The following is a 138051-nucleotide window of genomic DNA, read 5'->3' as shown; positions in this document are numbered from 1 at the left end:
GTAATGTCACATTTTTTATCGAATACCAAATAAGTTTTTAGGGATTAGATTAGGAAATTAGTCACTAGTATGGGATCTTAATTCTTAAGATTTAAAAAAAAAAAAGAAAAAAAAAAAAGAAAATATGATCCCAATAGGAGACTGAAAACTTCTAAAGTAACTAGAGGTGTAAATGGATAACCGAAATTCGCTTTCAAATTTGTATCTGCATCCGTTTAGGGTATCCGAATCCGTCCGATTATTAATAGGATGTCGATATGGTATACCATTTTCTTACCAATTATTATCCGTCCGACAAAATTATCCGATTAACTTACTTATTTAGATTTATTATTCTTATTTTTATAAATTTTACTTACGATATATGACTATTTTTTTAGATTTTCTATTAAAATAACTACCAAAGTTGCTAAATTCTTAAATTTCAAACCTACCCCTGACAAATAAAAAGGTAATGATGTAATCAGTCGAAAACTTGTATTAAATCTATATTCATGCCTATTTAGAAGAATCTACATAAGAAAATAATTATCCGATTATCATCATAATCCGTCTGAGAACCAATAGGATATTATCCGAATCCGTCCAAATATAATAGGATGCGGATATGGACATACCACTATCCGATCCGAATCCGGTCCGTTTACACCCCTAGAAGTAACTAATAAGAAACTGAAAATCGCTGAAATAAGAAATAATCTAAGGGCTGAGTGTAGAATGGATATTTGGTTCGGATCTGGTTGGATCTGTTGAACCTGTTGCTAGATCTAAATCGAAACAGCATTCGGTTCATAAAACTATTTCCAGCTTCAATACCTAACCATTTGAAATTCAGCTCGAAACGGTTCAATTTCTAGTTACTCATTGACATTCTTGTGTATAATCAACTAATCATACATATCCTGGTAGGACATTTGTGGGTGGTGTGATTAATAGAGATTCCAGTGCTAGGGTACTCTCTTCCTTTCGCTGGTTCTTGGAGTCAGAACAAATGTAAAAGCTGAGTTTATTGGCTTCATGAAAGGCCTAACAGCCCATAGTTTAATTGGGTGTGGAAAATTTGTGGATTGAGATGGATTCCATGGTGATGGTGGCATCCATGAAAACTTTTCACTTTCTGTGGTGTGTTTTACAGAAGCAGAAGCAGTATGGTAAGGAGTTTTATGAATACTATTGACTGGAGGGTTTAGATCAAACCTACAAGAAAGCACAACTTGCAAAAAAGTTATGAGACTAAACAAAACCCATAGAAATTATCTGAAATGAACCACCCAAAAAGAATCATAAATTCAACATAGCCGGGTTCAACCATGTCCTATGAACCCTGCATATATTAAAATAATAAAATTACAAGTTATTGGTTCTGATACGAAAAAAAAAAGATTTGAGTGTTCAATGGCATTAAAACAAGAACCATAGGTTTTAGGCTCCACAACGCCTGGAGGATGAACACATTGAACACTAATCCACTTAGCCACATAAGATAAGACAATCCTTGGATTGAGGTATTTATTATTGACAAGATTGCATTAACTGTGATCCTGCATGTAATACATGCAAAACAAAAATAATAATAATTAAAAAAATTCCCAACAACAGCTACATTATTTTGAATTGATCAGGACTGAGCTTAAATATATATTCTAGAAAAAAAAATCCAGCAATGCAAGCAGAACTCATAGTTAGGATTTGACAATTTCAATTTAAAAATAGCTTGACCAGCAACTTTGTGGTAAAGAAGTCTCTAGATTTGGACAACAGAGTTTTCAAGAATCAAGCCCAAAGTTTAGAGGCAGAGAACAAAACATATTAGCAACACTCGGGGTTAAAGAATTCTGAATTTTTTTGTTTGAAAGATCTTTTCTTTCTATCACATCTACAACACAAGCTCTTCATGGTTGAAAAATTATGAACAATCTCACCAATTTTATGATCCTAGATCTCCAGAACATAAGGATCAAACCAAAAGGGAGTTCTCCTTTCCATTTGCCGCTTTTTATAGATCATTCCTCTAAGGATAGGAAAAATAATATGTAAGTTATTCCAAACCCTAGGTCCGTTTCTATTCATTACTTTAGGATAACAAATAGAGGTATAGGAAAATATTTAGCCCAAAGACATTTATTTTCATTGTTCATTATCATTTTGAAAATACAAACATATTTTTTATATACCAAATCATTTTTTATTTTAGACCAAAAATGGATTATTACATTCATTTCTTTCAATAGGCGAAGTAGAGAATGAGAATTGATACAAAAAATGCCTTAAGAAATGAGCAAGAGAAGAAACTCTTTTGGAAACAGTATAGCGAATCCATTGTTTAACAATAATGTACTTGATACTCAAGGACTACTCGTAATATTTTGAATTATAATGGACATATATTTATTGGAACATTGGGATTAATTAAGTAAAGTATTTATTCTTTTTTTTTAAGGAAAGTTTAGTCCCACATCGAAAAGTGGAAATCGGGACCCAAGTTATTTAATAGGTTCTTCCCGATCACAAAATGGACTATTGACATTCACAAGAACTTTGTGTTCAGATTTGTTAATGCATAACAAAAATCTAAAGACAATTTTTGTGGGGGTGGGGGGTTTCTTGTATCCTAGGAGACCATTTGCTAAAACCTGCTTACATACAGTGGTGGGGGCAAATAAAGTCTTAAGGAAAGCGACTAAGTAATGCACGCGAAAGTGCCAACGTCTAATCTCCTCTTTGTGTTGGAATATTCTTCTCGACACTACTAAGGGTTAGAGTTCCCCCAGTCCATTGAGGGTTGATCAGGTTGAGGTTGTCGAAGTCAAATGACCTAATGGTTTGGGACTAAGTTAGGTCACTTGGTGAAAAGTGGTATTACAAGGTGAAATGGGGCAGTGGTGGGAGAAAATAAAGTCTTAAGGAAAGTGACTCAGTAATGCACGCAAAAATGCCAACATCGAATCTCCTCTTTGTGTTGGTCGAGCTCCCCCAGTCCATTGACGGTTGATCAGGTTGAGGTTGCCGAACTCAAATGACCCAATGGTTTGGGACTAAGTTAGGTCACTTGGTGGAAAGTGGCATTACAAGGTGAAATGGGGTTTTCTAATTCTTGTTGGGTTGAGCTGCACGGGCAGCCTTGAGTTGTGATTTTTGCAGTTCATGAAGCTTTTGTTTCGAGAGCTTCTAAAAGTTCAGGTGCTCATTTAATATCAAAATTAGTTACTTACCCTGAAAAAATATCAATACATACCACAAATCCGAAACAAAAAATGACCATATCTTCCTTGCCATGATTTGAGTGTTTTAGTGAAAGATTCTTGGGAACTACTGAATTTTTATGGTTTGAATGGACTAAGATCAACAAAGAAAATCTCAGCAAAACTCTTAATAAGTAGTTACAACTTACAACAAACCATTTTTTCTCCCCTACTTTGTTTCTCTAACTGACATGGTGTCAAATACTACAAAAAATATAAAAATAATTCAACTTCTCTTGAACAGATAATATTATTTAAGCAATTTTATTTACAAGGAAGATCACTAAAAGTTCAAACTAGGAAGTAACAGGAGGGAGAGAGATCCTAAACACTTTCTTTTACAACTTTAAATTTAGATCTAAACTTTCAGAGTGCTCTCCATTTGCATTTTCATTTTCTTCTTCATCCATCAACTTTTGCCCTACTTGTCCAAGAAGATTCAACTCACGAGGTTGTGAATTCCATGCAGCGCCCTCTACCGCTGGTGGATATGGGAAGTAATTTGGATTTCCAACAACTGGGACTCGCATCACAGGGATGAATCCGTAACTAGGTGCAGGATTCTGCAAATATTGGGGCCTAACTTGTGGTTCATATTGGATCACTGGATTGAACATGCTGGTTGTTGAATGCTCAGATCTCCCATCTCCACCATGATGGTTTCTTGCAGAAAGGTTGGCTCTTGAACGGGAAGCAGATCGATTGCTATTTGCCAATCGTCGACGTGCCCATTTTGCTTCATCTTTCTGTCTTCTATGAGCATTCTGATGACCACCTAGAGCTTGTGGGGTTGAGAAAGTCTTGAAGCAGTAGTTGCATCGATGAATCGAGTTCACTTCTTGCAGATTTTCTATCTCATTGTTTATACTTGATGGATTTTGGCTGTTGCTTGAGTCTGAAGTAGCCTGAGATTGGTTCTGCATCATGATAAGAAGAAGGAAAAAGGAAGAAGAAGAGAAATTGAATTGAGTGATTTAGATTGAAATCCCAAGTACGAAAATAGGAGAAAGAAGACTCTAAAAGCATTACATGGAGATGAAACCTCAGAAAGATGAAATTCAAGAACTCAGTAAAGGAAGGTTTAGGAAAATGCATATAAAAGCATGAAATAATGGAAAGGAAAGAGAACGCAAGAAGAGGAGGATAAAGGAGGCATCAGAGATCTGTAACAGGGAAATATAAGTGAGAAACATGTGTGTTATCACTGCTAAAACTAGACTATTTATAGAAATTCAAACAATTTATTAGATTTATTTATTAGGTGAAATCCAAGGGGATTCTTAAAAAGGCATATTCTAATTAATGCATGCATGAATCTCTTCCATGCACACAAGGATCTTCACATAGTAATCTTTTGATTCGAGGAGGAAAGAGATAGATATTCCATTATGTGTATAGGGCCCACTTATTTGGGAGTCTGGACCATCACCCTGTTTGTGCTCCTCAGACACCTCTCCGCTTGACACATGTCCCTGAGAAAAAGTAAGTTAACGTTTTCAATGTTAACGATGTTAATGTTAACGTTAACGTCGTTAACATTAACAACGTTACCGTTTTCTACACGATTTTAAATTTTCAAAATCTTTTTTCTTATTTTGAAACATTTTTTACCATTCTCTGATTTGGTTTCCCGCTAAAACTTGGATAGTTGTTTTCGTTTCAACTTCTTCTTCTCCATCTCATCTTCTCTCTTCATGGCTGAAAACCAAACCAAACAAGCAGTGAAAAACCCATCTCCTTCTCTCTTCATGGCTAAAAACCAAACTAGCAGGGACAGAGTCATATTTTCATCTTCATCTACTTCTTCTCTGTCTTCTCTTTTCATGGTTGAGAACCGAAGCAGGAGCAAAGAACTGACTAGGAAGGAAACAACCACTCACTCTTCTGTTGTGCCTTTTCCCTGGCCTGATGTTCAGCCGACCCTCTCTCCATTGGCTGAAAATAACCCTATTGCTCATTGGGAAGGTAAAGTCTCTATTTCAATACAATGAATGTCTTTGCTAAAATAAAAGCTCTGGTCTGACTAACGACAAATGAACGGCTCCATGGTCAAATATAATCTAATGGGAACCAAAATGGAGTTATATCTAATAAAGATTATAATCAGAGGTCTTTGGTCGTTAATTGTTTTGTGTTTTCCCCTTAGTTTTTTTAGTGGTGGTGTGGGGAGGGAGATGGTATGAGAAGGCAATTGAAAGGCAGCGTTTGGATGAACTAATAGAGGATTTTAACTCCAATCATACGATTCCTAAGTTATGGGCTGATGTGGCAATGTTAAAGGAAGCAGCCAAAGATTACACATTGAGCATCTATGGTATCTTTGAAGAAGAATACAAAAGATGGATTGCATGTCACTCTGAAATTGTTGGGGAGATGGGGTCAATTTGCACATATAAAGTTTCTAAGGAAAGGAGAAATTGTGAGAGAATGGTCAATTTGACTCTTCTAGTGTAAGATATATTAAAGAACTTGACTCAACTTGTCTATCGAAACTTTTAGCGCTAGAAGAGAAGATAATTGCAACTATTTAGGCAATCCCAAAGTATAGAATCCAATATGAAAATTTAATCATATAATAAAAATGTTCGAAGAAAAAATTATGATGATACATATTATAGTTTTTTACATGTGGGTCCTCTTGTGACCACAAAGTCATAAATTAATGTTGAGTCTTCTTAGTGCAATATATTATGTGTGGGTTCCAACCAGACTAACACCATTAGCCGTCGTTAAGTATATTCAAAATTTAGACATGCATGAAATGATCAAAATACCCTTCATATTATTTAATACATTGTGTTATTATATTTTTTTTCTTTATATGATCAAAATAATTTGAGGAGCACTTTGGTCCCTTCATGTTTGAAATTTGAATATACTTAACAGCGACTAAGGGTGTTAGTCTGATTGAGACCCATATGTAATATATTACACTAAAGAGACCCAACATTAGTTTATGGTCCACTAAAAAGACTCACACGTAAAAAAACTCTACATATTATATCAAACAAAGGAACACGCAAAATTCTGGCATATTGCATTTAAATTTATTCCATGCCACGAGCAATATAACACGCTTAGCATACTGCGTTATCCATTATTCGTAAAAATAATATTGAGAAAATGATAGTGTGTGCTAGGAGTTCTTCCCATAATTTCAATAGTTAGACATTTTATTTTTCTGAACATTTATCACTTCTATCGTATATACTTGTGTTCAAACTCAAGAAGTATACAAGTCTTATATTTCATAATCGTCCAGAGAATTGACCTCGAAAAGCATATACATTTGGAGATTACCATTTCAATGTTTGTCAAAAGGTATAATGTAAATGTAGACAAAACGTAGGTACTGAAGTTGGAAATATGGAAGAACTTAAGAACATGAAAATTTTAAAGCAAGGATTAACAATTCAGAAAAACACTGAGGGATTAACAAAATGCCTACATGCATGCATGCATATTTACGTACCTACGTACCACTTGTCTCATGCATTTAATACTATTTTCTGCCCATAGCAATGGATTTCAGTAACTTCCATTAATGCCTTGACATTTAAGTTTTCTAAGCCTTGATGATTTTATAATTTCGGAAAGGAGAAAACCGTGCAATGGAGATTGTTGCACGGTTCATATAAAAACGCACATACTTGGTTGTTAGGTGGTCACTGGTTTTACTCAATCTCTTTTTTGTTTTTCTCACCTTCAAATACATGTGTATTTATTTCTATTTTTCTACCAAAAAAGAATTTATTTCCTTTTTTTTTTTTTTTTCTTTCTCTATAAACACATGTTAGATCAAAGCCCAATATTACTTCAAAGCATTTGGTTTGGTTACATGAATATTCCAGGGATTTGAATCTCCGAATTTACAAATGGGAGATTTATACCCATTTGATTGTGTGAATGGATTCACCTTTTTAAACTAAAAATGTGAATCTATAGATTTATGGGTATGAGGTAAAATCTAGATTTCACCCTTGACTATAAAAGCATTAAACATTTGAATCATGACTCCATTCTCCATAGATGTTTTTTTAGGATGAATCTACAGATTTCAATATTCCAAAGATTCATGTTAACCAAACAATTAATTTTATGAATCAAAACTCCATAAATTTGAAATCTATAGATTTGAAATCCCCAAACTCAAGTAACCAAACAAGCTCTTTGGTGGTTTGTGGTTTTACTAAATAATGGGGCGAAATGACTAGTCCACCCGTAAAACTATTAAAAATCCTATTTACAAGGTTTTTCCATGCGTTAAAGAGAGTCCGGATCACTGACCCGTCAAGGGAGAACAATGTCATTTCATGACAATTTTCAACCACACAATAGAGAGTGGGCGCACATAAAATCCAGTGTATTCTTACTTTTTATTATTTTTTTAATATTCATAGGTGGAACCCATTTCGACTTTGTGGTTAAAAACCGTTAGGAAAATACATTGTTCTTCTCCGACAAGGGAGTGATTCAAACTCATTCACTGATAAGTAAGGATGACACTTATGCTCTCTTAGAAAGAATTCTCTTTTCAATAAATGAATTTCTATAGAGTTTAAACATTGTAAAAACATATGCTAGAACTATAAACGTAACATTCTGATCTCTATCTCCTTAATATGCATATGAATTTATCTTCGTCTCTTTTGTATGAACGTACGTTACGTAGAATCCGCTGGCTAAGAGCATTTTTAATGTCACACGTCCCTTATCATCATGGTTTTAGTGCATGATATCCAATCGTACATCAATTGTCTCCAAAATCAATAGATATTGAGACATTGAATGACAAAATAGATTAATACAATCTAAACCACACTAATCTACCAACTATTGCATTATCTAATCTCTAAGTTGGATACTAGACCAATTATCCACAATCTCAAGCTATGTTTTCTCTTGATCTTAAATTTCTCTACACTTTGGATTTGTTCTTCTGATTAACAGCAACCCTAAAATTTATTCGAGATGTTGTCGCTGGTAAGGTAATTGAAGGAGCTTGTAAGGTTGTTAATTAATGTGAAAGGTTTATCTGCAAGAACCCAATTTGCAGTATAAGAGAATTATAAGAAGATTCATCACTGGGCATGACCCAGTCTCACAAAATAACATTTACATCCTTCATTAAATTTGCTAAAATGCTTGAACTAATTAAGACCATATATATGTTGGCATCCGTTCTCAGTCATGTAGTCTAGTTGGTTTGAATGCTATTAATTCTGTTGTTATTTCATCTGAATGGAGCAAGCATTCAGTGCTGATTAGGTAGTTCAACTCCTTCAGCATAACAAATATGTTCTAGAGAGACCCTTTAAAGGTGAGATTGTTTCCCTTGAGCCCCTTCATTCGGAGATTCTCATTCCAATCCCATCTCTCTCTCTCTCTAGCAATTCGTAAGAATCTACTTCACATCTGATCAGAAAACAACTTTTTTTCGGTAATTAAGAATCAGAAAACAACTAACCATCCATAGATAGGATTCTCGGATTCCTGTGTATCAACAGGAAGTGGAAGCTGTAGCCGTAACAGATTGTATATAAATCTAAATTTTTGGATTTATTAATCTGATTCACAGAAATTCTAAATTGTCTTGAGATGATATCGCTTGTCAAGTAAATGCAACATTAATTAATTGAAGGAGCTTGCAATGCTGTTCATCTTAAAGGTTTATTTGCAAGAACCCAATTAGCACTATAAAAGGGGAATTATAAGGGGATTGATTACTAAGCATGACCCAATCCCACAAATTACATGTAATTTATTGTTAATTTCATCTGAATGGAGCAACCATCCAGTGCTGAATTTCTGATTTAGTAGTTCAACTTCAGCATTAAGGATAAGGAATTGAATGACAAGTAGATATCTTGAACAAATAAATTTATAGAAGACCATCTAATAACTTTGCGGGGATAGCTCAGTTGGGAGAGCGTCAGACTGAAGATCTGAAGGTCGCGTGTTCGATCCACGCTCACCGCATTTATTTGGGTTTTTTTTAAAATTTTAAACTTTTTTTATACAGAGTTCTAATTAACGATTTTTTTATATTTGTTGAAATTCTATTTATAAAAATAATGTTTCATAAGCTTTGCTCTATATTTAAGTGATTTTACATTATGTCCTAATGAAAACGGAAAAAGTTATCAATTTTGAGAGGAAATTATAGGATCACCCATCACATATGTGATGAAGATTTTCAAAAGTGATTCAAATAGTAAATGATATATGATGTTAGTAATTAAAATTATTAGATAAACTAATGTATGAACAACAACAAACCTTATCCCAACCATATGGGGTCGGGTCTAGTTGAAACGTTTATAATGAATAATGACATACGTTCAATATATGTCTATAGACCCCCACTTACCCTGTGCCAAGTTCTCCAATCCATACAAAATAGAAACCTAAGATTTAAATGGTAACTTATGGTGTGTGTTTTTTTTAATGGTAAGTAATGATGTTTTCTATAAATCACACTTTGCTTGGTTATTAAGGGGTATATCATGATTTTAATCTCTTTCACGGCATAAAGATAGTCCGAGAAGCATTATAATGTACTCACTTTTTCGCTAATGATATTCTTCTCTTTCATCAAATCACCATCAAAAACTGTCCACACCTTTCTGACCATTCATCATCTTTTCGAGGACATTTTAACGACATAATCATAGTTCAAATATTTCTCGATCTATTTCATATGTTTTGTGTTTCAACTACTCAAATTAATGTCCAACGAGGTAAAATCATTTCTCAAGATGAATGACCAATAATCTATGCTATCAAGAGGATCAATTATAACAAATCACTCACAATCCGAAAATACAAAAACAAGGCACAATCTAATAGCCTTAAATTCCGAACCCTTATGACTTGTCTCAAAAATGGATTCTACATCCAAATATTACCAAACTCCTTTGCTTCCACCACGATCTAAAACATGATCTAAAACATGATGTCTCAAATAAAGGTTCAACTTCAATGCTGCACATTTATTCAAATAGGCCTTCAATTCAGTCACTACTTATCTAATGTCTTATTTTCTCTTTCGAGAAAATTTTACGCGTTTGATTGGATTTCATTTATTCGCAATTTTGGAGAGGACAACAAACTTTCGATTCTACATCAGGAAACATATATAGCTCATTAACCCTGATCATCATTTAGTTTATAATGTTAACAGGTCATATTTCATTTGGTAAGGGCAATCTTGTATCATTAAATTTTTTTAATTTGTTTAATAATGGTTTAAATGGTCAAATCTGGAAGCAGGCATATTTTCCTGCTTGAAAAAAAAAAGACTGAAGGAAGTTCATTCTATTACCAGAACATCACTCCAAACAAAGACTACAAAACTCCCCTGTACAGACTACACATATCAGGCACCAGGAAGTTTATTAAGCAGAGGAGGGTTCCCTTTACCTTCTAAGAGGCTTATAGAGAACAACAGTGACATACTTGGACTGAAACCTATGGGTCAATCCAAGAGCAACAAGTGACTGAGAAGCCCATCCTTTCTCTATGAACAGGTGGTTGAGAACAACATGTTGTGGTTTTGTATTTGAAGGGGAAGAAGAAGATTCAGCAGAGTTTGGCATCCCCAATACTGTGAGATGCATCTGTGGAGGAACAGCAACCGGCTCCTTCGCAAAGTCTTCATCTCCTGGAAAAACTTGACTGTAGCTGGAGTCTGGTGATGGTGGAGGTTCAAACTCTGCCACACTTTCTGGGTTTTCAGGCACATACTCCTGCAATAAGAAGAGCCAAAATTTTAACAAACCAACCAAAATAACAGAAAAGAAAAGAAGAAGAAAGGTAATTTAAAGGAGATTACAACTTGCATTGTCTGACAAAATTCCTTTAACTACAAGGAAATTATGTTTAAGTATTGTCTAGTCCTAGAACTTCTCTTATTCTCATTGAGTTTAAGTTGGTTGAGAGAGACTAGATTGTCTACTGGTTTGTAAATGTATGTTGTGTTGTCCAAATCAAAGGGCCGGACATTCATTGTACCAACTAAAATATTTTTATGAAACATTATTTTGCAAATCCCACCCCCACCCCCCTCCCCAACAAAAAAAAAAGAGGAAGAAAAAGAAAACCCCAAAGAAAGAAGGTAAGAGCTGCCCTAGGATTTTTCTTACCTCACTGACCATCAAACAGGTAATAGACAAAACAACAACATTGTTAGGTATACATCTTTCTCTCTGAAATAATGAAAACGGTTGTAGACAAGAAACCTGCTCCCATCTGCACAAGATCAGTCACCTCCCCCCTTTTTCCCCAAATCCCCTTCATTTGAAACCCAAAAAACAGCATTAAGGGAGGAAGGGTAGCTGTAGCCTCATGCACCCAAAGAAATAATGCTCTAAAAGGATTTCATTTGACAGTATACCCCACTCTGATACTTGGGCTGGCCAATTAAAAGGTTTATAAACACCCATGGGCGCATAGGATTAGCATCCCTAAAAGTCAAAGAATAAAAAAGTTGCTTTAGAATCCACGTTGTCAGAAAATATAATAATCCAAGTTATTTTGTTATCACAAGATTTTATGGTGTGAAGACGTAAAATGGAAGTTCCAAAACTTTTAGAATTTAAATGATGAACATAGGAAAATTAAGTTTCGCGTCCTGAAAACATAAGTAATTGGTGAACTCTACAAGGGTCGACAACCTGAAGTAAATGATCCAAGGGCCCTAGACTGTCTATCAAATGGATTTTAATGCACGATCCTTTTGATTACCAATGTACAAATGCAACAACTACATGAAGCTGCAATAGGCCAGCAAAAAATACTTACATGCACGTCAAGAAGGTTACAAACATTGCCCGTCTCATCAGCAATACATGGAAGATCAGGAATATATCTCCACTCACCATCCACGATGAACTTGTATTGGAATATACCTGATGGCAGCACCAATAAAATAGAATGGTCTTTACCTGATTTTTGCAACATCTTCCTGCACAAGTTGTAAGGCATAATCAATGTTCCATGAAAGAAGTAATGCAGTTTTGGCATGTTCTCAGTTACCTAAGTCATCATAAGGATTTTTGTAGAATAAGACTATTTTCATGGTCAAAGAATTTACATGATACCTTACTGTCCAGTTGTCCCAAGAGCCCTCCACAGAAACATTGTTACCACCGTAGTTCCATGTGATCATGGTGGGGATACCTTTCTCAGGTGGTACATCAACATCTCCATGAGACTCATTCATCCAAAGTTGATTGAAAACTGGAGGAGCATCACCTCTTTGTAGGGGAGCCACAGGAGCCTATATGGGAAAACAAAAAAATGTGTTGGTATATTAGTCAGGAAGACTAACAATGAGGACAGGAGAATCACTCCTTTAGCTTTGAAGAGAGTATCCAATGTCCCTATACAATCTCCCTTCATCGTCGTCACTAATAGCATAGTTTACAATCCAGTTTCGACTTTTTTCCTTGGAAGGGTGAGGATTTTTTTTTCCCCCTTTTTTTTCTTTGGGGGGGGGGGGAGGTGGTTGGTTTTGTGCTGTGGTGCATCTAGCTTCAACCCAAACATGGTTGCCTCTAGCAGTCTAAATTAGGCATGTACCCAGGAGATGTCTCATCAAAAAGCCCAAGGGACTAGGATCCTGCTTTTGCAGGGTTCCAGAAGAAGTGCACTGGACACAGTCCAGAAGTTGGGATTTTCATATCCAGTGATCATTCTCAAGTTCATGTCTTCACACTGGTGGCCTGAGCTTTTACCATAACAAGAAGTGACAGCAAATGGAAACATATAAACTGCCTGATATTTCTTGATAATAATGAGCAAAATCGTACACATTCTTTTTTGTGATTGCTTTTCTGATTTAACAAGAGAAGCTATTAATAAACTGGAAGCTAAAATCAACTTTTAGCTACAAAAATTTAGCGCAGAAAATAGTTTTTTTTCCTTTTTTTTTTTTTTTTTTTTTTTTTTTTTTTGGGGGGGGGGGGGCAACCAGGCCTATAGAGAAGAAGCCAAGATTGGGTAACACGAAACAAGGGCACCATTGGTCTAGCTAGTAAGTTAATTAAATGAGATTCCTTAGATCTTTTTAAAAGAGTATTCTAATATACAATGACATAAAATGCAATCAAATCAAGTGATCACGAACCATTCAGACAAGAAACACATTCTTGCGAATAAACACAAAGCATGTCTCATCAGACACATTTCTACAAAGAGATTGTATGCATTTGTTTACACAGAACATTTGAACATAAGAGATACGAAGCATCTTAGGGCTCATTTACACTCAACTTTCACACTCAACTCAACTTGCTCCACTTAACCAATGAACCTAGAAACATTCTTGTGATGCCTCCCCAGGAAGCTCAGATCTGTCCAGAACACCCCTGCTCACCTCAGTGCGTGGATTAATTGCTCACAGGAAGGGTACAAAAGAGTAAGACAGAGGAAGAAAGTTTCAAAAGTGTTCATAAATTTAGACATGGTACCCTCATTTTGAATTAATACATACAAATTATCATTTTCCATGCTCTTGTTCCCACCTTTAGAATTTTTCCCCTTCAGTAGTATTACGTTGGCATGTTGCCTCTATATAGTTAACAAGTAGCTTGTAAGAAGATAGAAAAGAGAATGACCGTTTGACATTGAACTGAATTCAACCTAAGTCTGACAAGCAACTTATCAGTCATGTCCTAAGATCACTTTATGACAGTTATCAAAAAGTATTTGAGATGATTAACTCTTAAACATTATAATGTAACTAAGACATCAGGCGAACAATCACCCAGTGGGAAGCATCAGAAGCATCTATAATCACCTAGTGGTTAAGGTACTTCCTAGAATTAATTCTCCAGCCACATGAACTCCTCACACTTCTAATATCCCTTTAATAATTATTTCTTCAAGATATATCTTTGTGCACTGCCAAACCTTATCAACTTAAAAGTTTTCTATTCCATGCACCATGAAAGATGGATTGCACACCCATGTGGTATCTCTTGCTTAGCAGATAGAAGCAGTCATGATTGCTATATTCACTTTGAAAGGTAATTGAGATAAAGCAAAATGTTCAAATCTCATGTGCTCTTTTTACTTGTAGAATAGTGAATTATTGTTAATGATTTGGAGGCACATGAAGAATTAGAATACTTTACCCCTGCTTCCAACCTCACATAGATTAGCGTTGTTTCTGTATAAAATTGCTCGACTTGTAACCAAATTTAGGGTTTAAGATTTTGAACCAATTATGAGTTTGGCAAAACTCAAAACTTGTTTAAGATAAATGTTAATTACAAGCTTTACTTAATGTAGTCCTAGATTGCTAGATGATCAACTACAAGGCATTTCTTCCCACTAATGGGACAAATTAGTAAAGGTCTAGTTAGGTATAGTTATGGTGTATGAGGTGATTTTTCTTTGTGTAATCCAAATATCGTGGCTAGTGGTGGAGATGCTACCTAGATGGTTTCAAAGGGTTCCAAATGGGTTCGGTTAATGGGATGCATTGGGTTTTCAAGTTTGGTATAATACAATATTAGAACAGTAGGGTTCACAACTAAAGATTTGAAACCTTATTGTAAGTGACCTAGGGTCCATGGGCCAGAATGGGCTACAACTTGGGAGGAATGTAGTTAGTGATATAGGAATATGCCCTTCCAAGTTTGGGTGCACATGGATGGCTAAATTGAAAGATATGGGATTTCTTGCCTTTTAAGGTTTTAGATAGCATGAATATTCAAGAAACGGCTGGTTTTTAAGGGTCAGGATGATGGGAATAAGCTGCAACTTGGGTTGAAGGTAGGGGATGGAATATAGAAATGATGTTAGAGTTTGAGACCTTGAATTTTGGGTTTCTTGGGTAGCAAAATTCTAGGTTTTTTCTTTTCTTTTTTTTTTTTTTTTTTTTTTTTTTTTTTTTTTTTTTGGGGGGGGGGGGGGGCGGGAGCGGAGAGGAAATGGAAATGGAGTGTGGGCTGCAAGCTTACCTTGATAAGGGGGTGCATTGCAGGTGCCACAGAGGAGATGGAATGACTCCTAAAAGGCTGCCTGTGCAGCCACAGAAAGATCTGGCTTTATTTCACCAAGAACCCTAGGTAAACTCAATTCTAGGAAGTACCTTAACCAAGATTCACATAACCAGCAATGCAGCAGCAAATACACACAAAAAAATAAAAGAGAGCTTGAAGCAAATAATCAGTTTGCATCTATTTTTTCCTCAATCGGGTATAAATAGGCTTCTAATCAGCCTTATGACTTATAATAGGAGGAGGATTAAACCCCTAAAAGAAGTAAAATTTAAAAACTTATTTGACCTAGGACTCCTATGAGACTGATGACTTGGACACTTAAAACTAAAATAAAACATAAGAAAAATATTACAATAGGGCAAACCCGGTGAGGCTTCTGCATAAGCAGAGTTCGCCCCCCGAGGGGGGGATTTCCTATGCAGTTGTTATCCCAACAGCGTATGCTAGGAGGCTGTTTTGACCTTAGGACTATAATCGTGGTCCACCAACCGCATTGCCCTGTCCTGCCCGTACAACATGAGAAAAATATATTCTGCCTTAATAACTTAAAGTGCAGCAAATTTTACATAATTAGACTAATTAATCCAATTAATAAATCATTTTCGTACTTAGCCTAGACACTCAACTTTCAGGCCCACGATCACAAAAAACTATGAACAAAGGACCAATACCCATATCCAGCAGGCTGTTTTCAACGGAAAAAGGTCAAAAATTTGCTGCTAAATCTGCATCACTGCTTCAATGCATTCAGTGTTAGTTCAAGACTACTAGAGAACTATGATCGATAAATATGATTTTATCTACAATCAAGAAGCAAATGGTCCAGGCAAAAGAATTTTTCCTCATTACAAGTACAAAATATAAACCAAAGCAAAAAAAGTCTCCACTGTGCAGCTTCTGTGGGTCCTCTTCCTGCACCTTTTATTCAGGCCACTGTAACTAATAATTTAGCAATCTGGCCATAGTAAGTTCATACAGAAACAATATGCAGTTATATAGATAAATAGAAAACAGGATTCTGTCCATCTAATTTTTCAAATATATGGTCAAATATGTATACATATTTTTTAGAAATTTATTATATCCATCTTTTGTAAGCTAATCAAAACGGGGTATCAAAAATGGTGTTCGTGAAACACTTAAGAAAAATGAGGATAAAAGATAATTGGCTGGTTGCATGACTTAGTAATTAGAATATAGTTGGAACCCCAAACCCCTATGCATTAGGCTGCAAGTAGTATTTTGTATTACTGCAATTTACATTCCTTTAGTGATTAGGACATTATTTAAAGTCTGACTAAAGCCCTGTTAATACTGGCCCATCTTAGAAGAATAGAACAGACTAGTTTATTCGAGTCTTGATCAAGCAAACTATCTGTTGCTGCCTTAATCTTAGCTTTTCAAGTCATATGCTATTGGGATTAGTTAGACCAACCGACTCCTTGTTTGAGAAAAGACTGGGTGGCTCTACTCAATCTCCCCTTCAACTAGGTTGAAGATCTATGGATCTATTCAAGTCCTGCCTGTACAAGCGTCTACCATTTAAGACTGCATCAATAGTGAGCATATTTGAAGCCCAATCCTAACCTTTGTTTTCTGGTTTTCCTTTTATGCCCTAATCAATTCCCAACCACCCCAGCATTATCTCTCCATCATAACAGCCCCAAACCTCCGTCGAGTGAACCTCTCAACCTGCTGCCTCTTCCCTTTCACCCCCAAAATTCAAATACCTCAGGTTCCTGAATTTGAATTACCCCAAACCAGAAACTTCAAACTGAAGTCCTAGACCATCTAACCATCAGCAATTCAAACTAACATCCCCCTCCCCCAACACACACCACCCCCCCCCCCCCCCAAAAAAAAAACACTTGATCCTCATCAGAGCCCCAATTTCCCCTTGAAGCCCTAAATTCCAGCAAGCCCTAAGTTTACCCCAAACCCATAGTTTTGAGAACTTCAATTTCAGCCATCATCAGTTTCTGTCCAAACTTAGATCAAACCTTGGCCAGAGCCCCTTAACAATTGATCCAAATATCCAACCTAATTCCTATTGTAAACCCTAAGTCCTGAAATTTCACCAAATCTAAAACCATAACCCAAATTCTATCCAATTCAGTTGGTTCTATTGAAATCCTGCTAGCAAGCCCCAGTCCAATATAAGGCTACATCAAAGTACATTATGTGTATACTGTATAGAAGTCCCAAGGTTACACAAACACAATGATTACCTTATTTCCTCTTCCTTTTCTCTTCTCTTCATTATTACTTTCACATTCAAACAACAAAAACTAGGTCTTCCATTGAGAAAAGTATTGACCAATCTCCCACCCAAAAAGAGGAAGAAAATGGAGTGTCAATCCTGGAGTAATTTTAACAAAAGCTAGTATCTAATACCTTCAAAACAGAGAAGCAATAGATCAATGTCACATTTCTTTCAATCAATTGTCCAAAAAATTGATTGATCATCAATTTTAGTTTATCAACCAAATCCCTGTTTCAGTGGAACCAAACAACTAGCAAAAGAGGAGATGAGCTCACCCCCTTGATTAGTGCTCAGGGATTCAGCTCTGATACCATTTAAATTAATAACACACAGGAAAAGGAAAATGAAGAAGAAAGAAAGGAAGACAGAGATGTGTGATGTAACCAGAAGAACCCCGCCCCCCAAGAGAAGCCCCGACAGCCAAAAGGAGGAGAGAATTGCAGTCTTAAGCCATGTGGCCCTACAGGAAGGCAGAACCATATGGGGGGCAATTTGGTCAATCTGCCACCCCCTTTTGAGTCCCAATTGGTCTGGTTAGATGCAGATAATTTTAGGAGTCCAAATCTACTTTTACTTTGTCATTTGAGTCCTCAGTTGTTCAGTCCACAGTCAAGTTGTAATCCAATTTCAATCAGATTCCTTCTTGAGTTAGGTATTTCTTCTAAATTTGCAATTCTTATCTTTTAGGAGTCTTTGCAACAGAATTCCTTTTTTGATTTATTCCTAGTTGAGTCTTAGAGTGAGTGTGAGTTCTATTCCAATTAGAATTCCTTGTCTAGTTGAGTCCAAGCCTGCTAGTAGGAAATTCTTCATTATAGAGGCTATAAATAGAGCCACTCACTTGTAAGCAAATCAGTGGACGATTAATAACATTTGCGATTGAAGGATATTGACGAGTGGAGTCGTGGGTTTTCCCTAGGAGGGAAGACCTGGGCTGTGTGTATGCTTATCAATTTCTGCAGATTTCAAGTTCTTCCAAGTTCAAACCCCATCTTTTCCTACAGCAAGTGAGTTTAATCCCTACCCCTCCCCCTACCCTCCTTCCCATCACAGCCCCCTATTCCCCATCTCCTAGCCCTACATTCTGCAACTCTAGCCACCCTTCCCCATTGCAATTCATTTTCCTCCCCCCCCCCCCCCCCCCGCCAAAAAAAAATCCCTTGTGGCAACCCTTTCCTTTAAATCCCTCCCTTACCCAGTCCCTTCCCTTGTCTATTTCTTCGTTTTCTGCTTTTCTCCTTGCAGCAGAATACGAAACCCAGAATTTTTCCAACCCTCCCAAAACCCTAATTCTCCTACATTTTCTAACTCCCACTCCCAATTCCCTTTCCCTCTTAGGATAACCTTCCCCTTCCCCTCACTCGCACTCGATCTCCATTCCTCACCCCTTTCCTCTTCCAAAATCCTAAATGGCATACTCCATCTTCTCCACAAGAACCTAAACCCTAAAAACTTCAAATACCTATTTCTCCTCAACCTCTCATCCAGCCCTCTAGGATATCCCTCCCTCTCACCTATCTTGACACTCGATCCTAACCCTAACCCTAGGCCAACCCCTAGAACCCTAAATTTGAGAACGCCCTAATTGCTTAAACTAGAAACTTCTGGAATTAAATCTGAACATTAAAATAACAGAATTCAGACTTAGTTTTATCAAAACCCCAACCTTGGAACCTACTGGCTGAACCCTAGTATTCTTCCCCATCAAACCTAAGTCCTCCTAGACCTCCTAGCCACAGGGTTTAGAAGCCCAAATCCCTGAACCGTGGGGTGTAATTAGCCCTAGTCAGCTGCTGTCTGCCTCCGAATTGCCCTAGAAAACCTGATTGCGGGGTGTTTAAGAACCCTAATTTACTGCTGAATTTGACTTAATTGATCCTGAAAGCTGGCCCTCAAATTGAGGTAACATCAATACAGCTGTGTATCAATTAGAGTTACAGCTCTTATGTATAGACTTTCTCTATCTCTATGCAATATAAAGGGAGAATACAATATGGGACGACTCAAATGATAAAACAAGAGGGACAAAATTGCTCCTAGGGAATTGTACTTGCGCAGCTGCACCTAGCACCAGCCACAATTCCCTCCTCCTGCTGCAATAACTCTAACATATACCAACAGTAGCTGGGATTTTCTTGCCTTGGCCTCCTATAAATCTCACACTAGTCACCAAACACTTATACATATCTTTAACTACCATTAGAATCTATCCAATGCCCCACTCTTTGTAAGAACATGCTGGAATAAACCTCTAGAGACTCCGTCATAGGTTTCTTCAGGTCAGTAAAGATCACGAGGAAATATTTCTTGATAGGTCTGCATCTCTCCGTGAGCATCCTCAGCATGTAGATAGCTTTTTCCGTGAATCTACCTAGCATACAACCAAATTGATTCTTTATGATGAGTATCTATTCTTAGCTGGTTTTCTAAACCTTCTCCTGTAGTTTCATAGAATGACTTATCAGTGTATCCTTTATAGTTATTACACAGACAAACAATCTGCACAATGAATTGTGGGCACCACCGGAGTTTGATTTTATCTGGGAGGCAGAGATCTGTGAGATAACCGTGTTGGAAACTGGTGTTGGAAACTGGTGCTGTGAAAATGACAACTCCTCCAGAACTGAGATGCTCCCCTGGAAGGATGGGTTGCAGAGGGCAGAGGGAGGTGAGACCAACAGCAGGGGTGGGGGGCAGAGTTGCAGGATAGGGAAAGGAGAATGAAGAGAAGGAAGAAGAAGAAGAAGAAAGACTTGGGGGGCAGAAAGGTAACATTCACACTATCAAGTGTAATATGGTCAAGACAAAACAAAACTTCATAAGTTGTAGCTAACTTTAAAACATCAACATACAAGAGCTGAGTGTCATGAAGATTGTAAAGCAGGGGAGCTCAAGCATAATTTACTAAAAGATCTATGATCACCAAATACGTCCTATTTCCTTGGTTTGTTGAATATGACAATACAAGATATACCGCTCAGATTCTACATCTTGCTCTCATATAAAGCATCCTAAACAGGGGGGAAATGATAAATCAACAATGCCAACAGCAGAACCAAATCTGAACCCAATCTTTCCAAGCCCACTCAGTATGGCATCAAACAACATTCACATATTGGATTCTGGCATTTCTCCTCAACATATTCAAGCAACAATTCACGGTCTTAATAATCGCACCATCCGTCATTCTAAGAATGCAACTAACCTGAAATTACACGAAAATGCACAAAGTCTAATTAACAAAATAAATATTATATCTGCTGGAAAGCCACATTTTTTTAAGCCATTCGAGTTCTCTTTCCAAAAAAAAAAAATGGACTAAATTCTTAAGAAATAATTTGATTCATTCTAAGAATCAATGAACAGTACAGGGGCAAAAACAGCACACAATCAATCCACTGCATTAATGAATCAGATATTTCGCAACCAGAATCAAATACAGCCATCAACGGAAAGAGAAAACTATAACGATGGCCAAAAATAAGAATCAAATTAAATGAAAAGAAATCAAATCTACAACATGGGGGGGGGGGAGAATAAACAGATTACCTGAGGAGCAAACATAAGTGGAGAGCGAAAACGACCCGGGCTTGGTGGTGGTGAGTTCCCCATTGAATCTACTGAATTAGCTCTTGCTGGACGGTAGGCATTCACCGAAAAATCATCATGGTAACCTGCTTTTCCATCAGCTCGCCCTAAAAGATCCTCACTTCCATTCTCACCCTCTTCTTTTCCACTTGCGTTTCCCATCTTCAAAAAGTCTTTCACAGATCCGCAGATCTCTGGTACAGAAGGGAAAGCATAAGAGGTTTTGGAGATACGGGCACCCATGAATGTTTTTCACTTATGGGGGTCAACACTTCGAATCGAGAAATGGTTTAAAAGGATTATATAAAAAACTAAAACCGAAAAATGAAACAGATGGACTGGGTATAGGTGAGTTAGCTGAGAAGTGGAAGTTGGAGTTTGCAACAAGTGGAGGTAGTTACATCATACAGCGGTTACATGCAAATTCTTGTATTCCCTTAGTTTACATAGATTGAATTAGAAACACATTTAGAATTTAAAACCTCAAGAGATCAAAAAAAAAAATTGTAGACCAGAAACCAATAGGGCTAAAGAATAATATAGGTAGGTCTAAGGCCCATCGTTCATCTTGTTTCCTAGGTTGAGGGAAGGAAGAAAAAAACCACTGTCTTGAAATCCAGACTAACTCAGATGCTTGGACTGGTTGACATGATAAAAAGGGCAACTTATCTATTTGGGTCCTTTCAGGCCAAGAGACCAATATAGTGTCAAACCAGTACATTCTAGCAGTTACAAAATCTACTCAACATAGGGATCCACAACACATCTCAGTACTGTGACTATTAATTTTTCTTCCTTGATTATTTATTCTACATAAGGGGTGAAAATTTTTAAACAATGATTTTAATATAAGATATTTAATTTCATTAATGTTACTACTTCCCATATTTATCAAAATTGAAAACTTCATGGCATATTACTTACATTCAAGGCAGAGCATTCAAAGTTAATTATCTCATTATGTTTATAGGAAGCTAAATTTTATTGTTAATGCATAAAGAATTTAAATTTAGGTTTTAAGACTAGATGTAAACTTCATCTCGGTTGCCATTTCAGTCTGGTGCACATAAGGAAGTTGGACAAAAAGCTCTGTTCTAACTTCTCAGTGAAATACAAATCAATATAACCAAAATCCAAATTCTGGAACATAAATTCATAAACTAAGGCCTAAGATATGCTGCAGATCCAAACTAACGTACAACATCGAAATGCCCAATTGAAACTAAGAGAAACATTCAAAAGGGAAAAAGTATTCCTGCTAATTCCGACTCTTCCTCTTAGCATCTATGTTCATTCTTTCTGGGTCTAAATCAATTTTTTGCAAATAATAAATATGCCAAAGGATAAAACGTCGTAAGTTTAGCTCAATTAATCCTTTTGGGTTCTTTGAAATTTTGAATTTGGTGACAAATCCTGTTTCAGGCAAATACCCAATTGGGCAGTCAAGACGATCCAAGGAGATAAAAGAGTGAATGAAGAACACACATCTTTCAACTCATCTTTCTTCCTCCACTTTTCTGATCTGAATAATTTCCATAAATAGATAAACTTGCTATCTCTCTCTGTTTCTCTCTCAAATCCATTTCAATCCCATATAGGTAATTTCTCTATGAACACCCCCCAAAAAAAAACCCCAAAAGCAAGAGGAAAAAAAAAAAAGATTGATTGCAGAACATGAGAAGCAAATAAAAGAGTGAAAAATAAGAGAATGCAGCAAATACCTGATTGCAGAACAGGATAAGCAAGTTGGGTTCGGTTAGTTTTGATTTGCAGGGCTGCCCAGCAACAAAGGGTTTGTCGTAGAAGCTTCGGAAGCCTGAAGCAGCCAATGTAAAAAAGTCAAAATGGGTGTTTGCAGTTGCAGAACATGAGAAGAAAGCCTGACCTGGGTTTGTCTTAAAATTTTTGGTAGATCGGAGAAAACGATCTCTGACGCTCTATGGATCGTGATAACGACTAACGAGGGAATAATACGAAAAATTAAATAAATTGAAAATTTTTGCGCAAAATATTCTTCTTTTGGTTAAATGGATTTTTTTTTTTTTTTTCAAAGGTAAGATAATGGCTGGACAGTACGTCCTTATCAATTTTCTTTTCCAGATAAACACAACAGCCTTATCAATTACTTCCATCATTTTTAGCATCAAAAATTAACTTTTCATCTTTTTTTTTACAAAGATGATACGACTCATCATGATTGGGTCACAGGGGAAGATCGAACCACAGACCTCTTAGGATTTTAGGCCTCTAAAACTGTCTTCCAATGTGCTGGAAACACATTTACAACTCTTCATCTTTAATCTTTGCAAGATAATGTTTAAAATTTCATTTAGCTTAATTAAAAGGATTAGCTTGGAATTTTTTTTTCTTTTTCTGTTTTTTTAATTCATAGTTTCAAAAAAGTGGAATTCCTTTGTTTATCTTATATTATTTATTATATTTATTTTTTGTGGGTAAAGCTAGAGAAAATGGTCAGCATCAGTGTTCTCCCGAGACATGTTTGAACCACATAATAGATGGCAAGCCCCACAAAGAACCTATTGAGATTACTTCTTATTTTCTAATATTTACGAGTGAGTCTCATTAGGCTATGTGGTTCAAACCCATTAACACATAAAAGCATCAAGGGCAACGAAATTTTCACCTTTCATGTGGCATGGTAGTCATTTATATGTGAGAATTTTCTACAAAAAAATATTATATTTGAGAATTGGGTTCACCTACTTTTTAGGCTTTGTGTTCCATTTATGTACAAAATGGGCAAATTTGCATGAAAACAAAAAAAAATCAAATACTTGACTAGCCTTCTACTACAAAAACTAATAAACCCTGTAACAAATAATTAAGCATCTTGAACTTATACTGAATGCAATTAATATAAATTTCGTGACATTCTCTGATTTTTTTGATAGTCGCCAATTAAAAGGCGACATTTTCGCGATTTTTGTTATAGCCATTGCAGCCGCAACCTTGAGCTCAAGGAATTGATTCAATTGGTTAAAGATTAATGTCTCATAATATAAAGTCAAGAGTTTGAATTTTCTTAGGATTCAGGCTGAAGTCCACCATATATTTAAATTATATATAAAAATTTTCCTGAAAATATAGTCGAAATGTACGTCTAGCGCAGTTGAACCTCAAATCCAAAAAACTTAAAACTAAAAAAAATTAGATGTTATCACTAGTGCCCTAATAAGTTGTAATCTTGATTAGCTGCACTTAGTTGACTTAGTTGAAAAGAGTGTTTTCTTTTAGATACTTTTACCATATTTTTGTAACTTTAATTAAAATAATGAAGTAACAATTCACAATTGTATTTTATTACTTCATTTGGTACATTTAAATATTAACGTCTAATTAATAGGACATGAACAACATTTCAATCAGTACCACGAGTATATTTATCATGTTGCTTTTGAAGTATTTTTCAAATTTAGGTACATTTACAACCCCATCTACCCTCTTTCGTTCTTTTGACTGCCATTCTTGAAATTTTTGGGTATTTTAAGCATCAATTTTTTTTCATTTCCCAATTCAAATTTTAGTGTATTTTAAGTGTTCGAGCATTAAATTTTGCAAAATTTTCAACATGGTCCCCTGAGTTAACACTCAATATCATTAACACTCATGTCATGGTATTTTTTTTCTTTCTTTAATTAATTTAATCATCATCTCTTTTATATTTACACACATATTTTGAGGGCCTAATAAGTTATAGTATTCAACCACATGGAATATTTTAATCTAAGGGCTAAGGTAAATCCAATGCACTGAGTGCCCTTCAATTAGAATTTTACACGTGGTCAAAATATTATAACGTATTGGATACTTTGTAAGACATTTCTTTCAAGAAAATGAGCCAAATAATAAGATCTCTAATACTTGAGACCCTACACTTGCTAAGAACTTCTACATAAAATTTATCATATTTTATCTCTATTTCGCAATTTATGATCTAATCATGCTATTCATTAAAGAAGAAATATGGAATCTTCCTTCCATTATTTGTATGGCAATATGCTCATTTTTATTATCCTTTTGAGACAAATTTGTGAAAGAGTCCTCATAGTATAGCTCAAGAATCCAAAACTGGTTAGGACTAGAGGTGATAATCCGCTATATATTTAAATAGTTATAAAATTTATTCCTTGAGAATGTAGTCAACATGTGTCTAAGCTGACTGGACACACAGTCAGAAGATCATTCAATTGACATTGTTCTGTACAACTTGGAAAAACACCTCAGGAAGATTATCGTCAGGAAATTGAACTTCATGATCAAAAGTAACTAATCCAGTAAAAAAATATGGCATAGCATTCAATTCTCTCACGTTGTGGTGAAAAGCACTACTATCAAATCAACGAGCAAGCTCTCTAACTTATCGCAAACCATGGATCCATATCTAAACAGGCCAAATCAATGGGTCAAGGCATAATACAATCCCTTTCAAGTCACTCAAAATTCCATTATGGAAATATTTGAATCCATGGCAATTGATAGAAGCATTTTGGATGTTACTCTATCAAATTTTGACTTTTTTATATTGGATTGCACTATTTTCTTATTGATAAGGGTCAGTTACGTATAGTCCCGTAGATTTACAATGAATTACATCTACCATACTTAAAAAAAAATCAATTACAAATATATCTTTACTTTTAATATCATCATTTAGTTTTACTATTTAATAGTAAAAAGCTATTTGTAAAAAAATTTTTCCAGAGAAATTGACTGTAGATTTAGGGATCTATATATAATTTATCCCATCGATAAATATTTTTAACATAAGCATTTAAAAAAAAAAAAAAAAAAGAAATTTGAAATCGATTACATAGCGTGTGGATGAGAAAAAACAAGCATGAAACGTGTAAATCTCATCAATTTTACTATTTTCAGGTCTACCTTATCATCTATCCTACGTTGCGCTGACTCAGAGAATCTTTGTTGGCGCATCAATAAGAATTCTCTGTGTGTACGGATGGCGACATGGCATCTAATCAAGGAACGGAGTGTTTTCGGGTTGATTGATCGCTACAATTTCGCCGATATTTACCTGAATTATATAATAATATATTATAAAATAACATGATGATATGATTGATGGTGATGGTCGCATGCGTTAAAGTTTTGAAATTCAAAAAATTAATAAACTAATAAATATCCCGTTATTCGAAAGCGCGTAGTTACAATCTATCCAGGCGTTATTCACCTCATGTTTATCTTTAATATTTTTATTTCATTTTTTAATAACTCCATTATTCTCCATCAACCACGTGTGCGTGCGGATCAAATTCACAACTTATAATCTCAAAAAATCGAACTCAATCTTCATCACTTCGTCTTCCTCAATCTTCGTATTCTCCGTCCGGCGACTCACTTCATCTTCCTCGGTCCTCCTCGCTTCCTCCTTCTCCGTCTTCTCCGTCCGGCGACTCACTTCGTCTTCCTCCGTCTCCGTCCGCGACTCGAATCCTTCGTCTTCCTCACTTCTCCGTCCGGCAACTCTGCAGTTACAATTAGGGTGCAGCAGACTCTTTCTAACGGCTGGCTTTGCTGAAATCTTTTTTTTTTTTTAACCAAAATCACATAGCAATACCGGAAGACGAGGCAATACCGGAAGCGGAGCGATGCTTCAATTGATCGAGGAAGCGCGGACTCCTTTGCACCGGCGAGTGACCGGAGTTGATATCCATGGTTCGCCGACATTCGGCGAGATATCGCCAGTTCGGCAAGAAAAGGCGAGATATCGCCGAGATATCGCCGAGAAATCGGCGATATCCCGCAAATCTCGATTCGCTACCTTGTTTCGTTTCGCCCCTTGGCGAAACTGGCGAATTTCGCCGATATTTCGGCGAAATTCGCCGAAATTTCTTTCCATGCATCTAATCAATTTTCATTTTTTTGTTTGATTGATAATCATGACACTTTTCTACTTTTAGGTATTTATTATCAGGCCCTCATCGTGATTTGTGGTGTTTTAGAAATCTAACGGTTATCATGACGAAAGGATGGAGATCGCCGTTGGATTACCTGCAAATTCAAGATTCAGATTCAACGACCGTTATCATCCATACATAATTTTTTTTTTTTTTTGGGTAAAAGGTCATTTTATTAAATTAATAAAAAAAAATTACATTTACAAACACTGAAAGAATGATCACTGTGTTCTACCTCACACCCCTATAAAAGAATATCAGCTTAAGAAAACTTAAAAGATAGGAAAACTCTTTACCAGTAGACCGAGGGTGGCATGGCCTCTGGATTTTTCAAAATTTATTTGAATTTCTTTAATATTATTATTTTTATGTTAATTTCTTTTATTTTTTTTTATTTTTTTTCTTCTCACATGTGAAATATCACTATTTGGCCCCCCTCAATATTTAAAACAAATTTTAAAGGTAAAACAATAGGTATAAATATCATCCCTAGTGAAAAACTAACTCATCAATCCCTATTTATTCTCCCTCTCTTTTCTCTCACATATTTTCTTCTTATTTATTCTCTTCTTTTTTTATAAATGTGGGTTAAAGGAAATTTTTGAAAAAAAAAACCTATTAGATATTCAAAATGTAATTCTAATTAGAAACCAACTCTTCAATCCCTATTTATTCTCTCATCTCTCATCTTTTCTTCCTATTTATTTTCTTCTATTTATTTCTTTCTATTTTTTTGGGTAGAATTATTTCTTCCTATTTATTATTCCCTTTCTATAAATGTGGATTAAAGGAAAATTTGAAAAAAAATCTTTTCTACAATTAGGTACTCTTTTTGTTTCTCAATTTATTTATTATTTCTTTTTTTCTCATTTGTTTGTTATTCTTTATTTGATTTTATATTTTATATTTTTTTATTTCTTCTGCAATTTTTTGTTATTGATTTTATATTGTGAATAAAATGGCAATAGTTAGTAAAGTATAATTAACTACAATTGGTTTGCATCTCTTATTTAAAAAAAAAAACTTTGGTTTGCATCTAACTTTTTAGTTTTTAAGTCATGTATATTTATTTTTGTACTGATGCTTTAATTTACCTAATCTTGTTGAAAAAATGTACTATTATCAATAATTTACCTATTTTTGTCAAATATGTGTGGGGCCTACAAAATATATGTGGGTTTAATCCTTAATATAATAAAATAATTCATAGGTGGAACCTCCGATGGGTCTTATAAGGGCCCACACAATATGTGTGACTAAAAAGCATTAGTGCTTCCCCAATTTGGACTTACATTTCGGGCCCCCCAATATTGAATCATGGCTTCGCCCCTGCTCTTTACCTATTAGTTGAGCAAATAATCTAAAATTAATTGTTCTTTCCATTGTTTTCTCTCTCCAACTAGAGTCAATCAACTTTTATCATTGTTTCAAATGTTAGCTCACTTCACGAACTTTTTGAAATTTTCCTTTCTTCTTCTAGAGTGACATACACTAAACGAAGTTGCTTCTTTCTTTATCACCCACCAAGTTGCACTTTTTTTTCTTCTTCTTACCGGTTAATCTCATAATTTGTACTAGTACGTCTTGGCCTCCCCATGACACCTGACTACACAATTGGATATACCCTTGTTGAATGATACATCCGTTATATTAAATGATAGATTGTTATTGTCTTTCAGGTTCGTAGTGTTAGTAGTTGTTGCTCTAAAATATTGTTCGGCAATAGCGAACTAACCTGCAAAAACGTGATCCACCAAGTTAGTTGAGTAACACTTTCAACAATCAAGTTAGTGAAGCACACAAATTTGGATGAAGAAAGCAAGTGTAGTTCTAGTGGGGATAACTCAAGAATGTGTACCTAATAATGATGAAGGTGCTCATCCATTTCACTGTTTTGCTGCTCACCTTGTACTCCATCCAGATTTATAGGGTTAGCCTATTGGCTAGTTCCTGGCGGAAATTATTTGCTGATGGATGCTTGCTTTAATTAATTCCTTCATCTCCAGCAATTGTTTATGTAATTTGTTTAACTAACCAACAGTCGTGAATTGATTGGATGAGCTTGCTAGGACGTCATTATGAGGAGTTTTACCCTCTTCCTTGAGGTGCATCCTCTTTATTGATCTCTTGTCCGTCCATGTTCAAGTCATCCCCAACTAGAAATCTTGATTTAGTGCGCATGCTGACTTTTTATCAAATTCCCATAGATGACGCCAATTTGTTGCTCCAAAATCCTGCTCAGCAGTGCAAGCGAATTAACCTGCAAAAACGTGCTTGACCAAATTAGTTGAGTGGCGCCTCCGAAAATCAAATTAGTGTAGCACACAACTTTAGATGAAGAAAACAAGTTACAGTTCTATTTAATGATGATTCATCTTGTAAGTATTCAAAGGTAAGGCCGTCTTCTTAATGTAAAATCTCAATTTATAAATTCAAAGCTCATCAAGTAGACTTGATCGACTTTGTTTGGTTAAAATTCAAGTTATTCTAGTTCAATTATTAAATGTGTCAAGCTTCAGAGCAATATGTTTATAATCAATTATTCTCGTTGTGGGTTCTTAATATAAAAGCACCCTATTAGCAAAAAATTAAAATCTAACCATTCAACATTGCACGAAATTGTTTCCTCTCCAACGCGCATAAAATAAATTGTCATACATTAGAAAGTATAGTACTACTGAGTGACAATAATGAACCAAAGTACGTTTTCACAATTTGAATTCACGTGATCCTCTCCTAAGTTACTTTACAGTGACACATTATTATCCAAGAATTAAAAACAATAGTGACACATGAGAGAATCAATACAAATAAATTCTTTGTCAACATCCATATTTATGTTGCATTCATGATTCATACCCTGACATGGACATGTGTAGATATACCTGATATGGACGAACCGGATAATTCGTTGAACCGGACAAGTGATCGGTTTGACTGAGTCAACTGTGGTCGGACCAAACGATGTTCCGTACATAACAAGTAACATATAAGGGTAGAACTATAACTAATCTTCCCTCACATTCCAGATAAAGTTCATGGTCGAACTAGGAGTTGTAACCGGTTATAGAGTTCAGGTAAAACTCGACCATTGCTTGTCCTAGGAATGCCCTAAATATAACAATCAGCAAGTGTTCAAGGAAATCAATCATACGGTCAAGGTACTAATCTGAAATCTATATAAGCCCAATAGTTTGTCATAATCAGGTACACACACTTCTAGTGTTCGACTTAGTATTGAGGGCTTTGCAACTTGTTTTCTATTTCTTAAGTTGTGAGCATTCACTGACTTGGTCGTCGGAGATGCTTCTTGACCAACCTGATCGAGCATATTTTTTGCAAGTAGATCGCTCGCACTGACAAACAGGCTTTTAGAGCAACAATACCCAACGTGTTAACAATATGATGGAAGTGTAAATACACTTAATTTTAAAGTATTTTCAATGAAGAAGGGAAGAAAAAGAAAGAAAGAGGGAAGGGTGAACTCACCTATTAAAAGAAAAAGGGAATGCCGGTAAAAGGAATATGCCATCAACTGATACAAAGGAATGTGCTATCTCAGACTAATATTTCATCTTTTAAGTAGTCCGGGACTTGTTTGAAATTGGTATCCTTCAATGTTTGAAGATCAACCGGCATCACAACAAGTTGGTGGAGAAGTAGTCCTAATGGGGAGGGTGGGAATTCAGAAAATCCGAAAACGGAAATAGAGTGCATAGTATAGCGGCTTCAAATATATCATACCAAAGTGGTATCCTCCGCCGAAGAGCTTAGAGCTTTTAAAACTAGTGCCATCACCTATCTTGGTTTCAAAGAGCAAATAGTAGAACAAAAATGAAAAAAATATCATTTCAATTCGACAAAAATGATTAACTGCTTTTAATTATATTTTCAGTTATATATATATATATTTTTTAAAGAAAATTCAGCAAAATCTATATTTTTTTTATTTTGAAATTAATGATTTTGAGCATAGGAAAAATTTGTAAAATAATAAATTTCAGTAAACATAATAATTTGCATACTCACATGAATATATAATTTTCTCTACTTCCCTTAGAATTTGTGCATTTAATGTTGAAGTGGAGCCCAGCCCACCTTAAGCACGGGCTGGGATGGGCTGGGCTTCATGCTGAGGCCTTAAACCTTGGCATTAGAAGCAAGATTATTTCACTTTCTTCTCCTAATCTCCTCTATCAACACACCAAGGAAAGGGTGGGAACATCACATTATACCGTCTAAAATTTTTTTGGTTAACTAAATTAAATTGATTTAGATTAATTGTAAGAAATTCAATAGGATTGATAATATCAAATAGTAATTTTAACGAATAGTAAAACAAATATTACACATCTAACCTTAACAATTTCTTTTTCTTTTTTTGGTAATCAATATTTCATTAAGAAACAAGGATAGGATTGGAATCTGAACAGAGACTCATAATCCAATCAGAGGAACATGACCAATAACTTGGACCTTGAACCAAGAAGGCCTTCCTAGCTAGTTGACCCGCAACGCAGTAGGATCCCCTAAGAAACATAACTGGACCTAAAGCCCAAGAACTTACTACTGATGAATTTGATATCTTTTATCACAGATAAGATAAAAGTGGGAGGTAAGACAGACTCGGATAGATAACTTATAAGTAAATGAGAATATGTTTCTACCTTGACAACTCAAAGCCATTCGCAATAGCTTCTAACGATCCTACTCGCATGGCCTTGGCTTCTCCTTCAGAAGAGAAAGAGTTAGGAATGGAGGATGCCACTAGTGGTTTTCCTTCCCAATCTCTAATGATGATCCCTATACCACATTTTCTTGTTTTCTGTTGTCAAGATGCATTTGTATTCACCTTAATGAAAGGGTGATTTGGTTTCTTCCATTCCATCCTTATCACCCTCTCAGTATTAACTTCTCCCATTAAAATGATGAGGGTACCAGTAGTTTAGTAAAGAGTCGGGTTTTGTTGGTAATTAAGTAATAGTACAGGGGGCAGTTATAATTATCTATTTTTTAAAACAGAAAGTATTTCCGAGATGAATTATATCTAAAACCAAACTTATCTTTGTATATCATGTTCTTATTTTAAGAATTTAACACTTTTAACTTACCTATCAACAAAACTCTGAAACGTAAATGTTTGTTCAATTGGATACAACACCTCACAATAAGAGGTCAAGAGTCCTAATCTCCTTAGGGCTCAAACCATATATAAAGCTATCCCTTGAAAATTAGTTGAGGTTTGCTTGTTGGATGTTTTCAGATTATACATATGAAGAAAGCTGAGTTAGATGCTCCCCTTCCCCAAACAAAAAAGTATACAAAAAGAAGAAAAAAAATCCCTGTTATTAAATAGTTAGTAATGATTCCATATTTCCATGATCACAATTAGTTGTTTTGATAGATTCACGAGGCTAGATAATTGATATCAACAGTTGTAACTTAAATCAATGTTAATCTTTAAAGGGCCCGTTTGGTTACATGAATCCAGAGATTCAAAATCTATGGATTCATGAATCTGAGAATTATACCTGTTTGGTTGTAAAAATCTCTAGATTCGTGAAATCTAGAGATTCACCTTTTTACACTAAAAACCTAAATCTGTAGATTTATGGGTAAGGGGTGAAATCCAGAGATTTCAAAAAAGCTATACATTTGCACATTCACAAAAATTATGTTGATCAAATAGTTTTTTAGGATGAATCCACATATTTCATTCCACAACCAAACATCTAATTTTATAAATTATAACTCCATAGATTTGAAATCTATAAAGTTGAAAACTCTAGATATTTGAAATCTCCAGACTCATGTAACCAAACAGCCGTAAATTAGTGCTGTAATTTGACAAATAATTGGAGTAATGAAGAGGACATAGAACTTTAGAAGTTATTTAACTTTGATTTGCATATATTTGCAAATTAAGAGTCATTATGATCAATTATATGAGAAGAATGATTTTTAAAATATAAATCACCATATAGTATCCAAAACTAGCGATTATTTCGAATCCATTACATTTCATGAATTTTCCAATTACCTTAAAATGATTTTGTCATTGATGGAACAATTTAGCAATACCCTATATTTGTTTATAGCTCCTCTTTTGATTATAATCCAAATAATATAAATTAATGGCCATATGTTTAAGTTCTAGATTATTTAATTGTTCTCCATGTGAGTTTAATTTAATATGATCGAACAATGTAAGCATTGGTATTAGGGTATGGGCAACTTAAAATAATACACTATATTTTATTAAAAAATAAATGATTTTATTTACTTATTATTTTAGTTATCTAATGATAGGAAGCTGACATACAATAATCTCTCCACAAAGTAAGACTAAACTTGTGAACATTTTCCTCTCTATACACCTTATTCATGCATTTATATTTACTTCCGATGCAACCAAGTTAGCACTGAATACCATATATAGCAAGAGTAGTATTTTTTAGTTCTCATTCAAAAACAAACACTAAGTTTTAAGCTTGATTATTATACGTTAACTGAAGAGCAAGACCTTAGAGACAAGATATCTTATTGAAGCGTGCTTTTATTTACTCCACAAGGTTATATGGAACCAGTTACCAATACAACGACGACTGCATTTGAGAGGAACCCATGAGCACAGTACCATTTTCTTTATCAAATTGTGTATATCAAATTATAGTTATTAAATTCCATATGATATCAATATTATCTACATTTCAACTTTTTTTTCCTTTTCTTTTGGTGCCTGTACTTTAGCTACTTAGTTGCTGTTATGGTGAATATCATTTCCAACTTTCAATACTTTTGAGTAACTAGGAAGGTTAGCTTCCAGTTCCAACTATATAAAATGATAATTCCAACCTTATCAGCTGGCAAGAAGTGCGGCGGAATAAAAGTTGGCATCCATTATAACTCACTCTACCACTCTCTACATATAAACTACTGTTAGCATGCTCACATTAGATTATTTGAATATTTTTTTGTGACAATGATGCACTCATGCACCCATAAGATAAAAAGCAATCACTTTTCTCTATAAATGGATTTCTTTTTTTCATTGAAAAGTAGGTAAGAAAAGCTGTCTGTGCAGGAGCCAGGAGTCAAGCTAGCTATTTCTTCAATTCATAACTTTGGATTCCATATCCAATATAGATGGGAAGAGACATCTTTCTTTTGATGATGTATTAGTTTCATACTTGTAAGCAAGGGTTTTACATTTTTTTTATAACTCCTGTGCCCATGAGAGGTAGAGATATGAATGATGTATCCACCTAAAAGGTACATTATTTTTATGAAATAAGATTGTTTATTGTTGTATAATTCCTGAATCATGATATATGAAATTCTCAAAATTTGATAGTTGTGGTTACAAAGGTTGGGAGATGATGATATTGGGTTTTGATAATATTGCATTTTCATTATTTGGGAGCCTCATAAGAAATACTTAACGGTTACAAATAAAAATTCACCTCTCCTCAGGGCCAAGAATGAAGTCATGTCTTAATTTCAAATTATATCTAATAACTACTCTGAGAATGTAGTCAAGGTACGTGTAAACTGGCCTGAACAAACATCAACTGAAAAGAAATATTGTATAAAACTGAAGTTGTTATACAGAATCCAACCCCACACTCATTAAGTCAAGACCTTGACTTGTAAATAAAATAAAAATATTCTATAGTTCTCTCTAATCATGGATTTCTTCCTGATTTTAGGCTTTTAGACTACTTTCTAATCTTTGTCTTCTTTCTTATTCACTTTCGTGGGTTATGGTCACCCACCTTTACTGCCCTTAAAATAAGAAAAGAGAATAGTGATGGGAAACAAAAAAGTTCTTAGTTTTTCTTTCAAAGTGAGGTTCATTGTACAAGGGATGAGAAGGGGGAGTGTGAAGTGATTGAGATTCAAATCCAAGACTTAGTTAATCTTAGTTTTTTACAAATTCTTGGTCACTCCTCTTACACACATTCAAGTAAATTGTTTTTATGTTTGAAAAAGAATTCTTTTTCGTTTGAGAATGACAAAAAATACCACATTACATCAAAACCCCTAGGGGTGAGAATGTTATTTTGACCTTAATTGTCTGAAATCTAAACTCACTCTGGTCTGTTACAGCCTAAGTAAGATTTAGGTTAGGATTTTCATCCCAAAGGGTGGATTAGGGCAAGAAATTGCGGGCCTTGGATTAGGGTTATGTGAGGTTAGGGTTGAGACCTCGAGCCTATCCTAGCTTGACTTTATTTCTGTTGAGATTCTATTTATACTAATACATACGCTTGTTATGCTTTTTGTTCTCTCCTTCTTTAAGAAGAAGAAGAAGAGAGAGAGAGACTATATTTGGTTATCGGAATCAAACCCTTAGCTACCCAACCTGATCAAGGTCAATCAAGATAGCCTGAAAAACCACAATGTTAGTCCTAAATTGAGATTTTTCAACCTAGTATCGTAGTTGCATTGGGCCTAGACTAAGCTAAAGGGTGTGAGGTTGAGCCAGCCATATTTCACCTCTTCAGGAAAGAGTGTGGATCATCCTCTGACAGAAAGTACTTTGTGTTCCTCTGACAGTTTTACAACCATAAAACTATGTGGGGTTCACAAGTAAAAACATTTAAAAAAAATTAATTACCCTAATCCTATGGTCCCCTTGTAATTTGTGGTCAATAGCCACAAGAAAACACAGTACTCTCCATCAGAGTAGATGATCCAGACTCGAAATAAAAACTCTTATCTTATTCCTCTGTACTGTCAAGGTGACTTAGAACAACACCAATAATTTTGCACTTTCAAGTTGTATTAATTTATTACTAATAGACGTGACTTGCGACCATGGGATACTACAAAGAGGAGAAACACAAAAAAAGGCGCCATGGGATAGAAAAAGACATTTTAGACTTTTGAATGTTTGCTTTGGCTTGTAGACTTGGAGATCCTTCTCACTTAAACGTGCTATAGATGGAAATTATTTCCTTACAATTAATCAACATTTAATTATCCAAGAAACCTCAAATGACTCTGGTCACCTTGAATCCCATGTGACCTTCTGAAATTGTAATCCCTTAATTAATGGCTATTATCACTGAGCTTAGATTTTCTATTATATGGGTAGAGGTGGGATTTGATCTCAACCATTCTCTGTGAAACTTCAAAGGTTTAGATCTGTCCCCACTGTACCCATCTGGGTACATGATCATTATTGCCTTACTAAGTATGAACCCACATGGTATCCAAAGAAACCATCCTTTTTTTAAAAGAGAGAGAGAGAAGAGAGAGAGAGGTTTCTTTTGGTTTTTTTGGTAAGAGAGGAGAGAGAGGTTTCAGTGGCTCTGCAAAGGTTCAAGCTGGAACTCTTTATGTATTTTAGTAACAGAAGAGCACCAATGAAAACCCACAAAAAGCCAATGCCATCTCATACCCACTAGAACAAAATTAGCTTTATTCTTTCTCTCTCTCACATTCTGCTTCTGTCTTCTGTTTTCTGTTATCCTTTTCTTGCTTTCATATCTATCTCTTCTTCACATTCCAGACCAGACCCATGTCTTCTCTGTACTGCTGATGCTGTTCTGTAATTCTGAGGTCTAATGGCGTCTCTTCAGGATATTGGAGTTTCTGCATTCATTAACATACTTGGTGCCTTTGCTTTCTTACTTGCTTTTGCTCTTCTGAGGATTCAACCCATCAATGACAGAGTTTATTTTCCAAAATGGTACATCAAAGGTGCAAGGACTAGTCCAACAAATGGAGGAAAAGGTTTAGTTTCCAAGTTTGTGAACCTCAATTTCAAAACTTACCTTACGTTCCTGAGTTGGATGCCGGAAGCTCTGAGGATGAGTGAGACAGAGCTTATTGATCACGCTGGCCTGGATTCTGCTGTTTTTCTTCGGATTTATCTGCTTGGGTAATGTTTGAGTACTGGATTTCGACAATTTTGAGTAGGGTGAATTGTGAAAACGTGCTTGTACTCGAATCTTGAACTGGTTTTCAACTTTACTCGAGGAATGCACCCAGAATTTTCCAGAATTAGTAGTGAAGTTTTCTCCGTTTTCTCTCACATATACACTCATGGCTGTGGTTTGTTGGGTTCAATTTTGTGTTTCTTATGATGTAGTGTGGACAGATTTTAGTTGATTCTGAGTATCCACAACTGTGAATTGGTATTCAGCTTCAATTGGTAAATGGGAAGAGACATTTGTGACTGTTACACTTTTAAACCAGTCTCTCAACAGATATTGGAAATTGTAGTCGAATATATTGAACTGCATGTTTTTTTTTTTCTTTTTCTTTTTCCAATTTCAACTATGGTTCAAGGAATGTGCTGCGAATAACTGATGCCTGCTATGTTTCTGTTTGTGAATGTTTCACTTAAAAGCTTGAATTGCTAGGTAAGGTTAGCATCAATGTATACATCAATTCTCTCCTACCCACGCAGGCCAAGATCCTATGGTCCTTGCACGGGGAGGTTGCCCAGGATTTTCTTCATGGCGCCAAGGGAGACGAACTGTGGGGAAAACTCTTCCATTGCACTTCCTAGGAGGCTAATACTTGACCTCCCTACTTTGATAACCTTTTCCCTGTTGTTTCACCTAAAAGCCCAAACTATTAGGGAGGGGCATCATAAATGTATGTATGAACAGTTCTGATTTATAAACATATAACTGGGTTCACTTTTCAGGGAGCTATACAGATAGGTGTGTTCTGTAAAAATATGGTATTTAACATTTTAGGATATAAGGTGAGAAATACCTTAATGGAATGTGAAAAACTTGTTGCCGGTGTTGGCAACTCAATGCGCTGTAAGCTGCAATTTTCCTCATATGTCAAAAAATGCATAATTCTTATCTGCAGTACGTATCCTTTTGTAGGTTTATGCATACCAGATATAGAATCTTAGGTTTTAATTTTATTTTTGAGAAAACTCCATGTCTCATCTTTTTTCTTTACAATGAACTGCTTTTTAGATTCTGTTAGATGTTTTATTTTAAGTTCAGTAACCATGGTTTCCTAGAATCATGTTTTAAAACTTCTCCTTTTGTAATTCTATGACTGCTAGAGTTGATGTCTAACTAATTTTATTGGTATATAATTTATTGTCGAACAGTTTCATTTTGTTCTGTAAGTGCTGACGCTTTCATATCTTTGTCCTGCTATTTCATCTAGCGCTGAATCTTTTTCTTTTAACAGCTTGAAGATTTTTGTACCAATCACAATCCTGGCAATCTTAGTTCTTGTTCCAGTCAATGTATCAGGTGGAACACTATTTTTCCTAAGAAAAGAATTGGTAGTCAGCGACATTGATAAACTTTCAATATCAAATGTTCAACCCAAATCTGTAAAGTAAGTAATCTCTCTTCCCTGTCTAAGATGTATTTACATTATTGATGTTAGAAAATGTATGCATACTTTTGTCAATGTAAATACCTACACTTTCCTTTTAGGGAGTGTGGACAATGGAGCTTTTGATTTTATATTCCCTAGATGTATTTGCAAATTAGAATCTTTCGAAGTCAAATAGCCATACTTTGAAATGAAGTAAATATTTTATGATAATGGAGGTTGATTTAACATTTGTTATCCATATCTTCATTATCCTTTCTATCAATGACTACTGAATTAAATGCCAGCAGCTACTGCAAACCTGAGAACAATGTAAGCAAACAATAAAAAAGAAATTGAACAATGCTGTATCCAAACTAAATGGGGCCTACATGGGTCCTTGTGAGAACAAAATAGTAATAAAAAAAAAAAAGAAGAAAATAACAGAAGGCAACAGTAAGAAATTAGTCTTAGACAACCTAACTGGGGTCAACTATGGATCCTTGCCCAGAAATCAGTTCATTTTTATGTCATACTTCAAACCTACAAATATCTTTCTCTTCCAATTACCTTCATTCTGAATCAATTCAATCCTTTGAACTGGGACATTTGAAGGCCTCCATTGAACATGGCCATGCCACCTTGGACGACTTTCTTGTAGGTTATCTTGAATTGGGGCTACTCCCAAATCAGCTCTGATGTGTTTATTCCTTATATTATCCTTTTTATTTTTTATTTAGTACTCATCCATCTCAACATCCTCAGCCCTCAACACTTAGCTTATCTACATGATGCATCTTAGCTGCCCAACACTCTGCATTTTATGTCATAGCTGGTTTTGTAAATGTGCTGTAGATTTTTCATTCAACTTGGAAAATAATCTATCAATCACATAATGCTCTCGGTCCTGTTCAGTTGGTAAAATTGTACATATCATAAGCTCTGTCTTTGTTCTACTTAAAGCTTTTTGGTTTGAAAGTTCATCTTCAACTCTAGTTTGTAATTGGTTCTGTCTTTTGTCTCATCCACCAAAATGATCTAATTAGAAAAAAAGAAAAAAAAAAAAGAAAAAAAAAAAAAACTTGCATCTCTACTTGAATGTCTCTAGTAACTCATCCATGATTAACAGAAAAAGGTAAGGGGATTAAAGCTGATCCTTGATGTATCCGAACTGTTTCTCATAGTTCACCTCTTCATCTTATATTTCTTTATTTATGTCCCCATAGTTGCTTGAAACACTTCTAATTGTAGGGTATGGAAACTTAGATCTCTAGGCACTACGTTATAACCTTTCTCTAGGTCAATAATCACAATATCAAGATCCTTACTTGCTTTCTCTAGATGTTTCCATGATTCTTTCAGTTAGATAGGTAGCTTCTGTTGTAGATCTTCCTGGTAAAATAAAAAAAGGGAAAAAGAACATAGTGATGCTTTGTTCTGAGAACAATTTTGTTAGGCAAAGTCTTTTGGGCAAGTAGGACCTTACACATGATCCACTTGCTCCAATGTTCACCCTCTTACTAAACCTGAAATTATGGGCAAGTACGACCTTACACATGACCACTTGCTCCAATGTTCACCCTCTTACTAAACCTGAAATTATGGGCAAGTACGACCTTACACATGACCACTTGCTCCAATGTTCACCCTCTTACTAAACCTGAAATTGATCCTTATAAATTGCGTAATCTTCTGGATAAGACAAAGGAAACAGTGTTCTTTATCTGTTCAAATGGTAGCCTCCTATGTATGTTACTCCCGAGGCTTCAAGCTGCAGACAATTTCCCAGAGTGATGGTTTCTTCTAAATTGAAAAATGACCAATATGGTAAGTACCAGTCTTTTATAGTGCTTCGATAACTCCTACATGACATGAAAACTTTTGACCAGAAAGCGCCCCAGAACCCCCTCCCTTCTACAATCCCCTCCATCATCTGCTCCCTCCGGCAACTACTCTCCCTCTGCTCCTTCACTCCTCCCCTCCACTCTCTACTCCTTGCATAACCCTCCTCTCTGCACTTTATTTCTGTATGCAACATCGCACTCCTCCAACTCTCTTTCTCCCATGCTCTGTTCCATTCTTTGGGTCCATTTTACTTGACACATGCATGGAGGAGTCAGGCTGCCATTGTTGCTTTTTCTTTATCTCTTATTAACCAAGCCATCTCATTTTTCTTCCCTTTCGATGTTGAATTCAGTATAGAGTATATCCATCTAATTAATCTCCAATTCCTTTTCATTACTGAAACAATGCTGCAACTATTAAAATGGGAGGAGTTGCAGCTGATTCACTCTGATCAATGAATATTATGAGAGAAGTTATCTCCTCCTATTTGTTCTCATTGTCTTTGCTGGTCATTTGTTCCCTATTCTATTTTCTTCTGTACCTCACTTCCCCCAGTCAAACTAAGCCCCACGAGTGTAAATTGTATCTACTTCCGTCGGAAAAGTTGGAAATATAGAAAGGAAGGTTCCCCAAAATAACATTTATTTAACATGAGGTACACTGTACATGATATTTATGATTGAGGTATCCCAAATGTAATAAATCCAACATGAGGTACCTGAAATATAGTTTTCTAAACATTAGGTCCCTGAAGTATGTGTGCAAAAAATATTATTGTGAGCATGACCTTGTCCATGATGTAGAACTACTAAATCAACCTTTATGATTGAAATGAAGTCGGATTGCCTTAGTGTGGCGATTGGCTGGGGCAGTAGTAGTAGAGAAAATGCTTTTTGTTTAGGATTCTAAAAGGGTTAAAAGTGTCAATAACTTTTAGGTTTTAAAGTGGATAGAAGGGATGGTGGTGGGATATTGGAAGTCTAGGTGTAGCTGAGATTAAGGTTTTCTGAAGTTGTTTGTGAGTTTTAGCTGTTGGAAGTAAGCCAAAGGAGAAATTTGATCAAAATTTATAATACTTTGCTTCATGACTTTTCCGGGCTGAGTTGCCAGCCAACGGAACAACAGTTGAAAGTGAGCTATTTTAATCTTTCTGCCTTGCGTGCAATATACTAATATTTTATTTTCCTTTTCTCTCGATATTGAAACATGTAATTCTAATACTTTCCTTTGAGGGCAGCCCTTGGTGCTTAAGGTTGCTCCATTGTGACTAAGTGGTCATAAATTTGAGTTTGAACTAGCCTTTCTACAAAAGCAGGTGTAAGGCTGTGTATATTATGATCCTTTGCATATCCCAAACAGATGGGAGCTCATGCACTGCGTACACTTCTTTTCCCTCCGTAATACCTTCCTTTGTCTTTCTATATATATGTAGAACATTAGTTTCTAATTGCATGAAGATAATGCGCTTTTCTTTTTTGGGCTTAATAAGAAATGTTTTTAGAGTGTACATGTGGTTTCTTCTCTACTTATTGGTACAAAGTTGCTTATTAAATGCATTGGTTATGATCAGGTTTTTTGTACACATCTCAATGGCGTACGTGTTTACAATATGGACTTGCTACATGCTCTATAAGGAGTACGATAGAGTAGCATTTATGCGGTTACATTTTTTATCCTCACAACGTCGACGCGTAGATCAATTCAGTGTGAGCATTAGTTGAGATATCATTGCTTTTTGATTTTCATGAACAAATTGAGCATTTCTATTTTTAACAGAAAATGACCATTAATTTTACTTCACATTCTAGGAGACATTTCAACACAACAGCTTGTTCCATCACATGGAAAACTGATTTTCTTACTCTAATCAGTTTATGGATGGTTAAATGCTTAGATGAAACGCATGTTAAATTTGGTGGCCCATCTTCACTGGAAGGCCCTCATGCTCCCCCCCCCCCACCCAAAAAAAAAAAAAAAAAAAAAAAAAGAAGAGAAAATTACATATAGACCCCCTATCTTTGCAATCAATTTCTTCTACCACCCCTGAAAAAAATCAATACAGATGCCCCTTACTGTTAAGAATTGACGTTAAGAATTGAAAGCTATAAATATAAGGGGGCATCTGTAATTGAATATTTTGCAGGGGTATGTAATTGATTGCAAACACAGGGGGTTTATATGAAACTTGCCCCAAAAAAAAGAAAAGAAAAGAAAAAGTCCTCATTTTATAATAATTTAACTGTTTCAATAACTTTTGGAATATATATTGGCAAACGGAGGAGCCAGATTGGATTCAAACTTAATCAATGACTAGGTAATGATGTGGACAATATAGTAAATATATTTTGGCTTCATCAGGTACTTTCTTTGTGGCCAAAAAAGGCATTAGTGTTGGGATGGTTTCCCACATTGCTAATGTAGAGCTCAAGTTTGATGTTTACATTTACATGTACCTGTCATGGCTTTTTCTACTTATTTTATCTGGATTTGTTAGAAATATGTGATGTGTCATATTTTTAATTGTTTTGTAAGATGAATTGTCAACTTTTATTACTGGTATTCCTGCTGTAACGTGCTGAGGTTTTCCTACTGTGATCCTATGGTGAGACTAATACCTGGTTGATTAATTGTAAACTGGTCTTACATTAATTGGTTTCCTGAGTCTGTCTCAACAGGTTAGTGGAACACATCAATAGAAAAGAGGCTTTAGACCAAGAAATGCTAAGTTGTTTATCTCTAGTTAGAATAACATTTGAGAGAGAATTCTTCCACATTTAGATTAGTGAGTGGGAGATGTATATTAATATTATATGAATTACAATTCAAATATTTGAATTTGAACTACAACTTGTTTACAATCAAATATAAAGGATAAGTCTGAATTAAAATTCAAATTCAAATCCACCGTAACTAGCTCTATCCTCGATTGATCTTATCTCCAACCGATCAAGAAGAGTTTGAGTTATAGTTAAAGTATCCACAAGTTGTCGAGTTTGATTGTAAACAAGTTGTAGTTCAAATTCAAATATTTGAATATCAAACTCTACAACTTGTGGATAATTTAACTGTAACTCAAACTCTTCTTCATTGGTTGGAGATAAGATCAATTGAGGATAAAGCTAGTTACGGTGGATTTGAATTCAGAGACTTATCCTTTACACTCCCCCGCAAGGTCATTGGTTGAGAACAGACAATGAGCTTGGACTTTAAAAATTTGAATCTTGGAGCAGATAAGCCTTTGGTGAGAATGTCTGCGATTTGGTCTCCTGTGGGAACGAATCGAATTGAAAGATTTTTTGTGGCGACTTGTTCACGAACAAAATGATAGTCAATCTCGATGTGTTTGGTTCGTGCATGAAAGACCGGATTAGCAGCAAGGTAAGTAGTTCCAATATTATCGCAGTATAGAGTTGGTGTAGAAGTGACATCCCCAAGTTCAAGCAGTAGCTGACGTAACCATATCAGCTCAGCGGTAGCATTAGCAACCCCTTTGTACTCAGATTCTGTAGAGGAGCGGGCCACAGTGGGTTGTTTCTTGGAACTCCAAGAGATCAAGTTAAGGCCCAAGTAGACACAGTAGCCACTTGTAGATCGTTGATCAATAGTTGAACCGGCCCAGTCTGCATCACTAAAGGCAGTGAGAGAAAGATTTAGTTGTTGGCCGAAATAGAATTCCATGGGATGGGGTCTCTTTTAGATAACGAAGAATTCGCTTAACTACAGCCCAATCATCAATTGTAGGGCGATACATATATTGACAAACCCTATTGACAGCAAATGCTATATCAGGGCGTGTGAGAGTCAAATACTGAAGGGCACCCACTGTACTTCTATATTGAGATGGATCATCATAGAAGGGAGGTTCCTCAGTGGTTGCTTTGGTGATGGAGGTCGGGGTTGCTACTGATTTTGCTTCATGGATATTGGTCCTTCGCAAAAGATCTGAAAAATATTTTGACTGGCAAAGATGTAAGCTGTGAGATGAGCGAGTGACCTCGACCCCTAAAAAGTAGTTTAAAGTCACCAAGATCTTTGATGGCGAATTCCTTGCCAATGGCTATAATGATAGAATTAACCTCAGAAGAACTAGATCCAGTGAGGACAATGTCGTCCACATATACAAGAAGATAGATTGTTTGATGTGCTGAAGTACGAAAATATAGTGCTGTATCAGATGAGGACTGTGAGAATCCCAGAGTGAGTAAACAACTGCCAAGCCGATGAGACCATGCCCTAGGGGCCTGTTTTAAACCATATAAAGCTTTCTGAAGGTGATATACATAAGTAGGTCTCTTTGGATCAATGAAACCCTGTGGTTGAACCATGTAAACCTCTTCAGATAACTCACCGTTGAAAAATGCATTTTGAACATCCAATTGGCGAAGAGTCCATCCTTGGGCAACTGCTAGCGATAGAATTAAGCGTATAGTAGTAGGTTTGACAACGGCACTAAAAGTGTCAAAATAATCAATTCCTTCACGTTTATGAAATCCCTTGGCAACCAAACGAGCCTTATAACGTAAAATAGAGCCATCACTGTTTCGTTTGATTCTCTAAACCCATTTATTTCCAATCAAATTCATGTGGGGCTGATGAGGAACTAGAATCCCAGTACCATTACGTAAGAGAGCATCAAATTCGTCACTTATAGCAAGCCTCCACTTGGGGTCTTTACTGGCAGTGGTATATGAGGTGGGTTTTGTTTCAGGATTATCCACAAAAGAGGTGACTAGGAGGTTCAGTTTAGGGATGGGTTTAGGATGACCCGTTTTGGATCGGGTTTGCATATGGTAAGGTTGAGTTTGAGTTGGTTGGGATGGTGCAGGTGAGTTATGGGCTAGGGTTTCGGGTGGGTTATGGGCTAAGGTTTCGGGAGCAAGGAGAGGTTGAGATAGAGTTTCCAAAATTTCAAAATTTGAATTTGAATTTGAATTTCGATTGGGAAAGGAGAGTTCAAAATTTGAATTTGAATTCGAAGTTCGGGTGGGGTGGGAAAATTCAAAATTTGAATTTGAATTTGAATTGGAATTTCGGGTGGGATGGGAGATTTCAAAATTTGAATTTGAATTTGAAAAGAGATTATCAACTGTAATTATGGTGGGAGTGGAGTGAGAGCGGGAAGGGTGGTTAAGAGGTTGAGTTGCAAAGGGAAACTTGGTTTTCTAAAAAACTACATGTCTAGAGATGTAGGATCGGCCAGGAGTTGGATCATAACATACATACCCCTTGTGTGAGTTGTTGTATCCAAGAAAGATACATTGTATGGAGTGATATTGCAACTTGTTTTTGCTATAAGGCCGTACCCAAGGAAAACATGCACATCTGAAGATTCTTGAGAAATAAAAGATCTGGATCTTTGTGATATAACACTTGAAGTGGAGATTTATTCCCAAGTACCGGTGTAGGCATTTTATTAATTAAGAAGACGGCCGTTTCAAAGGCGGTTGGCCAGAAAATAAGGGGGATTGAAGCACGAGCCATAAGAGCGAGGCCTGTTTCTACTATATGTTTATGCTTCTGTTCCGCTCTCCCATTCTATTCAGAAGTGTGTGGGCATGAATAATGATGAGATATACCATTCTCTTTGAAAAAATGATCAAAATATTCATATTCCTTGGCACCATCAGATTGAAAAACTTGAATATTGAAATTAAAGACATTAATTGCATAATAATAGAATTGCTTGAATACTAAAATTGCATCAGAACGACGTACAAGTGGAAAAATCCATGTAAATCTACTGTAATCATCCAAGAAAGAAATATAATAACTATAACCTTGTGTAGATGGTGACGGAGAGGGGCCCCAAATATCAGAGTGCAATAATTGGAATGGAGATACTGCCCTTGATTTATTCAACATGAAAGGCAATTTATGCGATTTTCCTATCTGGCATGGGACACACAAAACTGGTGAAGTAGATGAAGGTTGGTGCAGGCCAGAATTGCGAAAGAGTGAGTCCAAAGTTCTCTTCGACGGATGCCCTAATCGGTCATGCCACACTTCTTGAGACACACGTTTGCTGAGATGAACAAAGGGAGATGCAGATGGTGGATGGAAGCGATAGAGGCCAGCTTCAATTGATCCTTGAAGTAGAACAATCCTCGTTTTGAGATCCTTCACAAAGCACGAACTTGGATGAAATTCCATATAAACATCATTATCACGTCTAAATTTACTCACAGAGAGCAAATTTTTAGTAATAGAAGGAATATGTAGCACTTTAGATAAAGTAAGAATTTTGGAGGCGTTGATAGGGAAGCACTTCCAATATTTTTTATATGCAAATCTGAGCCATTACCAATGTGAAGTTGATCAATACCATGGTAAGGCATTGTTGTATCCATGTGGGTTACATTGGATGTAACATGATGAGTGCCACCTGAGTCAGGGTACCAAGAAGGATCAAATGAAGCCGTGGGTCTTGCCAAGAAAGCTTCTGGAGAAGAACTCAGCTTGGAGGCATTGTCACCTGGTGCATAGCGAAAATAACATTGCACCGCTGTATGATTAGTGTTGTTGCAAATCTGACAAGCAACCATAGGGGTATAGAGGAGAGGTGGAAGATGTTTTGCATGTCGACCATGATTGGAGTAACCTCGAGGTCGTCCTCTGCCATAGCTGTGAAAGAGGCCACGATTTTGGTTAGTGGGTGGGGGGGTTGATCTGGTGGATAGATTAACTTTTGATGAAGGCAAGTCAAGTTGTTGTCTTGTTTGATCTTTGAAGATTTCTTGATTCAGTAAAAGGCCTATGAAATCATCAAGGGGAAGAGGATCAAGACGGGAGTTAATTGAGGTGGCAAAGGATTCATATTCATGGCCTAGGCCACGAAGCATTGTGAGGATAATATCAGCATCAGAAACTGAGTGAGCAGCAGCGGCAAGATGATCAACAATAGATTTAATCTTCTGAACATATTCGGCCATAGAAGAGTGGCCTTTGCGAATTTGCAAAAGTTGGTATTTCAGTTGCATTATGTGGGCTTGAGATTGGGAGGCATAAGTTTGTTCAAGGGAATTCCAAGCATCGTGGGAAGTGGTGAGACCAACGATTTGAGAAAGAGCACTTTCAGAAAGGGAGGAGATGATCCAAGATAAGATCATCTGGTCTTGCTTGCGCCATTGAGAATATGCAGGGTTAGGAATGGAGGTTAATGTGGGTGATGTGGTGGAGGAATTGGGTATGGTTTGAGGAGGAGCTAGATTGGTTCCATCGACATAGCCATAAAGGTCATGTGCATGAAGTAGAGGAAGAAATTGCGATTTCTAGAGGAGATAGTTGCTTTGATCAAGCTTTACAGGGAGAGAGAAACAATGTTGGTAGGTGAAATCAGAGAAGAAGCCATGGCAGTGGTGGAGCTGGTCCTGAGGATCGTGTAGACGGCGGTCAGAGGCTGAAAAACTGATACCAAGTTAGAATTTCATTTGAGAGAGAATTCTTCCACACTCAGATTAGTGAGTGGGAGATGTATATTAATATTATATGAATTTCAATTAAAATATTTGAATTTGAACTACAACTTGTTTACAATTAAACTCTACAACTTGTGGATACTTTAACTATAACTCAAACTCTTCTTGATCGGTTGGAGATAAGATCAATCGAGGATAGAGCTAGTTACGGTGGATTTGAATTTGAATTTGAATTCAGAGACTTATCCTTTTGATATGGAGAAAATATGATCGGATCGGGTTCATACCTGGTTCGACCCTCGACCCCGGTCCGAGACAGAGGGAATCGACTCGCTCCCGAGCGAACCGGATCCAAAAGATGGCTTGCTGAGGAAGAAAACTTATTCAGCTACAAGCACGCCCTAATTCAACTTATGAATGAGGTTAATTACCCTAATGATGGCAGACCCAAATTGACGGCTGCGGCTAATCATTATCGAAGGGATAATCATCGCATAACCTAAAGGTTATCTTAGGAGTCCTCTACTAGTCCAAACTAGTAGAAGTCTATCGCTCAACGGATCTAACTGTTAAGATCCAACGACTACCCGAAGAAGGCTCAAGTGCATCCAACGAAGGAGATTCGAAGGTACACTCTATATAAACCTCACTGCCATACGAGGTGGGGGACGGAGACTGAGACTGAGACTCAGATTCAGATACATACTGATAGACGTAAACTATCGGAGGCTTACGATCTAGATCACCTTTCCCGCTTCTTTATTCCTTAGCTCTGTGCTTCTAGCAAAGCCGTTTGTGATTAAGTTCATCAACTGACTTAGCCTTCGGAGGTGGACTCCCGACCCCCGCGGTCGGGCCACATCTGACGCTTTCGTTTTGCAGGTCATCACGGGGAGATCTAAGGGCTGAGCAGATTTTGGACGCATCATTTGGCGCCGTCTGTGGAAAACGACTTGTAAAGCCATGGTGACTAGATCGGCATTGGCAGCAGCCGCTGCACAGCGCGATTCCGGTGTTCAGATCCCTGGAGTGAATAATTCAGATGTTCCCCAGGGAAGCCAAAATCCTATCGAAGTAGATGGTGGTCAGGGAGGACGTAATCCTCCTGATACATTCCAAGATCAATTGAATCAAATAAAGATTCAACTCTTGGAGGTGAGCCAAGCACTCCGCATGCTCACCAGACGAGTGGTGTTACCACAAGAACCTGACCATCGCGATCCAGGGAGGCGCGTGTTACCACGTGATCAACCGCGTGATCAAAGATTGGCTGAAGACCGGAATATCGGTCAGAACTTTCGTGAAGGTGACCGAGGACCTAGGAGAATTGACGATCAACCTAGGCGGGACGATCGGTTCGACAGACCGCAGGAAAGTACAACCGATTCAAATACAAGGTTGGACAAAGGGGTGAGAACTCACTCACCAACTGTCAGAAGAACCGGTCCTGATGATCGAGCAGTTCGCGTCGAGCGGAATGTTCGGGAAGGATGGGCTGCTCGTGATGATCGAATAGCACGTGATGATCGTGTTAATCGAGGTCGTGGTCATATCGCTGAAGATCACCCGACCTAGATTGGTCAGGAATTGGCCAACATCAATCAGAAGTTAGGGCAGTTGGCTAAAGGAAGGATGATGCCGAGGATATTTACTCGGTCATTCGAAAGACCCCTTTGCCGAGCCAATTGCGGGATATCGCTTCCCCATAACTTTCGTTTGCCTACCTTTTCTACATTCGATGGCTCTGGAGATCCAACGGCCCACATTGGCTATTATCAGCAGACCATGGCAGTTTCAGGTAATTTTGACGAAATTTTATGCAAGGTTTTTGGTTCATCTTTAACCGGAGCAGCACAAAAGTGGTTTTCGAACCTCCCCTCTGGAAGGATCGTAAACTTTGATGAATTGGCGCGCAAATTCATAGGGCGATTCCAGAGTGGGATACAGGTCAAGAAAACGGAAGAAACCTTGTTTACTGTCAGACAAGGAAAAAGCGAAACGATCAAAGAGTTTATGAAAAGATTCAACAAAGTAACGATGGAGATAGAAAATTTGGATGAGCAAGTAGCCAAAATTGCTCTATTCACTGGACTCACTAACCGGAAACTCCTGGAGTTATTACTACAAGATATGCCTGCAACTTATGCTGAGTTGGTACAGAGATGCCAGAAGTAGGCCGAAGTCATGGAGATCCTAGATGCGCGCCAAGGAGATAACAAAGTCTCCAATAAGGAACAGAAGGCTCCTGAGCAGAAGCAAAAGCCAAAGAAGAATGTCCGTGATCGGGTTGGAAAATCTCAGGCTTGGCGACAGAGGTCTCCCGGTAAAAGTGAATATACTCCATTGAATGTTCCTCGGGCTGATATTCTAAATATCATCAAAAGGAAAAATATTTTGAAGTGGCCACCTAAAATTCTTTTGAAACCGGGGGAGCAGCAGGATCGAGAAAAATATTGCCGATTCCACAAGGACTATGGTCATTATACAAATGACTGTCGTCATCTGAAAGCAGATATTGAGAGATTAATATCTCAGGGACACTTGTCCAATTTTGTTAGCAGAAGGAGGGAGGAGCCACGTGAGCCACGCGCGGCTGCTCCTAAAAGGGATCGTTCGGTTAGTTCAGAACGATCAAGGGAGGCTCCGAAGTCTAAGAAGGGCAAGGAGGTGACTAAAGCTACTCGGTCACCTATCCTTACCATTTTCGGAGGACCAGAGCCCGAATCACTCCGTAGTTTGAAGACAAAATCCAAATTTGTTGGAACCGGAGAGACGCAGAAGCGAAAGAAGCTGAATGGTGAAGATTCTATCACCTTTGGCGAGGAGGATGAAAGAGGCGTTTGTTTACCTCATGATGACGCCATAGTCATCAAGGTAGAGATTGCACGTCGAGAAGTGCATAGAGTTTTGGTTGATACAGGGTCTGCAGCTGACCTGATTTCTTATGAAGTGTATCAAAAATTGAAGGTGGATGAGGACTTGGAGCCTTCATCCACGCATCTATATGGTTTTGCAGGGTCGTCTGCGGTGGCGGAAGGATCTGTCCAGTTGGACTTATCTATTGGAAGTTTTCCTAAGGAAACAACCGTCCGAATCAATTTTTTGGTGGTTCGGGAGCTGCCAACTTACAATGTTATCCTCGGGCGACCATCTTTATCCAAGATAGGTGCTATTGTTTCAACAAAACACCTGAAGATAAAATTCCCGACTGATATGGGAATTGGTCAAGTTTCCTTTGACTAGAGGATCTCTCGGCAATGTTACGTTGCCTATTTAAAAGACAAGGAGGGCCCGAGGAAGGTGACTGCCCTACCTATAGAAGTTCGAGACGATCGGGAAGAAGCAGAGATGCAAAGGCCCGAACCAGTGGAGAAGCTGGAGCAAATCCAACTGTGTACCGAAGATAACAAGAAGATTACTTATATCGGGTCTGAACAACTGGAGAAATTCAAAGATGAGTTGAAGTTATTTCTTCAACAGAATAAAGACATATTTGCATGGTCTGCTGAAGACATGCCAGGAATCGATCGGGCTGTCATTGCGAGCATAAACTCGGATAGATCCAAAGGTGAAACCAATGATACGTAAAAGGAGAAATTTCTCCATTGAAAAGTATGAAGCCGTTCGGGGCGAGGTTGAAAAACTGAAGAATTTTGGTTTCATATAACCAATTGAATGCCCAACCTGGTTAGCTAACGTGGTAATGGTAAAAAAGGCGAATGGGAAGTGGAGAATGTGTACATATTACATAGATCTCAACAAAGCTTGCCCTAAAGATTGCTATCCGTTGCCTCGGATTGACCTCTTGATAGATGCGACTGCAGGATATGAAACTCTAAGTTTCATGGATGCCTACTCAGGGTATAATCAGATCCTTATGAATAAGGAAGATGAGAAGTTTACGGCTTTCATGACTGATCGTGAAAGCTACTACTATAAAGTCATGCCATTTGGCCTGAAGAACGCAGGAGCTACATATCAGAGGGCCGTCAACAAGATTTTTAAAGATCTGATAGGAAAGAATGTTGAAGCTTATGTTGACGACATGCTAGTGAAGAGCTTTACAAAAGCAAATCATATTGCAGATTTGACTGAGGTATTCTCAGTACTGCGAAAATATCAAATGAAGCTAAACCCGAGAAAAGTGCGCCTTTGGAGTCTCCTCGGGCAAATTTTTGGGCTTCATGGTGTCATAGAGAGAGGTATTGAGGCTAATCCTGCCAAAATACAAGCTCTGATTGATATGGAGGCTCCCAAAACTGTTCGTGATGTGCAGTGTTTAACAGGGAGAGTTGCCGCTTTGAATCGATTCATCTCCAAGTCTGGAGAAAAGTGTTTGCCATTCTTCAAGGCACTCAAAGATTTGAGGGGCAACAAGGAGGCAAAATGGACCGAAGAATGCCAGAAAGCTTTCGAGGAGTTAAAAGAAGCACTCGGACAACCGCCGATCTTGTCCCGACCAGAGAAGGGGGAAATATTACAGCTATATCTAGCGACGTCCCTTTCAGCGGTCAGTGCAGTACTTGTTCGTGAGAAAGATAAAAAACAGTGGCCGATTTACTATGTGAGCCACGTATTGCTAGATGCGGAGACACGATATTCGCAGATTGAGAAGCAGGCTCTGGCTCTCATGATGGCCGCCAGGAAGCTAAGGCCATACTTTCAGGCTCATCCAATTGAGGTATTTACAACTTTTCCTCTCAATAAAGTTCTTAATAAACCTGATTTATCTGGAAGGATGGTGTCCTGGTCGTTGAACTCAGCGAGTTCCAAGTGAGCTTTAAGCCCAGAACGGCAATCAAGGCTCAGGCGCTAGCCGATTTTGTAGTAGAAACTACTGCACCAGTGGAGTCCACCATTGAGGATCCCATTATACCAACCACTTGGGAGGTATATGTGGATGGTTCGAGTAATAAAGATGGAGCAGGAGCTGGAATTCTATTGAAAAGTCCAGCAGACTTTATTATTCGATATGCTTTGAGATTTGCATTTGAAGCAAGTAATAACGAAGCAGAATATGAGGCTCTAATAGCTGGACTTCGGTTGTCAAAAGCATTATCTATCGCAGATGTTACTATTTATAGTGACTCTCAACTTATAGTCAACCAAGTCCAGGGGGAGTACGGTATTAAAGAACCACGCTTGCAGAAATATCAAAAGATAGTGCAGGCATTTCAAAACCAATTTCGGAATTTGAAGATATCTCAGATTTCGAGGAATGAAAATTCAGTGGCAGATGGGCTATCCCGACTAGCCAATGCCAAAGAAAAGAATCTAGACCCTTCGGTCTATATTGAAGAGATAACATTTCCAAGTTATCATGAGAAAGAAATTTCTTATATTGAAGCAGAGCGTTGCTGGATGGATCCGATAATTGAGTATCTAAGAGATGACAAATTACCTGAGGATCCGAAAGAGGCAAGGTTAATCAAGATACGATCGGCAAGATTTGTCATTCAGAATGGGAGACTATACAAAAGATCTTATTCTGGACCCCTTATGAGATGTATAGGCCCTGAAGGAGCAAAGTCAGCTTTGGCTGAGGTTCATGAAGGAATTTGTGGGGCTCACATGGGTGGACGAGCCCTGGCCCACAAAATTCTAAGACTTAGGTTATATTGGCCTAAGATCCAAGAGGCTGCTATGGAGTATGTTCGTCGATGTGGCAATTGTCAAATTCATGCTACAATATCGAAGCGCCCGGCGGAAATCATGACTTCAATTCTAGATCCCATTCCCTTTGCTATGTGGGGAATTGATATCATGGGCAAATTCACCAAGGCGTCAGGCGGACGGGAATATCTGATAGTAGCAATTGATTACTTCACGAAATGGGTTGAAGCCAGTGCACTGGCAGCAATTACTGAGAAAAAAGTGGAGAAATTTGTGCTTGAGTCAATCATATATCGCTTTGGGATTCCAAAGATTATTGTCACTGACCATGGTACTCAGTTCGACTGTCCGCAATTTGAACAATTTTGTGGAACATATATGATCGAGCATCGTATGTCCTCAGTGGCATACCCCTAGAGCAATGGACAAGTAGAGGTTACTAACCGAACGCTACTGGAAGGAATAAAGAGAAGACTCGAAGCTGATAAGGCTTCTTGGGTCGAAGAACTTCATAACGTACTGTGGGCCTATAGAACTACGGTTCGAACACCCATAGGAGAAACTCCATTCAGGTTAGCATATGGATCCGAAGCATTGGCACCGGTGGAGATAATGGCGGGGACATTACGGGATCAAGAGTTCGAGGAAAAAGAAAACGAGCAAGGACTGCTTGATAGTCTTGATCTGTTGGATGAAGTTCGGGCAAAGGCAATAGCACGAACTCAACATTATCAAAGAAGGATAGTGTCTCATTATAATACTCGAGTGAAGAATCGTCGGTACTTAGCCGGAGATTTGGTGTTGAGAAACACCTTAGCTTCCGACCCACGTCACCAAAGAAAATTGGACCCTTCTTGGGAAGGACCTTATATGGTTGTAAAACCAGTTGGTTCAGGAGCTTACAGGCTGAAGAACATCAACACCCAGAAAGAGTTGGATCGTTCATGGAATGCCAGGCATCTCAAAAAGTTTTATCCTTGATGATGATTTCAATTTTGTTCGTGATGTAAACATTTTCAACTCAATCAATGCAATTTTTGGCTTTCAACAAATTATCTTTTGATTGGGGGGCATCATACACCACATTCAAGAACAAGATTCAACTATAAGGCATTGGATGAAAATCCGTGTGGGTCCTTCAACACTTATGGAATTTTTTCGGAATCTCTTAAGTCGAGGCATCGGATGAAAATCCGAGTGAGTTCCTTTTGCAAGGCGTCGGTTTGAAACCCGAGTAAGTTCCTTCAAGACTTATTGAATTTTCGAATTATCCTTAAGTAAAGGCATCGGTTTAAAACCCGAGTGAGTTCCTTCTCAGACTTATTGTATTTCTCCGGAAATCCTTAAGTAAAGGCATCGGTTTAAAACCCGAGTGAGTTCATTCTCGACTTATTGTATTTCTCCGGAAATCCTTAGTAAAGGCATCGGTTTAAAACCCGAGTGAGTTCCTTCTCGGACTTATTGTATTTCTCCGGAAATCTTTGAGTTGACAACTTGTTCTAAAACAACTAAGACCTAGTACAACAGCGATTCAAGTGGCTAGCAAAGTTCAAGATGAAGTTAATTTCTTATTTCTTCAAAAGACCAGAAGAGGCCGGTCTCAACATCAAACAGAAGATTACAAGAGATGGATACAATCTTTGGTCCAAAAAGAAAGTCATCATCGATGATCATTAAGAAGTCATACAAGATCGGCACAACTTTGCTAGAACAAACACATGAGTCAATCATTGGTATGGATTCAAGGAAAAGAAGAGGAGAAATGAGGATTACAAAAAACATTTCAGTATGTATAAAATCCTCCGCAATTTCATACTCTTTGTCCAGCTTGTCCAGGAGAAGTATGGTCTTCGACCAAACTTGCATTCAAGGCGAGCTCGTCATAATTGAATCCTTCCAAGGGAGAATAAACAGGAGAATCTTCCAGATAATGCATAATATCTGGATCAGAAGGCGGAGGATCAATCTTATTTTTGGTTCAGTTAGGAGGAGGAAGGCCCAGTTTGGTAAATACTTCAGGATGGCAAACAGCACTGTAGGGAGTCGTATCAAAATGAGAATCCTTCCTTAATATTGATTCCCATACTTCGTTCTCACCATCCCGGTACGCTTGCAAGTTATAAGCATTCAGCATATCAACAAAGGGCTTACTATGTAAATACTTGAAGACGCAGGCTCTGCGAACAACAGTTGGAAGGGATTCGGGCAAAGGAACGACAGCTTGCCTTTGGGGTAACGTTTCAGATCCTTTGGCTCCTAACTTTCCAACTCCTTGCTCTAGGTGCCGAATCTTCTCCCTGGCATCATCCAAGTCTGACTGAAGACGATCGATCACCGAATTCTTTTCTCCTGCAACCTCCCAAGCTAGTTTCCTAAGGCGAGCAATCTCAGCATCTTTAGCTTCAGAGATTTCCCGAAGCCTGGAAACTTCATTGCTCAACCTATTTAGGATAAAGGTTGCTTCCACTTGGTTGTGGAAGTTACCAGTAAGACTCCTGCAAACAACTTCCGAGTTAAAAAGGAGCAGAAGAGTAATATTCAGAATCAAAAGATAATGAAGAAAGACTTACATCACTAGTGACTTCATAAAGACTTCATCTGGAAGTTTGGAAAGAACTGCGCTCTCAGAAGTCATTCGAGCAGCAGTGCACCATTCCAGCGCTCCGTCAAACTCGTTTGACACTAATTCAGGCGAAGGATGAGAAGGATGAGCTACATCAAGAGAAGGATGAGCTGCATCACTTGTCACCCGACGGCGCTTCCTGGTGGCAAAATCCTCCAACTCCAAAGGAGAGGAGGAGGATGCCAAACAAGTACTAGAATTGGAAATAGGAGCAGCACCTACTGGGACCACACCTTAATCAGACGCCAACATAGTTGCCTCAGATGCCCGAAGAATCTCCTTCGGGAATGCACCAACAGTCTCTGCAGCAGGGGCGTCAGCAGCGCCATCAACAACGGAGTGATCAAGATCTTCCTGGGAAAGACGAGCGATCACTTCGGGTAGAAGAGGCATAGGGACGACATCAATAGAAACTGTGGGAATCTGACTTGAAGATTCACCAACAACAGTCGCCTTACGCTGGGAGGATTCACTAGCTGAAACCACCTCACTGGCCCCAACCACCCCTGACGGAACGATTTTCTTACAAGATTTCGCTCTGATAAAGTTCGGGTTGATCATGGGAGCCAATATATAAACAGAATAGCCGTATCGGTACAGATATCCAACGACGAAAGAAAAGAGGGAAAACCCTAGTTCTCTATCAGCTATGAAAAACCCGATTAACTAAACCCCAAGTACTACTACTGGTGCGGTTTACTCGGGGGAAAGGGGGAAAGAGATGAGTAATCAAAAAACTCACTTGTTTAGAAGTTGATAAAGTTATTGTTGGAGTACGAGGAATACGGAAGCAAACAGGAGGACGGAATGTCGATTTAGTAAATCTAACTTGCAGATAGCAGGATAGATGGAGAGTACCCACGAAGGCTTTAAATAGCTTCAGGTATTAAGACGACGGTTGAGAGCTAAGGACAACCAATGGCCCAGATCGAAATGACGCTTCGAAATCCGTAACAAGCAAGATCAAGGGTCGTAGGGAGCAGTATCAAAGGAAGGGATTGATGCGAGAATTCGCTCCCAAACGTCATTCTGCCCCAAGCGATAAGCTTGGATGTTGTAGGCACTTAGCAGTTCCGAGAAAGGTACGCTGTTCAGGTACTTCCAAACACACTCCTTCCGAAGCTCTGGCTTGATGTGCTCGGGCTTGCTAGGGACCGCCCACTTCAGATATTCTTCGTTCTCCATACATTTAATTTCAAGCCTGTCACCGAACAACGTGTCAGCTTCTTTTTGCTTCTTGGCCTCGCGCTCGGCAGCAGCGGCACTAGCCTTTGAAGAATCAAGGGCCTCTTTGAGGGAGATCACTTCTTCCTCATGCTTTCTTTGCAGCTCCTCGGCAGCTGCAGTTGGCCGGTCTATCTCAAAATTGGCTTTGGCCAAATTCTCTTCATAGGTCTGCAGTAAGGAGCTATTGCGGCCAACCCGGCTCAATGCTTCCATGTGTTGATAGAAACTCAACACAACATTCCTGGGAAGGCGGAAATTATCAGAAGAAGTCATAAGAAATTGTGAAAAAATAAGTAAGCAAGAAGACCGGTACCTTGTGGATTGACTAACAAGGGCAACGTCATCCAGGGTTTCAAATTCCTGGCGATCAGAAGGAGCAAGACTGAGGGAGCTCCACTATGCAGCTTTTTGAGGATCCAGTGTTACCTTGTCGGTCAACTTCAGGGTCCACTGGGGGGTGAAGACCTCCTCATAATCCGCATGATTTTTGGATTTTTTATGGGAGGAAGCATCAACTGTATCATGCCTCCTTTTGGTTTGGGCGGAGGAGGAGACATTAGTCCTCTCCACCATCGGCTTCTTACCTTTACCCGAAGCATCAGCCACAGGCCTGATATTCCTGATACCCCTATAAGAGGGGTCGGGAGAGGGAACAGAAGCCTCTTGATCAACGGTCAAGGCTCTAGGTGATCATTGCTCGGGCTGTCGCAACGGCCCTAGCGGCCTTCACTCGCGAGGTTCTCGTGGTTCATTCTTGGAGGCACCGCAAAGAAGAGCAAAAGTCGAATTGAAGACGATCACTTCGTAAAATTAAAAGATGATGGTTAGAAGCTCACAATGAGCCAAGCCCCAAGATCGAAGAATGGAGTTATACTCCACCTCAAGTCCATGTATCTCTTGATACCATGGAATGGATTTGATCTTCCGACGGCCGCCTCGTCTTCTTGGATAAGGGAAGGCCTCGGTTATTCTCGGAGAAGTACACCGCCTCCGGCGGTCGGGAAGTTAAGATCGAGGGAGGCGCTCCGGTATCGTTCGCGCTATCTTTTGTGGTTAGAAGGGCGTTCCTTTGACAAGGATTGCCCCTCCTCAAGTTCAGCCTTATTGCGTTTGGACGGAAAAACCCATTCGGGAGGATGGGAGATAGAAGAACATGAAATGCACAAAGAGAGAAGAGATGGCGTAATGCCAAGTTCAAAACACAAACCCAGAGTCGCGATTTGGCCGCTATTGGGAAGGAGCATCCCGGGACAAATGTCCCAATGATTGAACTGGAGAACAAAGGATTAAAAGGGAGCGAACCCCGCTTTCCGGCATCTATGTATGAGAAAATTCACCCGAAAGGGTTGAATCAACCCTCTCATCAAGATGGGGAGCCCTAACCCGATAAGAGGAAGGAAAATCAAAATCTTGGATGGTCGATAGAAGGGTTTCCTCCTTGTAAATGGAGGGAATGCAGGCCGGGTCCGCCATTGGACCCGGAAGTTTGAGGCTGCCTAGAAGACTCGGCAGTTACCCTAGAAGTCTTGGAAGATCCAGACTCGGGGAGGACAGAAGGAGTTTCGATTTTTCTCTCTAAACCTTTTGAGAAACTTCAGGAACTCGCGCCGAGGACACGCTTAGGGTTTTGTTATCACTATCCGATTGTTCGGAAGGAGGAGAAGTAAAAGCTTCATTACCACTACTATTACTAACACTGGGATACCGAGAAACCCTATTATCCGCCATTACTTGTTTCAAGAAGGTACAAAAAGAAAAAGATTAGTAAACTTACCGATTCGAGAAGCAAAGCTTGAGAGCGGGAAGGCGCGAAGCAACGACAAAGGTTCAAATTCCAGACAGGAAGAATGAAACCTACGAAGACAACGAACCGCTTTTAAAAGTACCCGCACGAGTGTTCGGGAATCTGAACGATCGAGATTGATTCAAAATCAACGATCGAGATTAGAAGACTTTTTGAAAGTTTGAACTCACGAATCCGAAACAGGCGTTCGGAAACCGTCGCTTGGATTACGTGAGCCACGACAGATCGACTGCAAGGAAACACGTGTCCTTTCCCTCACAACGCTCGAGGAAAAGTGACCACCGCATTAAATGTGATATGACATTTAATGGAACACGCAGAGACTATTGCCTGACGAAGAACCCATTTAAAAACCAAGCCCTCGGGATCGAACGAACGCTTGGTCTGGGGGGCTCGTGATATGGAGAAAATATGATCGGACCGGGTTCATACCTGGTTCGACCCTCGACCCCGGTCGAGACAGAGGGAATTGACTCGCTCCCAAGCGAACCGGATCCAGAAGATGGCTTGCTGAGGAAGAAAACTTATTCAGCTACAAGCACGCCCTAATTCAACTTATGAATGAGGTTAATTACCCTAATGATGGCAGACCCAAATTGACGGCTGCGGCTAATCATTATCGAAGGGATAATCATCGCATAACCTAAAGGTTATCTCAGGAGTCCTCTACTAGTCCAAACTAGTAGAAGTCTATCGCTCAACGGATCTAACTGTTAAGATCCAAAGACTACCCGAAGAAGGCTCAAGTGCATCCAACGAAGGAGATTCGAAGGTACACTCTATATAAACCTCACTGCCATACGAGGTGGGGGACGGAGACTGAGATTGAGACTCAGATTCAGATACATACTGATAGACGTAAACTATCAGAGGCTTACGATCTTGATCACCTTTCCCAGTTCTTTATTCCTTAGCTCTGTGCTTCTAGCAGAGCCGTTTGTGATTAAGTTCATCAACTGACTTAGCCTTTGGAGGTGGACTCCGACCCCCCGCGGTTGGGCCACATCTGACGCTTTCGTTTTGCAGGTCATCACGGGGAGATCTAAGGGCTGAGCAGATTTTGGACGCATCACCTTTACATCTCTCAAAATTTATTATTTAGTATATTAAACAATTAGAAATTTAAAACTTATGCAAAGGCTCAAATTTTATTTTTAATCATTCATAGTGAATCCAACCCACTATTCTTTAGCTTTTATGAACTTAAAAATCTTAAAGAGTCTGATGTGACCAAGAAGCGTTTCCAGAAAAGTCATAATGACTCCCCAAGTTGCCCCACTCTTGAGGGTTTGGCACATAGTTTTCATGGCATGTAGGTGAACCAAGGTGTTGGATAGGGTCAAAAATTGAGTTGACACCAACAAGGTAGATAAGGCACTTGAATGGGCGACAAAGGTGCCCAAGTTGAAAAAGGTGCCTGGACACCTAGGCCTTGATAACTATGTTGTCTCAGGAGCAGACTGTACAAATTCAAGTCTACAAGCTATTCGTTGAAGAGGAGTACCTCTGTGACTGTCTGGCTTCTTTTTTGCTGGTTTCACTCTTTTCTTATTTATTTTCTCCAGTTCTTTGGGGAATAACTAGGGCATGGTCCTGCTCATGGAAAGAAATTTCGGCGAATTTCGCCGAAATATCGGCGAAATTCTCCAGCTCGCCAGAGGCGAAAACGAAACCAGGGACGGATCTGGCGAGAAATCGGCGATATCTGGCGATATATTGCTAAATATCGCGATATTTCGGAAAAATCCATTTTTAAAATTTTTTTTTTGGTGTGATTTTTATACTATTTCTTGCACTTTTTAGGCGATTTCTCTCGTGATTCTATCACAATCTTACCAATTTTATCACAATGATTCAAGACTCAAAAGTTAATGTGCTAAATGTAATTGGGAGGAGAATCTACATAGAATAACTTATAAATAGGAAAACTTTTTATAGCAAAATCTTCAAGATTAATGAGCAATCTTACCAACTATATTCTAGTGATCTAGTCCTCAAAAGTCAACATGCCAAATGTGGTTAGGGAAGAGTATATACATGAAATAATTTATGGAAACAATTTAAATTATGAAGAGATTTTGTAATAGAATCGTCGGTTAATCATTCCAACTATGTCCGAAAGATTTAGGCCTTAGAAGGTAACACGTTAAATGTGGCTAGGCAGGAGATTTAAATGGAAATATTTATTAAGAAATAATTTAAATTATCAAAGTCAACATGCCAAATGTGATTAGGGAAGAGTGTATACATGAAATAATTTATGGAAACAATTTAAATTATTAATGAATCTTATAAAAGAATCTTCAAAGTGATTTGATAATCGTTCCAATTATGTCCTAATGATGTAGGCTTCATAAGGTAACATATTAAATGTGACTAGGTAAGAGAATTTAAATGGAATAATTTTTAGGAAATAATTCAACTTTACTACATATTTGCATCAGATTAGGATAGGTATCAAATTTACCAAAATTATTGAGTGAAAATACTCAAAAAAAATAGGGGGCGAAAATTTATATATGGGGGCGAAATATCGCCGATATCTTGGCGATATTTCGCCAGTTCGCCCAACGAATCGGGCGAATTTACCGAAACTTCGTTCCGTGGTCCTGCTGTTGTTTTTCTTATATGGTTGTACTTTCTTTTTATGTAGATACCAATATCGTAGGAGCTATGGTGCTGGTCCTGTTTTTGATGGTTGACATTGTATTCTGCTATTGTATCTATCTATTTTTGTTTTAATTCTTAATATCAAGATAGCCATGAGACTGTTTATCTTATTGTGTTACTTATTCTTAAAGAAATATTAGCCGATTCAGTAGATAAATTAATATTTATAGCTTTATTTATGAAACATATGGTTCAAATCTAGTTATATAAGAGACACAGGAAACAATGGTTCGTTGGTAACTTGGTATCTAGCTTCAACTCCCGAAGCATACAAATGGCTTCCGCTTCTACATGATGATGATCTGTTTTGACCTCTGTAGGACTTTGGGTACCCAGTTGTTTAATTAGAATAATTATGTATCACAGTCAGTTTACTTCATGGGGAATTGGGGAACTGATTGACAGCCATAGAGTGATCCTATATGTAACGAGTGGCAACGATAGATTTGGTGATCCACTGGAAATATTGAAAATTTGCAATGGATTGGGCTATGGTCCAATTGAGATACCCTGAACCTTGACTTCTGTGAAAAATGCAAATACCTACGATATAGTTCTGTGCTATTATGGGTTTTATCATTTAAATTGGGATATTTTCAATCAGATCTTAGTCTTAAGTTGAAAAAGTAACATAACAATAGATGAGAGAATAAGTGCCACCCCTTGCAATAGCATTATTTTACATATTTTGAGGCTTTCTTGAGGTGAGAGAGTTGTTCTTCTTGCAAACTCCAGAGAATTCCCAGGCAGACAGTACAATTGTTCCACGTTTCTATGTATTTTTACTTAAATTCATAATAGCTTAAGGTAATTTGAGAAGTTGCTTGACTTCTCTCATCTTTTAAGCTCGCTTTTAGAGTTTTCATGAGCAACCTATTTCTTTTAGTAGCTACATGCATCCTAATTTGGTTCAACCTTGAACATTTCTACTAAAATTAAATGCCTTCCCATTTTGGTTGATGGTTGAGAATTTCTTCATTTTAAAGTATTCCTTGTTAACATTTTGTCTGGATGTTCTACAGGTAGTGGTCAGAAATGTACCACGCATCTCTGGTCACTCGATATCGGAGAGTGTGGACCAGTTCTTCCAAGCTAACCATCCCGATCACTATCTCAGTCACCAGGTAGTTTAATTTTCTGAATACAAGTTTTTTATGCTAACTGTTTTTTCTGCATATTTTTATTCTCTTAAAATCTCTGCAGTTCCTGTATGTTAGATTTATTTTGCTAGCCATATCCCCCACCCCCAAAAAAGATGAAAAAAGAAAAGAAAAAGGATTCAACAGAAGAATAGACGAAAATAGAAGAAAGAAGAAGTTGATGTTCAGACTTGAGAGGGGAAGCAAACACTCTTGGTAGGTTGGAATCCCCACCACCATGAGCAGTACTTATATTAATGTAGCCTTGATCTAGGAGGCCAAACAAGGACTAAGTAACCAGGACCTGTTTCAACAGTTGAATCAGCAATGCGAATTTCAATCCAAGCTGTTTAGGGTCTTGTGGTGGCTGTGATGCTTTAGTAGACTTGTTGCTTTACAAAGTGATTGATAAAGTGGAGTTTAGGACTGATTGAAGTTTGGAGTGATCTGGGTAAGATTGACTTATTTAGGATTGGTTCATTGATTCTAGGGATTCAAGATCAATGGGCTATATAAGGCTTGGATAATGCTGAGGCTTTAACGGAGTGGAGAGGATGATGAGAGGCTGTGTAGATTTCAGCTCTAATGGAGGTTTAATGGCTGTTCTAGGAAATTTCTGCAGGTTTAATGTTGAACTGGTGATGGGATTCAATGAGGGTAAGGTCTAACCTTGCTTTAGTGGAGGATGGACAGCTGAAAAAGATGATGAAAATGCTACTTGATTCAAGGCCTGGATTTTAAGCACCAGGATAACTTTTTGTACCTAGGATTTGAGACTCCTAGAATCGAAGGGCTTGACTTCAAGTATCAATACCCTAAAATTAGCTTGAATTTCAAACCACCAACTCTTCCATGATGCGGATCCCAGTCAAAGTGAATTCAAATTATTAAGTTTCTGGTCCCATCTCATTCATCCACAATGGGGCATATATAATGCGCAACAACAACAACAACAACAACAATAACAACAACAACCACCCGACTAAATGGACTCGGCTACATGGGTTCTTGCCTTCTGTTGCTGCACAATCCTATTCGTCCCTTCAGCCGGATGAACCTGCAAGAATGAGCTTGATACGGAGAGATTATGATCAGACCGGGTTCATACCTGGTCCGACCCTCAACCCCGGTCGAGACGGAGAGAACCGACTCGCTCCCGAGCGAAACGGATCCAGAAGATGGCTTGCTGAAGAAGAAAGCTTATTCGGCTGCAAGCGTGCCCTAATCCTACTTATGGATTAGGGTAATCACCCTAATGATGGCAGACTCGAATTGACGGCTGCGGATAATCATTATCGAAAGGATAATCATCACATAACCTAAAGGTTATCTTAGGAGTCCTCTACTAGTCCAAACTAGTAGAAGTCTATTGCTCAACGGATCTAACTGTTAAGATCCAACGACTACCCGAAGAAGGCTCAAGTGCATCCAACGAAGGAGATTTGAAGGTACACTCTATATAAACCTCACTACCATACAGGTGAGGGGATCGAAAGAATACTATCCGAGACTCAGTTCGGTACATACTCGATAGACCTAAACTATCGCCGATCTGCTATCTAGATCACCTTTCCCGCTTCTTCATTCCTTAGCTCGTGCTTCTAGCGGCCGTTTGTGATTAAGTTCATCAACCGACTTAGCCTTGGAGGTGGACTCCCGACCCCGGGTCGGGCCACATCCGACGCTTTCGTTTTGCAGGTCATCACGAGGAAATCTAAGGGTCGAGCAGATTTTGGACGCATCAATTGGCGCCGTCTGTGGGAAACAACTTGAAAAGCCATGGTGACTAGATCGCGCCGCAGCGGCCGCTGCACAACGCAATTCCGGTGTTCGGATCCTTGGAGCGAATAATCCAGATATTCCCCGGAAGCCAAAATCCTATCGAGGTAGATGGTGGCCGGGGGCGTAATCCTCCTCCGATACACTCCAAGATCAATTGGATCAGGTAAAGATTCAACTCTTGGAGGTGAGCCAAGCACTCCGATGCTCACTGGACGAGTGGTTTTACCACAAGAACCCGATCGGCGTGATTCGGGAGACGTGTATTGCCACGTGATCGAGATTGGTGAAGACCGGAATATCGGTCGAATTTTCGTGAAGGAGATCGAGGACTTAGGAGGATTGATGATCAACCTAAGCGAGCGATCGGTTCGACAAACCGAAGAGAGTACAACCGATTCAAATACAAGGTTGGATACAGGGGTGGAACTCACTCACCCACCGTCGAAGAACCGTTCGTGATGATCGAGCGTTGGCTAGGGAATGCTCGGGATGGACGGGCTGTTCGTAATGATCGAATAGCACGGGATGATCGTGTTAATCGAGGTCGTGATCATATTGTCAAGATCACCCGACCCAGTTGGTCGAATTGGAACATCAATGAGAATTAGGGCAGTTGGCTAGGGAAGAACAACGAGGATATTTACTCACTATTCGGAAGACTCCCATTGCCAAGCCAATTGCGGGATATCGGTTTCCGTAACTTCCGTTTGCCTACCTTTTCAATATTCGGTGGCTCCGAGATCCAACAGCTCACATCGGCTATTACCAACAAACCATGGCGCTTCGTGTAATTCGATGAAATTTTATGCGTGGTTTTTGGTTCATCTCTCACCGGAGTAGCACAAAAGTGGTTTTCGAACCTCCCTCTGGAAGGATCGTAACTTTGACGGATTGGGCGCAATTCATGGGGCGATTCGAGAGTGGGATCAGTCAAGACGGAAGAAACCTTGTTTTCGTCAAACAAGGAAAGAACGAATCAATCGAGAGTTTCGAAAGATTCAACAAAGTGACGATGGAGATAGAAAATTTGGATGAGCAAGTAGCCAAACGCTCTATTTACGGGACTCATTAATCGGAAACTCCGGAGTTATTACTCGGGATATGCCCGCGACTTATGCCGAGTTGGTACGAGATGCTGGGCGGTGAAGTCATGGAGATTCTGGATGCGCGAAGGAGATATAAGTCTCCAATAGGAACGGGGCTCCGAGCGGGGCAAAGAAAATGTCCGTGATCGGGTTGGAAAATCTCGGCTTGGCGCCAAAGGTCCCCCGGTAAGTGAGTACACTCCATTGAATATTCCTTGGGGGATATTTTAAATATCCTCAAAAGAAAAATATTTTAAAGTGGCCGCCTAAAATTCTTTTGAAACCCGGAGAGCGCGGGATCGAGAAAAGTATTGTCGATTCCACAAGGACTATGGTCATTATACTAATGACTGTCGTCATCCGGCGTGATATTGAGAGATTAATATCTCGGGGACATTTGTCCGTTGTTAGCGAAGAAGGGAGGAGCCACGTGAGCCACGTGCGGCTTCTCCCAAAGGGATCGTTCGGTTAGTTCGGAACGATCGAGGGAGGCCCCGGTCTAGAGGGCAAGGAGGTGATTGAGCTACTCGGTCACCAATCCTTACCATCTTCGGGGACCAGAGCCCGAATCACTCCGGAGTCTCGAAACAAAATCCAAATTTGTTGGAACCGAGAGCGAGGGGAAGAAGCTGAATGGTGAAGATTCTATCACCTTTAGCGAGGGGACGAAAGAGATGTTTGTTTACCTCATGATGATGCTATAGTCATCAAGGTAGAGATTGCACTCGGGAAGTGCATAGAGTTTTGATTGATACAGGTCTCTGGTGACCTAATTTTTACGAAGTGTATAAATTGAAGGTGGATCGGACTTGATGAAACCTTCATCCACACATCTATATGGTTTTGCTGGGTCATCTGCGGGGCGGAAGGATCGGTCCGTTGGATTTATCTATTGGAAGTTTTCCTAAGGAAACAACCGTCCAATCAATTTTTTGGTGGTTCGGGAGCTGCCAGCTTACAATGTTATCCTCGGCGACCATCTTTATCCAAGATAGGTGCTATTGTTTCGACAAAACACCGAAGATACCTGTGTCCATGGGAGGAGGAATACCTGTGTCGGTAAATACTTCGGGATGGCAACAGACTGTAGGGAGTTGTATCAAAATGAGGATCCTTCCTTAATATTGATTCCCATACTTCGTTCTCACCATCCCGGTCGCTGCAGTTATAAGCATTCAGATATCAATAAAGGGCTTACTGTGTAAATACTTGAAGACGCAGCTCTGGAACATCGCTTGGAAGGGATTCGGGCAAGGACGACAACTTGCCTTTCGTGAACGTTTCGATACTTTGGCTCCGACTTTCCAACTGTTCGCTCCGCGCCGGATCTTCTCCCCGGTATCATCCAAGTCCGATCAAGACCAATCATTGAATTTTTTCTCCCGCCACCTCCCGCTAGATTCCGAAGGCGAGCAATCTCAACATCTTTAGCTTCGTAGATTTCCGGCCCGGAAACTTCATTGCTCAACCTTCGGCCTAGAAGCTGCTTCCACTTGGTTGTGGAAGTTACCAACAAGACTCCCGAAACAACTTCCGAGTTAGGGAGCAGAAGAATAATTTTTCAGAATCGAAGATAATGAAGAAGACTTACATCACTGTGACTTCGTAAAGACTTCATCTGAGTTTGGAAGAACTGCGCTCTCGTAGTCATTCGGCAGCGGGACACCATTCAACGCTCTGTTAACTCTTTGACACTAATTCGGTGAGGATGAGAGGATGAGCTACACCGAGAGGATGAGCTGCATCACTTGTCAACCGACGGCGCTTCCTGGTGGCAAAATCCTCCACTCGGAAGGAGAGGAGGATGCCAACAGCACTAGATGGGATAGGAGCAGCCTGTTGGGACCACCCTTCATCGCGAACATGTTGCTCGTATGCCCGGAGTCTCCTTCGGGGGTGACAGCTCCCGGGGCGTCGGCCTCGGCGGGTGATCGATCTTTGGGGACGGCGATCACTTGGCAGAGGCGAGGCGACATCTGCCGTGGGATCGACTTGAAGATTCACCGACGGGCGCTTCGCTTGGAGGATTCACTAGTGAAACCACCTCACGGCCCACCACCACCGCGGCGATTTTCTTGAGATTTTGCTCGATAAAGTTCGGGTTGATCTTGGGAGCCACTATGCAAACAAACAAGCCGTATCGCTGACAAAATCAAACGACGACAAAAAGAGGGAAAACCCTAATTTTTTATCACTTCCGACAAAACCAAATAACTAAACCCCAAGTATAACCACCGTGCGCTTTACTCGGGGGAAGTGGGGAAAGAGATGAGTAATCAGAAACTCATTTGTTCGAAGTTGATAGAGCTATTGTTGGAGTACGAGGAATACGGAAGCGCCGAAGGACAAAAGGTCCTTTAGCACTTTAGCAAATCTAACTTGCGATAGCACGATGATGGAGGGTACCCACAAGGCTTTAAATAGCCTCGGTACTAAGACACGGTTGAAGGCTAAGGACAACCGACGACCTAGATCAAAATGACGCTTCAAATCCCAGAAAGCAAGATCAACGGTCGGAGGGATGCCACTGGAAACATGTGGAAACGAGCACCACGCAGAGATACCTCCAATCTCGCACCGCCATTAAAATAATGGATGTATTTCCAATTCATTGAAAACAGTGATGGTATACAAAGCAAGAAAACGTTTAACTTCGCAGGGGACGTCGACTTTGCATAAATGAGTAGTGGGAAGATTAATGCATCTTTCCAAACGCATCTTCATAATATTTCTACAAGATTATTATTCGCAGGAATGTAAAGTTAGGTGATAAGTTTTATCATCTATACTTTGATATTCAAGGCAAGATTTTGGCGAGACGGGGAAATGTAAAGGCCAACACGAAGAAGAAATGTCTATTCATTAATAAGAGGGTAAATCTTTACAATAAAAGATAACTCCCTAAGCCTCTTCTTCATTGTTGCCCAGGACCCCGTCGGGAGGACTTTTCTCAGATCTGAGAAGAGCCTTCCTCAGATGGCATCCCGAGTCCTCTACAGCAACTTGAGACTCGCTTGTGATTTCTCCTCGAGTGCCGCTCGTCACCCGTATGCCTCTATCGAGGGTCCCGGAAATGATCATCTTCTTCCCGAGCCTAGTCCGGAGATCCATACCAACTTTCCGAAGACCTCTTTGTGGCACACCTCACGAAGGAGCAGGTGTCAGGCGGGTTGATCAGATTCGCTCCCCGTCGTTCCGCCCTCGATAGCTTGAATGTTGTGATACCTAGCGCTCGAGAAGGTACGCCGTTCGTATTTCCACACACTCCTTCCGAGCTCGCTTTATATGCTCGGCTTGCTGGATCGCCACCGATGTTCTTCGAGCTCCCTACTTTTGAATTCAAGCCTGTCACCAAACGTGCAGCTGCTTTTGCTTTCTCGCCTCGCCTCCCCGCCAATCTTTGAGCTTCAGGGCCTCCTCGGGGAGATCACTTCTTCCTCTGCTTTTCTCAGCTCCCGCTGCTCGCTGTCTATTTCATTTGGCGTTGGCCAATTCTCTTCACAGTTTCGGGAGTCGTGCACCAACCCGCTCTGCTTCCATGTGTTGATAAAGCTCAACACAACATTCCCGGGAAGGCGGAAAATATAAGAAGAAGTCATAGAAATTATGAAAAATAAGTAAGCAGAAGACCGTACCTTGTAGATTGACTAACAGGAGATGTCATCCGGGCTTCAATTCTCGCTCGAGGAGCAGCCAGGAGCTCCACTCCCAGCTTTCTCGATCCCAGTCCCCCGTCGGTCCCTTCGTCCCTGGGGTGAAGACCTCCTCCATCCTTGAAGCTTTGGATTTTTATTGGAGGAAGCATCATTGTGTCTGCCTCCTTTTGGTTCGGGCGGAGGAAGAGACATTGACCTCTCCACCATCGGTTTCTTCCCTTTACCCAAGCATCCCACGGGCCCGTATTCCTTCCCCTATAAGGGGTCGGGGGGCGGCCTCTGATCTCGTCGCTCGTTCGTTCTCCTGTCCCCCCTGTGCCTTCACTCCGTTCTCGTTCTTCTTAGGCACTACAGAGAATGACAGGTCGATTAATGACATATCACTTCGGATTAAGGATGGTGGTTGAGCTTACAATGAGCCAAGCCCCGATCGAAGAATGGAGTTATACTCCATTTCAAGTCCATGTATCTCTTGATACCATGGAATGGATTTGATCTTCCGACCCGCCTCGTCTTCTCGGATGGAAGGCCTCGTTATTCTCAGAGAAGTACACCTCCTCCGGGGTTGGAGTTAAGATCCGTGGAGGCGCTCGCGAAAGTATCGTTCCCCATCTTTGTGGTTAGAAAGGCAGTTCCTTTGACAAGGATGCTGCCCCTCCAATCAAGTTCAGCCTTATTGCATTTGGACGAAAAACCCATCCGGGAGGATGGAGATAGAAAGAACATGAAAATGTACAAAGAGAGAGAGCCGTAATGCCAAGTTTAAAACACAAACCCAGAGCCGCGATGAGCGCCCTATTGGGGAGGACATTCGACAAATGTTCCATGATTCCTCGGAGAACAAAGGATTAAAAAGGGAAGCGAACCCCTCTTTCCGGCATCTATATCGAGAAAATTCACCCAAAGGGTTGAATCCCCTCTCATCGGTGGGGAGCCCTAACTCGATAAGAGGAAGGAAAATCAAAATCTTGGATAGCTGAAAGAAGGGTTTCCTCATTATAAATGGAGGGAACAAGCCGTCCACCATCGGACCCGGAAGTTTGAGGCTGCCTAGAAGACTCGACTCTTGGAAGATCCCTCGAGAGGCGAGAGTTTCTTTTTCTTTCTAAATCTTTTGAGAAACTTCCCTCCCGGGCTTAGGTTTTGTTATCCTATCCCCGTTCGGTAGAAGCAGCCTCCTCTATTACCACACGGGTACCGAGAAGCCCTATCGTCCGCCATTACTTGTTTCGAAACTACAAAAGAAAAGACCCTTCCGATTCGGGCGAAGCTTGAGGCAGGGCGCAGCCGGTTCAAATTCGGATGGAAGAATGAAACCTACGAAGACAACGATCGCTTTAAACTCCCGCTGGTGTTCGGGATCGCGTCGGATGATTCAAAATCCGATCAGATGAAGACGTTTTGAAAGTTTGAACTCACGAATCCGAAATAGGCGTTCGGACCGTCGCTTGGATGCGTGGCCACGACAGATCACCGCAGGAGATCGTGGCCTTTCCCGCTCGAGGAAAGTGACCCCGCATTAAATGTGATATGACATTTAATGAAGCACGCAGAGATTATAACTCCACCCGGTTACGGCCCTCGGATCGCCCGCTGGTCTGGGGGGCTCTTGTCGGGTTATGATCGCGGTTCATCCGTCCGCCCTCGCCCGGTTGGCGGCCGCCCTCCGCGCCGGATCCGAGATGGCTTGCTCAGAAGAAAGTTTATTCGCCGCGTGCCCTAATCCTACTTATGGTTAGGGTTCCCCAATGATGGCCTCTTGCGGCTCGATAATCTTTCGGGGATAATCATCCATACCAGGTTATCTCGAGTCCTCTACTAGTCCAAACTAGTGGTCTTTGCTCCGATCTACTCGAGATCCACGACTCCCGAAGAAGGCTCTGCATCCACGAGGAGATTCGGTTCACTCATTAAACCTCACTCCTCGGTGAAGGGATCGAAGATCTTCCGGACTCGGGTTCGGTCCGGCCTAAACTATCGCAATTGCTTCTGATCCCTTCCCGCTTCTTTATTCCGCCGGCCGCGCCGTTGGTTAAGTTCATCCCGCTAGCCCGGGTGGACCCGGACCCCACCGACGATCTAGTTAGGAATCCGATTGAGGAAGACAAGAAAGTAATGAACAATAATAATTCGAATAGTCATGGTTCTATTCAGCGTACCTTTCTCTTGTGCTCCCTTACATTTTTATAGGTTTTCTACGTATGAGTTTGTATCGAACTAAAACATTACTTGGACTGCAATACGAACTTTAGTGATTGAGTCCTACTCAAATATGAGTTATTGAGTCCCAGTCGAATACTTTGTCTTCGGTTATCAATCTACTAGGATTCACTTTGTTATCCTGCCTTTACGCTTGTATAACCGGCCTTGACTTGGTCTATTCAACCTGGGTGTATCCGAACTGGTTCGAGCCATTTTATTTATTCTATATCATAAGCCCCCAATCTCTGAAGTCCGAGCTTCATGTTGTTTGGATTGTAGAGATTTGATGGCCGAACATGCTTGAACTTCCGACCAACATAACTTTGAATCTTTTGTATTTGAGAAATCTGATTTTTAGATTAGGATTTCTGAAAAGTATAAGAACCTACTGTTTCTCTTTCACTTCATTTCTGCTGAGACTTTCCGTTTTCACCTGCGAAGAAGATGAGCATTTGCAGAATTTTCAAAATCCCTTCTTGCCTAAGTTTATTTAGGTCTTTTTTGGTGTTTTATTTCCCAAAGTACTATAGTTCGGTTAAGGATTTTGACTAGATGTCTAACACCATAAGTTATTCCATGAGTCATTCCTTACTGAACACAATAGGTTGTCCTTTTCCGATCACCGTATGTCGGTTTTTGGTGCCTAAAAAAGTTAGGTTTTTTGGCGCCTAAGGGACTTAGGTCTCTTGGTCTTGGGCGATTTTGCTCGACCAATGTTGCAAGCGGTGCATTTGTGGGAATAAGATCTTTTGTATCATTTCCATTTAAGCTTATGTTTTGGTCGAATGCATCTGAATTTTCATAGTGCTCAAACCATTGATATGGTCAAACTGGTTGTGGTCGAGAAGAATCACCAACCTTGTCGAGCTCTTGGGCTTTCATTTGAAACTGTTTGGTTGACCCTGTATTGGGCAAGCATTATGCTAATCCTTTCATAGATCCTTTAGTCTTCTTCATTGTCTCTTTGGCTATTGAATTATCATTGATCGTCCTCCTCTTTGATTGAAGATTTTGCCAATTGCCATGGTTACCTACTCGGTATATGTAGATATATGTTCGATCACTTCCTCCGAGCATGGTAACTTGTCGTATTTACACACTACAGTGTTCGTGATTTATTTGCACACTATGGTGCTTGAAGCCTAAATTTAGGTCATATACCTTTTTTATTTCCAAAAGCCTAAAGTATCTTAGGTCTTACACCTTTTTTGGACGCCCTTAGGTCTTACACCTTTTATGGAAGCCCTTAGGTCTTACACCTTGTGTTCGGTTATTCCCCGAACACGACGTTAGTTGAAGTAAATAGATCTCTGTGTTCGGTTCTTCCCCGAACACGATCTAAATTGAAGTAAATAAGTATCTTTGTTCGGTCATATGTTGTGCCTATTTATCATCCAAGCCATGCTGTTCGGTAAGGGTTTGTTCGGTCATAAGATCAAATATTTGTTTGTCAACAACTGCTCGGTTATAACCAACTACCCCCCGGGCATGATAACTTGAATATGAAAATCGTTGAAGTTTTCGTGCCTATGTATCTTCAGGGCTTGTCTACCTAAGTATCTTAGGTCTTTTTTGCCTAAGAACAAATCTTAGGTCTTTTTGACATAAGTATTTTAGGTTTTTTCTGCCTAAGTATCTTAGGTCTTTTCTGCCTAAGAATTTTAGGTCTTTTCTGCCTAAGAATTTTAGGTCTTTTCTGCCTAAGTACCTTAGGATTTTCTGCCTAAGAATAAATCTTAGGTCTTTTTGAGTAAGTATTTTAGGTCTTTTTGCCTAAGTATTTTAGGACTTTAGCACGGGGAGTTCCCTTAGGATACTGCCCTGCTCTTTCTTTCTCGAGCAGGGAGAGTTCCCTTAAGGCTTGTCCTGCTTTTTCTTTCTTGAGCAATGGGAGTTCCCTTAGGATACTGCCCTGCTCTCTTCTTGAGCAAGGGAAGTTCCCTTAGGATACTGCCCTGCTTTTTCTTTCTCGGGTGTTGCTCTTTTGTGAAGCCTAATTTCATAGGTCTTACTCGTTTGTGTAAGCCTAATTTCATAGGTCTTGCTCATTTGATGCCTAACGGACTTAGGTCTTTTGGTGCCTAAGGGTCTTAGGTCTTTCTCTTTTTGATGCCTAAGGGACTTAGGTCTTTTTTCTGCCTAAGGAACTTAGGGCTTTTTGGGCCTAAAGAACTTAGGTCTTTTTCATGCCTAAGGAACTTAGGGCTTTTTCGTGCCTAAGGAACTTTGGGCTTTTTTCTGCTAAAGGAACTTTGGGCTTTTTTTCGCCTAAGGAACTTAGGGCTTTTTCATGCCTAAGGAACTTAGGGCTTTTTCGTGCCTAAGGAACTTATGGCTTTTTTCTGCCTAAAGAATTTAGGGCTTTTTCGTGCCTAAGGAACTTAGGGCTTTTTCGTGCCTAAGGAACTTAGGGTTTTTTTTTGCCTAAGGAACTTAGGGTTTTTTCCTGCCTAAGGAACTTAGGGCTTTTTTCTGCCTAAGGAACTTAGGGCTTTTTCGTGCCTAAGGAACTTAGGGCTTTTTCGTGGCTAAGGAACTTAGGGCTTTTTTCTGCCTAAGGAACTTAGGGCTTTTTCGTGCCTAAGGAACTTAGGGCTTTTTTCGTGCCTAAGGAACTTAGGGCTTTTTCGTGCCTAAGGAACTTAGGGTTTTTTTCTGCCTAAGGAACTTAGGGCTTTTTCGTGCCTAAGGAACTTAGGGCTTTTTTCTGCCAAAGGAACTTAGGGCTTTTCGTGCCTAAGGAACTTAGGGCTTTTTTCCGCCTAAGGAACTTAGGGCTTTTTTCTACCTAAGGAAATTAGGGCTTTTTCGTGCCTAAGGAACTTAGGGCTTTTTTTTGCCTAAGGAACTTAGGGCTTTTTTTGCCTAAGGAACTTAAGGCTTTTTTCTGCCTAAGGAACTTAGGGCTTTTTCGTTTTGATGCCTAATTTCTTAGGTCTTACTCAAGAAGTCTGGAGACTTTAATGGGTCTTACTCATTTGTGAAGCCCATTTTCTTCCCAATGTTGGTCGAAAAGAGTGATTGTGGTCGACTTGTAGGTTTCTAGTATAATAGTCTTTTAGACTTGTATATCTAGACCTCTTTCGTCGAGCATGGCTACTTCTATGCTTTGCGTACAAGGAGGTCGAGATGTGAGATGTTTATCTCTCTTTACTCCCCCGAACATGATAGATTAAGTCTTTTTTGAGCTGTTATGCTTCATCCAGCCGAGAACTTTTGCTTGTATGTAGAACTCCTTTCTCTCGATCATGTATGGTTTGTTATATCTTGATGGGTTGATTATATCTCGAGCTTCCATACTTGTAATTTTGATGATATTTTGCTATCCACGAGCTTAAAGGCTTTGAAAATATTGTATATAAGCCTTTTGTTGTTGAAGCTAAATATATTGTTGCTACTGAATTCTAGTGCTAGCTGACTTAAGAGTACTATTGCTTGATATTCCACATTCAACTCTAGGTTGTATATGGTAAATAATCCCGATCATGCACCATTAGAAGAATAGTAACGATCATATAGATAAATATGAATCTGAGAGAAAAGTAGAGTAGTGTGAGAAAATCAATTCAAGGATGAACGACAATCATACCTGCCTCGAAACCACAATCTATCGTGATTTGAGGAGTCTGGGCGGAAAATCTGGAGTTTAGAGTTCGAATTGATCCGTGATGTAATCGCTGGTATCAACTCATCTCTATTCCAATTGAATCTTATATTCCGCCTTATATTCCGCCGTTTCTTTGATATAGGAATCCATAAACACAATGCTGAAGTAAATTTCTATAAGAATTGAGAGACAATTTTATCCCTTTCTCGGTGAAAAATTCACTACTGATAAATTTCCACGCTTTGGAAGTCCGATCGCAAACTCCTTGACGTAGAAGAGCTTTGATCAAGATATGGCCTTCATGATGAGTTGATAAAAACCGTAACCAATCAAGATATGGCCTTCATGATGAGTTGATAAAAACCATAACCACTTTATTTTTTAATCCTGCTGCTCCTTTAAAGCTAAATTTCAGCAAATTGTTTGTTGATAAATCTGTTGGATTCTATTAGGAGTCTAATAAGAGTTTGTATAGGAGTTAAATTAAAGTTTGCATTCATGTAAAATTCTATTCCTTTTAATAGTCTACTCTCCACTTAATTATAAATAGAGGGCTTGAGATTATGGATCAATAAGCCATTCTACTACAATCGTTTATTTCAACATGGCATCAGAGCCTAAGTTCGATTAGGGAAAAGAGAGAGAAAAAAAAAAAAAAAAAAAAAAGAGAAGAAAAGCAAAAATCTCTCTCTCATTGTTGAAGACTTACCTCCTTCTAATTTCTTCAAATCCATTGCAGTTCTTCAAACCTATCGCTCGCTGTTGAAGCTCCTAATTTTTTCAAACCCATCGCCTTTTTTTCTGGCCGTTCTTCAAGTTCCGCTGACTGACTTCGATTAGAAAAGACCAAGAACAGAACAAAAAGGAAAGAAGAAGAGCATAAGAACTCCGCAAACCCATCTTCTTCTGAGTTTTGATCATTAGAAGAATTTCGATCGATCGCTTCACCTCTACGATCGCAGAAGAACTCCGCAAACCCATCTTCTTCTATCTTCTTCTTCTGAGTTTTGATCACCAGAAGAATTTTGATCGATTGCTGCACCTCTACGATTGCAGAAGAACTCCGCAAACCCATCTTCTTCTATCTTGAGTTTTGATCGATCGTTGCACCAGAAGAATTTCGATTGATCGCTGCACCTCTACCATCGCTTCCGCCATTCGCCTCTGCCATTGAACCAGGTGACCTTTACCGTCTTTAATTTCTTTTCAAGTGCGACCGTGTGAGGAAGAAGATATCGATTGGTTATTTTATTTGGTTGGTTTTTTGGGTTCAACCTCTGGTTCGGTTTTTAGTTTGGTTCAATTTTTGGTTCATTATCCAAAATTAGCCAAAAACCAGTAAACCAGACCAGATTTTTTTCTCTGTGGTTCTATTAAGCCAAAAAGAAAAAAAAGAAAAAAAAGGTATTTATAACCTTTTTTTAGGTGATTTGGCTATTGCATTCTGCGACGTTTTAGTTTTTTTTCCAAAAGGTGAAGACTGAAGAACTGCAGACAATTTTTTCAACATGGCAACTATCGAGGGTACTACTGCTCCCACTGGATCTGAATATTTTGCCACTCTTCATTCTCTTTCGGTAAGATTTGACGGCACAAATTACTTGATTTGGTCTCGATCTGCTTACCTAACTATTGTTGGAAGAGGACTAGTTGGATACATTACGGGCACCACTATCAAACCCACTATCGCAGATGTTGTACATGATAAATGGATATCAAATGACTCTCTTATTATGTCATTCCTTTTGAATTCCATGCATCCAAATATTGCATGGGGTTACCTATTACTTGATACTGCAACCCAAATCTGGAAGGCTACTATTGAAACATATGGACAGTTGGGGAATGATGCATAGGTTTATAAGCTACGAAAGAAGCTTCATGAGACTACCCATAAGGAACTAACTGTGGCCCACTATTATGCTGAGTTGCAATCTCTTTGGCAAGAGTTGGATCATTATGGGGATTATCACCCCACTAATCCAGATGATGTGGCGACATATAAGAAGTACATTGATAAGATTTGAGTATATGATTTCTTGGCAGGTTTGAACGTGGAGTGCGATCAGATCAAAGTGCAAGTCTTAAGTCGTTCTCCCTTTCCTACACTAGAATAGTCTTATGCTCTTGTTCAGTGTGAGGAAAGTCGTCGATTAGTCATGCTTTATACTCCTATTATGGAGAAATCAGCTTTACAATCTGTTCGCACTAAATCTGATCCGGCTAAGGAGATTGTCAAGTGTGAGCACTGTCACAAACCATATCATACCAAGGAAAATTGTTGGAAACTGCATGGGAAGCTTGGTGATTTTGAGCAAAAATGAGCACTAAGACAGGGAAAACCAAAGGCTAATCTTTCTGAGACAGTTTCCACCACACCCTTTGCAGACGTTGGTTTTTCAATTGAGGAGTTCGCTACTGTGCGATGTATTCTGCAGTCTTCTACTGCCGGTACAGCCTCGACCACTGCTTCCTCTACTACCCCTATCAACTCCTACCTTGCTACTTCAGGATCTAGTCACAGGGAAGGAGATTGGTCGTGGTAAATGGACTTTATTTGCTCGAGCCAATTGGAGGATCTACTTCTGCTTTGACTACATCTTCTAATCCGGTCCATTCGGTAATATCAGACCTTCGTCAGTGACACCGTAGGCTCGGTCATCCACCTTTCAAATTTTGTCATTTTCTCTAGATTTGTTTTCCTAATATTTTTATCTTACCATTACAATTTCTTCCTTTCCAAGTTTCCCCATTGGGATTTCCTTTGTTATTGTTTTCCCACTTGTAAAGCTACGTGTGAGGGGGAGATTGAAGATGTCTACAATTCAATGCCTTTCATGTAGACTTCCTTATGTAGAATTTGATCTTTGTTACCTTTGAAAGTTTGTCCCTTACCTTCGCAATCTTTCACTTTGGAGATCTAACAGTGCTATAGAGCTATCTTTTTGACTCTGCAGAACTTGATCTCTGTTAACCCTGGAGATTTGCCCCTTAACTTGACATCTTCCCTTTGGAGATCTAACCTTGCAAAAGATTTGTCGTTTGACCTTTGCATAACTTGATCTCTATTACCTTTGGAGATTGTCACTTATCTTGACAATAACGTCGGTGATCTGAGGCAGTGTTTCTTTTGGTGTTGTTTGAGACGATGCTCGCCGAATTTGACGGGAAACACTGAGCTTGCTGGAAATTGGTACCATCATTCTTCATGGCTTACCTTTCCCTGTTCTTTTGAATTTGAACATGTGGAGATTGCCATTAACACCGTGTGTTCTATATTTTCTTTGGAAAACGGTACACCAACGGCTACCAATTGATCTCTTTCTATTTGAGTTTGAGTTATTTTTGCTTTTCGTTTCTTCTGTATCCTTGGTAGAAGAATTGAGGCCGTGCTCGGCTCCGTTGTAGAGGATCGTTCTCATGGTTGATTCCATGGCTATCATGAACTTAACAAAACCTTCAATTTGGAACTCAGTGATCGCAAACTACTTCCCATGCGGAAAGCTGGATGAAGCTCGTCGTGCTTTTGACGGAACTCCTTCACCTGATGATTTGCTTAACGTGCACGTTTTGTTTTAGGAGAGAAGTCTTCGAGCTCCACCTCCCTCATCCCGCTTTCAGGGGAGATAAAATCTGGATGTGCATAATCGTATTTTGCAGTTTGCAAAGTTTGTAGATCACTTTATTGTGAAAGACAAAAATAAAGAATGCTTATCATGACTCCCAATCAAATACGTTAATGTGAGAGTCAGTGATTCTTTGGCAAAATGACAAAAACTAATGAATACTTAATTCATTGAAAATCTGAATTCTCAATATGTATCGTTCTTTGTCAAAAGCAAAATAAGGAATAGTGATTCATAGTAAATCTGCCATCTGTTCTCTTTGTGTGACGGTACATAAACAATAGATTAGTCATTATAATAATGACATTTGAACATGCAAATTGAATGAATCAACTATTACTTTTGTGCTTGGTAATGTGATTTCACAAAACTCAACGCACTTATTGAAGCTAGTGATCGATTCTCAGAAATCCATGTGCATTCCCACCAAATTTCAATTAATTGGTTTTGCAATCTTGATTTGAGAATAACGTATCACTAAAATTTCTTCCATGAATAACTCCTCAAACTCCATGAAAAATAATTATTATTTTAATTGAAGAGAAGAGCGAATGTTCGACATACCTTATTGTTGAATTACTCTAAAGGGAATTAAAGGCAAGATTACCTTACAAGCGAACTTGCCTATCATTATTCAATGAGTTGATCCAGGATTCTTGATCTGATTTATACGATGGCTTTTTGATCAAGATTCCCACAGACGGCGCCAATTGTTGCTGCACAATCCTGTTCGTCCCTTTAGCCGGATGAACCTGCAAGAATGAGCTCGACCGTGGAGGTCGAGTTTTCACCTCCGACGATCTAGTTAGGAATCCGATTGAGGAAGACAAGAAAGTAATGAACAATAATAATTCGAATAGTCATGGTTCTATTCAGCGTACCTTTCTCTTGTGCTCCCTTACCTTTTTATAGGTTTTCTACGTATGAGTTCGTCTCGAACGAACTAAAACATTACTTGGACTGCACTACGAACTTTAGTGATTGAGTCCTACTCAAATATGAGTTATTGAGTCCTAGTCGAATACTTTGTCTTCGGTTATCAATCTACTAGGATTCACTTTGTTATCCTGCCTTTACGCTTGTATAACCGGCCTTGACTTGGTCTATTCAACCTGGGTGTATCCGAACTGGTTCTACTTGGGTTTATCCGACCGGTTTAGTCCGACCTGGGTTTATCCAAACTGGTTCGAGCCATTTTATTTATTCTATATCACCTTCCATTCAGCTCTATTTGAGGCACCGACTAAATGAACTCGGCTATATGGGTTCTTGCCTTCCATTCAGCTCTATTTGAGGCCATATTAGATACAAGGCCTAAGCTGTGCATATCCTTTCTCACCACTTCTCTTAAGGTTATCTTAAGGTCTGCCCCTAGTTCTTCTAATTCCTTCAATTTGGATTAAATCACTTCTCAGTATAGGGGCATTTAAGGACCTCCATTGAACATGCTCAGCCAACTTAGTTGATTATCTTGTAGCTTATCATTTATGGAAGCTACTACCAGACTAGCTCTAATATGATTATTCCTTAGTTTATCATTCCTAGTTTTGCCACTCATTCATGTTAGCATTCTCATTTATGCTACACTGAGTTTATCTATATGATGTTTCTTAACAACCCAACACTTTGCACAATACAACATAGATGATCGTTCAATGGTCCTATATAATTCTACTTTGAGCTTTAAAAGAATACGTCAATCACACAAGACCCCAAACAAACCTTTCCACTTCATCCACCTTATTTTAATTCTTTGGGAAACATCTTCTGTATCACTTTTTTTATTTATGATTAAGCCAAGCCAAGGTAAAGAACACAATCACTTTGTGGAATCTCCTCATTAATTTTCAACACCTCATCATCCGTTAGATCATAACCAAGGTTACAAATTAGATATTTCATCTTCGTACTACTTAGTTTTAAACCTTTTGATTCCAAAGCTGCTTCACATGATTCTAACTTGGTGTTAATCCTAACTTGTGTTTCATTTACTGACTACCAAAACAATATCATCAGCAAAAAGCATACACTAAGGAACCTTATCTTGAATGTTTTTGGTTAAATCATCTATTATAAGTGCAACATGGGCTTATATATCCTTGATGTAGCCCAACTGTATTCAGGAATTAACCACCTAGTTCCCCCACCATTACTTACATAGTTACATTTGTCATTGAACCATCATACATATTTTTAACTATGTCTGCATATTTGCTTGCAACATTTCTTGTCTAAGTACTTGCCAAATTAACTCTCTAGGGATTTTATCATAAGCTTTTTCTAGGTCAATAAATACCAATATGGAGATCTTACTCTAAATCATCGTCTTTGCATATCTTTATATAAGTCTCCTAATAAGGTAAATAGCTTCCATTGTAGATCTTCTCAGCATAAAACCAAATTGGTTTTCCGTAATAGTGGTTTATTGTCTAAAAAAAGTTTCAATTACTCAGTCTCATAATTTCATAGTATGACTCATCAATTTTATGCCTCTATAATTATTACAACTTTGAGTATCTCTATTTTTGTAGACTGGAACCACAATGCTTTTCCTCCATTCATTAGACATTTTCCTTGTGTTCATAATCTTATTAAACAACATGGTAAACCAGCCCATAAGCTCCTAAGCTTTTCCACACTTCTATTGGGATTTCATCGAGACATTGTGCCTTGTCAACTTTCATCCTTGTTAGAGCTTCTTTTACTTTAAACATCGAAATTCTCCTTGTGTAAGTTCGAAAGTTGGTGCCATGGTGAACGGCGTAATCGTCCAAGTCACAGAAATTTGGAGTATGTGTCTTAACAGCCTTACAAATCAGGAAGTAGAGCAGGAAAAAGACTCTTAAAAGCTGAAGTAGAATTCAGTTATCTAATTCATGCATGAGTTTTCAAAAGCTAAACGAAGTTAGCATCCCAACTAACTCCTAGTAAACTCTAAACCAATTAAAAGACTTCTAGTAGGTCTCCACACATCCGTGGAAGCATATTATCCTAAAAGATGCTGATTTTAAAGGAAACGACACTCATACTGTAACTTAAAGTCAACCTTGGTTAGATCAAACTGAATCCAATTGGACCATGGTTTGACTAAAAAAAAAAGAATGTATTGAAGCATTTTGTTTCTATGATTTCTTGGCCTTATTTCTTGACTTTTTTTGGTGGATGTGGGTCTATGGACTTGCGTCATATGTGCCAAGTCAACAAATAAGTTACAAAAACAAAAACACCCCCAATTAGGATAAACAAAGACTATATGTTCTGACTTAAGACATTAGAACAATAACCTCAAATACTCCTACTGAAACGACTGGATTAAAGAACCTCTAATCTCAAGACACCTCAGAGATGAGATGGTTGAGGGTGAGGTTGGGTTTTGCTTTAGGAAGCTTCTTGGGCTCCTAAAAAGGTTGCTATGGTGGTCTTAAAGAAAGTCTATAGGCCTTTGAATATGGACGAAAGAATTTGAGGTTTGGGTTTTGATTTGAGAGGGAATTGAAAATTGCTTTTGTATCTGGTGCAGAGTAAGTGCACTAGCTCATAGCAGCTGATGGGAGAGATGACAGTGTACTTCATATTCTGGATTGTTCTTGTCATAATCACCCATAAATCCTCTTTCTTTGTATCCCATTGGGTAGATTAAGATGGCAGGATGAGATTGGAGGAGAAAGTAGGGAATTGTTACTTTGCTTCATTTAAAGTATATTTTACAAGGAGCTATCCTTCTCTCAATAAAAAAAATTGTGAGGGGTAATCTACCTCAAGGGGTTTCCCAAGTTGAAAATACTTTTCATTGGTAGATGAGTGAATTTGTAGTTTACAATTGTTGATCATGAGCATGGTTTCCATTTTAATCCAGATTAGTGATGGCATTGGCACTGGGGAAGGTTTAGCCAATATTGCTTCAGAAACTGCCAAAAGTCATTCAACCTTTACTCACTCTGCAAGTCTAAACGGGATTTTCCTGGTTGCATGAGGCTACTGGAATTGGTCCCTGGAGTTCTGTACATACTGACTGACCATTTAAACATGTTTTGTTGCCATCAATAATTCAATCATTCCTCAATGATGTGTGTCTCATTTTTGGTGCATATGTTAACTAGTCACTACTAGGCCTGGGCAATTATTTAATCATGATAATTGTCTTAAATCTAATAACACATTTTCTCTGCATGAAAGTTCTTTATTTGTCTGCCATCTTGATTGCATTCATGGTTATTTATCTCTTTCAGGTTGTGTACAATGCAAACAAATTTGCCCGACTTGTGAGACGAAGAGAAAGGCTCCAAAATTGGTTGGATTACAACCAACTTAAGTTTGAAAGACACCCAAACAAAAGACCGACCCTAAAGGTAGTCTTTTTCATAGCTATTCTTTCTATTTGGATAACCAAGTAGACCTAAATTTCAATTGATAATGGTAGAGCATTTGCTAGGATGCATTTCTTTTCCTTTTCATGTTTGAAACTTCAGTAATTGCATTTTGTGATTTGATTATTTGATTACTGCATACTTCCTCTGAATTTATATTTCCCTCCTTTTTACAGACAGGATTTCTAGGTCTTTGTGGAGGAAAAGTGGATGCTATTGAGTACTATAAACAGAAAATAAAGGAGTATGACAAATGGGTATATTTTCATTTTTACAGAAGCAAGATGTTATTACTTAGATCTCTTGTATTTTTTTCTCTTAATAATTTCCATCTAGACTAGTTTATCTGCTCATTTGTTGATGCTTCATGCTTAAAGTAAGACTCCTTGCTTTTTGATTAAAGTACTTGCGTTTAACTGGAACTATATAGGAAACATAGGGTTGCATACCTTGTATAGGTTTGGGGGGTTTATCTTCTTATCTCGGCTGCATTTACTTGATTACATCTTTCTTGAGAAATGTAAATTCAATATTTTTATTTATTTATTTTTTTGGTTGCTGACTAAAAGAGAAGAAAAAAATAAATAAATGAACAAACATCTGAATACCTGGATACAGTGGAGTTAATTTAATTATTAAACCCTGATATTTAAATCATTCACTCATTTTGTAGATGACAGCAGAGCGTGAGAGGATTCTTAAGGATTCAAAATTGATCATGCCTGTTGCTTTTGTTTCATTTAATTCGCGATGGGCAGCTTCCGTATGTGCACAGACGCAACAGAGCAAGAATCCCACTCTGTGGTTAACTAATTGGGCCCCAGAGCCCCGTGATGTCTACTGGCAGAATCTTGCTATACCATTTGTTTCACTTAGCATCCGCAAGCTTATAATGTCAATATTACTTTTTGCTCTGGTATTCTTTTACATGATACCAATTGCTTTTGTGCAATCACTTGCGAATCTTGAGGGCCTAGAGAGGGTTGCTCCTTGGCTCAGGCCAGTGATAGAAATGTAAGTAGTTTTTTTCCTATCTTGATTGCTTGATGAGTTTTGAAGTTATTCATTGCTTAAAATTATATTTCTTGGACAGGCTATAGTTTTTCATTGGAAATCATAATACCAACTCCACTTCTTTGGGTATCTATTCTAGAATCCTAGGAATCTTTGATTTGGATTCTGTTACTCAAAACTTGCATATGGTCGTCTAGTTTGTATAATAGTCAAAATCTAAATAAGGAATGATGTCAGAATGCAATTTCTCCATCACAGAGAGTTTTCTAGCATTATTTTCTCTCTCCTGCTCTGGATATGTAGGCCCCAGGTGGATGATTTACTTGTTTTAGAACAGTTATCAGTGCAATGTGTAGATTCCTCCCCACACTGACGTTGTGAGGAATCCTTGCCCTTCTAATAATTATCTTTATTGTTATTATTTTTCTAGTGTCTTTTCTCTTATTTTGAGTTTTCCTATATATCTTACTGTAATCTGGAATCAATAGTCATTCACTTATTTTCCTTATTATGAATTTGGGTTGAGTGATTTATGCTCCTAATATGGGCTGCTATGTACTATAAGAGTTGGTGAATGAAATCATTCTTAATTAAAAATACATATTAAATATTGGGTAGCACATACAATGGAACAATGAGAATATTAATGTATTGAAGCAGTGAATGCCCGCTGGAAAATTAAACAAATACATCCATGTCTTGGTTGCTGAATGCCAAAAGTACAAGATTCAAATTTCACAATGGGCAAGAGATGCTGCTTCGGCTTTGAGTGCTTGCATCAATGGGGGCCTATAAGAGCTCTTGCAGGGTGTCAACATGAACCCTTTTTCTAAATTTTTATTTTATTTTTGTTCACAAGGAGCTGGATGGTAATTTCTCTGGCTCCTGTGTCAGATGCATGAATCACTTGACCAGGCAACTTTCTTTTTCCTTTAACAAAATAGAGAAATTAACAGCCACAATAATGGTAACCTCTAGAGTAATTGACTTGTTGTAGTTATGATACAAGTCATGATTATTTACACCTTGAAAACCAACTTATACATGGCATGAATCACTCTGTTGAAGCTCCAAAACACCTGAGTATTTATCTATGTAACATTTTGATAACACTACTAACATTGCTTACTTGCCATAAGACTGAACATAACCAAATATTGTACCCCTAGAATCATCATGATGGATGTTCCTTGCTGCCAATGTATTCATACACCTTTCATTGGCTCTACTTCATTCAGTTCTATGAAGCCAAAATCCAGTCTTCATGTTGCTAATTGTTGATTTTGTTTCAGTTTTTTTAAAAAGCTATAGAAAATATTACCTGGATGGCAGATCTGGTAAAGGGGGTTCTAGGTTGGGATACATAATTCTACCATGTGGAAGGACCATATGGTAAATCTTACTTTGGATACCTAGGAGATGGTCTGGATAGAGCGCATGCCAATTTCACACACAAATTCAATCATTTACACCTCCCCCTTCTTATATTGCCACTCACTCTTATAGATACTCATGCACCCATGTCAAATACCTTGATTTTACAATGGTCTGTGGCACCTCTATTTGGGCTGAAAGTTTACATATGAGCAGGGGACCTTGGAATGTACCTTTCTACAAATTTTCTGCTCAATCTGATCTAGCGACATTGCAGAAGTCAGCAATGAACTTGGCTTGGTTACATGGACAGACCTACCAAGAACCTTTTTCTGATCTGCCAATTGTTGTTCTCTTATAGTTATGCATTTGTACTTTATCAATTTGTACTTCTGCAGACGGGTTTTTGTTATCTAATCGTTCTTAGGGTTGATATGGTATGATTTCTATTTTAATTTTGGATTGATACCTTCACATATTTAACATATAGGTTTTTGGTAAAGAAATTGGAATTTTTTTGGTTGCATCAATCTGAAATATTTCAAGAATTAGAAATCCATTTGGTAATTGAATAATTGAGAAAGTAATGATGAAGTGGGTGAGGTGCACCCTTCACCCATCTTTTTTCTCTTGTCCAACTTTTTCAAGGGCTTAAATAAAAAAAATAACTCATAACTCTGTAGCTCTTACTCGTCTGTTTTAACGCCCCCATCTTTTATCCTAATGCTTTCGTAGAATTCATATACTTCGTCTTCCCAAAACTACGAGCAAAACACCCAAGAAAAGTGAGATAGCAAAAGAGGAAAAGGGGAAAACAGAAGCATGATAAGAGAGTTGAGTACCGGAAGCAATGAACCAGGAAAAAGAAAAGATGAAGCCTTCACCTCTTGTTGGTAGTTTCTGAATCCAAAACAAAGTCCCCATCTGTTGTAATGTGAGCAATTCTAAAAGTATATTATTCACAAGACCCCAATAGGGTATTTATAGTTATAACCTAGTTAAGCCCTATACTAAGTAGGAAAAGGAAATATATAACAAATAGAAATGGAACTCTAGACTTAATAGGAAACATAATCCTATACTAATTAGGAAACCTCAGTCAATGTTTTCAACACTCCCCCTCAAGTTTGAGCATAGATATTTATCATGCCTAACTTGCTCATAATGTAATTGAATATCTTCGTGCTCAAGCTCTTTGTCAGCACATCAGCCCGTTGCTCGTTTGAAATAACAAAAGTGATATGGATTAGCCCAGCCTCAAGCTTCTCTTTGATAAAATGTCTATCAATTTCCACATGCTTAGTCTTATCATGCTGTACTGGGTTATGAGCTATGCTGATTGCTGACTTACTATCTGAGTATAACTGCATAGGAACCTCCAACTCTGTCCCAACCTCTTGAAGCAGCCCTTTAAGCCATAATACCTCACAAATGCCTTGGGCAATCACCTTAAACTCAGCCTCGGCACTGGACCGTGCAACTACAGCCTGTTTCTTGCTTCTCCAAGTCACAAGGTTACCTCCCACATATACACAGTACCCAGAGGTAGACCTCCTATCATCTGGACATCCTGCCCAATCTGCATTTGTATATGCCTCAATCTTCAAATGTCCATGAGCTGAAATTAAAATTCCTTTTCCTGGAGTAGTCTTCAAGTATCTCAAGATCCGATATACTGCATCCAAATGTGAGGAATAGGGATCATGCATATACTGGCTAACAAGACTAACTGCAAATGTGATGTCAGGTTTAGTGTGAGATAGATAGATAAACTTTTCCATTAATTTTTGATACCTTATCTTGTCAATTGGTTCTCCTTCCTTTGCCTTCAAGTGTAGGTTAGGCTCAATAGGAGTCTCAGCAGGCTTACATCCTAGGATTCCAGTTTTCTTAAGAAGATCCAATGTATACTTCCTCTGGGATAGAGATACACCGCTAGTAGAATATGCCAACTCTAAACCTAGGAAATATCTTAGTTTTCCCATATCTTTGATCTCAAATTCAGTTCCCAAAAAAGTCTTTAATGCTGAAATCTGATCCTCACTACTGCCTGTGATCACAATATCATCCACATATACTAAAAGTATAGTAGTGTGGCAACCATCTCTTTTAATAAACAAAGTGTGGTCTGCATGCTCTGCTTATAGCCATTAGATATCATTGCCTTATGGAACCTTCTAAACCACGCTCTTGGAGATTATTTCAACCTATATAAAGCCCTTTTTAACTTGCACACTTTCCTATAAGTCTCTATAGTAGAATACCCGGGTGGTATATCCATATATACCTCTTCTTAGAGTTCTCCATGCAAAAAGGCATTCTTCACATCTAATTGTTGTAAATTCCACCATTTATTAATTGCACATGAAATAATAGTATGAACTGTGTTCATCTTGGCAACAGGGGCAAATGTCTCCTGGTAGTCAACGCCATAAGTCTAAGTGAAACCTTTGGCCACCAATCTTGCCTTGTACCTTTCAACAGTCCCATCTACCTTGTACTTGAGTGAGATATTGCCTCCTGCCAAGTGTTAGGAATAGAAGTAGAGGACAAAGAGGAAATAAAACTTTGAAAATTCTGGAGATAGAGACTGATATGAAACACAATTGGAAATAGGATGTTTGGTGCAAGTTCGAGGCTGCTTTCTTAATGCAATTGGTAAGTCCAAAGTAGGATTAGAAGAAGGGTCAAAGACAGACTCACCTGGAGGAACGGATTGTTCAGGGCCAGGAACCAAAGCTTTTGACTGGCTTGGTTCAGAAGGGGTCACTTGTTGCTTTTTTTGATAGGTCTTCAGAGGTCTAGTCTCCCCCTGTATATCATCCACCAGCTGTTCCTGTCCGGTCATTCCATCTTCGAAAGGAGGATCATCTGCAGGAATCTTACGAGAAATATCGAAAGGAGGAATCAACACTGGAACCTCTTCACTAAAACTCTCCCCCTGAAGAGGTGTAGGGAAAAAAAGGAATTTGTTCCTGGAACACAACATCCATAGAGACGAAAAAACTGATGAGAACTAGGATGATAACACTTATACTCCTTCTGTGTAGGAGGATAACCCAAAAAAATGCACTTTAACCCACGAGGATCTAACTTTCCATGAACATGGTGGTTCTGGACAAAGGCAACACATCCAAAAACTTTAGGTGATACTGTAAAGACTGCTATGCCTAAAAGAACCTCAAGGGGATCGCGTTGGTCTAAGACTCGGGAAGGCATTCGGTTAATTAGATATACCGCAGTAAGAACGGCTTCATCCCAAAACCATAGAGGCACATGCATAAAAAACATGAGGGAACGTGCTACCTCAAGTAGATGTCTATTCTTGCGTTCGGCAACCCCATTTCGAGGTGAAGTGTCGACGCAACTAGTTTGGTGTATGATGCCATGGTTTGCTAAGTAGGAAGGGAATGCGCCACCCAGGTACTCAGTTTTGTTATCCGTACGAAGGATTTTGACTGTCGCCCCAAACTGAGTCCTAATCATATTATGAAAATTTTGAAAGCATGAGAAAACATCACTTTTTTGGTGAAGTAAGTAAACCCATGTGGTCCTGGTACAACAATTAATAAATGTAACAAACCATTTATGACCAGATACAGACACGGTCCGAGAATGACCCCACACATTAGAGTGAATGACTGAAAAAGGAATTTTACTATGATTATCTGAAATAGGGTAAACATGCGTGGTTTGTTTGGCCAAAATACATGCCTCACAATAAAAATCATTCAAATTGCACCTTTTAATCAGATCAGGAAATAATTTGGACAAAATAGGTAAAGGAACGTGGCCAAAACGACTATGCCACTGTAATAAGGTAAAAAGTGCAGGGGAGGTGGAACTAGAGACCGTAGAAAGAGCTGATGGGGACCCATCCATTAAGTAGAGCCCCCCTTTCTGTCTACCACTGCCAATCGTAAGCCCTGTTTCCAAGTCCTGAAACATACAATGAGAAGGAAAGAAAGTTATTTTGCAGTTCATATCACGAGTAAGGCTACTAATAGATAAAAGATTAGCCAAAAACTTAGGAACATGCATGACATTAGATAAGGTAAGAGAAGGCGAACAAATAATAGATCATTTCCCAGAGATAGGGGAGAGAGACCCATTAGCCGTTCGAACATCCTGAGCAATAAGGACAGATGAATAAGTATGAAACAAAGAAGATGAGCCTGTCATATGGTCGGCTGCCTCAGAGTCGATTACCCGGGAGGGATAAGTCAAATTGACATTGTGACAACCAAAAATACCTATGGGGATTTGTGGATCGATAGAGGGATCAATGACAGAGGCTATACTCGTACTGGAAGTTGGTACTGGAGAAGATGAGTCAAGTCTGGACATTAATTGGCGAAGGTGCTGGAGCTCATCTGAGGAAAGAGGTTTTGGAGTACTCAAGGTGTCAGAACTGGCTTGATTTGCAGATGTTTGATTGTTGCCTTTGATTCCATTTCTATTTCCACGGGAATTTGTTGGACGCCCATGTAACTTCCAACACTTGTCCTTTGTATGACGCTCTTTTCCACAATACTCGCACTTTACTGGAGGGCGAAAATTACCAGAACTAGATTAATTATTGCCATAACCAGCCACCAATGCAGATCTATCAGATGTTTGAGTGTGTACCATAGCTGTACTTCGACTGTCCTCGATATCTACCATGGCATATGCTTGAGCCAGAGAAGGGAAAGGCTCTCTAGAAAGGATCTGTGCGCGAATTTTATAAAATTCTATATTCAATCCTGCCAAAATATTATAAACTCTTTGTTTATCTTCCCATTGTTGATAGGCAATAGCATCTTCAGCATTCTTCGGTGTAAACTTCCTATATAAATCTAAAGTCTGGTAATATCCCCGAAGAGTGTTATAGTGCTGAGAAAGAGGAAGGTCCTTCTGCTATAACTGATTGATTTTCCGTGTAATTTCAAAACACTATGCATCATTGCCAACTCTGGAGTATGTATCTTTAGGAACTTTCCAAATAGTTGCCGCATCAGGAAGGAGGAGATAACTCTCTGCTATACTAGATTCAATGGAGTTGATGAGAAAACCCATGACCAAACATTCATCTGTATACCACTTGGAAAGTTACAGACCAGGTGTGGAAGGTTTTGTAGAAGTCCCATCAAGATGGCCAGTAAGACCACGAGCACCAATAGCGAGGGAAACTGAACGAGACCATCTAAGATAATTTGTCCCATTAAGTTTCACAATGGTTATCTGAAGCGGAGAAAACTCACAATCCTTATGATTGGAAGACATGGGAGACTCTTCAGATGTACCAGACAAAGGAAATATGGGATCAGCCATCATTGCAAGGAGAAATTATTCAAAAAGTCCCTGAACTTTTTCAAAATTTACAAAAAAATCCCTGAAATATTTTTAAAATTACTCCCATTAATTCACGTGAAAAATATCTCCTCAGTTGGTATATTGTTGAATCAAAGTACACCAGGAAAGTTTCCAGGAAAGACTGGAGGGACACAACCGGTCCGCTTAAATATCAGACTCCTTAGACAAAATTTTCCTAGACATGTACTAAATCACTCAATATACATTTCCAGGATACCTGAAAAGAAAACAAACACGTGAATAGCGACTTCAAAATAAAATTTCTACAGCACCTTTGTAGGATGAAAACAAAACCTTGCTCTAATACCATGTTGTAATGTGATGAAGTGCTCTTCTAAAAGTATATTATTTTCAGGACCCCAATAGGGTATTTATAGTTACAACTTAGTTAAGCCCTATACTAAGTAGGAAAAGGAAATATAAAACAAATAGAAATAAAACTCTAGACTTAATAGGAAACATAATCCTATTCTAATTAGGAAACCTCAGTCCATGTTTTCAACACCATCTTCTCTTTTCTAATGCATTTTTTATAGCCGGGTGTGGTTATACACTCTTGACTTGCAACATGTGTGCTTTTAATAACCCTGCAAAAATAGAATTACTGCAATTTCAAGTTTGAAATTGAAAGAGCTTCCCACCATTTGTCTTTCTTTGGGTTTCTGTTTCATTTAAATAATGTATAAGATTCTAACCAAACAATTTTCGAAAGCAAAACCCCATGAAATTGAATTAGAAATCAGACCAAAACAGTTGTTAGTGTTGGTTCTGCTTCAGGCTTTTGTAAGATTTATCTCCTGCTGTGTGTAGGTGTATTGCCCTTGCAAATCCATTGATTAATGATTGTAAATTATAATTACCTTCTTTATCTGCTGATATTATGTTGGAAGAAATTCAGAAAGTATAAGTGATACAAATAGTTGTGAGTCTGTCGATTGATTATGCCGACAAAATTTATACTTTGACTTTCTGTTAATTTTGTCATTGACTGGTAAATGTCTCTTGCAGGAATATTATCAAATCGTTCCTCCAGGGTTTCCTTCCTGGTCTAGCTCTTAAAATATTCATGTACATTCTTCCTGCAGTTTTAATGCTAATGTCAAAGATTGAGGGTCATATATCCCTATCATCTCTTGATAGAAAGGCTGCAGCTAAATATTACTACTTTATGTTGGTGAATGTGTTCTTGGGTAGTATAGTGGCTGGAACAGCTTTTGAGCAACTTCATTCTTTCCTTCATCAATCACCTACCCAGTAATATCTCTCTCTTTCTCTATTTTTGACAACTCACTATCCATGAATTCTATTTTCCACTTGGTACTGAAATCAAAAGTTTATATTTTTTTTACATCTGTTAATGTGGAAGTACTTATTTTGTTTTATTTATTTGATTTGGTTAACTTATGGGTTAAGGGCTTAAGGCAGACCTTGGCTGGAACTCAATTGAGAAGTTTTTTGTTTCTTGAGATGTGTAGTATCTTGTAAAAGCATGATAGCAAGCTTATCAAAAAGGAAAAGGAAACTATTAACATATTGATTCAAGTGCCATATCACTGTAGTCAACTTTATTATATTAAATTCATGAAACAATTATACCGCTGTTTGATGGTAGCAATTCACTTAAGGAAGCTAATAAACCATTCCACTTAGACCGTTCTTTTGGAAGAGAAAAAGGGGAGGGAAAGATGGAAAGGTGGGATTGACTGGTAGTGGGGTGGGGGAACAAGAAAGGAAAGGAAAGGAGAGGGTTTTATGGAGAAGTTGAAAATGTGGGTCCCATGATAAATAAAATAATGTTTTTTTCTTTCTTTCATTCCCCTCCCTTAACCATGAAGTTCCACCTAAAAAATGTAGGACTTTTAAAAGAGATGGGTGGGAAAAATGCTTTGCCACATAAGCAGACAGAACCCTTAAATCATGGAGGATTGTCTCCCCATTATCCCACCCCATCTAATTAAGCAACCCAAATTTTGGTATCTAGTGGAAAAGCTTACTTTTTCCACCCCGCTCCCACTTTATTGCATCAGACAGACGGTTTGTAAAGGAAATGGTTTAACATGTGTGTTATACGCAAAAAAATTTAAGGTGATTTTGGCATAGTTCTGGTAGAGAGAAGCATTACCAGTAAACCTCCTTAGATATGGAAAATATGCCTGGGTTTCTGGGGTTTACTGTGCTGAAAAGTTAGGAGAAAATTGACCACATGACCTTTAAGACTTTCTTCTGGGCCTTGTTGTCTGCAAGATGAATATTGGATGTACAATCATTCAATTGGTCATATCAGTTCCGGATGTTCCTGTGTCCCATGACATTCTTAGAGCTGCTTTTTCCTTTTCTCTAAGTAAGGTTTGAACCACTGTGGTCTCCACATCTCTCCCTTTGTTTTCTTATCTGATATTCTATTATTTTATTCATCTTTGCCTCTGATCTGCAGTCTTTTATATAGTAGGGGGCTATGCCCCTTCATCTATTGTTTCATTAATACGTAACTCTTATACATACTTTTTACTCCTCCATTTTGCAGGATCCCTAGGACAATTGGCGTGTCAATACCAATGAAAGCCACTTTCTTCATTACTTACATAATGATTGATGGATGGGCTGGAATTGCAGCTGAGATTCTCCGACTGAAGCCACTGGTGATATATCACCTGAAGAACATGTTCCTGGTGAAAACGGAAAGAGACAGAGAAAGAGCAATGAACCCTGGAACTGTGGGGCTTCCAGAGACTATCCCAACACTCCAACTCTATTTTCTTCTTGGCATTGTGTATGCTGTGGTCACTCCAATTCTTCTTCCTTTTATACTTGTCTTCTTTGCCTTAGCATATCTTGTTTATCGCCATCAGGTTTGTTCACTTGTTAATCTCCATTCCATTCTTTTTTTCTTTGGATGAATGATCTCCATTCCTTTAATTTTCCTATCATGACGTGTGCTTGGATCCTTTCCCCCCACTGGACAACCAAAGTTTGATAAATTTTTTGAAGAGGATTGTAGCTGGAGCCTTTCAATTAGGACATATGGTAATATTACAAATTAAGAAATCCTAGTCAAGATCAGCTTTAGAATTAAACTCAGGAAAGTTAATCTAGATGAAGATGGAATTCTATTTTAAAATGGCATTCTTTAATTTCTTTTATATTTTATTCAGGCCTCCTTCTAGTTTCTTGTGACAAACTTTCCATTTGGGTTGGATTTTACAGATTATTAATGTCTACAACCAAGGATATGAGAGTGCTGCTGCATTTTGGCCACATGTTCACAGTCGTATTATTGGAAGCTTGTTCATATCTCAACTTCTGCTGTTGGGTCTCCTTAGCACGAAAAAAGCTGCTAATTCAACTCCTCTACTTGTTATACTACCCCTATTGACATTTTGGTTCTACAAGTATTGCAAAAGTCGTTTTGAGCCTGCATTCAGGAAATATCCACTAGAGGTAAGGCCTGGGTTTTTTTGAAATCTTTATGATAAATGACCTGATTTTTTTTTTACATTGGGAAGTTAAATAATGGCTGGACTAACATAAAGGAATGAACTCATGCATCTGTCCCCCCCCCCCCCCCCCCCCAAAAAAAAAAAAAAAAAAAAAAAGAAAAAAAAGAAAAAAAGAAGAAAGAAGCAACAACTCATGCAAGGTCCATGCCATTTTTGCATCTCAAGTTAGTGAATTGTTTCATTGTTTGCCTCATAGCTTGCTCTTGTCGATTATTTATTCACCCAAAAATGTGGTGTATTGTTCATGAGTGTTCCATGGAGTTGCATACCATGGGATCATTTCTGTTGTCTAAGTTGTAGTTAGTTATTATGCCTTTAGGTGTCTCCTGTTGTGGTTAGGTTTAGGTGGCAAATTTACTTTCTACTTTAATCGGTCACTCTGCTTTTATTTAGTCTTTGAGTCTTAGTAGAAATCATGCTAAGAGAGTAAGAGCCCATGGATATTCTATGTAAGATATAGCCAGTTCATGATGGGGATTACTCTGAATTGTTTCATTCCTTGTCTTGGTTTGTTCTCTCTTCACCTTGTCTTCCTCTTTTATTGTATCCCTCTCTCTATGTCTGGGTTTCTTAATTCTTAATCTCTGATACCATTACATGGTATGAGAGCATTATTTACAAGTCTTTCACTACATAGATTCTGGTTTTGATAGCCGGATAAGTTTATTTTTTCTTGGAGCCAGCTTCTACGTGCTATACCTAATTTTTGAGGTACCACCTGTGTCTGGCTTAACTTCAAAGGATCCATGCAAGATGTTTTAGTATAGTGGCAGTACTCTGTTTTTTTCTTTGGATTTTGTTTTTGCTTTGTTTTGACTGATTTGAGCTCTGATGGCTTTCTTTACCAAGCCACATGTTCCATTAAATATATTGGGGTTTCATTGGCCCTCATGCAAAGGAACTTTGGTAGCTAGTTCAAGCCAATTGGAGCATCTAATAGGGTGCTATTGATAATCTCTATCAGCCTAGTGGTACTCAGTGTTAATCCCTTTTCTGGGCATGCTCAAACTTCCCTTCAGATCAACGCGTTCTTTTGGGGATTCAAAGTCAGGCCCGAGGTGACCATGGATTGGAGTTTGGACCAGATCAGTCCCTCTGATATCACTCACAAATTTGGCTTTTCTCTCAGTTACCTTAATATTTTTAACTAGTGGATCTGATCATCTGGTTGTTCTCTGCCTACAATCAGTTACCAGCTTACCGCTGCATCTAATTGTATAACATTTTGTGTCTACCTTTGCTTCACCACTTTTCTGTATCTGTACCTACTACCTACTAAGTATCAAGAAGCTTTGTTATATCTTATAAAAACATGCTATAGATGTTGAGATGGACGCTTTGTGGATTGTCAGACATGGTCTTTACTGACTTACCCCCTGAGAAGGAGCATCTGTGAGTTGTGCAGTTAACTTAGTTTAAGTACCTTGAAGTGGTTCTGTTGAATGGTTAAAAAATTGCTTGGTTACCAAAAGGATTTATTCAGAAACATGGCGTTAACCATTGTGAGACCATCTTCTGTGGTACATCTTACTTCTGTTCATGTTCTTATTTTGTTAGTTGTGAATCTAACTGACTTCTCTTTCAGCTTAATATTAAATGCATTTCTTTATAAAAATTAAAGAAAAGGCATATATTTAGCAGCTTCCTATGTTTGTTGCCATGGGGTAGAATGTGTCCAAGATATATTGTTTTAACAAGGCAATTTATAGGCTGAATTGGTCTTTTGCTCATGGTTTGACTAGTTTAGTATGGTTGGTAGTGGTTATGGGTTCACTCTATACTACTGTAGTCACTCTGTTCTTGTTTGTCATCATGGGGAGAAGGTAGTCTTTCTTGTTGTGTATGTTGATGATATCTTTCTAGCATTGAAGATGTCAAAGCATATCAGTACCTATCTTTTTAGATGGACTTGGGGATGCTCATATACTTTTTAGGTGTTCAAGTTGTTTGTTGCAAGACTGGTGCAGTTGATCTCATAGGAAATATATTCATCTTCTATTTCAGACTGGCTAGTTGATTGATAATCTTATGGATCCTAATCTGAAACATGAGGTATGTGGTGGGCTGGTGGCAAAGATGCTCTCTGGATGGGATATAGAAGATTACTTATTTATTTGACTTCTGCTGGCTTAATATTTCAGTTGCTATTGGAGTTATAAGCTAGTTTATGGAGAATCCTAAATGGGCTAGTGGGTTGGTGCTTTCTGCATTGCCTAAAAGGCATCTTGGGAAAGGTCTTGTCTTTTGAAATCATGGTCTCACAGATACTGGGAGTTATTCTGATGCTTTTAGCCAGTCCTACAGATCTGTTTCTAGATATTGAAGACGTGGTAATCTAGTGACTGGAGTAGAAGGTATACTTGTAAACCAACGCTACTGTGGCTCGGCCAAGTGTAGAGACCGAGTATAGAGTTAGATACAAAACCGTTGCCAAGGCGATGGCTAGGCAATGCCGTGACAGTAAGGCATTTTAGGAGACCCAAAGTGATGGCCCACTTTTTGGGTATGAAAAAAAATGTATGCTTTGTGTCTCCAGGCAACACCTTGTATGCCATATGATGCCTTATGGATTGAGTGGTTGCTTTGCTGACACTTTGTATTTAATTTTCATTTTTTGGTGCTTTTTTATTAAATGATCAGAATTTATTCCACTACAATACATACTATTGGTGGCACATTTTGTTACCATGAAACAGGAAGCATGAGATCATTTTTAAAATTAAAGAAACAGGGTATAAAAATGAGGGCTGAGGTCATCTGTAGAATACTTTCATATTTATATAAATCATGATCGTTTCTTATTGTGTTGTGTTACAATCATATTATGATGAGAAACTTATGTTTGTTTTTCCTTTTATGACTTTGTAATTTTTGTTTATCTTATAAGTAGAATTATAAGATAAACAATGGTGGAGTCTCTCCATTGTGAGCTGGACTTTCCGGTTCTCTGCCCCCCCTTTATCTTATAAGTAGAATTATATAAGGTTTAATATGCTATTAATGCCACATAAATGATTGTATTAAAAAAATATACACTAGAATGCTTTGCTTGCCTAGGTGATAGCTTATGGCCTCCTAATCGCCACAGTGCTTAGAGGAGCCTTTAAATGCTGGGGTTGCTTTGCCACTTTGAATGCTTTGATAATAACTAACAACAACCTAGACAACAAGCTGATCCCACAGTATACAGCTTCATGTGAAACCCATGAACCACAAGCCCACAATAGATTTTTAACAATCCCCCTCTAGCTGGAATTATGTTTCTCCCATACCCAATCTTAAAAACTTATATAATTCTACTTATAAGATAAACAAATAATAAAGAGTCATAATAATGCAAGATTATTATAAGGGAATAAAAATTAAGTTCTCATCATAATACAATAGCAACACATGTGGCAGAGCAACAAATGATTATGATTTATATAAATATGAAAGTATTCTACAGATGACCTTAGCCCTCATTTGGCCTTATTTCTCTAATCTTAAAATGATCTTATGCTTCTCATTTCATGGTAACAAAATGAGCCACCAATAGTATGTATTATTTTGGAATAAGATTTGATCATTTAAGAAAAACCACAAAAAAATGACATTTAAAGACAAAATGTCAAAAAAGCAATTGCTTAGGAATAAGGCACCATATGGTGTACAAAGCGTTGCCTAGAGACAGAAGGCGTACATTTTTCTCTGTACACAAAAAGCAGATCATCGCCTTGGGTCTCCTAAAACGCCTAATTTCCAAGGCGTCACCTAGCCGTTGCCTTGGTGATGCTTTGATAACTATGGTAATTGTCTTTAGGAGTCTCCTGCTGGGTTAGGTTTAGTTAGATATTTACTCTTATTTTGATTGGTCATTGTACTAGTATCAGGTCTTTGACATTTCAGTGGATGTTCACTATAAGTTATGACCAACCCCTGGAAGGGATCACTCTGTATTGTTTCTGGTCTCCTCTCTTCACCTGTATTCTGCTATTCCTTTCTATCATATCTGGTATTTTAATATCTAATATTGTTACAGAAACATTCAGGTCCAGGGGTCTCTGGTCTCAGAAGTTGGGTGATCCAGCAGTGTGGCCTCTATGTGATCTGGAAAGTTGAATAATTCTACCTGGCATGAAATTACTTCATTATTCATTTAGTAATTGCTTTAACCATTAGGATCCAAAATTTGTCTGTGATATGATTTTTGTTTTGATTAAGTATAATAATGCATTCATCAAGGGGGAAGAAACTCTGATAATTCTCCTTTCGGCATTAACATTTTGGATTTTCCTCCATTGGAATGATCTTTGATGTGCTTAGTAATTTTTGAGTTCCTAGTTAACTTGTACAATACTGTTCATGACATATGTCCTTTTACATGGTCTATTTAATTTTCCTGGTTAGTGTTTTAAGTATTCCTAAAAGTGGTATGGTGACTAGTTCTTCTAAAATTTTCCAGGAAGCTATGGAAAAGGACACATTGGAACGATCTTCAGAACCTAACCTCAATATTAAAGCTTACTTGGCTGATGCATACTTGCACCCAATTTTCCGGTCGTTCGAGGAAGTTGAGCTGGTTGAAGTTAGAGTTGACAAGAACCAATCTCATGTGTCAACACCCCCAATAAGTGAAATCAATTCACCTTCACCACCTCATTATGTGTACAATTCACCACCCCATTATGTGTACAATTCACCTCCCCATTATGTACACAATTCACCACCCCATTATGCGTACAATTATGATTTCCAGCCTTGAACTATTGCTGTGCATCCTTGAGTAAAGTCTCTAGCTATAATCTTAGGCAGTTAATCCCTTTTCCTTATTAGGTCATATTCGTTCTAATTGTAAATCTTAGTTCTAGTGTAAATGATTGACGTACCTTAATGTAGACAAAAATTTGTTGGATAATCTCTTGTTCTATTTTATTTCTTGAACTAGCAATCTTCTTTGCTCTAATAATTTGTAGACTGTAAGTAATTCCATCTACCTTGTTACATCTAAATCTGAGCACATCTTTGACACTGAAGGCACTAGTACTGTTTTATATTATGTTACTATGCAGCCATTGACTGTCAGCTACAGAATGGATGAATTTGTTCTTATGATCCATGGGTCAAATTCCCCCTTCCTCTTGCCCTTTGTCATCCTAGGGATTTTTGTTGTGCACTTTTGACTTGTTTCCCATGGTAGATTACTTCTTCAGAAGAGATTGAAAAGGAAGCAGAGTAGCTGAGTAGCTGGTTCCCAAAGCCTAGCTGATCTTGTAAACCCTGGTGCATCTATTGATGTTCTTAGGAACCAGAATCCTGATACTGTTCCAGCTTTGGGAAAAGCTTGGTTTAGTGCACATTTGCAGAGTAGCAGAAGGAACATAGTCGTCCCTAAAATTTTTTAGAGATTGTGGGTTTTGAGATGTTCTCTTTGCTTTTGTGATATTGCTGTAGGTGAGGCTGTGAGATGGCTTTCTACTCACTCTGAAGCCATGATCTGTTCAGCTTGGAAGCTAAATCCATGGCTGATTGATGCCCACAAGTTGTAGCATAGGTGGCAAGGTTCAAGCTAGATTTTTAAGTATGACTTTGATAAAGTTGATTTGAAGATGAAGATCCATATTGTTGACCCTATTTAGTGGGATAAGGTTCATTTGTTGATTTTGTTAACCAGTGAGAATATGTGAAAGGTATTGTACAGCCAAGTAGAATTTGAGAAATCAATTAAACAGTTCAAAAGAATTGGCAAACAAGGGAAGAAGTGAAAGCAGATTATGCCATCATGAGTCTACTTTGATTTTGATCTTTTTAGGGATTTTAGCTTTGGAAGTCTAGTTTAATTGAAATTAAATTCAGATTAAATTAAGCTGAAGACCTATTTATCAATAAATTACCTCTCATGTTCTTTATCAAAAAAGAAAAAAAAAAAAAAAAAAAAAAAAGAAAAAAGAAAAGAAGGTTAATGGGGAATCTATTTGATTCAGGCTGAGGATGACATGAGTGAGTTTAAGAATATTCAAAAAATATATTAAAATTCTATAGGATTGTGTGAACCCCATGATGATGGCTGAACCTTCATCAAGTAATTAAGAAAAAGATCCTTATATTATTTGTTACATGTCTTAGTTTTGAAATAATTTTACTTGAGCACAGTCAAACAGTCAAGTAATTATAGATTGAATTAGAGAAACTACTAGAGAATTGGACTATATGATGGATCTAATACATGGTATTTTACCAGAGGAGAGCACAAAGTTTTCTGATTACAGAGATCAAAGAGTCGTGGGGTGGAGTTGGTCCAAACCATCTTATTTACCAGAGACAGTGCCCTCCAAGATAAGGCATTAGGTCCACGAGGACCCCATAGACACTCTAGCTAGGAACAAATTCATGTTGTAATCATTGTACTTTGAGCGAATTTGTAACACTGTAAGTCCTACAAATTTTCATGTCGTTGGTATTTGAAGCGTGTTGGTGGATGTCCATGATCCAACTTTTGGTCCTTACAACCATCCATGCATATTTCTATTAAAAAAAAAAAAACCCACCCATATTGATTATTAGGGAATGCAAAATGGAGAAGATAACTAACAATGCTATTGAATAAAAGCAAATGTTTACCCAAAAAAAGAAAAAATGAATAAAAGCAAGTAGAGAGCTATGTGCTAGAAGAGGAGGTGATCAATCCCAACTAATGTGGTAGCAAATTGTCTGGTCCACCAAATTATTTGTTAATGGTCAATGGTATTTGAGATAGAAAATCTCTCTCTCTCTTTCTAAGTTGCCATCCATTCAAGACAAACCATTTGTTGATTATAGAAGTAAGGTCAAGTAGGGATGGAAATATCGCTATCTTATGGTCTTCGTGACATCTACATATATTGTCTTCTTATTGTGTTTGCTCCACTATTGATTGCGTGGAAAAGGTTATTTAAAACATTTATAATATACAAGAACAACCCTATCACAAGACATACAAATCAAGAAAATGAGTAAAGCAAACTCAATTGGTCCCAAAGCTTCACATAGAAGTTTGGTAAGAAATATTGAGGACCCTACCAACATCACCTCCAAAATACAAATAAATAAATAAAAAAAGAAAAGAAAAGAAGACCCATTATTTTTAAACATGAAATTTCATGCCGAATAGTCAAATATTGATCTCCCCCACCTTTCATCTTATTGAAATCTCACCTTACAAAGGGTGATAAGAGGTTGAGAGTTGAAGAAGAGAGAGAGAAGAGACCCACTCCATACTTGTAGGTCTGATAATCACACAACCACAACACTATGATATATTTAGTTCAATAAAATATTTTTGTCTATCGAGAAATGAGAAAAACTAAACTTTTTTCTCTTATGCTTCTGTTTTTACAAAGAATTCCTCTTATTTCGAAATATATATAAATCCTTGATATGTAGAAATCAAACTAATTAAATCTCCAAATAATTACTTTGACTAAGTCATTATTTGTTCTTAATTAATGAAGAGTGATGGTCAATAGTTTGGTTGACTTATGTTGGTGAAAGAAGAATAAGTAGTAGAACTCAGCCAAAACCAGCTACATTGGTTATTCATAAGACCAACTTAGACTTGGTGGTGAACCTATGGTCTACATGCAAAGAGCAGTGCCATGAGGTGATGGGCCTCAATGGAACAGCAGAAAAAGGGCCACCAAATTGAAGGTATCTGTAAACTTTACAGCTCCACACTCACCTATGATTCTAGGTCATTCCAGCTAAATCTGAATCGTTTACAAGAGGAACACTGAACTCAAGGTTTTTAAGGTCAAAAGCAAGAAAATAGAGAAGAGTGGTTGGCGTTTGGGTATGTTAGTTAAGCTTTATAAACATCTGAAATGATCCATTTTTAATTCTAATGGTGTTGCTTAAAATATGTTTCGTGAGGTTGAATCTTGAATGTTAAACTACATTTTAATGCCATTTTTACTATCATAGAGTGTAAAATTCTCTTATAGACTAATGAATGGTAAATGACCATTATTATACAATACAAGAATGGGTTATTTATGGTATGTAAAATTAATATAATTTGCTATGGATAACATGTACAATAAATTTATTATCTATGGTATTAACAATAAATATAGGGTGTACGAGTAAGGACGGCAAGGTGGATAGTGAGGAGATGAGAGTTTGTGAAATTCAAATTTGAATTTGAATTTCATCCAACTAGGAATGTGTAAAACTCCCCCTCAAGTTGGTGCATGTAAATTTCGGACACTGAACTTGCCAAGTAGGTCTATGAAATGATCGCGAAATAGTGCTTTAGTAAACAAATTTGCCACTTGAGATCTATTATGAATCTTGATAGTATGAATGAGACCAGTTTGGAATTTCTCAAGAACAAGATGACAGTCTATCTCGATATGCTTAGTAGTGCACTTATGGAAAACCGGTTTGATGCAATGCATAATGCGGCTTGGTTGTCACAATATAATGGAGTCAAGGAGTTCACCTCAATGTCAATCTCTTGAAGTAGAGTGGTTAACCATTGAACTTTGTAAGTTGTATTGGCCATAGTGGTACTCGGCTTCAAAAGAAGAATGAGATACCATATGTTGCTTCTTTGTCTTCCATGGTATTGGACCATTTCCTAAAAGAATGGAATATCCTTTGGTGGATCTTCTAGATATTAGACAACTTACCCAATTTGAATCACAATATGCATGAAGATGAAGTGCAGTTTGGGCTGAAAAGTATAATCCTAAGCCATAGAGGCTTTGAGATATTTGAGAAGATGATGGGCAAAATCAAGGTGAGGCTGCCAAGGTTCATGCATAAATTGGCTGAGAATTCGACAAAATAAGAAATGTCGGGCCCAGTGATAGTCAAATAAATTAGACGCCCAACTAGCCTTCGATATTTTGATGGGTCATGAAGAACTTCACCAGTATTTGAAAATAATTTTAAATTCTACTCTATGGGAGTGTCTACAGGCCGTGCACTAGTAAATCTACAATCAGTCAAAATGTCAAGTGTACATTTGTGCTGACATAGATGAAGTCATTTATTAGAGCATGCAATTTCAATGCCTAAAAATATTTCAACTTCTCAAGATCCTTAATATGAAAATTTTGATGGAGTTTGACCTTAATAGAGTCGATCAGTGGCTTGCTGGAACATGTGATGACAATTAACATAAAGAAGAATGTAAACAGTGTCAACACCTTGGCAATAGCTAAAAAGAGAGTGATCAGAGTTGGAGTTGGTAAAACCATATTTGCTCAAGGTTGTGGAAAATTTAGAATACTGCTGGTAGGATGTTTGTTTGAGGTTGTATATGGACTTATGGGGACGACAAACCAAGTTCTCCCCCTTTCTCTGATATTTAGGAGGTGACAACATATAAACTTCCTTATTGAGGTTGCCTTATAAAAAAACATTATTTACATCCATTTGTTCCAAAGGCCATCCATTTGTAGTGGCAATTGCCAAAAGTACCCATACAATCATAAGTTTCACCACTGGAGTGAATGTTTCTGTAAAATCTACTCCCTCAACCTGAGTGTAGTTGCTACCAACCAGGCTTTGTATCATTCAATGGTGCCATCATCAGCCTTATGCTTAATTTTATATATATCCAACGATAACCAATGGGTTTTTTTCCCCTTGTGGTAGGGGAATAAGTGTCCATGTTTTCTTAAGAGTCGTAACCCTATTTCGTCCTTCAAGCGTGACGCCATTCCTGATGTTTCATTGCCTCCGTGAAATTCTTGGCTGCATTCTCATTAGATAAAGATGCAAGGAAAGCCACGTGTGAGGATCAAAAGTCAGCATAGCTCAAGAAATTTGAGAGAGGATACGGTATATTAGTACCTGTCTACGATGATGATTGAAATGACGAAGGGAAGGTGCAATGAGAATCTTCAAAATAATGTGGGGGAAGATGGATGCGTTGGGGACTAGAGGCTTAGAGGCTACAATAGAAGTAGTTTCAGTAAGAGGTACTGGTTCAGCCTCAGGAGGAGTGGGGTGGGAGTTTCTTGTATAGAGATTACATCTTGGTTGTCAGTCATGAAATCTAGAAGGGCCAAATGAGGGTGTAAAGGGTTGCATGCAATGTCGAGAAGATATCATGAGACTCTTTTGGGACATCATGCACAGACAGGTAAGGGTAAAACTTGATGATGTGTGGTAGAGTTATTTAGAAGGGCATAAGGAAAAATGTGTTCTTGAAAAGTAACGTCCCTTGCGACATATACCTTTTTTGAGGAAATGTCAAAAATCTTATAGCCTTTTTGTCCATAGGGATACCAATTAAAAATCCCAGGGATGCACGCTTATCAAATTTATGAGAAATATTGGTATTATGCTCAAAACATAAATACCCAAAGACTCTCAAATGACTTAAAAAAAGGGGGTCTATCATAAAGTTTTCAAATGGACTAAGGCCTCCCAAGACAGTAGTGGGTATTGGATTGATTAAATAAACAACGGTTTGGACACATTCACCCCAAAAATGCAAAAGAATATCTAATTGAAATTGAAGAGCTCTAGCAATATTTAAGATATGTCTTTGCTAACGTTCTACAACCCCATTTTGTTGAGGAGTGTCAACGCAGCTAGATTGGTGGAGGACGCCTAATTGTTTAAGATATGAGATAATGATACCATTAAAAAGTTTTGTACCAATAAATTGGGTTTTAACCATGACAAAAAAAATGAAGAATAAGAAAATTAGCATCAGATTTAGATCCCATAAGATAGACCCGTGTGCTACGGGAGAAGTCGTCTACGATGGTAAGGAAGAAACATGCACCCGAGAGGGATTTAATTTTATAAGGTCCCCAAATGTCCACATGAATTAAATCAAAACAAGCAGTCGTAGATATAATACTCGAAGAAAATGATAATTTAGTTTGTTTTGCCATAGGACACACAAGACAAGGGGTACGATTGAAAGTAATGCCAGCGTGTAAGTTATTTAAAGTGGTAGGGGAAAGGGTGTTAGGGTGGCCTAAACGCCAATACCAAAGATCAAAAGGAGGAGAACCAATGGTCAATGCTAAAGAAACAGGTGTTGTATCAAGATAATAAGATTACCATTGCGCAATACCCATTTCCAAAATCCTATTCGATTGACAATCCAGAAATATATAGGAATGTTTAGAAAAATAATGTCACAATTTGAATTGTCGATGAATTGGCTAATGGAGAACAAATCGAAATGAAAAAAATGTGCACAGAGAACACTATCCAAAGAAATACCATAACAAATAGTAATACTACTAGAGCTAGTGATGGGAACAACGGAACCATCTGGTATAAGATTAGAAATAATAGGATTTAATGAGTGCAAGATAGTAGGATTAAAGGTGATGTGATCGGTTGCACCTGAATCCAATATCCAAGTGTTAGTTGAGGTATGACAAACAATGGTACTCGATAAATTTACCAAATGATAATTTTTGGATGAGACCAGATGTGGCACAGAGGCTGAAAAAACATCAGTAGTGGGTGAAATATAGAAGGATCCATCACCAGCCATGACGAGAAAAACAATCATCTTATGTTGATACTGTGTTAGGGAAGAAATTCCATAGAATGTAAAATTTTCTTATTGACTAATGTGTGATAAATGACCACTATTACAATACCAGAATGGGTTATCAATGATATGTACAACTAATATAATTTGCTATATATGACATATACAATAAATTTAATATCCATGATATGAAAAATAAATGCCAGTAAGGAAGGCAAGGTGGATAGATGAGGATGAGGGTTGGCAAAATTTGAATTTCATCTAATGTATGTGTAATATTTGGTTTGCTCAATGATAAAGATGATTTCATTAATATGAATTAGCAAGAGTCGAACCCACGACCTCTTCACTAAGAGGTGTTGGTTTCACCACTAGAACAGCTTTGCGTTGGCACATAAGTAACGCTTTTGAACAAAAACATTTATGCTTTATAGTTTTAGAAAATCTTGTTCCTATTATATTTAGGACGGATAGAAAGCTATAATTTGCTTCACATATTAATCTCGGGAGCATATGAGAGAGGAAGGGCAAACAAGTCATTTCCATAGGGGTGCCATAAGAAACTGAAGGCATTAATAATATTAAAAATGATTCTCATGTGAGAATATATACAATTTATGGATGTACATTAGGATTAATATTCTATGTATTAATTATAGTAAATTGCACTGGCATCCCAAAATAGAGGTCTTAAAGCACTGCACCCCACTTTATTTTTAAAAAGCACATAGACTCTAAAATTGATTTTTTATTAGATATATTTGTCAAATTTATCATTGAAAACAGTAGAATCACTGTTTATTTTAAAAAATATCCCTATAATAAATAGTGTTTAAAAAGTTTTTAGGGACAAGTCGGACAAATATACCTAACGAAAATTCAATTTTGGGGTCTCTGTGCTTTTTAAACATAAAATGGGTGTCAGTGCTTTAAGGTGTTCATTTTGGGTGCCAATGCAATTTGTTTTATTAATTAATCGAATATATTTTTTTATCAGAATATTATTTTATTTTACTTATTTATTTAATTGCCTTTTGGGGGGAATGGTGAAATTACATCCAAAGTTTCTAACCACACAATTATGGATCTGACATTGAGGTGGCATCAAGTGTCACAACTTTGCTACAGCGCCAGTGTGCCAACCTTTACAAGTGGCTTATATACAATAAACAGCAACAGAGACCAGGCAACACCTAGCAAACCTTGTGGGTTTTCATTCTCTTCTCTGCAACGATGGCTGCAGTAGCTGAAACTGCCCAAACCTTGAGAGTTACCCATGACACCACCAACCTCCCTAGAATATCCATCCCTCACTGGTTCTCTCCTGAAACTGGAATTTATCAAAGCAAGCAAAAACCAGTTCAGCTCCCCAGAAACCCATTTCAAGATGTTGTCTCTTTGATCTTCTCACACAAACATAATGGGGTTACAGCCCTTGTTGATTCCTCAACTGGGTTCACAATCTCTTATTCCAAACTGCCTCAGATGGTGAAATCCATAGCTGCTGGGCTACATGAAATTGGAACTGGTCAAGGAGATGTTGTTTCAATTCTATTACCCAACACCATTTTCATCCCTGTCATATATATGGGTATCTTGTCCATTGGTGCCATTGCCACTGCCATTAATCCTCTCAGTAGTATTCCTGAGACACAGAAGCAGTTAACCCAATGCAGAACAAGCCTTGTGTTTACCACTTCAGGTAAGATTAATGAGATTGAGAAAATGGGTGTTGGGGTTATTGCAGTGCCTGAAAATTTAGATTCATTTTCAAGCTCCCCTGAATTCTCACTTTTTTCTAGGCTTCTTTCTAGTAAACCAAACAAGGCACCCAAGCCTTTAATCAAACAAGAAGACACAGCAACAATCCTGTTTTCTTCAGGTACTTCTGGTCCTAGTAAAGGGGTTGTCATGACCCATAAGAATCTGATAGCTTCAGTGGAACTGTTTGTTAGATTTGAATCTTCTCAGTATCATTACCCAGCTTCAGAGAATGTATATTTGGCTACTCTTCCTTTGTTTCATGTCTATGGCCTTACCCTGCTTGGAATCGGATTACTTTCGCTGGGAACAACGGTTGTCGTGATGAGGAAGTTCACTGAAGAAGAAATGGTGAGAGCCATTGATAAGTATAAAGTCACACATGTACCTGCTGTTCCACCAATATTGATGTCTCTTGTGAAATCAAAGAAGAGTAGACATCAGTTTCCAAGCTTGAAACAAGTATCATCTGGTGCAGCACCTGTGAGCTCCAGTCTTGTTGAAGACTTCCTGAGAAGCTTCCCTAATGTTGATTTCATTCAGGTACATGTGTAAAAAAAAAAAAAGTAATTTTTATTTTCTCAGTTTCAGATCTAGTATCCTTAATTACTCTGTGTTATCATTTCAAATCTCAGAAATGGGCTCTTTTGAATTCTATGGTTCACTTGTGCTTGGATCTGGGTTTGTTTAGTGTCTCTGAAAATGGTTTTTCTTTCAGGGTTATGGCATGACAGAGACAACTGCAGTGGGAACCCGTGGCTTCAATGATGGCACAATTAGATATACTTCAATTGGACTCTTAGCTCCAAATATGCAAGCTAAAGTGGTAGATCCAATGTCTTCTTCTTCTATGCCTCCTGGGAAAAGTGGTGAGCTATGGCTAAGAGGACCTGGTATTATGAAAGGTAAGAAGAATATTTTCATCCCTAGCTGGTTATATATTGTACACATCATGTCTATTCGGACGACTTTGGAGTTGGGACCCTCTACTTGCGAGTTTAGAAGATTTTGCTCATATTTATCGGTACAGATTTGGAGGAGGGACCCACCACTGGGTACTAGCAAGGGAGTGTGACCCACCCTCTAGTCCACCTTGTCATTTACTCAGAGCTGGGTCTCCCTCCTAAATGTGTTGTGAGAATGAATGATAGAAGCACAATTCTCTACCGTGTGGGTAGAGAACTGCACTCTTCAAAAGTATCACGGGTGTACGAAAACTCTATTTATGATTCTTCACCAAATAATATTTCTTTTCCTGTCTGGTTACTTTATTTTGAAAACTGGGTGGATTAATTTTCAGGGTACTTAAACAATGAAGAAGCAACAAGATCTGCAATTGATAATGAGGGTTGGTTACACACTGGTGACATTGGTTATTTTGATAATGATGGATACATTTATGTATTGGATCGGTTGAAGGAGATAATCAAATACAAAGGCTTTCAGGTAATTTAATTGATCTCAAAGGAATCCTTTATCAATTAATCCAATCATAATAGATAGAGATGATCACAGTTAGAAATTCATGCCGTATTAGCTACCAACCCTTCTATGGAATTCGAATCTTGCTCCCATAAGGGGATGGGTGGTAACAGATCTGAATCATACATAGGGCAATAGATCCACCTCTGACATGTATGACACTTACAGATATCCATAAAGGGTTCAGATTTGACCCCACATATTCCCATGTGGGGACCTGATGTTAACTCTTTCTAGACAGAGCTGGTCTTTCATCACATCAAGCTTAGATCCCCTCCAATGACATCTAACTATTAGAATTGATCTCTCACCGACTCTGGTTGTTAAATGTCATTGGAGAGAATTCAGATTCCCATTCTGGGATTGTCACTCTTTCCTTGACAAATGGATGTAGATGAAGCCCTTGACTCTACTTGTCTACAAAAATAGCTACCAACTTATCTTTTTTAATGGAGAATCACAAGTATGAGGGACCAAAGCCAACCTTTTTAAGAGTTTGTGATAGTTTTCTTGGACCCAAAATAATATAATATAGCTTTCCAATGTTCTCCACTGTTTTTCTGGAAGAGACTTTAACTCACAGAAATTTCAATGTTTCCATGCATAGATAGATAATCTCAATTATGAGAAGACCCCATTTATGAATAAGTTAAAAGTTGTTTAGACACAAAAAGTCATCAAAGACCAACCAAGCAGTTAGAATACCCACTTGATAATGACATTAAAATGCAGTCAGTAACAGGTCTAAAAGTTTTCTACTGGAATATGATTAGAAAGGCGAACCCAGTGTCTTTGACACTGTACAAGCAAAGTCAGTGAGGCATTTTTCTCATGCAACCTTACACCAAGTTCAACTTAATTTCTTGATAGACTAAACAGTGTTTTACTGTTTATAATTATGCCAGATTGCTCCTGCTGATTTAGAATCTGTACTGACATCCCATCCAGATATACTTGATGCTGCTGTAATAGGGTAAGCCTTTGCCCTTAATTGACTTGTTTAATCTCAAAAGTTGTTTTCCCTAGTTCTCTTAATTTTGATCTTTTCAATTTATTATTCTCCCATTCTCTTATTTAGGGCCCCTGACGAACTGGCTGGTGAAATACCAGTTGCATTTGTTGTCAAAAGGCAGGGGAGTTCACTTTCTCAAGCTGATGTGAAGACCTTTGTTGCTGGAAAGGTCTCTCTTTTCTTTCTTAGCTTATTCAATCTCAATGCCTCATGCTTTCTTAGGCAATGGTCCCTTGCCAATCCGATTACCTGCCTTGGATGTAATGCGTATAATATTATTCAGCAACTCTGTTTTCAAAAGTAAGATAACAGTTCAAGAAAACTAACACTTCAATTTTTATCATTTTTAGGTTGCTCCATACAAGAAGGTGAGGAAGGTGATCTTCACAAGCTCCATTCCAAAATCTTCTGCTGGAAAGATTCTCAGAAGACAACTGAAAGAGAAGTTGATGTGCAGAATGTAAGGACTAATTTAGGAAGAAAATGAGGGTTATTTCTAGGGGAGAGGAGTTCAAAAACTACATATCTCTACATCACTCATGCGCATATGGCTGCATTTCAGTATTTCACCCTGTTAATGTGTAGGCAATTATTTGTTCTTCATGGAATATTTTCTTATTGAGGTCAAAGGAAGAGAGAGTCACTACCTTGATTAGGGTCTGTGACCTGCATTAAACATACATACTCCATTTATATCTTTTTTTTTTTTGGTAGAAGGGATGTTCATTCAAATAGGGACCGAGGTCCAAAGGAATATCGGTCTAACCAGAAGATCATGTTCAAATTAGGTTACAAACCAAACAAGTTCTTTAATAAATCTATCTCTGAAATTAAACTACAATCATAATTCACAAAAATAATGGCCAAGAAAGGAAAGAATCAAAATAAAAGGAATGGTGAAGCCTTAGCTTTAAGCATGCCCTGCAAGGAAAAGTTGGACAGATCATGGTTGTCAGTGGTGGACTCTCCCTTGGTTATATGAAGGGAAATATAACTGGAGATGTAATGTAATAACTGGGTTTCAAGTGTTCCACAGAGATCTTACTTTAACTTATACAGGTTACCTACTTGAGATAAATAATTTGCTTTCTCACAAGTATTCTCCTTAAGATGTGTTCTATATATACAAGTAAAATCACTATAAGATTATTCGAGAAGGTTTATCAATTACAATATCTACTCTCCCCTTCTTTGGAAACATGACATCCAAAGACTGTTTCACACAAAATTGGGTTACCATGATTAGAATGCCTAAGCTATACTACAAATATTGAACCTCCTTCACAGAAGAATGTGAATGATGCTTGACTAGAATAGAACCAAACATTTTGTTTAGACAATTAATATATTTCTATCACAAGGATAACTGATTTCTGGATCCAAATAAAAGTACTGAGTTCAGTCACGAGGTGGACAGCTTTATGAATTGAAAGAACAAAAGGAGAACATAAAAAGGTACGGCACTCCTGTAACACTTCCCCAGTGACCCTGCCACTTCCCCAGTGACCCATAAGTCTTACCACTGTAATGATGGGGTTTACATCTGAGTCAGTTATGAAACACTTCTGTTACATATTTTACAGTAAACAAAAACCAAAAGCAGATTATTGGCTCTTTTTTGGTTGTTGCTTGTTGCTGGGTTTGGAAGTCGATGTGGGTGGAGGTAATGGAAAATAACCAACTCAACCAATCATGATAAAAGACCATCATTAAGTTTGTGTAAACTGTAAAGGTTATAATGCCAATGGTGCATTCATATATTACAATCTGCTTTAAGTCTTCTTATAGAAAGACCATTTGACCATTTGCTTGCAGAAGACTAGTGCAACCAAAGCTTGACAAACAAAAGGCAAGGAGGCCAAAATCTGGAAAAAACAAGAAACTATATCTTTTTCTTTTTGTGGGGGAGGGATGGGAAGAACTCACATGTCTGGACCAAAGGACTATCAGTGAATGAGTTGGAGCTGCAATGGTGGATTTGACATCGATCTCAATAACGAACAAATGTGCCTTCCAAAATGCTCAAGGAGGGTGTCCATCATTTCTCCTAGAATTAATTTGAGGGATGAGAGTCTGCAGTGGCAGATCCTGACCTCAATTTATCATTCCCATAGTAGCATGGTTTTGAATATTAATCCTGAAATCTGACCTGTCTGCCCTTCACTTGATCTCTCCATAAGCTACAAAGTTGCTGAACTCTTTTAGAGACTCCCTTTTCCTGCAACTCATGAAATAGCCGAATGAGGTCCCCAGATAACCCAAAACATGCTCCTATCAACAATATTCATCTTTTTTTTCACAAGGATCATGATTTTTTCTCCAAAGCAAGAAAATAGAATTCTTCGCCAAGAGCAAGAAAGAATCACTGGTCGATTACCATTTTTCTCCATCCTCTCTAAAACTAACTGTAATAGGTACATCTACTTAGCTAAAGACAACAGTGCCACAGCTTACATTCTTCAGCCACTTAGCAAAGGAAGGAAGTCCAGACATCCATGTACAACAGTCACAGCTGCAAGCCTCCAAATTGAAGACCTAATCACAAACTATGAATCACCTGAATACGGAAAACTGGATGCTCATAATGGCTGTCTGAATGCAAGGCAAATAAAGGAAGGTGAGTGAAATCAAACCAAATGGAAGATGAAAACTTATTCGCTCAAAAAAGAAATGAAAATTTTTGTAATAATTACCTAACACGTTTGTGTAACTAACTCAAAAATGACAGCAGCACAGTGTCCAAAAGAATATACAGAAGAAAGTTGACACAATTGCTTCTTAGTTGCTGTATACAGTGAGAAACTTGTAATTTTCCAGAACAATTAAAGAATATCATCACCAATAATCTCCATAAGAGAAATTTCCATTCTTGAAATGATGGAAGCAGTTTGAACCCCTCAGATACAGAAGAAAGTTGACACAAATACTTCTTAGTTGATGTATTCAGTGAGACACTTGAAATTTTTTTCAGAACTGAAGAAAATCATCACCAATAATCTCCACAAGAGCAACTGCCATCCTTGAAATGATGGAAGCGATTTGAATCCCTCACAACAATGTCCCTCTCAGTGATCCTTGATATGAGCTTGGTAGCATTGTGACAATCTCCACAAACCCGCAAATTCTTGAAAATTCGAATAGGAGCATTGGGTGGGGTGCTAATAATCCCAAAAGCAATAGCCAGCCTCTCACTATGACTCATAAGGATGTGCTCCTTCTCATCTTCCTCAACATCCTGTAGCACAAAGCTAAAATCAGGCACATAACCTAGGGTTTTCATCTTAGCCAATAGTACCCCCAATTCCTTGTAGATATCCTCAATTTGTGGGTGAGATCGATTCCCTGTGTAAAATACATGGACTTTATTGTCCAGCTCAATTGAGCTCCAACCAGGGGTCTTCTGTAATCCCCTAGATTTGGCAAGTGATCTTACATTGTCCACCACCTCCCACTTTCCAATGTTAGCATATATATTTGATAATAAAACATAGTAGCCAACATTTTCTGAGTCCACTTCAAACAAGCGTTCTGATGCAACGGTCCCCAATTTAACATTGCCATGAATACGACAAGCACCTAGAAGAGCACCCCAGATGGAAGCATCTGGCTTGACAGGAATATTCTTTATAAACTCATAGGCACTGTCCAACTTCCCCGCTCGACCAAGCAAGTCCACCATGCACCCGTAGTGCTTCAAACTTGGTACAATCCCATAGTGCTCCTGCATCAACTGAAAGCACCACTGCCCCTGCTCAACCAAGCCTGCATGACTACAAGCTGACAACAGAGATACGAAGGTGACATGATCAGGCTTAACCCCCTCGTCTTGCATTTTCTGGAAAAGCATCATTGCGTTCTTACCATGACCATGAATACCATGACTTGATATTATAGCATTCCATGGGACTGAACTCTTCTGGGGAACTTCGAGGAATAAGTGCATTGCATCCTCTAACCTCCCACATTTAGAGTACATGTCTATAAGACAGGTATGCACGAATACATCCATATGGAGACCAGTTTTGATTGCTCGTCCATGGATTCTCATACCATGTAGCAAGGCTCCTAAGTGGGAGTACGCTGGCAGAATGTTTACCAAGGTTCCTTGGTCGGATGCTATACTCTTGCAACCTACAAGCATGTGGTAAACCTCAACAGCCTCACTTGCAAGACCATTTTGCGTATAGCCTGCGATTAATGTATTAAAGGAAATCACATCTTTGTTCTGCATTCCTTCGAAGACCTTTCTGGCAGAGTTAATATTGCTCAATTTAGCATACATATCAATAACTGCATTGCCAATGACAGTATCCTCTGTAAGCCAACCCCGCCTAGTGATAAAACCATGTATAGCTCTGCTGTTATAACAATTCCCAGATTGAGCAACTATGGATGCCAAGCTCACCAAAGTCAACACATCAGGTTGAATGCTGCCCTGCTTCATCTCAAAAAATAAGTCAAGAGCCCCGGTTAAGTTACCATTCTGCTCATGTGCTGAAATGATTGAGTTCCATGATACCAAATCCCTCACTGACATTCGATCAAAGATACAACTTGCAGATTCCAAGCAGCCCAATTTGGCATACATGTTAATCAAAGCATTGGACACAAACACATCAAATTCCAACCCATTCTTGATAACATACACATGAATCAACATTCCCATTAAAAGATCGTCCAAAGGAGCACAAATAGGAAGAACACTTGAAACTGTAACTGAATCCATCTTCACCCCTTCCCAAATCATATCCTTAAACACATACAATGCCTCTGCGGCTTTCCCATTTTGACAAAATCCAGAAATCATTGCATTCCATGACCCCATATCTCGAACAATCATTTTATCAAACACCCTATAGGCATCACCCGCGAGCCCATGCCTTGAATACATATGAATCAAAGAAGCAGCCACAAAGACATCGGGGACAAAACCCAATTTCAAAACCCAACAATGAATCCTTCTGCCATCGCCAAGCTTATTACATGCTTTCAACACGACAGGGAAAGTGAAGAAATCAGGTCGAACATTCGATGTAGTGAGCAACTGGTAATAACAGTCCAGGGCTTCATGGAAACACCCATTACGAACATAGCTAGAGATCATCGAATTCCAGGAAAAGACATTTTTCTTACGAATTCGTTCAAAGGTGAGACGGGATGAGACTATATCACCAACGTTGGCATATAGGTTGACAAGCCTGGTAGAGAAAAAGATGTCCTGGGAATTCCCAGAAACCAGAAGAAGCGCGTGGAGGCGTTTGGCAAGGTGGGTTTTTGTGCAGGAAAGGAAGAGAGTATCAAAGTTAATACCTTTGGTATTGTTTTCGAAGCCATCATCTGGTAAAGCTTGCTGAGATTCGATTGCTGCTGCATAAGATAAAGGGTAACAGGGTTGGTAAAAGGAGTGACCATTTGAGATTTTCTTAGCATTCAATAGCCGTATCAATCTGAGTTTCAAAACCATAAATAAAGCTAAGACCTTGCACAGTGCGAGTGAGTGTGAGTGATCGACAGACCTGAATTGTAACCAAGGAATTTGAGTTTCTTTGAATTAAAAACGAGAGATTGAGACAAGGGCAGCAACTCTAATTTTATATCCAACATAAAGAGTTATCCTATGCTCAATTATTCAAAGTTCATGACACCTGCTTGAATTCTTAAATTGTGAATTTAAGATTCATGGTAGAAGCATTATAATTATCAAAGGAATTCCCCCCCCCCCCCCATTTTCTGGTAAGAATAATTAAGATCATGGTGGCAATAATTACAAGGATCCCCCCCCATTTTCTGGTAAGAATAATTATCTAAAAATCAAGCCACAATGGGCCAATGTTTCATCCACAAACTACCAGCAATAATATTGTTTGTAAGATCAATACCTTTTAGTGAAACGGTCATATATGGATTTGATTATGCTTGATGGTATATCATGTAATACCTCAATTCTAATATATAAAAAATTATTTGTTTGAAAAAAAAGTTTTGTATTAATCTACCCATTACGTCTACAAGTGTAAATGAATTGGATTCATATCAGATAGTGAACTTATGATACTCACGATGTATTATGTTTAGAAGGATCTGAATTATATTCTATTGGTTATTGTATTGATTAAGATAGGTTTTTGGATTTTCTTTTTCTTTAGATTCCATACGAGTGCAAGTTTTAATACAAAGTTTTGATTATCCAATGGTATCTTTACCATTTTATTGAAGAGGATGAGGGTCGAGGATTGAAAGTTGAAAGTCTAGCATCTTTCCACAAACTAGAAAACCAATCACATTATCTTAGCTTTTATAAATTTATTTTTTCTTGAAGAAATCACAAATGCAGATTTTGGGTATCCATCTATAACTCTAAATTTATAGAATTTGACTCTTCTCTTTGGAGAGAGTCTTCCAATGAATATACAATGAATTATAAAATTCAACTATGTATAATATTCTAATACAAGATATTCATTGGATTTATTATCATCAGATGGTAAAGAGTTAACTGGACCTTCTTTGAAACAAGACAATTCGTCTAATTCAAAACTCCTTCAACATAGAACATAAAATGGATGATGGATACAAATAATACAACCATGCTAATTAACTAGAATCAATCTCAAAGACAATAGATTGTCCAGACCTTTATTCAGCGATGATTGGTAACTTCGTTTGGAGGGGACCTTCATTATTAACTGCATTAGTGTTTGAAGAGATTGTAGAGTTAAAAGGATTGGGTGGCATGATCAAGCTATCTCTATCTCCTTAATTCTAGCATCTGAACCACTTCTTTCATTGAAGGCCGATCAACAGGGTACCACTGGATGCACCAAAGTGCCACAATTGTTAGCTTCTTGGCAATGCCTGCATCTCCATCTTCATCTATCCTGATTTGCAACTCTTTCCCTTGACTCAAATGATTATATATCCATTGGGAGAAGTAAACTTCATTGTTATTCTCTACAGTGTTGTCAATGTTCTTTCTCCCACCCACCATTTCAAGCAACATGATTCCAAAGCTATAAACATCTGATTTATGAGAAACATGACCAAAGTTCCTAGAGAACACTTCAGGTGCAATATATCCTATTGTCCCTCTTGCTGCAGTCATGGAGACAGCACTTTCGTCTTTGGGAAATAATTTTGCAAGACCAAAATCAGATATTTTAGGATTGAAGTTTTCATCTAATAAGATATTATGAGACTTAATGTCAAAATGCAGTATACGCAAATCACAACCTTGATGAAGGTACTCTACTCCTTTCGCTATTCCAATAGCTATATCTTTAAGTTTCTCCCAACCAAGATCTGCTCTTTTAGTATCTTTTGAGAAGATGAACTTTTCTAGTGACTCATTCAATAAAAATTCATAGATAAGAACTCGTTTATATCCATCTGCACAGAAACCAACTAACCGAACCACATTTTTGTGATGAATCGTACCGATGGTACCAACTTCATTGATGAAGTCCTCTCCGTTACTGGTGGAATTATTGAATACCTTAACAGCAACAAGAATTGCACCTGAAAGCCTTCCTTTATAAACAGTACCATAACCTCCTTGTCCCAGTTTTTCCTTAAATTGATTTGTGATCTTCTTAATGTCAGCAAATGTGAACCTTGAGGGCTTGAGGGTTTTATAGTCATCAAGGAACTTTAGAAGCCTCACTTGGTATTCTGTTTCAATTTTATTTGAGTATATTCTTAAAAATATTGCTACAAAGGAAAAAAAGGTGCCAGTGGTTAAACCTGTAATGAAAACACTATTAGTTCAAAACCCACAAAGTAGAATTTTCTAGTAAGGAATGAAGTTTATGTAATGTGAATATGTATGTGGCTTACCTATAATAGCTGTCGTAGTAGTACGACCTGTATCTGATCAGCCAAAAATACAGATGAATCAATATATCTATGGATAAATATCAACACCTTTAGTTATAATGCACACACAGAGATCTTATAGCACATTATTGTCAAAGCCCAGATCGTTATTAATTGAAATGTGTTTGTCTTCCATGCAGAGCTGTGCATTTATCTAGTCATATTGTAAACTATGCCTAAAGCGTTCTATGTAGGAATTTTTGAGTAGGGATCCTCTATCTAAGGGTAGAAAATGTGAGACAAGATTATGTTGAGATTGTCCATTCCATACTTGAAAGATCCAGCGGCACAGTCCCGGGTCATGCATCATAGAAAAGTTATATTCGGCTTTGGGTGCTTTGACCTCACATGCGTTTGCGAATTGCATACTTTTATTTAATAAAATTTTAATTAAGAATTGCATGCTTTTATTTACTGAATTTTAATTGTCAAAAGAGATAACTTTAACTCTAATTAGAAAAAAAAAACCATCCTTCTATCGTTCAATATATATATATATAAAGAAATCAAAAAAAAAAAATTTTGGTTGAAAAGGAAATCAATGTTTGATATTAGGGTTTCTTTTAGAAAAACAGCACACAAGACAATATTGTACCAGTTTACGGAAGAACGTGTCCATAAATGAGCAAATATGGGGTTTTCACTATGAAAAAGAAGAAAAACAGAATTTTTTTTTGGTAAACGAAGAAAAACAGAATTACATCTAGCTGTTTCCCTACTCCTCTCAACCCTGTTAATATTAATAGACTATAAATGTATACGTGTGAAAATCCTATTTCAGAGAAAGATCAAACTGCCCCGAACACAAGACCTCCAAATGGTTAGGGCCTACAACTAGTAATTTCGAATCCTGAACAAGATAATTGACCTAAAAAGAATATAATATCATGGACGAGATGGGTTGAGTGAAAGTTACCCGAAAAATATGTGAAACAGAGAGAGACCATTATACATACCTAATGGTGTTGGTGGTGGAATGAAACATTCGGTCTGAGGTTCACTTGTGCTAGTGTTCTTCAATCTGCAATATTCTCCCTTTGTTTCACAACTTACACACGATGGTTGAGACCAAACCAGTTGGAGATAAGCACTTGTGGACGGGTATACAGACTGAAACCCCCATCCAGACTGAAACAGATTCCATGATGTTTGATACGAGTAGTCCCCAATTTTTTTGCAGAACGCCAGGTGCAGCATATTGGCATCAGTGTAAGGTAATGAGAAAGCATAAACATAGTTCCCAGAGTCGCTAAGGCATTGAACAAGAGAACTTGTAATGAATTCCCCAAAATCTCTTCCTGTTACTTGTGTTGAACAATTGAAGACAGTAACACTTTCCTTATATTGAGCTGGTTCAGCAAGATTAAAGGGAGAAGTAGATAAATTGAGATGAAGAAATCTTTGAGGAAGGCAACCACCAGGGTCTGAGATATTTACTGTCTGTGATGTATAGTTAATGTACTTTACAGAGAAAGACCCAGAAAATGGAAGCTTGAGAATAGTAGTTTTACTGGTGGCGTCGCAATATACTTCAAAGCCAGGATAGCCGGATTCACCCCCTGCAATTTCCTGTAACTCTCAGATTGGCCAGTGCATTAGACCAATGGTTATCCAATTTAAACTAAATTTGTATTTATTTAAACTCACCCATAAATTTGTTTATTTCACTCTGTTTGTTGGACCGGTTCTGCCCTGCCTCCAGGAGATTCGGGGGAAGTCGCGTGTCGATAGCCACACAGCTCGGACTGCTGGCTCTTTATCCAGAATGGAAATCGGATTTCAGGACCATCGGGGCTGCACCGCCTTGGTGGCATGCGGTCATCTTGGTTTGGAGACGAGATTGCTGTCGTGCAGAAGAGGAAGAAGGAGACGAAGATCATACAAGTATTCTGCATTCGGTGGCTCTTGCTCATCTCTGGAATTTTCTCCTTCATTAATCCACACATAATTATTTGAGTCACTTATACCTCCATTTTTCCTTTTCTTCCCCCCCCCCCCCCCCCCAAAAAAAAAAAAAAAAAAAAAAAAAAACAGGATCAAAGATTCAAATGTCAATAGTCATACGTGAAGAAAGAAAGAAAAAAAAAGAAAAGTAAAAGAATATGACACAATCATATGTCAAACCACTACACGAAGAGGCCATATCCGTTCAATGACTGAAAGTACAAGCAAGTGCTTCAAAACTAATATACCTTGAACAAAATAAAATGCATGAAACATGCTAGTGGTTACAAAGTCATCGTTCAAATGGATAAGAGAAAAATATCATCAAGAACAAATCGAGGTTGAGACTTTTTGAATATAGATGTTGTTCCCATAAAAGCTTCAGAAATTAAAATTGTAAAACAAATACTAGAGGATCATACGAGATGATGAAAGCCTTGGTTTGCTTATTCTGGTGTGACTTTAGAGAAATTAAAAGTAAGGAACATACAAGTGGTTATCAAGTCTTAGCTTAAAAGGACAAGACAAAAAATCAAGACTCGACGTCAGGAGTTTTGAGTATAAATAAGAACTACTGAATGACTACAAGAGAACGGAATCCATGGTTTGGTCTTACTATGGTGATATCAAGCAAGATAGAATGCATAAAGCATGGAACAGGCTGCTTGAATATTACTCATTACTTTGTTTAAAAATAATTAATACGTATGGTCAAGATTTTAGATTTAGAACAATCATATGAACTGCAATCAATCTAGTGAGCAAGACTTCAAGTTTTAGCTCAAACAAATGAACAAGAGAAGGATATCATGAAGACTAAGTCTTGGTGTGGAAGGACTATATGAGAGGATGGAAACCGTGGCATTGTCTTACTGGCCAGTGTGAGATCAAGCAAAAGAGAAAGAATGAGGCCCATGAGAATTGTATAGGATGTGAACCCATGGAACTGGCTACTTGAATGATATTTGATTGAGTATTACTTGTTATTTTATTTAAAATTAATTAAATACAGTCAAGATTTTAGACTTTGAACAATCATGAAAGTGCACAGACTTCCTGCGTGCACATAACAATATTTAAGGAGGCCAAATATATGCAAACTAGCTTCCCCCTTTTTTTTTCTTCCCAGAAAAGCCGTTTTGAAGACTTTAACCAGTGACCAAACTTTCAACAAGTGAGCATTTGCACAAAGGCACGATCTATCATTTCTCTAGAAGAAGCTCTCTAGAGAAACACAAGAAAATATGTTTATGAGAAAAGAATGTTGTCTCCTGATCATTTTCATAATCATCATCCTAATCTTTCCCATAATCATCATTTTGCAAGATTCTGAAGCCCAGAAACCCTGCAGCTCTTCATGCGGGAGCCTTACGAACATCAATCCTCCTTTTCGTCTCACAAACGATCCTCCAAAGTGTGGAGACTCTCGATATGTCCTTTCATGTGAGAATAACCGCACCATGTTAAAGTTGTTTTCAGGAAAGTACTATGTAGAGGAAATCTCTTATCCGACTAGAACCATGACAGTGGTTGATGCCGGCCTCCAGATTCAGAATTCCTCTTCCTTACCTCTTTATTACTTGACAAGTAATGTTAACTTCACTTTTGATGACTCTTACTTCTACCCTAGGCGTTGGCAGTGGGAGAACTATGTAGCATTCCTGAGTTGTGAAAACCCAATTAAATCACCCCCAGCCTTTGTGAGTACCTCTCCATTCATCAATGCTTCTTCGAGTTCCCAATATTCATACGTTTTTGTGGGAAAATTAACTCTTCCACAAATACCAGACTCCTGTACTATTGATGTGATGCTTCCAATTGGGTCTCAAGCAGCTGGTTATCGCTCTTTTCCCAGAGATACACAATGAAATGGCAAAGGGGTTTGAACTCTCTTGGTATAGATTTGATTGCGGAAGCTGCAGTGGATTCCTAGAATCATGCAGGCCTAGCCAAAATGATACCATTAGCTACAACTGCGAAGGCTGCACAGGCTACGTTTGTAAGTACTAAATTAAACATTTATCTTAATTTCTTAGGATATTTGTAGCTAGTAACCTTTTTTTCTCAATTAAAGGGAAAGAAACTGAAAAATGAACTTTTGAAATTAGTAATATCGTTCTGATCGTTTGAAATAATTAAGTAAAATTTGTTTTTATCAGTTTTAACAATGATACTTTTTAAGCATTTGAGGTTCTTGTGAGATTTAGATGTATTGAGGCAACTATTGTTGTTAGATTGAATTTTCGAGGATCTTCTCAATACATCCAAATACCCCAACTACATCCTCCCACACATATTCAAATTTGAATTTAGTGATACATAATAAAAATTACACAAATCTTTTCTACATTTGAAAAGTTTACTACCCTTCCGTTCAATTTTTGCAACCAGTCTGTGGTAGGAAACAAAACAGCATGGCAGTGTATAGCAGAGAAAGATTCCCCCACAATCCAGAGTGAAGAAAGGTCTTATTCCGAATGATCCATGAAAAATTGAATGATAGAAAAATTTTCATGGAGGATCATCTCTTGGCTATCCAAAAAATTGATTTGTCTACTGTCTCATTTAATTTTGAAGTGATTGTTAAAATAAAGTGATCTTCTTTCATTTATCAGAGAGGCTAACGAATTCCATACTTGCATATTATTGTAGGTAAACTACAGCTTTTTGTAAGTCTACTAAATCTATTTGTCCCATTTTACGGTAAGAATACTCTTACACTTGTATGAATTTCTCTTTCTTTTTCTTCTTTCCTTTTTTTTCTTTCCTTTTTTTTCGATGGTAAAGGTGAAAGGACACTATATGCATCCACGCAAAGTATGATTCCTATGACTAGACACAATACCACAAAAAGGATCATCTAGCCCCCATTAAAAGAATACAAAATTCTCTAAAACGGATAATTCTTTTTTATTTTTCATTTGTTTACAACGTATCTTTGGTGCAACAACCAAATGTTGCATGCATTAGAGCAGGAAACTTTTTCTTTCCCATCAAAATCTTTCTTCACTTCTTTACTCAGTTCTTTTCCTTTGTTCTTGGCTTTCGCAAATTGGCACAACGGGCACAACATACCCTTTGTGGAGATCACAAGTATGGGGAGATACTGTTTCTTTTGATTTATAAATACTTGTGGGAGGTTGGAAAGACCGGGGGGGGGGTGTGGGGAGTTGCAAGGTAAGATGTGTAGAATCCAAGTTCACAATTTGGTTCTTTGTAAGATGGAATTACATGGAAGTATCAAATATATTTTCTCGTAGTGGAAATCACCAAGTTTGATATATAATCAATCAAATGAGCTCTTGACTTATAACTTTCTTGCTTAAAGATTGAGTTTTTCATCCTATATTTTCTAATATTGGGATGATCTTGGTATTAGTTTTGACCTGTTAATCTAATATACATTCATTATTTGATCTCTAAGTGTACGTGTTATATTTTCTTTGTCCAGTATTTTTTCTTATGGCTAGAATCCCAATCGGCATATGTCTCACTATATTCTTCATCTGCCGTATGTGGCGACGACAAAGGCTCTTCTTCTTGGATACTACAGTTGAAGAGTTCCTACAAGAGCATAACAATCTAATGCTAATTCAGTACTCATATTCAGATATTAAAAAGATGACTAAGCATTTCAGTGACAAACTTGGTCAGGGTGGTTTTGGGTCTGTATATAAAGGAAAGCTTCGTAGTGGAAATCTCGTTGCAGTCAAAATGTTAGTAAACTCCAAAGGTAATGGTCAGGATTTTATTAGTGAAGTGAGTACCATTGGCAGGATTCATCATGTAAATGTCGTGCGACTTGTGGGATTTTGCTTCGAAGGATCAAAAAGGGCTCGTGTATGATTTCATGCCAAACGGGTCTTTAGATAATTACATCTTCTCCCAAGAACAAAAGGATAATATTTATTCAAGTAGTTGGGAAAAGATGTATAAGATTGCCCTGGGTGTGGCTCATGGGATTGAATACCTCCATCAAGGTTGTGATATGCAAATTCTACATTTTGATATCAAGCCTCACAATATTCTTTTGGATGAGGATTACACTCCAAAAATTTCAGATTTTGGGCTAGCTAAACTCTATCCAGCAAATGATAATACTGTTCCTCTCACTGCAGTGAGGGGAACAATAGGATACATAGCTCCAGAATTGTTCTACAAAAGCATGGGGGGTGTTTCCTTTAAGGCTGATGTTTATAGTTTTGGAATGATGCTAATGGACATGGCAGGCAGAAGGAAGAATGTGAATCCCTTTGCTGATGCTTCAAGTCAGATTTACTTCCCATCATGGATATATGACAAATTAAATCAAGCAGAAGATTTAGAAATGGAAGATGCATCTGAAGATGATATACAGATAGCAAGAAAGTTGGTCATAGTGGCATTAGCTTGCATACAAATGAAGCCTATCGATCGCCCTTCCATGAACAAAGTCATTGAAATGTTAGAATCACCCGTTGAGCTTCTACAAATGCCCCCAAAACCTTTTTTCGCACCATTTGATACAGTAGAAGACAATCATTCATGTGAGAACTCATCACCCATATCTGAATCTTCAAGTTATTCATTGTCATACAATTCGATGCTCCAACCAGATCAAATGTAATGGCCCTTGGTTTTAAATCCGTTTTAGTTCATGTTAGACCTTTTCAGCTCCCTTGTTCTACCTTATAGACAAGGATACAAATGGATAATTGTTCTACCTTTTCAGGTCCCTTGTTCTTTTAGTTGACATCTCTTACTATCTAAAATCTTTCATTTTGTGTTTGTTTGTTTGGTTATTAGTATTCAAAATTTTGTATCATACTTGCGGCCAATCATCCATCAAGAAGGTGGTTGTTGTCACTTTACGCTCACTGTGCGTTTGTAAAAGAGTCTGTTAATTAAACAACTTTTTTAGTATGTAATCTATTTGTTTCTCAACTGCTTTAAGCATTGGATGTGATCTTTCTAGTTTTTATTTTAGATCAAATGTGGCATTGTGGGATGGTTTTTTTTCTTTTTCTTTCAATTGTACTTTGCTTCTTAGATTAGATACGTAAGCAAGGTCTTTCATTTTCCAGCACCTCGACCCCTGGCCTTCCAATTCTGCCAGTTTGACTTGGAGTGGCATCTCGTTTTACCTCTATCAGTGTTCTTTGTCATACAATAAAAAACATATTTTTTATTCAGTTTCAGTAGAAACACCATTATCTGATAGTTTTTTATGGATCTTGGTTCATCTGGTATTCTTTCGGTTTTTTTTTTACCTGCTCTGGTATTGTGATCGTTTGTTTCCTATATATTGACCGTTTCAACTGTTCTTTTCTTTCTTTAAAATTTTTCTATTTGACTTTTAACTCATCGCAGGAACTGAAGTAAATTAACTTAGGTGACTAGGTAGCATAATAATGTTTCCGAGCATGTTACCTTCTGTAATAGTTCCACAAACACACAAAGCCTCCACACAATGCGCCTTCGTTACCTCTTCCCCTTGTACGTGCTTTCTGGTTAAGTTATCATAGTCATTTCATTTAGAGAAGCAGTGAATTTTTCTATTTTTTAGCAAATTTACTTCACTGTTGCTTAATGCATTACACCCTGAGTATCTAGATTGGAATACCCAGACCGCTGCTTCTAGGTAGTATTTATAGAATAAATACTGAGTTCTATTGGTAATTGGACTCTCCTACAAAGACCCATTACACCATTGGAATGTGACTAATTTGATGTCTCATATTAGAACATAAGTTGAGTATGACTCAAATACCTCAACAATAAGTTGGGTATGACTTGAATACCTCAACATAAGTTGGGTATGACTCAAATACCTCAACAATATTTGTCACTGGAAAGACACTGTACATGATGACTTTTCCATCATATCAACTTGGGACTTATACAGTAGACAAGCAGCGATGGTGGACTGGCCAAATCTAGTTTGGAAGCCATCTTTGCTACCTAGGCAGCAGGTCTTCTGTTGGCTTTTTTTTTCCATGGTAAAATTCCAGTAGATGACATGATCATGGCTAAGGGAATCTCTTGGGTCTCCCACTGTGATTTGTGTTTGGGAGCTTCAGAGGACTTGAAGCATGTTTTGTTTCTCTTTCTGTTTGCTCATAGCTGTGTGAGAGTTTGGTAGCAAAATTTGGTAAGATTTGGATGGTTCACCCTTCGCTCCAAGAGAGTTACAAGTGACAGAGACGGCATGCAAAATCAACTACATTGCGGGCTGCTTGGATTAATGGATTCTTCTTCTTTTGGCTGGTCCGAGATAATCAAAGGTATGAGGAGGAAGCTAGTACTCACAAGATTGTGTATTATGTCAAATTTGTATTGATCTTGCTCAAAATGAATATATAATTGAGGGAAGAAAGATCACTCAAGGGGTGTACGCTCAATCTAGATTGCTGGGGCTAAAGCTTAATTAACATAAAGAGCTCCACTCATCCGCAAGGGGTTTTCTGGATGGCCCCATGTTTAGGATGGGTGAAGTTGAACATAGATGGTTGTTCCTTGGATAATCATGGCATAGCAGGAGCTGGTAGTGTTTTGAAATGAGTTAGCAAGAGGGCATGAAATCCAATTTGAAGATGAAATGGAGGCCTGCATACATGGTTTGGAATTGGCGAAACGGATGGATGTGCAACTATTATGGATTAAATGTGATTCAGTGGCAGTGATTGTTCTTATACTACAAAGGAAAATCCCCTGTAGTATACCTCGGCGATGGAGAAGACTACAACATTCTTTAGCTAGCATTGAATGGAAAACTTCCCATTGCTATTCGGAAACAAATGGCTGTAGATTTCCTGGCAAACATAGTGGTCAAACTGGGGAATTTAAAGATTAATTCCTCTTGGACAATAACAATAATGAGAGAGAGTTGGATCTAGATGTGCTTGGATGTCCCATATTTAGATTATGATGTATCTGAATTTTTGTATTTATGTGAGTATGAACCAGTGAGGTTGGGTGTATTGGGGGCAACTGTTGTTGCAGGAATGAGTGTTGGTTCCTTGTGTATGATTGTATTGTTGCTATACTTTTCAATTTTAATACAATGATTTTTTAGCCAAAAAAGAAAAGAAAAAACAAAGGTGAAATATTGTCAGCAAGATATAGGGTTGAATGAACAATACATCAAGTTGACAAAATATAGGATTGCACTTACAATGTGAAATCGCTAGAGACGTTTTGAAAAAACAAGATTCTACGTTTGCTTCGAGACCCATTACAATGGCCGCTAAGTATGCAACCCGTGGATTCGTGTCCACTATTTTTACTCCATGGGGTAATCAATGGAAGAAGATGAGAAAGGTGTTGGTTTCTCAGGTTATAAATTCCATGACATTTAGATTGCTCCTTGAGAAGAGAACTGAAGAAGCTGATAATCTTGTCCGGTATGTATACAACCAATGCATTAGTGGTTCAGCTGTGGATGTAAGATTTGCAACCAGGCAATACTGTGGAAATGTCATCAGAAAGATGATGTTTAACAAGAGATACTTCGGGAAAGGAAGGAAAGATGGAGGGCCTGATGTTGAAGAAGAAGAACATGTTGATTCACTCTTCGCTGTGCTTTATCACATTTACGTATTTTGTGTGTCGGACTACATGCCTATTTTGAGGAGGTTTGATTTGAATGGACATGAGAAGATCATAAAGGAAGCTGTCAGGATAGTTGACAAGTACCATGACCCCATAATTGACGAGGATTCAAGAATGGAGAGATGGGAAGAGGAAGGAAGCTCAAGATCTGCTCGATATCTTCATTTCGATAAAAGATTCAAGTGGGGAATCATTGCTATCCTTAGAAGAGATTAAAGCTCAAACTACGGTATGATTCTAACACTAGCTCTTTCCCTGTAAATGGTGAAATTAGGATAGGTGATTACTCTCACTTGTATGTGCATCCATAGCAACTTATCTCTCAAGGTTTTTTTTTTTTTTTTTTTTGGGTTTGCCAACCCCGGTTTCCAAGGCTTTGCCTTGACTAATCCGGTGTTCGATCGGGGTCGCACACCTGGCTGTGGTGGGTGAGTCTCCCAGCGGGAATTTTTTGCATCTACAATGTTTCAATACCGGAATCTTGCTTAAGCGGACCAAGCTGCTTATCACCTGGACCAATCTCCGTTGGTTATATCTCTCCAGGTTTGATGACATTAATATGGAAAACTGTGACATGCAATAATGGGATGCTACTTCAGATTCGGTTTTAATTGTGACCATTGAATAATAAAATTTAAGATACCACAATCCTAACAATGTATTAGAGAAATTGCAGAAAAGTGAATTACGGATGATGTGATCCAGTATAATCTCGTTTAACTCCAGCATAAGCTTAAAGCCCAAAAGAGGCTGATTTATATTTAGTTGGGGATCTTATAGAACCACCTTAACTATTTTTCCTTGGTTTCACTCTTAAGATATGTTCATTCCATGCTTGCATCAGTTGTTAGAAACTACCATCGAAAATGTTATTCTTTTTTTTTTTTTTGGAGGAGTTGATGTATGCAACAGTGGACAATCCATCAAATGCAATCGAATGGGCCTTGGCAGAGATGATTAACAAGCCTGAGATACTTCAAAAAGCTACTGAAGAAATTGACCGGGTAGTTGGAAAGGAAAGATTAGTTCAAGAATCTGATATACAGCAACTCAATTATGTCAAGGCCTGTGCTAGGGAAGCCCTTCGACTACACCCAATTGTGCCTTTTAATGTTCCACATGTCTCTAATGCTGATACATTGGTTGCTCGTTATTTCATTCCTAAGGGAAGCCATGTCCTATTAAGTAGATATGGGTTAGGTCGGAACCCTAAAGTTTGGGATAACCCACTTGAGTTCAAGCCTGAGCGGCATTTGAAGGATCCCAACATGATGGTTGAACTAGCTGAACCAGAGTTACGGTTCATCTCATTTAGCACTGGAAGGCGTGGGTGCATTGGGGTCGAGCTCTGCTCGATTATGACTGGTATGCTGTTGGCCAGGCTTCTCCAGGGGTTCAATTGGGGAACAATACCTGCTGAGTCAAGGATTGAACTCAATGAGTCAGAAGGAGATGTTTCCTTGGCCAAACCATTACTTGCACATTATAAGCCTCGTTTGCCCGTTCATGTTTATCCTAAAGACTTCTTGGAGTCAGAGCTGATTTCAAATATATAAGTACATGCCAACAATAGCTAGGGGTGTCAATGGGTGAATGCAGTCCAATTTCGGTTTGGTTTACTTAATTTCAATCTTCTTCTTTTAAATAAAATTGATAACCAATAAATTAAGAATTGTCGGTTGAGCAACCTTTGATGTAACTAAATTTTCTTTTCCCTTTCAAACACAAAAAAAAAAAAAGTTGTATGAGTGAATGACCCTGCCGCTCATGCTGTTTAGTAAAGCGTAAAACCGTGCAAGAATGACCCCCCAATTAAAAGCCATATGCTAAGCAATTGTAATCAGTAAACAAAGCGTACGAAAAATCGGATTCATCCAAAAGACTAATTCTTTATTAGGTCTAGCAATTTAGCTTTTTGAGTTTACATGCGTTTGGTTTGTATTTGGTTGGTTCAGTTTGTGGTTTGATCTCCTTTGGGTGTTGGTGCCCATTGGATAGACCAAACCAAACTGATCCTCATTCTTTGTGAAAACAAAAACTTGAACCCAAACCAATAAGATTTTGGCTCAATTTGGATTAGTTTAGTTCTACTTTGGGGTTTTTCTTTCTTCCTTTCTATTTTTTTTTTTGGGTCCAATAGTTCTACTTTGGTTTTAGTCTGTATTAATGGTTTGTAACAGTTTGTATTAGGAGCTCAGAGAAAGCTTCAACGTGAAGTTCTGTTCATACGTAGAAGAAGGCTGAGAGGATGTCAAGGAAGCGAAAGAGATTGTTAGGTCACTAGAAGATCGAGTGATAGTTCATACTATGAGAAAAGTTGTTTGAATTGGTATTGTTCTACACGTTCTGAACTGTGGAAAAGAGTTTCATTTATGACTCTACATTGAGTTATACTTTGTGTTACATGTGGGCTCTCTCATTCGCAGAGTTTGGTGTGCTTCTACCAGTTACGAAGGAGTCATCAAACAATTTGAACTCATATATATAGCAAAAATTTTAAATTCAAGAGATCTTTTAATTGTTACCAGTTCATAACCAATGGTTGTTTTTATTTATTTATTTTTTTGTAACTCTTAGCTCACAACCCTTCCAATAATCCTTGGGTTGGTTCTATGTGGATCCTCTAGATCGGTTGAATTCGATGTTAACAGTTTGGTTCTAGTGTTGATTCAGTTATAGGTGTATCAAAAAGGGTTTATATAAAGGAAGGAGAATATTTTTGGGTTATCTTTGTAAGACTAAAGATAGTCAAGATCACGTGGATTGATCAAACACACCTTAGGGTAATAATAATACAATATGATGATGCATACTTTCTTGGAGATCCATTGGAGATGGAACATAGCTTAATCTTTTCTTAGTCTCCCACAAAGAACGAACCTGTAATTAATTTTGGAGCCTTAGATTCATCAATCAACAGCTTTATGGGTCTTTAATCAATTCTATGTTTGTTCTAATACCACATGTAAGATTAAATCTAGCAACGATCACATAGATTGATCAAAAACACTATATGATAATAATAATATAATATAATGAAACATATCTTCTTGGGGATTCATAGAGACGAAACACTACATAATATTTTCTTTAGTCTCTCATAAAAAAAAACTTATAGTTGATTCTATGATCAATTTGATACTAGGATCTTATCCTCTAGACTCTTCCTAATTCACTGGCTTGATGGAAGAGCCTCTCTGAAATAACACTTTATGTGCAGGGAATAATATGATGCATTAGGGTTTAGAGGGACCTAACATCTCTTTATATAGAGAAACTCATTAGATCGTCCATCAAGATCTAACCGTCTCTATTAGCCCACATTAGCTAGTCCATATAAGGTTTTTAGTAAATATGTATTATCCATATTATACCACATAAGAAAACAAAATCAGAGTGTATCACAATCAATGAAGCCCATCTTATGTGGGTTTATTAATATTCTAACAAATTTTCGGTAAAAAAAATGTTATGGTCTTCATTATTCACATGTATAACATGCATAGAGTGTGACTAACGTTTCAACGTAGGAGGTCAGAGATCAAATCCCTTGGGGGCTATGGGCGAAGCCCCTCCTATATTAATCATATAAAGTCTCCCCTAAGGAAATAGTCGAGTTGCACACAAACTAGCCTGAATGAACCCCAAATCCAAAAAAAAAAAAAAAAAAAAAAAAAAAAAAACATGCATATGTCTGGTGGGATTATGTCATTAAAATTAATGGGAGTATTATTAAAAGAAGGTTGGGGTGTTGTTAAAAGAAAGGTGCGGAATTGGTAGGATTTAAGGATATTAGTGAGAAGGGCTAAAATCTTTGGATTTCGAACTATCGCATTATAGCCAGGTGGGATTGATTAGTGTTAGTGACTAGTGGTGATGCAGGAAGGGAGATAGATGATGAAAGATTACTTTCTCCTGAGCTTGTGTGACTACGGTGCTTAATGTGATGACCATGATAAAAGGTGTTCAAATCAAACCTTTATCATGAGGTGCAAGCTTAAAGAAATGTAGTAAAATGTTTTGTTTATTTTATGTGAACTACTGGGTGGCACATAAAAAATAAAATAAAAAATAAAAAATCGATCCTACCCCTCTCCCCTAATATTAATGCCACTCCTCGAATTACTTAATTTATTAATTAGACCTTGAATTATTAATACTGTAGTCTCAATTAATTTTTATTTGTCCATCTTCATATTATCCCATATCCTAACTTGAGAAATACTATGTATGACCATATCTACCAAACTTTGTAAGGACTTATGATTAGACGAAGAAGAAGTCAGAGATGATAGAGCAAGATGAAAAAATGGGATCATGCTTGGGAGCAGCACATGGTCCAGATCTAATTTGAGGTCCAGAGTAAATCTAGAACGTTAAATAAACACTTCACTAAACAATCCAGATTTGCTCTAGACCCCAAATTAAATCTGCGGGGGAGGGGGGGGGGTAGACTGCTACGGGCAGCGTTGCTCCCATGCAAAATGAGAAAAATGAGTCGGACATAGAGTTTTTTGTTCCAAGTTATTGTCCTTTGAAATATTTAGTTTGCTTACATCGGCAATTATCTATGAAATCCTAACAGCGGGGAGTGTGTTTGATGTATACTTTCACACTATAGGCGTAGGAGGGTATAGTAGCTTGATTGATAAATTGAATAATATGACTCATAGCTGACATTAATTTTAGAAATCTCACCCCCCAAAAAAAAAAAAAACATGTTAATTGATTACAAAAATGTTTGCTGTTAGCCAAGCTCGCAGTCAGTGTAGTTAGGGTAATAAATCACTTCTACTTTGTTTTTTTTCTTTTCCTTTTTTTCCTTACTAAAAGAAAGTACCTCTTTTTGATTTTCTGCAGAGTGCTATAAGCAGTTTATATATTTGAATGGCTGACAATTCTAATACTTGAATATTCTAGGTCTGCAAGAAGATTTGCACTAGATTTACCATTTTTTTCTTTCTTCATATCGAATATCAGAAGACAAAAGGATATGCTCCCATGCAGCTTGTGGTTTCTTATGAATAAAATAGAAGGTCACAAAAATGGAAAGACGAAACCAGTTTGCATGTGAAAGAGAATTTTACATGCACTCAAATCAAATGCCACATGGTAGAATCACATTTTTATTTATCTATATATAACATAGAGGGATGAGCTACACAAACCTAGTGAACATTATCGAACAATCACACTACAGACAATCCAATACTTCTAGTATTAACATAAATATTTCAAATGATCAACTCTGTCAAAGAACTATCCTAATCTATAGGATAAGCATGAATTGGCAAACGAGGCTTAGCATGTGCAAGCAATGGTTTGGCCAAGAAAATATCGGTTTTTGACTCATTGAGGTCAATCCTAGATTCACCGGGGGATAATCCCCAATTAAACCCTTGGAGAAGCCTAGCCAATAGCATAATAGTCATAGCCGAGCCAAGCTCGACCCCAATGCATCCACGCCTCCCAGTGCTAAATGAGATGAACCGTAACTCCGATTCGACCAGATCAACCATCATAGAGGGATCCTTCAAATGTCGCTCGGGCTTAAACTCAAGTGGGTTGTCCCAAACTTTAGGGTTCCGGCCCAGCCCATATCTACTTAATATGACATGGCTTCCCTTAGGAATGAAATAACCAGCAGCCACTGTATCAACATTAGATACATGTGGAACATTAAAAGGTGCAATTGGGTGTAGTCGAAGGGCTTCCCTAGCACAGGCCTTGACATAATTAAGTTGCTGTATATCAGATTCTAGAACTAATCTTTCCTTTCCAACTACCCGGTCAATTTCTTCAGTAGCTTTTTGAAGCATCTCAGGCTTGTTAATCATCTCTGCCAATGCCCATTCAACTGCATTTGATGGATTGTCCACTGTTGCATACATCAATTCCTACAAAAATGAATCAATTTTTCAATAGTAGTCTTCAAACAATCAATGTAATCAACATATCTTGAAAGAAAAAAGATTAAATGATGTAGTTAGAATCATACCGCAATTTGAGCTTTAATCTCTTCCGAGGATAGTAACAGATTCCCATTTGAATCTTTTATCGAAACGAAGACATCGAGAAGATCTTGAGCTTCCTTCCTCTTCCCATCTCTCCATTCTTGAATCCTCTCGTCAATTATGGGGTCATGGTACTTGTCAATTATCCTGACAGCTTCCTTTATGATCTTCTCATGTCCATTCAAATCAAGCCTCCTCAAACAAGGCATGTAGTCTGATACACAAAATGCAAAAATGTGACAAAGCACAGTGAAGAGTGCATCAACATGTTCTTCTTCTTCAACTCCAGGCCCTCCATCTTTCCTTCCTTTCCCAAAGTATCTCTTGTTGAATATCATCTTTCTAATGACATTTCCACAGTATTGCCTGGTTGCCACTCTTACATCCACAGCTGAACCACTAATGCATTGGTTGTATACATAACGGACAAGATTGTTTGCTTCTTCCGTCCTTTTGTCCACTAGCCATCTAATTCTCATGGGATTCATAACCTGAGAAGCCACCACTTTTCTCATCTTCTTCCATTGGTCACCCAATGGAGTAAAAATAGTGGCCACAAATCCACGGCTTGCATACTCAGTTGCCATTGTAATGGGTCTTGAAGCAAAAGTAGAATCTTGTTTCTTTAAGAATTCTCTAGCGATCTCTGGGCATGTAACTGGGATCACATGCACGTTACCAAATTGAAAACATGCAATTTCGATATTGTTCTCCTTCATGAAGCTTAGAATCCACCGGAATACCGGCTTCTTCTGGAACAAATCTGGAATGCTACCAACTATAGGCCATGGAATAGGACCCAATGGGAGTGGAGCTGGCCTAGACTTCTTATGAACCTCGGACCAAACTTGGGTAATCAAAACAAGGGAAACAAGGATGACAGCTGCAGTAGTTAGGTGGGTGAAGCTTGTTAGGTTTCCACCAAGGGTGGTGGTTACCCCAACACCCCATGGAAGGGTAAGGAATGGGGAAATGTGAGAGGTGTTGTTCTCCATGACTGCCAATAAGATACTAGAGCTTGAAGGTGGTGTTTCGGTGGTGAGAGATGAAAGGAGGAGGAGCAGGTAACCCTTAATATAGTGAGTTAATTAGCTTTTTTTTCAAAGGTTTATGATCAACATAATTCGGAATTACACCTAAAGAGAATAAAACATGTTTTACACATTGTAGATGAGTCTTTCAACCTTGTACACGTTTTCCTTTTCTTTTTTGTCTTCTACCTTTTAGATTTGTTAGGTTATTTTCCACCTTAATTTTGGAAACCACAGGAAGGGGTGTTCGGGGTAAAATTGATTGGCTTGATTACATCAATTGGGTCAAAAAGAGAAAAAGAAATGTCTCAGTGACCAGCTGGTTGCATTATATGGTATGATCAGCAAGGAAATGAGACCTCGTAAAGTGTATTCTATTAATTGTTTATTAGTTTGATTAAATCCACGAAGCTAGATAAATGCTACTTTCCAACAACAAACTTGGTCTTATTGGAATTGGATATCATTGTTAATTGTGCATATTGGCTTTTAAATTGTCATACTTATAATTAAAAAGAAATAGAGAAAAAATTAGACGGAATAGATAAGATTGATGAGTGTCATGGAGTCCTCAAGGTTGAAACATCAAAATTTTAAATACTCAACTTGGATATAAGCTTTGTTTACACCCTCTTCTCCACCCAGAAAAAGCAAAAAACGAAAAAGATATAAGCTGATCAAACTGTTCACGCCCAAGTGATTTAGTAACCCATCAAAGATTTGTTGGAATGTTGCTGAAACTTCTCTCATACGCCATGAACACCATGAAATCTTAGTAAAGAAGGCCAAATCATAAACCAGACCAAACTAAACATATCTAAACCCTAAAAGCCTAAGTGCTAAACCAAAGTAAAGACTTTGCTTATCTATTATAATTGTTTAGCATTATAGTTTAAGCGAGTCATTTCAGTATGGTTTTACACTTCTACTAAATAATATAAAGTTTTTGCCCAAATTTTTTTAAATAATAATAATATAAGGGGACGTACAATCTTTTAGTGTTTGGAGAAAAAAAAATGGAATAGATCCGTAATGAACTCGGAAAGATAGCAAGAATCCAAACCATTACCGACCATTAACTCAAATTGAAAACAAAGAACCAACAAAACCCAACTGAAAACCAATCAAAAAACATTGCACGTTTTGGTTTCATAACATGATTTTTTTAGTTGTTAGATTTCATATCATATCATGTTAGAAAACCGTCTCTCCATAAGACAAAGATTTCAAGCAATCAAGTACTTCACGGCACTCAAAAAACGCAGCACCATAAACTCGAATTCAGATCATCTTCACGTCGGGAGAGCACTCTCTGTGCTCACCGACGGCTTTATAACCACAAAATATAGTGGTGCCCACAAGTGAGAAAATGAGAATTTCCCCCCCACTTGTGGCCCACCTTGTGGTTGTAAAGCCATTGGGAGAAGATCCGGACTCAACAAACCCAGCCTAACTCAAATTGAAAACAAAGCAGAACCAAACAAATCCCAATGAAAACCAACCAAAAAACTTTTCACGTTTTGATTTCATAACATGATTTTTCCAGTTGTTAGGTTTCATAACATATCATGTTAGTATATGGTCTCTCCATGAGACAAAGACTTCAAGCAATCAAGTGCTTCACGACACTCAAAAAACGCAGCACCATAAACTCGAATTCACATTATCTTCCCGTTGGGAGAGCACTCTGTGCTCGCTTTATAATCACAAAATACAGTGGGGCCCACAAGTGAAAAAATGAGATTTTTTTTTCCACCAGTGGGCCCATTGTACTTTGTAGTTGTAAAGCCGTTGGGAGAAGATCCAAACTCCACTAACCCAGCCCAACCGACACACCCCTAATATCAACGAGTCCAGATCATCTCTCCGTCGTGGGTGCACTCTGTGCTCTCCAACCACACGCTGTGGTGGGTGCCAACACGTTGTTATTAAAAAAAAAAAAAAAAAAAAAAAAAACAACAACAACAAAATATATAATATTTCTTTAAAAAAAGTCAACACCTTCACCTGTGGGCCCCACCACAGTGTGTCTGTCAGGGAGTGCAGAGTCCACGCTCGACCGATGGGGAGATGATCCGGACTCTAACAACGTTAACATATAAAATTAACATAGCCTACACACCCACCTCAGATATTGCACCCACTGGCACATGTCCCTTGGCCCACCAATTCAAGGTAGAGCCGCCATAAAAAAACACGTGAGAATTGGGCTTTACCCCAGCCCACACGATGGTGAAATCAATAATTGCAAAACGTAGGCGAGTCACCCCAACCATTAATAGTCAAAGCTACACATGCTCACCCAATAGGTATTAGGTACACACCGATGATTAATCAAACAAACCCCAATCGTATCCAGATCATTACCCCCGACGGAGAGCACTTTTGTGCTCGCCGATGGTTTTTCCACCACAAAAAGTGGTGGGCCCCACTTAAAAATATTAAAAATAAAATAAAATAAAACAGAAAAACCCTCCCATCACCACCTTCCCCCCCTGTTTTTTGTGGGGGTAAGCTGCCGGGGAACACTCTCCCCGACGGGGTTGCGGATCCGGACTCACCCCAATCACCCTGCCCCATTCAATTCAAAAGCCAAAAGCCAAAAGCCAAAGCTATGACTTTTCATTAAAAAAAAAAAAAAAAAAAAAAAAAAAAAAAAAACCTCCACCTTTCTCAAAATAAAGAAAAAAACAATAATAACTCCACCTTTCTCAAAAAATGCGTTAATGTGTTTAAGGTTTGTTCTTACTTCTTCGTCGAGGAGACTTATCAAGTCCTTCAACAAATGCTGGATTTTGTTCATCTCAGTTACATACCGCTGCAAGTTCAGTACTGTGTATCGATGGGAATAACGATATCAGTTATGGCAATGTTATCATCATTTTTGGAATTCTTTACTGTAAGCTTCTAATGTTAATTCTCATTAAGTTTTAGTTAACGGTACATGTCACCATGTGTTGATTATGACAAGTAGAATGAGTTCTCTCGCTTAATGGATGACTACAATATCCTCTTACAAAATAGTAGATTCCATATAATTTTGCAATGATAATTGCATGTTCCGGGAAGATCATACCCAACTGGGGCTGAACCCGACTATGGGCAACTGGGTTCGGTCCTAACACAGACAATTGGGTTTGCACCCGAATGTGGCAACTAGGTTTGAACCCGAACACGGGCAACATGGGCAATACAGTCGGATCTTAGCCGACTACACCACGTTTATGGAAGGCTCCACTCATGCTGAACCTATATGGTAACATCGCCATAAACGGAAGGTCAACTCCAGGGCTGATCAGGCGGAACAACCGTCGGAGGTTGGTGTCTAGGGCTGATCGGGCGGAACTACCATTGTTGGGGGAGCTTTTCTGTTATTAAAAAGGTAACTTGCATACTATTTAAACAAAGTCACCCCTCCGGTAAGAGGAAGAACACTTTTCTAAGTAAATCCTTGTGTCATACACCAGAAGAACCTTCATCTGATCACTGACTGACTTTGCCATTGGAGGCGGCTGCCTCGCATCCTAGCCGGTCCACATCTAACCGTTCTTGCAGGTCTCAGTGCCACTGGATGTGAGAAGATGAGGACTTGATTGGTTTAAAATCGAT

General features: G+C 38.2%; 5 protein-coding genes, 1 non-coding gene and 3 pseudogenes across 8 annotated transcripts; 5 read left to right on the top strand and 4 right to left on the bottom strand.

The window, feature by feature from the left end:
• Positions 1–9148: 9148 nt before the first annotated feature.
• Positions 9149–9221, top strand: TRNAF-GAA (transfer RNA phenylalanine (anticodon GAA)). Its single transcript has one exon. It is a non-coding gene; the product is annotated as a tRNA-Phe (tRNA).
• Positions 9222–10159: 938 nt separating this feature from the next.
• AKINBETA1 (5'-AMP-activated protein kinase beta-2 subunit protein) lies at positions 10160–23152 on the bottom strand. 2 transcript variants are annotated; one of them, XM_089139745.1, is made up of 6 exons: positions 22990–23152; positions 22826–22920; positions 21066–21298; positions 12344–12522; positions 12045–12207; positions 10160–10990 (listed from the first exon to the last, which is right to left on the bottom strand). In XM_089139745.1, the coding sequence occupies exons 3-6, from the start codon at positions 21264–21266 to the stop codon at positions 10661–10663; spliced, it is 873 nt and encodes a 290-aa protein (XP_088995871.1). In that variant the 5' UTR covers positions 21267–21298; positions 22826–22920; positions 22990–23152; the 3' UTR covers positions 10160–10660. The 2 variants fall into 2 exon arrangements, with proteins under 2 accessions (XP_088995871.1, XP_088995870.1); XM_089139744.1 differs by having other exon boundaries at positions 22826–23152.
• A 13155-nt stretch (positions 23153–36307) lies between these two features.
• LOC149000113 (hyperosmolality-gated Ca2+ permeable channel 1.8-like) lies at positions 36308–99358 on the top strand. The gene is made up of 11 exons (XM_089140649.1): positions 36308–36929; positions 38213–38365; positions 41760–41895; positions 62564–62665; positions 82868–82987; positions 83182–83262; positions 83679–84019; positions 91757–92002; positions 93273–93597; positions 93953–94186; positions 98690–99358. The coding sequence occupies exons 1-11, from the start codon at positions 36613–36615 to the stop codon at positions 98987–98989; spliced, it is 2355 nt and encodes a 784-aa protein (XP_088996775.1). The 5' UTR covers positions 36308–36612; the 3' UTR covers positions 98990–99358.
• A 7581-nt stretch (positions 99359–106939) lies between these two features.
• On the top strand, positions 106940–110666 carry LOC149000112 (4-coumarate--CoA ligase-like 6). The gene is made up of 6 exons (XM_089140103.1): positions 106940–108040; positions 108216–108402; positions 108798–108943; positions 109885–109952; positions 110058–110160; positions 110342–110666. Exons 1-6 carry the CDS (start codon positions 106970–106972, stop codon positions 110453–110455), a joined length of 1689 nt encoding a protein of 562 aa, XP_088996229.1. The 5' UTR covers positions 106940–106969; the 3' UTR covers positions 110456–110666.
• Positions 110667–110740: 74 nt separating this feature from the next.
• Positions 110741–115637, bottom strand: EMB2758 (Tetratricopeptide repeat (TPR)-like superfamily protein). 2 transcript variants are annotated; one of them, XM_089140102.1, is made up of 3 exons: positions 112685–115637; positions 112446–112583; positions 110741–112209 (listed from the first exon to the last, which is right to left on the bottom strand). In XM_089140102.1, exon 1 carries the CDS (start codon positions 115453–115455, stop codon positions 112978–112980), a length of 2478 nt encoding a protein of 825 aa, XP_088996228.1. In that variant the 5' UTR covers positions 115456–115637; the 3' UTR covers positions 110741–112209; positions 112446–112583; positions 112685–112977. The 2 variants fall into 2 exon arrangements, with proteins under 2 accessions (XP_088996228.1, XP_088996227.1); XM_089140101.1 differs by having other exon boundaries at positions 110741–112583.
• A 990-nt stretch (positions 115638–116627) lies between these two features.
• LOC149000110 (rust resistance kinase Lr10 pseudogene) lies at positions 116628–119797 on the bottom strand (annotated as a pseudogene).
• Positions 119798–121051: 1254 nt separating this feature from the next.
• On the top strand, positions 121052–124413 carry LOC149000109 (rust resistance kinase Lr10-like; annotated as a pseudogene).
• A 2558-nt stretch (positions 124414–126971) lies between these two features.
• LOC149000108 (phenylalanine N-monooxygenase pseudogene) lies at positions 126972–128953 on the top strand (annotated as a pseudogene).
• Positions 128954–132522: 3569 nt separating this feature from the next.
• LOC149000107 (tryptophan N-monooxygenase CYP79A68-like) lies at positions 132523–134435 on the bottom strand. Its single transcript, XM_089139996.1, has 2 exons — positions 133396–134435; positions 132523–133294 (listed from the first exon to the last, which is right to left on the bottom strand). Exons 1-2 carry the CDS (start codon positions 134404–134406, stop codon positions 132662–132664), a joined length of 1644 nt encoding a protein of 547 aa, XP_088996122.1. The 5' UTR covers positions 134407–134435; the 3' UTR covers positions 132523–132661.
• Between the last annotated feature and the right edge of the window lie 3616 nt (positions 134436–138051).

This window comes from Hakea prostrata, chromosome 11 (genome assembly GCF_041222555.1).
Source record: "Hakea prostrata isolate BN-2017 chromosome 11, UWA_Hpros_2, whole genome shotgun sequence".
NCBI lineage: Eukaryota > Viridiplantae > Streptophyta > Magnoliopsida > Proteales > Proteaceae > Hakea > Hakea prostrata.
This window is presented reverse-complemented; position numbering and strand designations above follow the sequence as displayed.

What these genes read in the sequence shown, in the direction of transcription:
- AKINBETA1 (XM_089139744.1), bottom strand. Translation starts at nt 21,266, where the DNA reads ATGGGAAACGCAAGTGGAAAAGAAGAGGGTGAGAATGGAAGTGAGGAT. An exon ending in TGGGACAACTGGACAGTAAG is followed by an intron (nt 12,208 to 12,343) that starts GTATCATGTAAA and finishes CAACTTGTGCAG; the next exon opens with GAAGATGTTGCAAAAATCAG. An exon ending in GTAACCTTCTTGACGTGCAT is followed by an intron (nt 10,991 to 12,044) that starts GTAAGTATTTTT and finishes TTCTTATTGCAG; the next exon opens with GAGTATGTGCCTGAAAACCC.
- LOC149000113 (XM_089140649.1), top strand. Translation starts at nt 36,613, where the DNA reads ATGGCGTCTCTTCAGGATATTGGAGTTTCTGCATTCATTAACATACTT. An exon ending in ATCACTATCTCAGTCACCAG is followed by an intron (nt 62,666 to 82,867) that starts GTAGTTTAATTT and finishes TATCTCTTTCAG; the next exon opens with GTTGTGTACAATGCAAACAA. An exon ending in CTTCATCAATCACCTACCCA is followed by an intron (nt 92,003 to 93,272) that starts GTAATATCTCTC and finishes TCCATTTTGCAG; the next exon opens with GATCCCTAGGACAATTGGCG.
- LOC149000112 (XM_089140103.1), top strand. Translation starts at nt 106,970, where the DNA reads ATGGCTGCAGTAGCTGAAACTGCCCAAACCTTGAGAGTTACCCATGAC. An exon ending in AGGACCTGGTATTATGAAAG is followed by an intron (nt 108,403 to 108,797) that starts GTAAGAAGAATA and finishes ATTAATTTTCAG; the next exon opens with GGTACTTAAACAATGAAGAA. An exon ending in AGACCTTTGTTGCTGGAAAG is followed by an intron (nt 110,161 to 110,341) that starts GTCTCTCTTTTC and finishes TATCATTTTTAG; the next exon opens with GTTGCTCCATACAAGAAGGT.
- EMB2758 (XM_089140101.1), bottom strand. Translation starts at nt 115,455, where the DNA reads ATGGTTTTGAAACTCAGATTGATACGGCTATTGAATGCTAAGAAAATC.
- LOC149000107 (XM_089139996.1), bottom strand. Translation starts at nt 134,406, where the DNA reads ATGGAGAACAACACCTCTCACATTTCCCCATTCCTTACCCTTCCATGG. An exon ending in AGATTAAAGCTCAAATTGCG is followed by an intron (nt 133,295 to 133,395) that starts GTATGATTCTAA and finishes TCATTTTTGTAG; the next exon opens with GAATTGATGTATGCAACAGT.